This window comes from Ostrinia furnacalis, unplaced genomic scaffold (genome assembly GCF_004193835.3).
Source record: "Ostrinia furnacalis isolate ACB-3 unplaced genomic scaffold, ASM419383v2 OfSCF1246, whole genome shotgun sequence".
Taxonomy (NCBI): Eukaryota; Metazoa; Arthropoda; class Insecta; order Lepidoptera; family Crambidae; genus Ostrinia; species Ostrinia furnacalis.
Genome location: NW_021131485.1, coordinates 509,471 through 633,341, shown reverse-complemented (window position 1 = coordinate 633,341; position 123,871 = coordinate 509,471). Strand labels below are relative to the sequence as shown.

Below are 123,871 nucleotides of genomic sequence, written 5' to 3'. Positions count from 1 at the left end.
AGCCTGCGATGCGATGATGGTCTGCATGCTGCTAGGTAGTCTGCTGGTCCAGATGGTGCGGATAAAGTCTTCGGGCACATTTGGGCCCGCCAAGTGTTGTAGATGCCGCAGAAATTGGGAAGGCTTTCTATCGCCTAGCTGTTCGTGGTCCAACAGCTGTTTTACCTTGCGCTCTTTTGATGCTGACAGGCGTTTTATCAGTTCGCTCTTCAATTTATTGTATTTGTCAGTTTGTGGAGGTGACTCAATGACATCTTCAATCTCTATAGCGTATTGGTGATCAAGCATGCCAATAGCGTGATAAAACTTCGTGGTGTCGCTGGTTATGTTAGATAAAATAAACTGACCTTCCAGCATCGAGAACCATAGCGATGGCTTGTCCGGATAGAATGGAATGTTCCTTACACCAACGCGATGAACATCACTTGTATCGCTTTGACTGGAATGCTGCCCTTTCGACGCGCCGCCATTACGTTCTTCCATCGTTGCAATTTTGTGTTAATAATACGGGGTCACCAGTTTAGCGGCCGAGTGTACCGCTAATTTATTTGTATAGAAGGAGTGCGAGGAAGAAATAATAACGCAAAGTTACGAGTGATAGTCGCGTCAGCCGGTAGGTATAGTGAGCGAGCGAGCGGCGTGCGCTCCGCGTCGTGCATAGGTTCGGACTAGTTTGAGGTGCGGCGGCGCACGCTCGGCCACGATCGCCGAACGCTCGGCTCGAACAACAGGCGGGCGCGGTGACGTAGTGAGCGGCACTCGCAGGCGGCGAGTACACTGTGCCGCGCCGCGATAGCTACTTCGCGCGATAGATGCGCGAAGCTATAATTCGACTTGTTGGCTACTACGCGTGTGTAAATATTTGTAGGATATGAAATGTTATTTATGTATGTGTATTTAAATGTAAATAATAAATGTAAATGTGTTAATGTGTAAATAAGTGTAAATATGTTTTGTATGTAAATATTAATTACTTATATTTAATTTTATTATTTAAGGTTTTAGTTTAAGTTAATTATTTTTATTGTTGTTGACATTTACATAAATATAATGAGTATAGCCTACACCTTTATAAGATCGGCGGTCCACCTTTCTGGTACGCGGCCTCCACTCCAGAACCCTGCTGCCCCATCAGTCGTCAGTTCTGCGTACTATGTGCCCTGGCCATTGCAACTTCAGCTTGCTAATCCGTCGGGCTATGTGAGTACTCACCGGCATCAAATCCACCAGCTATAGGCGTACCAATCTCGCGGTATACTGGCCGAATCGTGGGTGGTGTGCGCGAAACTGTATTTCACCGTGCACACTCATCTTGACTCCTCAAAAATTCTTATTATCATCAAGTCATTTAGTCTCCACTGCAAGAGGACGTCCCCTCTAATGTACTAGAGGCAAATAGTTTGATTTACACTCCCCACGCTGACTGAAAATAAGAAGAAGTGTGTTTGAGAAGAGTTTGTCTTCCTGCCCAGCATTAAAACCAATATTACCCTCTAGAATATGTCCTGTTTTTGACGAGGAGGAAATGCACTATGCACAAATGTATATCCACTAAAACCTCCGCGGCGTTCCGTTATCGCCCGAGTGGTGGTGTTGTGAGTATCTGGCCGTATGGACTTCCGCGACCTCTAGACTTGTCTTGAACCAACAATAAATCTCCCTCCCTTCATGATTTAGGGTTATAATAGAATCCTTTTCTCACCTCCAGCGTACCGTATGTCTAGGGAAGAGTGGTATCACCTAACACAAGCGTACACCTTATGCCTAAAAGGTGATTCCATTGTCAAAGATTTTGTAAAAACTCTTTGTTCATTAAGTAACAGTGTTGTATTCTTCGCCTACCAGTAAGGAAGTCGGTGTGTTTTTTTTTAGTGATAACTTTGTTACTTGTACTGCAACCGGAGTAGTATTGCTGTGTTATAGCAGTGCCTCTTGCCCTCCGAGTATCTACGGAAGACCAGCGTCGTGGTGTCCCTTACGACACCTCGACATGATGCTGAGTGGATACCGTTTCGGTGACACGCACATTACATACTCTCTTTACTTTTGTTAAATATTTTTGATGTTGTTTTGTGTCGCTGAATAAAATATTTCATTTTCATTTTTAAAAGGTTTGTATTGAAATAAAAAAATATTATTATTACCTCCAGCGTACCGCTGCGCGTGCGCGCCCGGCTACCGGCTGGTGGACGGCGGGCGCTGTGCGGCGGAGGGCGCGGGCGGCGCGGGCGCGGGCGCGTGGCTGGCGCTGGCGCACGGAGCCGGCGTGGTGCGCATGGAGCTTCATGGACGAGCGCCCGCGCCGCTGGCGAATGCCTCAGCTGCTGCCGGCCTCGACTTCCATTACAAGAAGAACCTGCTGTTCTGGTCCGATTTGAAGACGAGGAAGGTTGGTTGAGTAGTCATTATCTCTAATCTCCTATCATTTCAATCATCATTTAGTCTCTACTGCACAAGTCTGATTTATCAGAGAAAAGTTGAAGATTGGGGCTAAATATTCTCAGGGCCGGATTTAAGGGAGAGCAACTGAGGCTACAGCCCCGGGGCCACCACAAAAGAGGAGCATCCACAATAGAGACTTCCAGAGGGCCTCCACTCCTTTGTTGCCCCGAGACCTCTCGACCTCTGAATCCGGCATTGAACATTCTCCACACTAACCAGGCGACTTGAAGAGTCATCGTTTGCAAAATTCTCTTCGGGAAGAATTCTAGTAGTCCTAAAATAATGAACACAGATGGCAAGAAATAAACTCCGTTGTTCTTACCACCTAAAATGTAAATCACAGAACTTATTTTTAAAAGCCAACATAACTTTTAATTGTATCATTAAACTTACAGCTGTTTCGGATCAGCACTGACTAGAATCACTCAAGAAACTCTTTATGGCATTTAAAATAAACTATCAGAGCTCAAAGTCATAACCATTACTTCCAGATCCACTCGCAACAACTGAGCGCGCCAGCAGGACTCAACAGCTATGCAGGCGCCGCCATAACCGTAGCAGGCTCGTGGGCGCCGACCGCGCTCGCCGTGGACTGGGTGGGCGACAAGCTGTACGTGGCCGACGCCGTGGGGCAGAAGATCGACGTCTTCGAGCTGGACGGACGATGGCACGCTGTGGTGCTGGGGTCTAATCTGACAAGTCCTGCTGATATTGCGCTGGACCCCACTGTGGGGTTCATGTTCGTGGCTGATAGTAGTCAGGTACGCATTTTTTTCTTCATCCACTTTTTTCATCCAGTCTGTGATCTGAAACGAGAATGTTTATTGTTTTCAGCAGGGATCTTATGGATATCCGTAACCGTAACCAAAACTTTCGGATATCCGAAATAAAAAAATATCCGAAACCGTAACCGTAACCGATTCAAAAGTTTCAGATGTACCTAGGCAGTTTAAATTGTTTTTTGTATAGCATTATATGTAAAGGCATGACAGCCTGATTTACCTTTATAATGCCATCTAGTATCAATTTTTATTTTTTTATTACTTTTTATTCCATGTAAAGTGTGCGGCCATGAATGAACCATGTTAAACAACTATTGCAAATTGCATTCTAAAGCACAGATATCCGTGACCGTAACCGAAACTTTCGGATATCCGAAATAAAATAATATCCGTAACCGTAACCGAAACCGGTATAATATTATTCCTATATCCGTAACCGTATCCATAACCGAAACTACATATCCATTATCCATAACATCCCTAGTTATCAGTTTTCTTTCAATATTCGTGTTTTCTTTGCAGATTATCCGAGCCAACATGGACGGCACGCACGCTAAATCGATTGTATCCGAAGCTGCTTACAAAGCCTCCGGTATCGCCGTAGACATTATTGCGAAACGCGTGTTCTGGTGCGACTCCCTGCTCGACTACATCGAAACAGTGGACTATGATGGCAACCACAGGTTCCTGGTACTCAGGGGACAGCAGGTCCCCAGTCCCTCCAGATTAGCGTTATTCGAGGACCGAGTCTACTGGTCCGACAGCACCAAACAAGGCATCAGCTCCGTCAACAAGTACGAAGGTGCCTCCAGCATCCAGGCCATATACAAGCAGAAGGACATCCGAGACCCCAAAGCTATAACTGTGATACATTCTTTAAAACAAACCTCAGTAAACAACCCTTGCGGGAACAACAATGGCGGCTGCTCCCAAATGTGTATAGTGACCGCGCTGCCCAACGGTGGGCTCGGCTACCGATGCGCCTGCAACATTGGCTACAGATTAGGATCAGACTTAAGAAACTGTGATCTCGTCAAAGAGTTCCTAATGTATTCCCAGCAGAGGTTCATCAAAGGAAAGGTCTTGAATCCCGTGATAGAAGGATTCAGTGAAGCTATTTTGCCAGTCGTGTCTAGAAGGGCGCGATTTGTAGGTCTAGATTTTGACTCAAGGGACGAACATATTTACTATTCGGATGTCTTACAGGACGTCATATACAGGGTACACAGAAACGGGACGACGAGAGAGATCGTTCTCGCATCCCAGAACGAGGGCGTGGAAGGTTTAGCTGTCGATTGGGCATCCAAAAACTTGTACTACATCGATTCTAGGAAAGGAACACTTAACGTTCTATCGACACGAAACGTGGCTTACAAAAGGACTCTCCTGAAAGACTTGAAAAGACCGCGAGCTATCGTCGTTCATCCAAACAAAGGTTACATTTTCTTCTCCGAATGGGACCGCCCGGCGAACATCAGCCGAGCGAACACGGACGGAACCGGTCTTCTGGTCTTCGAGAACGTCACTCTTGGATGGCCCAACGGTCTATCGATAGACTTCGAGGAGGACAGGATTTACTGGTGCGACGCTTTACTAGATCACGTTCAGCACGCCAAAATGGACGGAACAGACGTGAAGACCGTGAACTCCAGGTTAATCAGGCATCCGTTCTCGATCGTCATCCACAAGGAGTTCATGTACATCACCGATTGGAGACTGGACGCGATAGTCCGCCTGCACAAGCTCACAGGCGAGCAGGAGGACATAATGGTCCGCGAGCCGCAAACGAACCGGTTGTACGGCGTCAAAGTTTACAGCGAGGATATCCAGAAGATCGATCCCATGCAGCCGTGCGCGAGAAACAATGGCAACTGCCAGAAGCTCTGTTTTGCCATACCGAGGAATAACACGGAGCTGTTGACTGTCAAGTGCGGGTGTCCCTATGGAGAGAAGCTGGCGAACGACGGCACCACATGTGTTGCAGACCCGAACTCGGAACCACCGGTACAAGCCTGCCCTAACTCCTGGGACTTCACGTGCAACAACCAGCGCTGCATCCCCAAGAGCTGGGTGTGCGACGGAGACGACGACTGCCTGGACAACAGTGACGAGGAGTTCGCCAACTGCACGAGTATGTTTGTTTCTTATATCTCTGATTTAACTGACTGTTATGGTAAAGAGCAGTCAGTTAATTAACCGACTGCTTTTTACCATTATTCTAAACAACGGGATGGGCAATCACCAGACAGGTCTACTACAGACTAGTATAAAAGGCTGTTGGTTCGTTTTAGCCAAATGTAATGTTTATGTTTGTAATGTTTATAAATAATATTAATTTCTGGATAATGGCCTTCCCCAAGGATTTCCACAACGACTAGTCTTGCGCTATCCGCATCTAGATACTTCTCGCGATCTTCACCAGATCGTCGGTCTACCTAGTGACCTAGTGGAAGGCATGCCCACACTACGACTGCAGGCCACTCCAGAACTTTTCAGCCCCAACAGCCATTAACTCTATTAGCAATGTGCCCCGCCCACTGCCACTTAAGGGTTGAGAATAGACTTTTATTATACCTATTTAATATATTAATAGGCCGTTTACCCTTCAATTCCCAGAATCAACATGCGGCCCTTCGGACTTCATGTGCAAATCCGGTCGCTGCATCCCGGCGACATTCAAGTGCGACAGCGAGAACGACTGCGGCGACTACTCGGACGAGGCGGGCTGCGTCAACGTGACGTGCAGCTCGTCGCAGTTCCAGTGCGACAACGGCCGCTGCGTGCCCAGTACTTGGAAGTGCGACTCCGAGAATGACTGCGGCGATGGATCTGATGAGGGCAGCCACTGCGCGGAGAAGACCTGCGCTTACTTCCAGGTCAGTGAAGCACTCATTCATTTTAAAGAGTTAAACATGTGTTTCATGTGTGGTAACCGTACTTTTTATTGTACCCCTACGTCAGAAAAAAAGTATTGTTTAAGTATCAAACCGCCTAAGTGACGAGCCTAAATGGTTATTTTGTTTTTGTTACGTTTTAATTTTAAAGATACCATTATCTTTTCTGTTAACATCAAATTGAAATCAAATTGCAATTTTTGTTGAATGGCCGATGCGCAAGACGATGGGTCTTTTGATGTGCTCTCTGCGTGCACATCATAATAGCTGAGCATGTGCTTTAAAATTCACAAGTGCGTCTTCGTTCACTTGATAGACTTCGTTAGCTCGCAGTGTACTATCGCCAACAGTATTAACTGCCCATTGAAAGTCATGTCATCTCGTTCTATCGCAAAGAATCGCCATTAGAGCGAGAGCAAAAACTGAAATGGATAGTTAACAGAGTGGGCGTGTGTACAACGATCTCGCCCCCGCCAAAGAAACGCTCGTCTGAAGGCGCCCCTTATGTTGTAATTGTTTTTTTGTTGTAATTGTTTCAACTAACTTCCATTTGTACATACCATGATTGCGTCGTGTGGCATATAATTGTGACGTGTCCATCCGTGTCTAGTTTACGTGTCCTCGCACGGGGCACTGCATCCCGGCGTCATGGGTGTGCGACGGCGACGACGACTGCTTCGACAAGCAGGACGAGGCCGACTGCCCGCCCGTGTCCTGCCTCGCCAGCCAGTTCAAGTGCGCCGACCTCAAGCAGTGCGTGCAGGTCAGTACGGATAGTAGTATCTTCTTTCCAAAACGTAAATGTTGTCTTGTTTATATCGTTATTTTCTTAGAGCCACAGCACACACATGTTACTTTTAGTATCGGCGATCGGCAATTTAGTAAATTTTTAAATATGAGGGTTTTCGTGAATGAAATATCAGCTAGATGGCGGGACGTGGATGTGGGGTCTGACTGCTGCGTGATTGGTGGATTTTGACATATCTGTCAATGTCATGTCAAAAATAACCAATCATGCAGCATTTGGACCTCGCGTCTACGTATTGCCATCTGGCGGATTTTTCATTCGCGAAAACCCTCATTGAATGCAGCAACCACACATTCCACAACGCACACTTAAAAATATTAATCGCTGCGATTGAGTCGCTTTTCAGAAGTTCGACGCACCGATAGCAGTCGCTAAAACGCCTGATTCTCGATATCGCATCCGAACGCAAGTTACGAAATCGCAATGCTGCATCGATTGTCGATAAAACGAGCGATTCCGTTACCCCGTCCGAATGCATAAAAATGCTGCATCGATATAGTCGTACTCGTAAAATCACCGATCGCCGATGCTAAAAGTACCATGTCTGTTGTGGCCCCTGCCCTTTTTTGGTAAAAGTCTGTAAATTGTAAAAATGAACCTTATGTCATCGCAGGAAGCGTACAAATGCGACGGCATCCCGGACTGCAACGACGGCAGCGACGAGGCGGGCTGCCCGTCCCTGGCACCGCACCAGTGCCAGCCCGACAAGCAGTTCCAGTGCCGCTCGTCCGGCATCTGCATCCCCACCACCTGGTACTGCGACGGTGAGTCCCTGCTGCTGCTGTGTGTACTGCGACGGCTCCCTGGCCTGCCACGACGGCTCTGCTGCTACTCTTAGCTATGCATATGCTATGGCTAGCATACATTTAGAACGTGATCAGCAAGTAAACAAGTGAAGGTCGCGTCAGTTAAAAAGGCAGTTTCAACTGTCTTTTGATACTGGATGGCATATATACATAGTAATTTACTGGTTAAGGCCGAGCCGAGCGGAGAAGTGGATATAATGAAATCTGGTTGGTTATTCAAAACACGTCACCGCTCCGCTCCGGTTACAAGGGGGGGGGGGGGGTATCCCTCAGATTTACCACACCTTTTGTAGTCGACTATTAGCCGATTGACGTCAGACTTTTCAGTCAATTCTCTTTGATTTGACATAATTCTGCGACGGTCATTAATCATGAACCTTACCACCCAGGCACTCCGGACTGCGAGGACTTATCAGACGAGCCGACGATCTGCGGCACGGTGCAGTGCGCCGCCAACTACTTCCGCTGCGACAACGGCCGCTGCGTGTTCAAGGCCTACGTCTGCGACGGCAACGACGACTGCGGCGACGGCTCCGACGAGGGGCTCAAGCACGCCTGCAAGCCGCCGCCATTCAGGTAACAGGGCCTAAGAAGGTCTATCTTCTGAGCTTCGACTCCTCAAGGTTCTTCCATCGTATTGATTTATGCTAGTTGAATGATTCATTTTACTTGTTCACCGAATTTGCACTGCTTTCCATATCCTCGTCTGAATATTGCAACACCGGTTTTGTGCTAGCTTTCTTGTGCAAGACTGATAGAGCTGCAGCTGAGCAGTTGAAATCAGAGCCCCGTTTACGGTAATTTTTAACGTCTCCAATCCAGACACGCTTCTCGATTCTGCGATACGATTGGTTGTTCAACAGCGTACGTCAGCTGTTTTGACCAATCGTATCGCCAAAAGTTACCGTAATCGGGGCTCTGATTTCACAAAGTCATTGATTAAAAGCACAATGTGTATTGTTTCTTTCTTTGCAGATGTCCATCGGGTCAATGGCAATGTCCTGGAGTGACTGGCCGCTGTGTCAACCTCACGCAAGTGTGCGACAACAAGTTCGACTGCCCCAACGGTGCTGATGAAGGTACTTAATATTATAATGCTCCCATTGAATATTGCAATCAATCAATAAAAACTCATTTTATTTTTGCAAGTAAGCCTTTTCAAAAAGCACTTTTACATGGTCCAGTATTAATCCTACCACTATGGGCCAGTGCTGAGAAGAAGCAGCACAAGAAATTCTGTCACATGTCAGCCTCTTTTTCAATAACCTTGTCAGAATGAGGGCTATCGTTTTAGCGCTCACCAGTTAGCGCCACTGTAGAGTAAGGTCCTGTCACTTGCTAGTAGCGAAGACAGTGGCACCAACTGGTGAGCACAAAAGTGGTAGGAGGCCTATCGCATTTGCTCTCAAGATGGCGCCACTGTAGAGTAAGGTCCTGTCAATCGCCAGGGGTGCCAACTGTTAAGTATAAAAACGATAGCCCTCATTATGATCATCATATTGCTTCCAGGTTCGAGCTGCGACTTCGCGGAGTGCGAGCACCAAAGCGGACTGTGCTCCAACGGCTGCAAGCAGACGCCGGGCGGCCCGCTGTGCCTGTGCCCCGCCGGCGAGGAGCTGGGCGCCGACGGGCTCGCCTGCCGCGACATCGACGAGTGCGACCCTCCCGGGCTCTGCTCCCAGGTCTGCACCAACACCAAGCGCTCCTACGCCTGCTCCTGCACGCCCGGCTACCGCCTGGCCGCCGACAACCACACCTGCAAGGCCGACAACCACTCCAGCGCCTTCCTCATCATCTCCAACCGCCACTCCATTCNATGTGACGTGAGGTGCCAAACTGCGGAAAATGGCGGAAGAAATACAAATTATCATGAATAATATTAACTACTTATTTACCTCTCAGTGTCTTGAGGCAACTTTAAAAAATACATTCTGTGTTTTTATTATTATTTAGGCAGTTAAATACTGCACAGTATTTAGTACACCATTTTCTTTATTTTCTTCCATCATACACAAGAATACGCGTGCGTAAGTCAACGTTCGCTCGTATGTGAGGCCTTGTCGAATAGTATCCTGTAGGTGGGCCATCGTGCGTGTTTTGTTTTCGATGTAAACTCGCGGAGATGAACAGGCCTGCCACCACACACAACACTCTTAGTATTCGTATTCGTACTTGATATGATAATGTAACTCATTATAGGCTGTTATCTCGCACCGGAGGGAAGACGATGTTTCAAGTTCGAAACCCTTCTATTTTCTTTTAATCAATTTCATAATTTAACGTAAATCAATTCTTCTCCTTNCTCCATCCTCGTGGCCGACCTCAACGAGCAGGGCCTCGAGCGCGTGCCCATCAACGTCGAGAACGTCGTCGCCACCGCCTCCAATATGCACACCGGCACCATTTTCTGGTCCGACATGAAGCTGAAGAAGATCTCGCGGTTGGACCGCGGGAGCGAACCTCAGGTGATCATTTCGACAGGATTGGATCTAGTGGAGGGGCTCGCCTACGACTGGGTCGCCGGAAATATTTACTGGCTCGACAGCAAACTGAACACGATCGAAGTGGCCAAGGAGGACGGGAGCTCCCGGACCGTTCTGCTGAGCGGGAACATCACTCAGCCGCGAGGGATGTGCCTGGACCCCGCGCCGAATGCGCGCTGGCTGTTCTGGACCGACTGGGGCGAGAATCCTCGCATCGAGCGCGTCGGCATGGACGGCACGCAGCGCTCGGCCATCATCACGACCAAGATCTACTGGCCTAACGGTCTCACCCTTGACACGGCGACGCAGAGAGTGTACTTCGCCGACTCCAAATTGGACTTCATCGACTTCTGCTACTACAATGGAACGGGAAGACAGCAAGTTTTGGCCGGAAGCCACTACTTATTGCACCCGCATTCGCTGACGCTTTTCGAGGACACGCTGTACTGGACGGATCGTCAGCTGAACAGGGTGCTATCGGCGCATAAGTTCAAAGGATCGAACCAGACGGTCGTGTCTCATTTGATATCCCAACCTTTATCGATTCACGTTCACCATCCTTCGCTGCAGCCGCAGTACGACTCGCCTTGCAAGAAGAATCCCTGCCAACATCTGTGTCTGTTAAGTCCGAACGCGAGCGTAGAATACACTTGTATGTGCAAGCCTGGGTACAAACTGCACGCCGAGGGAAAATGTGTTGAAGGTAAAGTTAAATAAATTCAGTATTTGTCACTTCTTGTGCTTTCTTCCCTGATGAGATTTTAATGAGTTATATTATTTTGCAGAGGAATCGTCATATCTGATGATCCTGAAGGGGTCGCAGATAATCGACCTGTCATCGGATGGTTCTGGAAGAGCCGGACAGTTAGCTTCAGTTGTAGGAATCCAAGGTAATTCGGACTTTATAAAGGCTGGTAGAATTCTATTCTAAATCAAGCTCAAAATCTCCTGTATCTCTTTTTTCTTGCTAATGAAAACTTTATTTTCCAGGTGGAGTTCAACTGGACTACGACCGACAAGGCCACACGCTGTACTGGCTGCAGTCCATATCGGGCGACAGCGAGGACGACGAGAACTGCACAATCTACAGTATGCCCTACGGCGGAGGGAATAAGGTCGAGTTCCTCGGAGCAGACACCGGCATCGTGGGCGCGCCGTCGGCCATCGCCTTCGACTGGATCGGCCGCAACCTGTTCATGGCGAACCGCGCGGCCAGCAACATCGAGATGGTGAAGGTCGACGGGAAAGTCAAGTACCGCACCATCGTCATGGCCAACGACGGCAGCAAGCTGTCCGTCGGCAAACCCAGAGCGATCGTCCTGAACCCTAACGACGGGTGAGCATTTCTGACATTATGGACACTCTTTTTAAACTTTCGCGTTCCATTTCAACTAAAATAGTAAGACACGGTCTTAACGCGACGCTTATTAATGAGTTACATTATGTAGTCACGGCTTGCGTTTCGACTGCGATGCTGCAGCCGTGGTCACAAGCAGACTGGCGGCTCGCGGCGTCGTCCGTTCGGGCGGGCTTGAAAAATTTCAACTACCCTCATATTGTCATTTGTCACACTACCACTAGTGATGTTACCACGACACACAACACTCTCAGTATCCGTATTCGTACTTGAATGATAATGTAACTCATTAATAAACGTCACTCATTTATCACTTTTGTCATCTGTTACACACAGCTGTTATCTCGCACCGAAGGGAAGACGATGTTTCAAGTTCGAAACCCTCCTATTTTCTTTTAATCAATTGCGTTAGATAACGTGTGTGATAATTGCATCGCCATCGGCAAGGACCAACCTCGGGTGGCATGCTCCTCTCGCCAGATATTGCGCTTAGTAAAATTAGACCATGGACCTAGATATTTTCCATGACTCGTTTTCCAAATTCAAACGGAAACTGGCCGATCTGTTGTAAAGAGACTGAAGTAGTTTTAGTTTTGTTTTCATTTATTATTAACCGTCAATGTTGTGTACGCCTTTAATATGTATGAGAAAGAAATGTGAACATTCTATATTTTTAATAGTGCAAGTATACATGTACTGTTGATGTACCTTTCTAAATAAATAAATAACGTGAATCCATTCTGTTTCTNTTCTCCTTCAGGAAGATGTTCTGGTCGGACGAGGGCGGCTACGGCGTGCCAGCCAAGATAGGGCGCGCCAACATGGACGGCTCCGACCCCGTGATCCTCGTCAGCGACGTGGAGCGGCCCGCGGCGCTGGCGCTGGACGTGGAGCGGCGCCTGCTGTACTTCAGCACCGCCTTCCCGCCCGGCGTGGCCTCCGTCGACACCGACGGCAACGACCGCAAGGACATCCTCAGCGAGGCCAGCGGCATCGCCTACCCCAAGGTCATCGCCGTGCTCGAGTCGCGTCTCTACGTGCTCGACCCGCGCCACGAGAAGATCATCAAGGCCGACCTGCCCAACGGCGACAACATCAAGACGATCATCGACAACGAGAGCGACTTAAAATCGATGACCGTCTTCCAGAAGAGGAAGGCGGTGCACCACCCCTGCATCCAGAACAACGGCGGCTGCGAGCAGATTTGCATCCCGGCCGACGGAGGATCGCGCGTGTGCGGCTGCTCCGTCGGGTACCGCAAGGAGAACGAGGTCAACTGCGTGCCCTACAAGACCTTCGCTGTCGTGTCGCAGCTCGACCTCATCAAGGGCTACAGCCTGGACTCCAGCGCCGAGGCCATGGTGCCGGTGACCGGCGCCGGCCACCACATCCTGCACGTGGACGTGCACTTCGCCGAGAACTACATCTACTGGGTGGAGTTCAACCGCGGCCAGTGGAACGGCATCTTCCGCGTGCGGCCCAACGGCACCGAGCTCCAGCACGTGGTCAAGGACGGCATCGGCAGCAACGGCATCCGCGGGCTGGCGGTGGACTGGGTCGCCGGCAACCTGTACTTCACCAACGTGTTCCCGCACGAGAACTACGTCGAGATGTGCTGGCTGGACGGCTCCAACCGCAAGGTGCTGGTGAAGACGACCATGGACGCGCCGCGCGAGCTGGCCGTCAACCCGCTGAAGCGCCTGCTGTACTGGATCGACTACGGCCAGTACCCGCGCATCGGCAAGGCCTACCTGGACGGCTCCAACTGGCAGACGCTCGTGAGCTCGGGCATATCCAACCCGAGGGACTTGACCGTCGACATGCTGACCCACGACGTGTACTGGGTGGACTCCAAGCTCGATCAGATCCAGAAGATATCTTACAGCGGCGGGAGCAGACAGCTGATCAGAAGCAACCTGCCGAACCCGATGGGAATCGCCGTTCACACCGGAAGCGTCTACTGGGTCGATAGAAATCTGCAGACGATTTACAAATCCTCCAAGCTGCCCGGCAACACGTCCATGCCCGACAAGGTCAGATCGAACTTGCCGAAACTGCGCGATATAGTAATTTTCGACGTGAACAACCAGCCGACCGATGAGAATAACCCTTGTCGCAAGTTCGGAAACGGAGGCTGCGACCAACTGTGCTTCAGCTACCCTCCCGACGCCGGCAAGGGCGCCACACACCGTTGCGACTGCGCCACCGGACAGCTGGCGGCGAACGGAAAGAAATGCGACGTAGTCGACGAGTACCTCGTGTTCACGACCAGAACCGAAATCCGCGCCATCAACTTGGACCCCAAATCGACGAACGTTCCGTTCAAACCGATCGGCAACCTCACCAACGTCGTGGGCGTCGAGTTCGATTACACGGACAACAAGTTGTTCTTCACCCAAATCAGGCCGTGGGCCAGGATCGCCTGGATGTCCGCCAACAACCCCGATTCTGCGGGAATACAGAACATCATCAACAAAGGAATCAACCCCGAAGGCATCTCGTACGACTGGACTCAGAAGAAGATCTACTGGACCGACAGCTCGAATAATTCGATATACGCGATGAACCTCGACGGATCCGAGCTGGTGATGATAGCCAGGGTGGAGAGACCGAGAGCCATCGTCGTGGATCCCTGCAACGGAACCCTCTACTACACCGACTGGGGCAGGTTCGGAACCTCCGGCAAAATCTACAGGACCACCATGGCCGGCTCGCTCAAGAGAGCGATAATCGACAAGGACCTGTCTCAGCCGAGCGGGCTCACAATCGACTTCGACGACTACATGCTGTACTGGACGGACGCGGTGCGAGAGAAGATCGAGCGGTCCAAACTGGACGGCTCCGAGAGGGAGGTCCTCGTCACGGCGACCATCTACCCGTTCGCGATCACCGTCTTCGGGAACTACATCTACTGGACCGACCTCCAGCTGCGCGGCGTGTACCGCGCCGAGAAACACACCGGCGCCAACATGGTGGAGATGGTCAAGAGGCTCGACGACTCCCCGCGGGACATCCACGCGTACAGCCCCGGCCGCCAGCGCTGCCAGGCCAACCCCTGCAAGCTGGCCAACGGCGGCTGCGCGCACTCCTGCCACCCCGCGCCCAACGGCACCGTCGAGTGCCGCTGCGACGACGGCGCCAAGCTCGTCAACGAGGGCCGCATGTGCGTCGCGCGCAACGTCACCTGCGACCCGTCCAAGTTCTTCTGCGCCAACGGCAAGTGCATCAGCCGCATGTGGTCCTGCGACGGCGACGACGACTGCGGCGACGGCTCCGACGAGGACGCCAACTACTGCGCCTACCACTCCTGCTCGCCCAACGAGTTCCGCTGCAACAACGGCCGCTGCATCTTCAAGTCGTGGAAGTGCGACCACGAGAACGACTGCAAGGACGGCTCCGACGAGGAGGGCTGCGTCTACCCGCCCTGCGCCGACGGCGAGTTCACGTGTCTGAACTCCCGCTGCATCCCCATGGCGCAGGTCTGCAACGGCATCAACGACTGCAAGGACAACGTCACCTCGGACGAGACGCACGAGCGCTGCCCGCGCAACACCACGTGCCCCGCCAACCACCTCAAGTGCGAGAAGACCAACATCTGCGTGGAGCCCTACTGGCTGTGCGACGGCGACAACGACTGCGGCGACAACTCCGACGAGGACCCGCTGCACTGCGCGCAGCGCACGTGTCCGCAGAACAGCTTCCGCTGCCCCAACCACCGCTGCGTCCCGGCCACGTGGTACTGCGACGGCGACGACGACTGCGGCGACGGCGCCGACGAGCCGCCCGAGTACTGCCGCTCCGAGGGCCGCACGTGCTTCGGCGACCTGTTCACGTGCGACAACGGCAACTGCATCCCGCGCATCTACATCTGCGACGGCGACAACGACTGCCTCGACGGCAGCGACGAGGACGAGCGCCACCAGTGCGACGAGCGCAAGTGCGACGCCGACACCGAGTACACGTGCGAGGAGAACAAGTTCTGGGGCCGCGCGCAGTGCATCCCGCGCAAGTGGCTGTGCGACGGCGACCCCGACTGCGTCGACGGCGCCGACGAGAACGCCACGCTGCATCACTGCGCCGCGCCCGCGCCCTGCGCCGCCGACCAGTTCCAGTGCACCAACGGCCGCTGCATCAACGAGGGCTGGCTGTGCGACCACGACAACGACTGCGGCGACGGCTCCGACGAGGGCAAGCGCTGCAACGCGCTCTACAAGCGGTGCTCCGACCAGGAGTTCAAGTGCCAGAACTTCAAGTGCATCCGCAACCACTTCCGCTGCGACGGCGAGGACGACTGCGGCGACCACTCCGACGAGGTCGGCTGCGTCAAGGAGAACAAGACCTGCCCGGCCGACCAGTTCAAGTGCAACAACGACCAGTGCATCGACAACAGGCTCGTTTGTAATAAGGTGGCCGACTGCACGGACGAATCGGACGAGCCCGCTCATTGTAACGTCGACGAGTGCGCCAAGCTCGAGATAAACCAGTGCGGCCACAAGTGTATCGACACTTTAACCGGGTACTACTGCGACTGTAACCAGGGCTACAAGCTGATGCCGGATGGAAAGGCTTGCGCGGACATAGACGAGTGTCTGGAGACTCCGGGCGTCTGCTCCCAGTACTGCTCCAACACGCCCGGCTCCTACTACTGCAAATGTAACGACCAATACTACGAGCGCGAGGCCGATGAGAGGACGTGCAAACGTAAGGACAACACGACCGCTTGGGTCATCTTTACCAACAAATACTACGTCAGGAACATGTCCACCGACGCAACGTTGTACAATCTCGTTCATCAAGACCTCATGAATGTCGTGGCGATCGATTTTGATATCAAAGACAAGATGATGTACTTCGCTGATGTCTCCGCGAAGACTATCTACCGATCGGACTACACGGACCCCACCCCGACAAGAGAAGTTGTCATCAGACACGACTCGCACGGTCTGGAAGGTATTGCCATCGATTGGATCGGCAGAAAACTGTACTGGCTGGACAGACACTCCAAGAACTTGGATGTATCAGAGCTTGATGGTACAAGAAGAAAGACGCTAAAGACTGGAATCGCCGATCCTAGGGCCATTGTCGTACATCCGGGCACCGGGTACTTGTACTACACATCTTGGCATCTCCAGGCCTACATTGGAAAGATGGGTATGGACGGCTCGAACTTCAGCATCATTCTGAACTGGGAACAGGACATCGCCTGGCCGAACGCTTTGACAATCGACTACTTCACCGACAGGATCTACTGGGCTGACGCTCATCTGGACTACATCGGATCGGCCGATCTGGAAGGCAGACACAGACACGTCGTCCTGTCAGGATCTAAGGTTCCTCACGTATTTGCGCTCAGTCTGTTCGACGACGAAATTTACTGGACCGATTGGAACCTGAAAGCTATAAGCAAGGCCAACAAACACTCGGGCGAAAACTTGAAGATTCTGAGAAACACCACGCACAGGCCTTACGACATCCACGTGGTTCACCCGTTGCGGCAACTCCCGTACCCGAACCCTTGCGGAGACAACAACGGCGGATGTTCACATCTCTGCCTCATCGCACCGCCTCACGAATCCAGCTACCTGAACATCGAGGGTTACGGAGAGGAAGGCGCCACCACTTACAAGTGCGCTTGCCCGAACCAATTCTACTTAGCCCGAGATATGAAGACCTGCATAGCCAACTGTACCGACGGTCAACACAGATGTAACGGGCGGGACGAGAAATGTGTGCCGTGGTTCTGGAAGTGCGACGGCGAGAAGGACTGCATGGACGGGTCGGACGAGCCGGACACGTGTCCGGTCAGGCATTGTCGAGCCGGCTCCTTCCAGTGCAAGAACACCAACTGCACCCCGGCTGCGACCATCTGTGACGGCACCGACGACTGCGGCGACGGCTCCGACGAGGCTCAGTGCGCTCACGAGTGTCCGCTTCTCGAATTCAAATGCAGATCGAGCGGTCGTTGTATTCTGGATAGCTGGAAATGCGACGGAGACGCCGATTGTAAGGACCACAGCGACGAGGACCCGGCGATGTGCCACAACAGACCCTGCAACCCCGATTCGGAATTCTCCTGCAAGAACGGCAGGTGTATCCCCAAATTGTGGATGTGCGATTTCGACAACGACTGCGGCGACGATTCCGACGAACCCGCTTACATGTGCCGGCAAAAGAACTGCACCACCGGCTGGAGGAGATGTCCCGGCGCGTCCAACTACAGGTGCATTCCCAAATGGTTGTTCTGCGACGGCAAGGACGACTGCAGGGACGGCTCCGACGAGCTGCCCGAGAACTGCCCGACTTGCAATTCAGAGACCGACTTCACCTGCGAGAACATGCGGTGCATCCCGAAGCAGTGGCTGTGCGACTTCACCGACGACTGCGGCGACGGCAGCGACGAAGCCGAGACGGTCTGCCAGCACAAGTACAGGGAATGCTCGGAGTCCGAATTCAAGTGCGGCAACGGGAAATGTATATCGTCAAGATGGCGGTGCGACCACGAGGACGACTGCGGGGACAACTCGGACGAGATGGACTGCGGCGGCTTCAAGTGCAAGAACGGAACCTTCCAGTGCGCGTCGGGCCACTGCATCGCGGCCTACTTCCGCTGCGACGGCGACCGCGACTGCCGCGACCTGTCCGACGAGATCGGCTGCCCGCCCCGCTACCCTGGCGGTAGATATTGTCCGGAGAGCAGGTGAGCTATCATCATATACTCTTCTTAAAAAAAAATAAGATTCACGATGGACTTTAAATAATGGTTACGTCATTGACTGGGGAACAAAACCGCACCTGCACTCCATGTTTGAGCCATCCAAGAATCCCCACCTGAACAGATTGTCCTTACTACGGCCGACCTGTGCGTCCGAAGTCTATTTAAAAACTTCCAGGTAAGCCTGGAGAGGGTTTTGTTCCCAAGTCGATGAAGCGTAATAGGGATGATTCCTGTGTAAAAAAGCAAGATTTTTAATTAGTCCGTCAGTTAGCTTATCAAAAACTACTCGACATGTGTTTTTCACTTTTTAAAACTAATGAAAATGTAAAGAGACAAAGCGTGCCAAAGTTCTAAAGAAAAGGCCCGTGACGTCAGTATGTGCGTAAAAGTGCAGCACTTTGTGACGTCGCGCGGAACTTCAACGCACTATAACTTTGTAATTATTAGTAAGATTGACAATAAAAAATCTACGTGTCAAATTTTTTTTTATATTAAAGAAGAACGGTCACGCCCCATACAATAAAAACCCAGACCCGACAGAAACGGGACATACCTACCTCAGTTTTTTTGTCATGTCTTAATTAGTTAATTTATATATTTTTTATATTCGAAATCTATGTATAACACCTAAATATTACCCTTTGTTTTTGTTCAGGCGTTATACAAAAACTAATACAAAATGCCTATTTATCACCAAAATTGGTAAATGTATGTACCTAAATGTCTATTACAGCTGCTATGGAATGTATCTAGGTGACCAGGAGATACAGCCGGATTATACAGGGTGGAAACGAGAAGTTACAAAATTCAAAAATTCTATGTTACCAGCTTCCATAATCTGTAACCTATTATTTGGTACCATTTGAAAGAGCTCGTGAAGCACTTTCAGAATCATTAACTAGTTTTTCGATATCTTGTATAGTTTAGAAATAATCGAGTGAGATCACTTATCGTTTCCACCCTGTATAATCCGGCTGTATCTCCAGGTCACCTAGATACATTCCATAGCAGCTGTAAAAGACATTTAGGTACATACATTTACCAATTTTCGTGATAAATAGGCATTTTGTATTAGTTTTTGTATAACGCCTGAACAAAAACAAAGGGTAATATATTTTGGTGTTATACATAGATTTCGAATATAAAAAATATATAATTTAACTAATTAAGACATGACAAAAAAAAAGAGATATGTCTCGTTTCTGTCGGGCCTGGGTCACAGATGACCGTTCTTCTTTGACGGACTAAAAAAATTTTTTTAAGAAACGAGCCTATTATGATGTTGTCAAAATCAAAATCAAATCAATTTTTATTAGATGGAAGGTTGCTATACTAATAAATTGATGTTTGTTTTCCAGGTTCCAATGCGCGAACAACCTTTGCGTGTCGCAGCTGGACCTGTGCGACGGCAGCGACGACTGCGGCGACGGCTCGGACGAGGCGGCGGCCATCTGCACCAACTTCAACTGCGACACGCTGCGCCGCTTCCACTGCGACAACCACCGCTGCGTGCCCAGGTCAGTCCTAGCACAGCTGCACAGGTTCCAGAACCTACGTTACGTTAAATAATTAATGATAGACAAAGCAAATCGTGTCGTCGGTGGTGTGATGTCAAGTCCCTGACCTGTGGTCCATGATGTAGTCCAGACTTGTGTACACAATTTAGACAGTGGCCGTGCACAGGTTGCAATAGACGGAACTTTATTATTCTATCTTGAACAAGTTGCCAATGGAGACGGCCAAATCCCACCGCCACCCATGGCGTTCTCACGGCGTACGAACCGAATCTTGGGAGAGCGAGCCGGTACTTGCTCTGGGGTCCTTTCCCCTGGGGACGGCCAGTGGTTATGTGGGGCTGCGCTTGAAGGGCGGGGTCTACCTACTAAAACCTGACGCGAATTATTGTCCTAACTTGAATATTCGTTCCCGACTCTAATGCCCCCCTGTACTGTTTTATCTATATGTATAGCGCTTAAAAAACTGAGTTAGTGCCTGAGGTATGTGAGCGGCACGGGTGACATTGACATGACGTGCAAAGTACGTGTATACAAATTCGAAGGAGATCTGAAGTCTCGCTGACGTTTAACCGTCACAAAAGCACCTTCCCTTGCCGCCTCCGTACCTCAGTCACTGAGTCAAAGCGCTATAGTATTTATTGTCTATTACAAAAACTGCGATCCATCATTGACGAGCATACTCCCCTCCAGATACCAAGTATGCGACGGGGTGGACAACTGCGGCGACGGCTCGGACGAGAACAACATGACGCTGTGCGCGGCGCGCGCGCGGCCGTGCGACCCCTATGCGCAGTTCCAGTGCGCCAACAAGCGCTGCGTGGAGCGCGCACAGCTGTGCGACCTGCGCGACCACTGCGGCGACGGCTCCGACGAGCGCGGCTGCCACCAGGCGCACACCTGCACTTATCTTGACAAAGGTTTATGCGAGTCTTGTACTAAAGTTCCTTTCTACCTCTCCTCCTTTCTTACTCTCTTCCTCACCTCCACTCTTCCTCATATCCGCTCTTCCTCACCTCCTCTCTTCTTCTCCTCTCTTCTCCTCCTCCTCTCTTCCTCTTCTCTCCTCTCCTTCGTTTCTTTCCCTCCTCCTCTCTTCCCCTCCTTCTCTTATCCCCTCCACCTCTCTTCCCTTCCTCCTCTCTTCCCTTCCTCCTCTCCTCCCCTCCACCTCTCTTCCCCTCCATCTCTCTTCCCCTCCTCTCTTCCCCTCCTCCTCTCTTACCCTTCACCNATAAAAAATATACGTGTCCAATTTTTTTTTATATTAAAATTGACGGACTAAAAAAATTTTTTTACGAAAATAGCCTATTATGATATATGATGAAAATCAAATCAATTTCTATTAGATGGAGGATGTAGTAATAAATTGATGTTTGTTTTCCAGGTTCCAATGCGCGAACAACCTGTGCGTGTCGCAGCTGGACCTGTGTGACGGCAGCGACGACTGCGGCGACGGCTCGGACGAGGCGGCGGCCATCTGCACCAACTTCAACTGCGACACGCTGCGCCGCTTCCACTGCGACAACCACCGCTGCGTGCCCAGGTCAGTCCTAGCACAGGTTTTAGACCTGTGCACACAATTTAGATAGTGGTAGTCCACAAATCGGCGGAACTTTATTCTTTTACCCTGTGAACACCACACCCTTTTTTCCGTCGGGGGATATGATGATAGTTGTAATTTGCCAATGGTACGTACTAACCGAATTTCGGGAGAGCATGCGGGTACTTGCTCTGGGATCCTTTCCCCTGGTTGTGTGGGGCTCTCCACGCCTGAAAAGGGGGCCTGCAGTGCCTACCCACTAAAACCCGATGGTGTCCTCTTGAGTCCAATAAAACGGTGACGCGAGTTATTCTCCTAACTTGGATATTAATTCCCGACTCAAATGCCATCCCCCTTGTACTGTTTTATCTATGTATAACACTTAACTCAGTTAAATGAAGTATGGGACTGGCACGTGAGGGGTGACATTGACAAGACGTGCAAAGCATACAAATTCGAAGGAGATCTGAAGTCTCGCTGATGTTTAACCGTCACAAAAGCACCTTCCCGTGCCGCTTCCAAACTCAGCCTCTAGTATTATTATAATCTATTGCTAAAACTGTGATCCATAATCCATTATTGACGAGCATACTCCCCCTCCAGATACCAAGTATGCGACGGGGTGGACAACTGCGGCGACGGCTCGGACGAGAACAACATGACGCTGTGCGCGGCGCGCGCGCGGCCGTGCGACCCCTATGCGCAGTTCCAGTGCGCCAACAAGCGCTGCGTGGAGCGCGCACAGCTGTGCGACCTGCGCGACCACTGCGGCGACGGCTCCGACGAGCGCGGCTGCCACCAGGCGCACACCTGCACTTATCTTGACAAAGGTTTGTGCTTGGGTCTTGTACTGAACTTCCTCTCTTCCTCCAAATCCTCTCCTCACCTCTTCTCTTAGCCTCCTCTCTTCTTCTCCTCTCCTCCTAACCTCTTCTTCCTAACCTCCTCTCTTCCTCACCTCCTCTCTTCCTCACCTCCCCTCATCCTCACTTCCTCTCTTCCTAACCTCTTCTTCCTAACCTCCTCTCTTCCTCACCTTCTCTCTTCCTCACGTCCTCTCTTCCTCACCTCCTCGCTTCCTCACCTTCTCTCTTCCACACCTCCTCTCTTCCTCACTTCGTAGATGTTCGTGTGTCAGAGGTTTACCGTTTACACTCCTGAGATTCTCCAGAAGAAAATAGCAAGATTATCATTGTTAAAGCCTGGGGAGACTAAACTTTTACTTTATCCTGGTACTCTATAAGTTTGCGTAAACACTTCTGCAGTCAGAAATCAGCCAAGTGTCATTTGACCGCTGACTGTCTGACGCAAACGTTTATCTTAAGGCGCAAACTGACTGGAAGTAATAGCTCCCCTGAAGCGTTTATAACAGTCAAGTAACTTGCTTTTTCTCAGCACTGGCCCATTTATTGTCCTGAAGCAGTGGTAGGGTTAATACTGGGACGTGTAAAAGTGCTTTTTTAAAGCCTATTTGCAGAAATAAATGAGTTTTATGAGTTTTTACCCCTATCTCGTTCCAGGCGGCTGCGAGCACTTCTGCACGAACCTGACGGCCCCGGCCGGCGCCGGGCCCGGCACCGGCGGCGGGTACATCTGCACGTGCTTCCAGGGCTGGATCATATCGCCGGCGGATAGCAAGCGTTGCGTTGACGTCGACGAGTGCGCCGACGGCACGCACCACTGCTCGCAGCTCTGCACTAACCTGAATGGAAGTTACAGCTGCGATTGTAGAGAAGGCTTCAAGTTAGTATAGCGCTCTAATGATGATCATCACTTGACCCGATCCTTTACTAAAGCCTGGTCCGTGAGCACGTAGAATTTTGTCCAATGACCCCAAGCTACCCATCCTTATCGCTCGCGTGTAATTATGTTGCTGTCGCGTTCGCACACTCACTGCGGGCGCCCGTCGCACAGTTGCGACAGCAATATAATTACGCGCGAGCAATAAGGATGGGTAGCGGACCAGGCTTTAGTACTCGTATAGCTCTACTTGTATTGGTCCACCTTATGGAAAGAAACAAAATATCCTAAACGATAAAATTCGTCAGCTAAACATTACCGTACTAACATTAGACGTGCTCAGGGCAGGGCACCGACGAGATGGTCAGACGCGGTGAGGAAGACGGTGGGCGGAAACTTACATCGGGCGGTCCACATAGTTTGTGACCGCAGTCTGTGGAGGAACACTATATGTGGGCGCGATCATCATCAGTGTCAGACCGAGGAAGACGAGAGAAACATTACCCGCCATACTAAAATCTCTAACATACCTATTTAAGATTTTAACTTTCCTTTTCTTTAGAGTTCAAAAATAATTGAGCGGACATTTTGGGGCAGATTGAGGTGCTGATGACTATGTAATTTAGATTTTAGATCACGCGTATTGATACCTAAGCCGTGTGGTGACGGCAGAGTAGAATACATTTGTCACCAACCCCTACTCTTCCCGCGGGTGTCGTAAGAGGCGACTTAGGGACTACACATCAAACAGAGAATGGGCAGCAGCGCTCTCTGAAAAACATCAATCTTTTAAACTGCGATCTCCAACCCGCCTGCCTAGCGTGGAGATAATGGCAAAAACCCTCCACTATAGTGGAGGAGGCTCATAGTCCAGCAGTGGACTGTAAAGGGCTGTTGATGATGTATTGATACCTACTGACTGTGAGATGCTAATTATAATGTCATTTTACTTACAGATTGGCAGACAGCCTCTCGGGCGTTTGCAAAGCGACAGACGGCGAAGTGGTCCTCATGTTCGCCAACGGGCCCGAAATTCGCGCCTTCGTGCAGGACAAGAACGACGAGTTCGACGTCATCACCTCCGAGAAGAGGATAGAGGCCATCGACTACGACCCCAAGAGAGAGATGGTGTTCTGGGCTGACAGCTACGACAAGACCATCAAGAGGTCCTACATGGTCAACGCCTTGGAGGGACAGGTGAAGACAGGCTTCGCCCAGGACCTCAACATGAAAGGAAACTCCAAACCGACCGCGTTGGCCGTCGACTACATGGGCGATAACTTGTACTGGACTGAAACAGATAGAACTGGATCGAAACCGCGCGGACGCGTGATGGTCGCTAGAACAGACGGAAGGTACCGACGAGCGCTTGTGTCCGCTGGTATTGAGAGCCCCACGTCAATAGTCCTGGACCCGCAAATGGGAAGGATGTTCTGGGCCGACGCCGGATCCGCGCCGAAGATCGAAATCGCCTGGATGGACGGCTCGAAGCGGCGACCGATCGTGACCGAGAACATCCGACACCCGACCGGTTTATCGATCGACCAGGCGATGGATCACTCGATATACTGGGCCGACACGAAACTGAACACCATCGAGATGATGCGCCACGACGGCTCGCACCGTAAGATCATCCTGCAGGGAGACATCTTGAAGCACCCGTTGTCTTTGGACGTGTTCGAGTCGTCGCTGTACTGGGTGACCAGAGACACTGGAGACTTGGTGCGGCAGGACAAGTTCGGCAGAGGCGTGCCGTTTGTGATCTCGAAGGACCTGGATAATCCGTCGGCTGTGAAAGGTGAGTTTGCATTCTGATTTTAGTGATATTAATGTGACGATGAAGTTTTAAATGAGACACGTTTAAATAAATACCTGTTTGAAGACATCTAAGTACGGAAAAGCTTTGGAAACGAGTTCCAGTCCTTAGCAGTTAGCATGATAAATGTGCTAGCTTATTTTTATTTTATTTTATTTTCTTTATTTAACATTAAAATACATTAAAACAGTGTAAAATAGAACTAATAAGTAAATACCATTGCAATGGCTCCAAAGTGTAACGCCTGTGGGAGATTTTTGGCGGCGATCGAGGCGGTGACGTGCCCGAAATGCACCGCAACGAGTCACAGGGCCTGTGTCGGCATTCCCCCGTCGGCACAAGTGGATAGCTCGTGGCTGTGCCCTGAATGCAGAGCCAGGATGCCAAGGGCCAATGCAGACAGCACCCCTGTGCGACGAGCAGTGGGCATGCAGATGCACAGCATGGACGTTTCGGACCTGGAAGACCAGCTGAACACCACTGCACTCGACACGACTGTAGAACTGCAAACGGTGCAAGAACTCAGCCTAGATATCCGCACTTTTCGCGAAAACATGAAGAGAGCAAGCGAGGAGTGTAAAGTGTGGAAGGCAGAGATGGCAGAGCTTCGGTCGTTTATGACTTCTATCGGAGACAGGGTGACACAGCTTGAAGAGCGGATCGGCATCGTTGAGAGCCAGATGTCCTCTCAAAGAGCGGACGAAGGTGCCATTAAGTCCCTGGAGACTACCGTTTCGCAGCTGAAGAGGGACCTCAACGAGCGGGATCAAGAGCTGCTTCTCAACGATGTGGACATCGCCGGAATACCCGAAGAAGAAGGCGAAAGTGTCCAGCATCTTGTGCTGGCCTGCGCGGCAAAGCTGGGTGTCTCTCTGGATGAGAGGGACATTGTGGGCTGCCGGAGGGTGGGCTTGAACAGGCAACCAACAGAAGCTGAGCCACGTCCTCGCGCAATCACCGTGCGGCTGGCACGACGTTCCACCCGGGACCAAGTGCTGAAGGCAGCTCGGGTTCGGAGAAGCTTAACCACGGAAGGACTAGGTTTGCGTTCATCTCCGCGGCCTATGTATGTTAATGAGAGGCTAACAAGGGAAAACCGCCAGCTATTCAACCAGGCTCGGGAGTTAGCCAGGAAGACCGGCTGGCGGTTTGTCTGGACTCGTGAGGGCCGGGTCTACGCCCGCCAGGAGCACGGCGGGCCTGCAATGCGCATCAGGTGCGAAGAAGATGTAAGGAGGGTTTTTGGAGGGAAAACGGTTTGAGAAACCTAGCCTAAACATTTCTCTGTTGATCGAATTACTGTGTCCAATCGATGTTTATTTGTTTTATTGTTTACTGTCTAATTTGTTTTTGATTTGTGTGGTCGTTTCTATTCTTGAGACTGAGCAGTGTTATCTTTTCGCCTACACATACTTGGTACTGCATATTATTATTTTCATATTTATGATTTCATTTCGCCCGCAACATTTATTCCGCTTTATTTACACATTCACTATTAAATATATTAGACCTACACACTATTACAATTTACACATAGATCCGCACTCACAAAACCGGTTTGCTATTTTCTGTCACTCGCGTCGCAGTCGAACTACGCCTACTAACCGCAGTTCAACAGCTACAATACGTACGCATCGAATGATGATTAAAATACGACGTGTGCCGATCGGTATTCATTCATTTTACAATAATAATATTACCGGGCGCGAGTAAGCAACGTAAGCTTCAATTGGGTTTATTTAATGCTGGTTCTCTCGGTACACGTCACGATGAGTTCATAGTAGCTGTGGAAAAGCATCACGTCGACCTACTGGCAATAAACGAGACGTGGCTGCGTGAGGGACAGGACGCGCGCGCGCCGGCGGTGCCGGGATACAGACTGAGACACGTTCCGCGGCCGAGCTCCGTGCGCTCGCGCGGCGGAGGAGTAGGTTTTTACGTGCGCCGAGGAGTGAGCGCGCGGGTTCTGTCCCACCCTCCTTCGGAAAATGTCGAGCAGATGTGGTTATGCCTAACTATGAGTGGAAGGAAGCTAGTTATAGGGACCGCGTATAGACCACCGTGGCTTATTATTGATGTGTTTCTCGATGCAGTGGCTTTGTCATTGGAAACATTTGCATGGTGTGACAATGTTATATTATTAGGGGACTTTAATGTTAATATGCTTAGTTTACATGAAAATAATTATATTAAGTTAAGTAATTTTTTGACATGCAATGGATTGGTTCAATGTGTACAGAACCCAACACATTTTACATCGCACAGTGAAACTTTGATTGATTTGGTTTGTACTGATATGAAGGGATGTTGTGTCCTAGTAGATCATATGCATGACCTAGGTAATCACGCGTTTATAGTATGTAGTGTAAACGTCAGGAAATTCAAACCAAAACCAATAAAATTGAGACGCCGAGCTATTGGGGATATACATGAGGAGTTATTTAGAGAACAAATCGTAGGTTTAAATTGGGATCGCATATGTAATCTGTTTGATGTGAATGAAATGGTTCAGGTATTTAATTGGTTTGTGATAAATATGTTTGACATACATGCGCCGTTGAAAACTGTTAATGTGAGGTTTCATCAATATCCATGGCTTACATATAATATTAAATTGATGATGAAAAGGCGGGATGAGGCTTGGGAAAGGGCGCGTCTATCTGGACGCATCGAGCATAAAGAATATTATAGGGATCTTAAGCGCTGTGTGAGTCAGGCAATGGACAGGGAGAAACAGGTTTATTTTGATCAATACATCAATAACAAAACTAATGACCCCCGAGTCGTATGGTCCCATATAAAAAAACATGTACGTCTTAAAACAACACTTGACAATCCAGGCTCTCTCTGTAGCGATCCCAATCTTGTTAATAATCATTTTTTGAACGTGCCTGGTGATGATAGCGTTGACATATCCCAACTGACTTTTTTTGAATTTAACTGTATCGTTGCGAATCAATTTGACATACAACCTGTAAAGGAAATCGACATTCTAAAAGTATTGAAAAGTTTAAAATCAAATGCCGTAGGATTAGACAGTGTTTCTCTTGACATGATATTGCTGACTTTGCCGCAATCTCTATCAGCGATAACGGCTATAGTGAACTGTTCTATTACCACAGGTGTTTTCCCTAGGGACTGGCAGAAAGCGCTAATCAAGCCAATACCAAAAAAAACGCTGCCAACATCTTTGTCTGATTTACGCCCTGTCAGTATACTGCCGTGTTTATCTAAAGTTCTGGAGAGAGTTGTGTCGGATCAAGTGAAAAATTTCTTGGAACAAAATGATATACTTCCACATAAACAATCTGGCTTTCGTAAGGCTCATAGCACCGCAACGGCTCTGCTCCAGGTAGTCGATGATGTGCTGGCTGCTCAGGACAGGGGGGATGGCACTGTGTTGACCTTGTTGGACTTCTCGAGAGCTTTTGACTGCATAAGTGTCCCGCTGCTATTGGCCAAGCTGCATTACTATGGTTTCAGTCCACATGCGGTGAGATGGTTTTACAGTTATTTTGAGCACAGAACACAGTGTGTCGAGATTTCAGATGATGGGGGTACTACACGAGTATCGGACCAAGTGGCTGTTGGTCGGGGAGTCCCACAGGGTTCAATTTTGGGCCCACTTCTGTTCATCATCTACAGTGCGGACGTAACTAACCATATTAGGAATTGTAAATATCACATTTACGCTGATGACATTCAACTGTATATATCAAGTAAACCAAAAGATATTTGTGAAGCTGTTGTCAATCTAAATGAGGATCTTGATCGGATAGCTAGTTGGGCTAAGTGCAATTCTCTGGTATTAAATGGGAGTAAGTCCAAATATATGATATTGGGTTCTAAAGATCAGATAAGAAAGATCACAAACAGGGGAGTTAGAGTTTTGATTAAGGGGGAATCAATAGAAAGGGTTACAGAGGCGAAAAACTTGGGACTCCTTATGGATGAGGAAATGCGCTTTGAGAAACATATCAGTAGTACAATAGGGAACTGTTATTATAGACTTAAAGTGTTATACCAAATACGTAAATATCTGACCATTGAAAATCGTATTAGGTTGTGCGACTCTTTAGTTCTTTCTAAATTTAATTACATGGACGTGGTTTATGGACCTCGGCTGCTGTCGCGCACCAAACAAGCTATCCAACGTGTGCAAAATTCATGTGCTCGTTTTTGTTTCTCGATCCCGCCAAGAGCACACGNTATGCAGTTTAGGTTAGTGTCCGTGACTTCCACTCGGCATGGGGCCCACTGAAAACCAGCGTCGTGGCCTTCCCCACCGTGGGCCACGGCATATGCTGAGTGGAATCCCATTGCGATGGGCATCGCTGTTGCGACAGGATTGCACTGCTCACTGCTCAGTTCACTTTTTATTTCCTTGTAATATTTATGTGCCATTTCTGTCTTTTTCTCTGTCATGTATGTGATGTTCATGTCAATAAATTTTTCTTTCTTTCTTTCTTTAAACGCCACTTGTATATTTGGGAAAACGCGCTTTACTTTATCTACACTATAATATTATAAAGAGGAAAACTTTGTTTGTTTGGTTGTAATGAATAGGCTCAAAAACTACTGGACCGTTTTTAAAAATTCTTTCACCATTTGAAAGCTACATTACTTACGAGTAACATAGGCTAAATCTCTATAAAATGTAGGTATGAAATGAAACGCCTCCAATCTCCATCCAGGATGGAGGCCCCTGGAGAACAGGGGCCCCAAGCACGTGCTTGTAGTGCTTATACGTTAATCCGCCACTGACAGTACGGCTAGCACGAAAAACTTTCGAGTTCAAAATAATAGTTTGCGTACTCGAATCGCCATCAAAAGATTTAGTAACAAAACTACAACAGCGCCCTTGTGAACGTGTCGTTAAGTGAACTTTTAGTATGAGATTTGCACGAAACTTATTTTGAGAATCAAAATTGTCACGTTATCGTTTAATTCGAAGATTGAGTATCGAATTTTATCGAATACGCAAACGATTCGAAGACGAAAGTTGTTCATGCTAGATTTACAGGAATGCCCTGAAAATCGTGGATCAAACGAAACAGGGAGATAAAGGGGGTTATTACCGACAAAATACCCCTCTACAGTATGATGACCTCACATCGACAATACAAAAAATTAAGCTTTTTTTTTTAAATAATGCCTTATTTTGTAATCAATTGGCAAAATATATTTTTTTCCTTTTTCTTTGTTAAGGAGTTAGTATTAATATTGCGTATTATTTATTAGATCAGGCATTAGATGTACGACTTCTATTATAATAATTTTAATCGTGTATTGCATGAAGATAAAGTTATTTTTGTTGCCTGTAGCCCAGTGGCTGATTTACAGTTTTGCCGCCCGTAGGCTAGGGTGGGGTTGGATCTTTATTTAACTTTTATCTTCTGAAATCGAGTAAGCGTCATCTGAAATCTGCCGCCCCTAGGCCGCGGCCTATACGGCCTATTGACAGATCCAGGACTGCTGTAGCCTGAGAACTAAAACTGTTAGGTAGGTACTTACCTACTCAGGCTAACAGAGCTCAGGCTGTGAAAGCCCCTAAAACACCACGCGGCCACGCCTGCTACGTGCTACGTGGTATTAAAATACAATTTCTTTATTTTTTGAATGGTTTCGGCTATTGTTTTGTAAAAGGCTGCTTTTATTTTACTATCGCTTAAACCATACCTACCCAGGAAGCTTTACAATAATGTACTTACCTTTTTAAATAGAACAATGAAGCTTCCTTGGTTTTGTTTTCTGCGAAGGTAGGTAAGTAGGTACCTACCTATTGTTAGTTTAAAAATGTATTATTGCAAACTGAATAGGTAACTAGGTAATAATATTGGCTCGTGGTATTTTTAAAAGCACCACTTACTTTAATTATTGTGAGTCAGTAATCAGAGGCGATTTTTGGACTCCGATATTTGTAAAGAAATACTTTGCTGGCACCAATTAAGGGAGAGTCCGGTAATTTGGACCAGTTTTTTTCAATCCCATTTTACACGTAGTTTTCTTTTGTTTTTGCTAATGTTCATGGTATATAATTAAAGAGAAATTATTCAACTTACTATTTCATAGGTATTAATCAACATAATTGTTGTATATTTAGCACAAATCAACAAAATACGAGTTCAGAGCTTCGGTCCAATTTAGCCAACCGGTTCGATAATTTGTACCACAGGGTTACTAAATTAGATTTCAATAAATTTCAAGCCTATAAAAAAACTATGGCAAAATATTATACGATACATTCTTAACAAATTAGGTAACGAAAAGGAACAGTAGTTAATAACATAGACAATCGATATTGTTTTACAAGTTATCACGATTTTGAGTAAAAGTTTTGTAATTCCAATTATCGTAACGCACACTCTTGTACCTAATCTACTTTGTCAGTCTTTTGCTTTCATTTATTGTTAGTCAAACATAACTACGCTATTATAACTTCAAAATATGATTTACTAAAAAAACATTCAAAATCCTTTGGTAAAGTTCCATACAACTTGATGTGGTACAATTTAGCCGACTAGGTGATAGTGCTTTTAAAAAATCGGTAAAAAATATAGTTTAAAAATACCGAAAAATGTTTCAAATAATTGTAATCCACACTAATTTACGCTTCTAAATAATATATTAGAAACATCCTGTGATTAAATTTAACATTATTACAAACTAAACATGCATTGTCAAAAGTTACTTGAAAACAATGAAAAAATACTTTTCAAAATAAAACACACGTGTTCGTTGTCACGGCAAAAACCACATGGCCGATATTAACCCTACAGTGCACGATTTTTCCAAATTGAACAAAAAAAATTATATTACTTTTAAATGTTATCTATGTTTCGGGAAAAATAATAAAAAAAATCTATTTTCAATATTTTCGGAAATATTTTGAGTTTTTCAGTATGTACCAGATGTGTCCCAAAATGCATTAAGGGTGCCTAAAGTTTTATGTATGGTCTGACATACTGTCGGTGACAATGAAATAAAACAGCAAGATTTATTATGATTATATTTCAATTAAAAATTAAATTAATATTATAATAAAATGTTTTATGTATAATATAGTAAGTAACGACACCATAATATAATAGAAAATAGGAATTTAATGAGATCAGTAACCATGATGCAGTCTTTTTCCTTTTGAATGAAATTTTACGGTTTAGTAACTATTTAATTATAAAATGTACATTATGAAATGACATAAGACAATTTTCACTTTTATTTAGGCACACTGTCACCTTACATTTTTCACAAACTATAAAACATTTCAGCCAAATGACGTCCAGTACTAGACAAAAGCCTCCTCCGAGAATTTCCTTAACGACTGATCCCGCGCTGCCCTCATCCAGGTACTGACGTGACCTGCACCAGATCATCGGTCCACCTAGTGAGGGTCCTGCCCACACTACATCTTCCAGACCATGGACTGAAACGATGAAAGACTTCCCCTTACAACCTGGAAACGTACAACGTGTTCTCGTAGTTCACCATAACGGGGAGTTGTCGATGCCATCAGTCCTGCTGGCGTCTTTGGGTGGCACGATAGCTTTTGGCTTTTTTTCATCCTTTACTCCAGCATATTTTATCGGAAACGAATGACAATCATCATCATCATTTCAGCCACAGGACTTCCACTATTGAACATAAGCCTCCCCCAATGATATCCACATCGCCCGGTTGGTAGCGGCCTGCATCCAGCGCTTTATTCCTGCTACCTTTATGAGGTCGTCGGTCCACCTTGTGGGTAGACGTCCCACGTTACGTTTACATGGCCTCCACTCCAGAACTCCCATCCCTTCCCTGACCCATCGGCTGTCAGTTCTGTGTACTATGTGCTCTGCCCATTGCCACTTCAGCTCGCTAATCCGTCGGGCTATGTCAGCAGCTTTAGTTCATTTATTGATCTCTTCATTTCTGATTCGAAATATGCTTAATTTCAGTTTCTGTAACTCTTTTTGCGGGTCATCATCTGAAATCAATCAAGTAATATAATTACCCTTATTTCACAGTGACCCATATCAGGCACATACAAATAACATCCAAAATATGCGTTGATAGTAACTGATATCAAAAAATACTTATTTAACAATAAACTAGAAACAATAACTTACCCCTTTTATATTTTTTCGAAAGAAAACATTGTAATTTTTACTTTTTTCCCCAAGAGTAAAACTTTACTAATAAGCTTTTTCACAAACTGACCGACTTTTTCGACTGCAAAACAGTTTACTGAGTGCAGCGCTTCCGTGGCGACAAATGTGAGCTATTTTGTTATGTGCTATAGTGTGTAGTTAAGGTACTTTCTAATAGATGGCATTAAATAGCATCGTGTTATGAAATATAGGCAATAATTTGGTATGTACCATATGTGTCCCACTATGCGCTGTAGGGTTAATTGAATTTAGTTGTGTATCGCTGAGTGTTGCAATTACAGACATTCAATAAATACTTTACAAAATATAAGGGTGGTACAATTTACCCGGCGGTACAATATACCGAACTCTCCCCTATGTTTCTACTGTACCTACGTATAAATAAATGAAATAACGCCCGGTGACAAGACACAAAACGATGTAAAGTAAATTATCATGAAACTGACATTAATATAGGTAGGTACGATTGACAATAATAACTACTTACCTAAATAGCATCATGCAAATAATCTTAAAATTAATATTAATACATTAAAATTCATACAATTTAACAAGCGTAAACAAAAGAGATTCGATCCAAACGTAAGCCTAAACATAAAAAATATAAACGAAATAACAGACCTCAAATTCTTAGGTGTATCAATTTACGAAAATCTAGATTGGAAAAAACAATTTTAAGGTTGTTTGGCCGTCACATAAAGTGCCCTATTGACCTAGTTAAATGTGAGCCATTTGAAGATTTGTCCAGACAGCCAGAGCTAAAAAAAAGTCACAAATTCCACAATTTTTATGTTATTCCCATTGGCAGCAATACACTGGGGGGAAACGCGCACGCACAAGCAATCACTATACCTACACATTGCCATCGATATTACATTTATGTAACTAACAGCTGTGTTAACAATGTCCACCCAGTGGTGAACATTGAGAAATCTAATCTAATACGAGTATAATAAGTAAACCTCAATTATCTTGTTATAAGAAGTGTTGTGGTGTGTTAGTTTGGGGTTAGACTTCTTAAAATTTTAGGATCAAAAAAGAACAAAGAAAACACTTCCAATAGTTCCAATTTTAAAACATTTATTAAAACTTATAACAATAACTATCACACTAGAGTTATTATTAAACTATCAATCACAAGTCTTAACTACGCGAGAAGAAAGCCCTTTCCTCTTAATTCAGCTAAGGTAGAAGCAGTCAGACTGAAAGAATTAGGCTCAAATAAGCAAACGTAAACATGACCGAAAATTGAATTTTAAAATGGCATTTGATTAGCTTTTCACAATATTAGTTAATAATACCAATCGGCTTTAACTCGCAGTTGCAAGGCCCCTTTTCTCCCTTGGTAATAATTTCTTTTAAAATTGTTATTTATTTACATTGAATTAGTACTATAAATAATCTAATTTTACAATTTTCCTTTTGTGATGGTTTGGTTGGTTAAAATATTCCAGCCTGGGTAGGAGTAGCTTAGATCCTCAGGTTGAAGACCTCTTTAAATTGCTAACAACGATACCGACTTATTGGCATTCTCCTCCCAATCGGGGCAAATGGGAAAGCATTTGATAGACAGCGAACCTTTTTTCTTATTTTAATATTCAAAAAGTCCAACATCATGATTTCGATCGTAATCTTCATCCGTTATTGCGTGACTAAATAATAAACTTAGGTATTTGCATGATACTAATAAAGTAACATAACGTTACGACATACAAACGTGCTAAAAATATTTAATATAAATATTTTTTGCGATAGTTAATTTTTTTGTCCCAATATTTTTTTATTTATTAAAAAGTTGGTTAATTAGATATTAGTAAGGTCTTGCTTGAATATAACAGTAAATTTGTGCATTTGAATATTGTTTCTGACGAGATACAGAAGCTTTTTATTATTTTTTTCAAAACTACGGCGTCTACTGTTTTCACGTGACATAAATAGTTAAAAATGTTGAATTTTCTACTGACTATTTACATTAAAATTTCTCTTACGCGTAAAATCACAATTTAATACACTAGAATAAGTCTGAAGTTATTGTTGTAGATATGTAAGGTAGTTAATAGAAGCATAAATACCGGTGCATTTGCTTTATCAAAATATTTTTCCTCTAAACATAAATTTCATTACAGTAAATATTTTGTTTCTGATAGAAAATCTAAACATCGAGTGCCAAATTGTTTTTTTTTATTGTTGGTTAATTTTTAATAATACATTTTATAGAAGTCACACTCTACAGTCAGCGTAAAAAGAAGGATCCGTCCCTAACCATACGATTTATTTATTAGTACATAATTAAATTTCATTCTGAAATAGAATACAGAAAACTCTTCAAGATAAAGTTATTATTACACATCTCTTAATATTCTAGTAATATCGCTAAGCGACATTTAATAAACTATATATTTTTAAGATCTATTCCAACAATAAAATATTAATATTATGTACTAATAATGTATAAGTACATAAACACGGTAAAGTTAATCATGAAAGTAGAAACTCGAATTTTTTTTATCGCTTGCTTTCGTCCTCATAATATTTTTTTCAAACTCAATCAGTCAAACCACTCTTAAAGAACATCGTCAATTTTTATATTTTAGAACAAGAAGATAGCTTTTATTTAACGGTTATTTACCATAACGCACAGTTAAATACTATCAAATAGGTATAATATACTGGAATGCCATAAGTTCCTTCAGCTTAGGTACATAAAGGCAATTTCCGCCAATATCTTCGTTGTTCATCGCGAAGATATAAATACGAATCGGTGGGTAAATCCCCCATAGTCAAAGTCCTTTATCTTAGATGCTAATCGTGCTTATGGTGTCAGCAGGAGCGGGCGTTATGTTCGGTTGCTGTATCGTGGGGTCCAGTAAGGGGATGCTGTCCGTGGTCCTGTAAAAAACCATAACAATTTATTTCTAAATGCTGTTTGCCAAAATCGTTCTTTGCATGTTTCAAAAAAAAAAAATTTAAATGGAAAGGGGGCCAATGTGAATTTATTTTCCCAATATCCCCCATGAAGCCCTATTGAAAATAATTAAAGATTATAACAAATCAAAATAACATCATTATAATATTACTGCTGCACGTTGAACCGAAAACCGAACCAAACCTTAAATTCGGCTCATATTTCTGTCCGTCTGAAAATCAGCGTCCAGAGCCCCGATTACGGTATTTTTTAACGTCAACAATCCAGACACGCTTCTCGATTCTGCGATACGATTGGTCGTTCAACAGCGTACGTCAGCTGTTTTGACCAATCGTATTTCAGAATCAGAAACGCGTCTGGATTGTAGACGTTAAAAGTTACCGTAATCGGGGCTCAGGCATTAGCTTGTGACACATGCTGAGACGGAGACCTTTTGCTGCCGCAACTCTGCTCACATTATTTCATTTCTCATTGTTATTTTTTTTTATTTTTTTTTATTTTGAATGTGCATGTTAAATATTGTATTATGTTATTTTGTTGAACTATGTATGTGACTTTGTGTGCAGCAAATAAATGCTTACTTACTTATTTTTTTACACCCTGTATGTTGTTAAATGGTTTTTACCATAGTAAAGTTTTGGGAAAGTGTTTCCTCCGCTCTGTTATTTTCGTACTAATATTATAAATGCGAAAGTTTGGATGTCTGGATGTCTAGATGTTTGTTACTCTTTCACGCAAAAAGTACTGAACGGATTTTGTTGAAACTTTACAGTATTATTGTTTGTAACCCAGATTTACATATAAGGCTATTTACATATAATTTATGCCGATCTGTGACACTAAATTTCACTCAAGGGAAGCCGCGGGCAAAAGCTATATTTTATGTTAATACTTAGAATTAAAAACTGACATTCTATCAATGGTACTGACACCATTGATAGAATGTCAGCATCACTATGATATAGTTCCAAAATACTGAACTGTCCTATGCATGACATTGACAGTGGGGCGCCACCGTCAATACCGGATCGCTGGTTTCGATTGTTGCCATGTTGGAAACCATATAGTTGAACGATGGTAGCGCCCCCCTGTCATTGAGTTTGGTGGGACAGTTCAGCTTGGGTCATCTACAGTGCCAGTTCATACCTGGTCCTGGTGAGCGTGGGTTCCGTGATGACCTCCTCGCAGCATGGAGCCGGCGCGTTCTTGTTGCGGACTATTGGCAGGGTGGTACAGATCGTTGCCGTCAGGTAGATGTACTGGAACGGTCATTAGAAGTTTATAATTTGTTTATTGTGCTATAACATTATCACAAGTTTCTGAAGAGATAGCCTTTAGCAGAGGCGGCGTAAGGCGTAGGCGACGTGGGCCACCGCCTACGGCCTCGCGGTACAAGGGGCCTCGCGCATCAAAAATTTTGAAAAAATGTATACAAGGTGGAGATGACAATATCACAATACGAACATTGACTATTAAATATAAATTCTTGATAGCTAAACAATGTAGTTAAAAATAAAAATATATTTTTTTCCAAACAAATTCAGCCATAATCAGACACAAAATTAAGCAACAACACGGTTTTAAGTGACGAACATTATTCTTTGGCGCAATATTCCTTTAAAAATAATCTCTGAATCAAGAAATCAGAAACTGTCAATGTATAGACCTTTGACCCTTTTTTTATTATTTCATAAAATCCGTCTTCAGGTCGCCACAGAACAAGGCCTTGCCCAAATCTGTCTTGCCCACATCAAATTTAGGTCTTGCCCCGCCTCTGGCCTTTAGATCCAGTAGCGGCGTAATTGGGGGCGCCCCGGGTGCCAAGCATTAAAGGGGTGACACAAGTCGCGCAGATTAGTACTCACTGGCGCATCTGCATGGCAAGTCTGTCATGATACGGGGGGTGGGGGGGTTCGATTGTCTTTCAATCTTCGAATCGGTAGTTCACTCCAAAATTCTGGGGGGATACCAGGGGTGCCTTAGGACTTATGAAGGGGGGGGGCGGGGGGTGATCGCCCCGGGTGCCAAGCCATGCTACGCCGCCACTGTTTAGATCATAGAGAAGGGAATCCCTTCTATGAATTATGAATTGAGAGATAGCCTAAACCAGTGATTCCCAAAGTTGTCTGGGCTACGACTCATCTAATAGAGGTTCCCAAACTCGGGACCCATCTATAGGCGCCCGCTGCCCAGCGCACGGTGGATCGAAATGGCATTAAAGTGGACATAGGGATTTTTTCCGGAAAATCGAATTTTAAAAATTGCCAATCGATAGTCCTTTGCTCACTCATCACGACATGTCATATCACATTTTCTCTAAACCTGATACTTTAGCTTAAAAAAAATAATTTGTGTTTTTTTTGTATGAAACGAGACATAAAGTGCTAATTTTCTCCGAAGACCTGCTAGATCGTGACTTGAAACAACCTAGGTCGGTATAACTGCATTATTTATTAATATTCTAAGCTATTTCCAGCTGCTCCAAACCGCAACTTAGCCTGTTAAACGATTCCGAAAAAAATTAAAAATTGACTCTTCTTGTAATTGTATTTTAGTTCTTTTTTTTAGAAAAAGCTTCGATTACGGTACTAGAAAGTGATTTTATCGTTAGGTGACATTGTTATCTATTCTCAAAACCTGTTAAACCCTTTCTTTCCTATCAGCAAAAAAATAAACAATCCTTATCTGTTTTTTACCCCCACCCCTGACCATTATCTGCTTATTCGCAAAACACGTTATTTACGAGGTATGAGTAACTTCATTGTTGTTTTAAAGTCACGTGCTGATAGGAAAGAAAGGGTTTAACAGGTTTTGAGAATAGATAACAATGTCACCTAACGATAAAATCACTTTCTAGTACCGTAATCGAAGCTTTTCCTAAAAAAAAGAACTAAAATACAATTACAAGAAGAGTCAATTTTTAATTTTTTTCGGAATCGTTTAACAGGCTAACTTGCGGTTTGGAGCAGCTGGAAATAGCTTAGAATATTAATAAATAATGCAGTTATACCGACCTAGGTCTTTATGTCTCGTTTCATACAAAAAAAACACAAATTATTTTTTTTAAGCTAAAGTATCAGGTTTAGAGAAAAATGTGATATGACATGTCGTGATGAGTGAGCAAAGGACTATCGATTGGCAATTTTTAAAATTCGATTTTCCGGAAAAAATCCCTATGTCCACTTTAATGCCATTTCGATCCACCGTGCAGCGGTTGGATGCGTGGGTGGTGTGTCGTTCTACAAGCAGGGCCCACTCAATATTCGCTCGCGACCCATAATTTGGAAAACCCCTTTTTTTTTGGGGGAAAAATGCATTGAATTGCATACCTACCTACCCTACGGGGACAGGGTAGGTTATGTGGGGCTCACCAAGTCAGAAGGACAAGGCATACCCACTAAAAGACCCCGGTGCTCCATGATTCGCCTTAAGTGGGAAGGAACTGTGGGATTCCGGACAAAGCCTTCACTACCACAATCCCTCCCGGCGATTGCCCGACTACACGGCGGGCCCTACAGGCTACAGATGAAACGGATATCCGGTAACTATCCGGTAGGCCGGATATCCGGCCTAAATTTACTATCCGGCCGGATACCGGATAGTAACTCACTATCCGGCCGGATACCGGATAGTAACTCACTATCCGGCCGGATACCGGATATTAAAAAACTACGACAATATCCTATTAATAAAATGAAATACATTAATCTTTGAGGTAAACATAAATAAAATGGCATATAATAATGACGTCTTTTAAAGTCCAAAAAGTTACAAAAAGCCATATTAAGGCCTATAAAAAAGTATTTCTTTTTTCTGGACTATTCACTCTAATGACGAATACATAAACAGTAAATACTGTTAAATCGAAATAAAATAGGCGATCTTTTTTTCACTGATGGTCTGATGCAATTCAGTCAGATTATGCAGCAAGTAAACTAATTTAATTTTCGCTATTTAATAACACACTCACGATGGCAACCGAAATTGTCCGAATTGATCTGCCCCCTAGACAAGTGGCAAAATCTGACATTCTATTCGGACTGATTCGATTTTCGAAAAGTGAGACTTGTCTAGTCTACTAATAGACCCACTGATCGCGTTCGAAGCACCTGTGCGGCGCCAAACTCGTCACGACATGCAACGAGACAATGGGCCAACTATCCGGCCGCCGGANGGGTCTAGTCAAAACGCACTTTAAAATCGCAAACCCATCGCAAACCAGTCGCAAACAAATAAACAAATCGCAAAAGAGGTCGATAACAAAAAAGGCTTAGTCAAACGGCAAAAAATCGAATCGCAAAGCCCTACCTATCGATAATCGAAAGACTGGATTGAAATTTCCCATACAAAAGCTTAGCCAACATGCATTTAAGACTCAATCAAAATCGAATCGAATCGCAACACCCGCCGTTTTCATTGCGATTACTAAAACCCCTGTGATAAGCTTCGATTCGATCGAAAACCAATAGGGTGAGTTGCCCACCTAACTTTGAGCGTAACAATGACGTTAACCGGTGTTTTTTGTATGGAGTTTGACAGATTTTAGACGTTTGTCAAAGTTAAACTAAGATGGTGCAACCCACCCTAAGGCTGTTTTGACAAATCCGTATCGCGATGTCGTTTTGACAGCTAGTTTGACAGCGAAGCATAGACGTAAACAGAGAGCAGAAAGAACACAGAGCCCCGATTACGGTAACTTTTATAACGTCTACAATCCAGACGCGTTTCTGATTCTGCGATACGATTGGTCAAAACAGCTGACGTACGCTGTTGAACGACCAATCGTATAGCAGAATCGAGAAGCGTGTCTGGATTGTTGACGTTAAAAATTACCGTAATCGGGGCTCAGATATGGATAGATGCAGCATGTGAAAAAAAATGTATGAAGCCGAGCGTGCCACTTTTTAAACGTCATTAGTGTCATTTTAGCGAATTTTAGTGATTGCCGCAACGTAAAAATAATCGTATCATCGTACTGCATTCGCAAAGTCATCGAAAGATATCGTGTGACTCGATTCGAAAATTAATTAATTCCGATAAAACTGATAATTTGTTAAATACAAAACCAAAAACATCTTTATTTACCTTTTTAAATAAACCAATTCTCGTTATTTTTTTTTACCCTACCAGCGTTTAAACATCGCAGGATATGTATTAAAAACAATGCTACTTTATACTTCTTCTACTGCTACTTTATAATTAATTAGGTATTTGTTAATTACAATTCTCAATCTGTAAATAATTTCTTCTTTCTACCGTGTTCGTACAACTGTCCTCGTAAAATCATCGTAACCGATTGTTGTAATCGGATTACACGAACATCACTCGACCATGTATGTCCATTTGGACATATCGGTATGGCACGCTTTGACGATCAACTTGCTGTATCTACTCTAATCCATATCTGTGAGAAAGAAGGAAGAAACTAATTTAAAAAAAAAAGCTAGAAAAAGTAAAAACAATCGCAAAGTCATAGACATTTTTTTAACTTTTATTCGATTTTGAATGAACTTTTATATCGCCGCGTCGTTGGTGGTTAAATGTGCATTTTGGCTGCCATTTTCCGATTGAATCGAATTACTGCCCCCCTAGACAAAACGCACTTTTTAATCGAATCGAAAATAGAATCCGTCAAAACTCCATACAAAAAACGGGCTTTTCGACCACTTTTCGACTGGTTTGCGATTATAATTTGCACTTTGTCTAGACCCACTGGTGACGCGGCGACTGACATTAGTGAAAACTTCCTATTGGTTTGCGATGGCATTTTTACTAGACCCACAGTCTTTCGATTATCGATAAGTAGGGCTTTGTGATTCGATTTTTTGCCGTTTGGCTAAGCCTTTTTTGTTATCGACCTCTTTTGCGATTTGTTTATTTGTTTGCGACTGGTTTGCGATGGGTTTGCGATTTTAAAGTGCGTTATTAACTTTATGGTTTTGACTAGACCCATAGAACGCAACGCAACTGTTAATGCCGGGGCGTCTGGCCAAAAATAGAATTTGTTAGAAATTGTAAGCAAAATGACGACCGACATAACCGCCGAAAACTTTAGCATGTTTTCGGCGAGAATACGTTTGCGAGCTTCAATAGTGACGTTTTCCATCCATTTTTTAGCAGTGATAAGTGCTATCACTATGCACTAAACGAACGCCATTTCGTTAGTAGAGCTAACAATGATATTTTCGGCTATACGCCCCTAATGTCAAGTGTCAATCCAAGAACAAAGAACAAGTAATACATAGGAAAAGTAATATAGATGACCCACGCTGAACTGTCCCACCAAACTCAATGACAGGGGGGCGCTACCATCGTTCAACTATATGGTTTTTAACATGGCTAAAATCTGAACCAGCGATCCGGTATTGACGGTGGCGCCCCACTGTCAATGTCATCGACAGGACATACAGTCCAGTGGGTCTAGTCAAAATGCCATCGCAAACCAATGGGAAGTTTTCACTAATGTCAGTCGCCGCGTCACCAGTGATTCGATTCGATCGGAAAATGGCAGCCAAAATGCACATTGAACCACCAACGACGCGGCGATATAAAAGTTCATTCAAAATCGAATAAAAGTTAAAAAATGTCTATGACTTTGCGATTGTTTTTACTTTTTCTAGCTTTTTTTTTTAAATTAGTTTCTTCCTTCTTTCTGTGGGTCTAGACAAAGTGCAAATTATAATCGCAAACCAGTCGAAAAGTGGTCGAAAAGCCCCTTTTTTGTATTGAGATTTGACGGATTCGATTTTCGATTCGATCAAAAAGTGCGTTTTGTCTAAGGGGGCTGCTCTCTGTTTACGTCTATACTTCGCTGTCAAACTAGCTGTCAAAACGACATCACGATACGGATTTGTCAAAACAGCCTTAGGGTGGGTTGCACCATCTTAGTTTAACTTTGACAAAGGAAGGAGTATAACTTGCCACTATGCTTGACGTTCGTGGAATATGAGAAGAAGGCCTTCTATTCGATCGAAACTTGAGCAGTGCTGCAGTCTCTCCAGCGGTGCCATATTAATTATCGCTACCGTTGCTAACGATATTGTGGTCATGGCACTCATGGCAGAGTTGCTGGAAGACCTCAGCACAATGCTCAAAGTCCTTAATCGAATATATCGGAACAGGTAGGCATTCGGATGAATACGAACAAAATGAAGCTTATGTCGAACTGCGCCCTACTCAGTTTCGTTTCGTTTCGGAGCTTGATTCTCGAGATTGTTGACAAATAAAGTCACTGACATAGCCTGACGGATTAGCAAGCTGAAATGGCAATGGGCAGCTAGGGCACGTAGCGTAGTACGCCGAATAGAGTTATCTGCAATAGAAATAGAAATAAAGACGAGAGATACGAAGATTCAAGTAGAACAGAAAAAGAAAGACGTAACAGACTCATACTATAAAAATCAGGAAAAACGTTGACGACCCTCGATAGAGTTAGAAACCAGTTTTAACTGTGACAAAACAGACTGTACCTTACTTGCGATTCATGATCGTACACTGATTCCATAGAAAGTTACAAAGTGTATACCTACTAATAACTTTTTAAAGTGAACAAAAAAATCATCAAGCCCGATGGACTGATCTTTGTGTCAGATGGTTATGGTGGTAGTACTACTGACACATATATTTTTATACTGCCTATACAAGGCAGTTCAAATTTTAGCTGAGATCCAACTTGCACAACAGTTTTGGTTTCCTCCAATAGCACGCTACTTCGGTACAAGCGGGATCTTCACTACGTCTATACATATAGATAACCTTAAAACCAATTAATGCCATTGTTTGTTTGCATTCTTCATTGCTTGCTGCAAAACCTCCGCATTCCAGATTTTCCAATTTATTCGTTATCTTCAGCACAAACAAATTTTAATGTACAATGATATGCCGTAGCTCTAACTTTGTGTTCAGGTGTAACTCTTGTTTTTATTGTACACTGCGGATATAGTATTTTCAAATGAACTTACCCTACGAGTATTACATTATGTCCATAATTCGATAATTGGATAGTTAGTAGTCTATAACACGACTGGACGTGATCGTCCAACTCTGTAAAAATAAAATATTAAGACTTAACGTTGCTAAATTATTGATGGGTATTATTTTTTATCGATAACCCACAGCAATCTGACTGACAGCACTAGTACTTTTACTTTTAAACTAGATATAACTTTTATAATCTACGTCAAATACTACAAAAAGCGTAAATACTAAATACTCAATTATTTATTGCATCCATAATAATAGGTTCACTTACCTTGCAAGTTTTAGCCCTTGGATTTCTGCAATAATAAAGGTACTTTGCATGTTTTCTGAAAGTATCCACAACCATAAGTAAATCTACTTTCGTAAGATTATTTGGTTGGCATCAGATACGGTTAATATAAATAAAAAATGTATCGAAATGAACGAAAATAAGTTTACAGAGCGCAGCTAGCACCCGCGCCGCCCGTCCGTCGTTGCCCAACGAGCGGTGTGACGTCACCGCCCGTATTCCAGGGGTGCTATCAGTTTTCGCGCGTTCCCATATTGATTTGCTTATAAAATATTCAATTTTCGTGATATCAACAAAATTTTTTCACAGTTAGTCTTATTTTAGCTTAAAGTTTTTGTTAGGGCTGAAAAAGGGGAATAAATTTTGATTTACATCTTCCTCATTTGGTACAGGTAATGGGCATTGTCCTTTCAGCCTGATCCGTCCAGTGGTTTGGGCTGTGCGTTGATAGATCACTATGTCAGTCAGTCAGTCAGTCAGACAGTCAGTCAGTCAGTCAGTCAGTCAGTCAGTCAGTCCGTCCGTCAGTCAGTCGGTCACCTTTGAGTTATACATTTACTTTAGATTTAGATTTTGAACTTTGATTTAATCGGATGCACGTGATCAACGTCAAATTAATGACAAATCGCTGAGTTGCGATCCCATCGAGTAATTCTATCGAAATGACACGTGAATACGGATTTAAGACTGTTAACGGACAACTTCTAATCGACATTTTGACTATTACAAAATACTACGTGAATTAGGCCACTGATACGTTTTACGAAGGAGCCCAATGCCTTGCATACAGTCGTAATTGCTAATCTTTAAATAAACTTCTTCTTTTTTTAAATGTTCCCGGTAATTCGGGAACCTGAATTTTTAAAGTATTATTGTGAAATCATTCATAATACGCAAATTATGGCGTTGGTTTCAGCCACCCACCTCAACAAGGTAAAGTTAAGACTACATTAATTGGACTAGGTACATTGTCAGCAGATAGTGTGATAGTGTACCTACACTGAACTGTCTCACCTGTGACATTAAAAGAAGGGTGCTGCTAACTCATCATCATCATCATTTCAGCCATAGGACGTCCACTGCTGAACATAGGCCTCCCCCAATGCTTTCCATGCTACCCGGTTGGTAGCGGCTTGCGTCCATCGCTTTCCTGCTACCTTTATGATGTCGTCGGTCCACCTTGTGGGTGGATGTCCCACGCTGCGTTTTCCGGTACGCGGCCTCCACTCCAAAACCTTGCTGCCCCCGGTATTCCCGGTAATTCATGACCCTGATGTGGTTACGACGTATATAAGTTTAAATAAAATCATCGTTGACGTTTGTGTAGGGTTTCTGATTTCTCGACTTATTTTTTTTCTCGAGTTTCGAGAATTCTCGAGGCCAAAGTCTCGAGTTTTCTCGGGTCTCGAGTCTTTTAATGAAAACTGCTGAAATAGGTTGAAATTTAATAAAAACACAGGTTTTTTTAATCTAATATACCTACTTTTATGCACAACAATCAATATTAGAATTTAGTACCACTTATTTTGGTAAGGAAAGAAACAATAAATAAATTATTCTTTCATAATTAATATTTACTAATAATCATAACAAAAGTCATAAAGTCGCGTGTACTTTAAGGATAAATAACAATAAAAATCTGGAGCAACAATTGAATCACTTGTTTTCTAAAGAACACAAGTCCAAATAGCAAAATGACGATAGGTAAATAGTTTTTTTTTTGACAAAAAAACTTTTTAATAATTTTTTAAATTTCTTACAGATAACGACTTGAATAAATTTTACGAGGAGGCACGAGTACCTAACCTAACGTCTGTTAGGTAAGGTAACTGCCTAGTTAACAATTTTTTCAGTATTTAACTCAGTCAGAGTTAAACAGACATAATAAATATATCATACTCGTTGGTGAACATTATTATACCTTAGTTTCGATTGAGATCATTACTTTCAAATCAAATCAGTTAAAAAAGGAAAGACTAGGCCAGTCTAAAAGCAACTTTGACCTATTAAATAATTAAAAACTTACTTGTGTCTAAGAAAATAGGCTTTCAAGAATATTAAAGCTTCAAAATCGAAACTCGAGAATTCTCGAGCTCCGGTAATTTTTTTCTCGTCTCGAATGAAGCCAAATTTCTCGAGTTTTCTCGAGTTCGAGAAAGCTCGAGCAGAAACCCTACGTTTGTGCAATTTATCCAAGACCATTTTAACTTATTTTTGTAAATAATTCTTTCGTTGAGGAAAATGGTTAGTTGACGATTACGACTTTAAATTTAATAATGAAAAATTTAAACTTAAATCTACAAATAATTGGTAATCTCATTGGATTATTCAGTTTCTAATGACATAAAAGGTGTTTTGACAGATCTTAAAAAGTATAAGTTCTTGCAACTCACGAAGTCAGTAGCTTTACTTGTGTTAAAACAAAAAACAACTTGTGTGTGAGCTGTATGTACTTACGTGTACATGTACATAACGAGTGTCTGTCTGTCAAAACTTTTGAAAGAAAGTAGCGAGCCAGAGCCACCACATAGCTCACTCGCCTTCGTGAATTGCAACAACTATGAATAATACAAATAATACTCGTATTTATTATGACGTTTTAATAAATCTTAAAAAGTAATTGGTAATTATTTTATGTTTGTTTGGTGCAACTACCCAGTTACCTAGTTGTATTAATGTATTGTGTCTATGAAATTGTCATTGTGTGAAGAATTTAACATTTGTGATTTGTCACTGATTTTTGCCGTCAAAGGTGGTTTTTACTGATTATGAGTTTTGACTGCAACATTTATCTATAATATCAATGACTTTTAATGACTATTTTGCATGCTAAAAATGTAAGCAGAATAAGTAGCACTGTGTAAATTATATTATAAAGAGACCTCATATTATGTATAATACCTGTTCTATGCAAATAAATGTGTGAATTTAAATTTAACTTCACTGTGTCTCATCACAGTCAGGCTCGGATATACGGGGTCGGAGTTTTCATTCCCTACCCTGTAATTCCGAGTCGTTGATTGCGTTGAGGACATACCTTCGGAAGACGAGAAAAGGAAATAAAGAATTCCAGAAGACTGATAATTCATGGCAAGAATCGCTGAAATTCGTGAAACAGAAAAAGTAGAATGCAGAAAAGACACGTTGACTGTTTAGCTGACGCTTGGTGATAGAGTCGTGACGAGGGAAGAGACAGAAGAATCTGATCTGACAGTCTAGTCAGCGTCAGTGAAGCTCAACTTTCTCTAGAACAGCGGTTCCCAAACTTATTTTGTCTACTGCCCACTTTGAGAATAAATTCTTTTTAGCGCCCCCATTTGTAGTCGAGTGTCGATGCTCAGTCGGTGTCTAAGAGTCCTCCTAGTAAATGACGCCTCCCAAGCCTCTACACAACGTATCGATTTTTTTTCTGGGTCTCTTACAGCCCCCTTTTAATCCTGCAGCTCCCACAAGGGGGCGTTATCGCCCACTTTGGGAAAGACTGCTCTAGAAGATCTCATGCTCATCCGCACTAATCTGAGGGCTTAGTGTGATTTTACATCATGCCTCGTCACTAGTGAGCGCGTTAAAATATACATGAAGATTTTAGTTCTTAAAAATTTCCGCTAGGGGCGCTGTACAATCCGTCATACATGTAATGTCACTTTTTTACGCAGTTAACATGCAATGCGTTTAAGGTAAACTCACACTACGTCCCCTGTAGTCATAAAGGAGCTGAATTGACTTCAATTACGCAACGAAAAAAATGTATCAAATAGTATCTAACAGACCACCAGTTCTTGCTCCAAGGGTTTTTTTCTAGTAATTGGACGCGAGTAAAACATCAGTGACAGTATGTTTGCAAGATCACACATAAAGCGTGCATTATCCGTGTGCGGTCTTGCAAACGGATTCAGGCTAAAAACAGTGTTTAAAAGAACCCATAAAATGACCTTGTAATCTCTTCTTGTTAATTTCTCAATTTCATTGATCAACTGATTTATACCTACTAAGTAGACTGTTGGTTTATCATGTGGACTATTTAGAGAGTTCGGTATATTGTACCGCCGGGTAAATTGTACCACCCTCATATTTCGTAAAGTATTTATTGAATGTCTGTAATTGCAACACTTAGCGATACACAACTAAAATTAATTAATATCGGCCATGTGGTTTTTGCCGTGACAACAAACACGTGTGTTTTATTTTGAAAAGTATTTTTTCATTGTTTTCAAGTAACTTTTGACAATACATGTTAAGTTTGTAATTTTGTTAAATTTAATCACAGGATGTTTCTAATATATTATTTAGAAGCGTAAATTAGTGTGGATTACAATTATTTGAAACGTTTTTCGGTATTTATAAGCTATATTTTTTACCGATTTTTTAAAAGCACTATCATCTAGTCGGCTAAATTGTACCACATCAAGTTGTATGGAACTTTACCAAAGGATTTTGAAATTTTTTTTTAGTAAATCATATTTTGAAGTTATAATAGCGTAGTTATGTTTGACTAACAATAAATGAAAGCAAAAGACTGGCAAAGTAGATTAGGTAGAAGTGTGCGTTACGATAATTGGAATTACAAAACTTGTACTCAAAATCATGATAACGTGTAAAACAATATCGATTGTCTATGTTATTAACTACTGTTCCTTTTCGTTTCCTAATTTGTTAAGAATGTATCGTATAATATTTTGCCATAGTTTCTTTATAGGCTTGAAATTTATTGAAATCCAATTTAGTAACCCTGTGGTACAAATTATCGAACCGGTTGGCTAAATTGGACCGAAGCTCTGAACTCGTACTTTGTTGATTTGTGCTAAATATACAACAATCATGTTAATTAATACTTATGAAATAGTAAGTTGAATAATGTATCTTTTATTATATACCATGGACATTAGCAAAAACAAAAGAAAACTATGTGTAATATGGGATTGAAAAAAACTGGTCCAAATTAGCGGACTCTCCCTTATAACTTTTATATCAATTGTGTGTTCAAATGTAAATCTAAATGTTATAGATATAAGTTTGTAGCTACTGAATATTTTGTCGCATACTCTGATAAGGTGTCACAATTTGTTTTGTAACTGCACCTAACTTAAATTCATCGAGGTCATTTGCATTGATCTGGCAAGTGATAGGTAGTTTACCTACAATTTTGCTCTTTATTTTCTCTACATACTATCATTATGATTTTAATGCAAAGCTAAAGTTTAAGACCTTTGCCTTTGTTTCGGAATTTCGACCAATTTATGCAAGTTAAATTGCTCACATTTAAATAAATTAAACTAGCACACTACATGGATGATCAGTCACTCCCAAAGCCTCAGAGCCAAAACACACGATGCGTTGCGGCATCGTATCGTGTGCTCGCCACAGATATTTCTAGATGCCGCCACAGCGCATCGTGTGCTTTGGCTCTAAGAATCACAGCATCGGGGATCGGCGATTTAGCCGCTATTCAGAAGCTGAATGCAGTGGATATATACGGCAAACGCGGCGACTAAGACTTGGCGCAGAACACCGACTTTTAGTTGCCGATATTTGGGCCCGATTTTAATTTGTATGAAGAATCGGCCGATACCAAATCGGTGTAATGTGCGCACTTTCTTACATCTCCATACTGATTAACAGCCCGACCCAACTATCGGCCGATAAAAAGTCGGTGGTCTGCGCCTAGGCTAAGTCGTATTTCGGAAACTCGACGCAGGCGACAGCAGTCGCTAAAACGCGCGATTCCAATGCTGCGTCCGCCGAAGGCATGAAGTTGCGACATAGCGATAGTATAGATTTAGGCGCATAATCACCAATCGCCGATGCTAAGAGTAGCATTGTGTGCTGTGGCTCAAACACTAATTATCAACATAATTTAAATTTTCAGCTTTTAATTGTACTCCAATTTGGGATTTGTGTCTGAACCAAATCTTGATAAAATTAACCTACCTATATGCGTTAACACTTAAAACATTTCAGGTATTTTCCAATATAAGTACTAATGTACTTGTTACGTGTGTAATAAAAATTAAATGAATTTCTTCATCAATCATCAATCTATAAAACTAAAGATTATTAAGGAAACATTTATTATTTTTTAGTAATTTCTTTTTATGACTTATAATGTTTTTTATAAGACAAAATGTAACTAAACTGCTGTTGTCAAATAATACTTTTGTGCTGTCGTGGAGTTTTATCTTCTATATACAGTGTGAGTCACGTTAAAGTGCACATATGAAAATAGATGAAACTAGACCTATTTTTATCGACAAAAAAGAGGTCAAAAATTTTTTGAGATTTTTTTTTAAATTTTTTATGGAATTTTTTTTCTTCCAATTACTTATTGTAAAGAAAACGTAATAACTTTTGAACTAAGCGGTATATCCTGATAAAATAAAAACAGTAATAATGCTAAATAACAGGTAATACTAAAAAAAAAACATAAAATACACAAAAAAGGCCAACAAATAATAAAAAATGACACTTTTTGAAAAAAATCTGCTTTTAAATTCGTGTTTTTTTGGTTATTTGATAAATTTCTCCAAAAAATGCGCCTATATTAGGTGGTTTTTATTACTTTGTATTATTCTCTATCGTATTACCTTCGTAAAACTAAAAATCACATGTCTCTATCCCTATCACAACGTCTGCAATGATCGTTTGAACTAAGCCTCTCCGGGCGCGCCATTCAACGCTTCGTTAACAACAAAACTGAAAATGGCTCTAGATTTGTAATTTTGATAAAGACAAGTTAGATTTCAAATAAAAACAAAAGATTTCGAAGTAAAATAAGCATTTTAGTTAAAATTAAAATTGTCTCTACCTGTAGCGGAGAATAATGTTGTGGCAGGCCTTTGTTCAAACGATCATAGCAAATGTTGTGATAGGGATAGAGACATGCGATTTTTGGTTTTACAAAGATAATTTGATAGAGAATAATACAAAGTAATAAAAACCACCTGTTATAGGGGCATTTTTTGGAGAAATTTAGCAAATAACCAAAAAAACAGGAATTTAAAAGCAATTTTTTTTCAAAAAGTATCATTTTTTATTATTTGTTTTCATTTTTGGTGTATTTTATGTATTTTTTTAGTATCGCCTGTTATTTAGCATTATTACTGTTTTTATTTTATCAGGATATACCGCTTAGTTCAAAAGTTATTACGTTTTCTTTACAATAAGTAATTCGAAGAAAAAAAATTCTATAAAAAATTTAAAAAAAATCTCAAAAAAATTTTGACCTCTTTTTTGTCGATAAAAATAGGTTTAGTTTCATCTTTTTTCATATGTACACTTTAACGTGACTCACACTGTATAAAAGAAAGTCGTGTTAGTTACTCCACTTATAACTCAAGAACGGCTGAATCGATTTAGCTGAAAATTGTCAGGGAGGTAGTTTAGAGCCAGGAGAAGGACATAGGATACTTTTTATCCCGTTCGAAATAAAAAAAAGTCTGCTTATTTATTGCCATTAAGGCGGAACAAAGTTTGCCGGGTCAGCTAGTAAATCTATATATGTATATAAAAGAAAGTCGTGTTAGTTACTCCACTTATAACTCAAGAACGGCTGAACCGATTTAGCTGAAAATTGCCAGGGAGGTAGTTTAGAGCCAGGAGAAGGACATAGGATACTTTTTATTCCGTTCGAAATTTAAAAAAAAGTCTGCTTATTTATTGCCATTAAGGCGGAACAAAGTTCGCCGGGTCAGCTAGTATTGATATAAAGGGTCGCAAGTTCCATGATCAACTCTTGCTATGTTAATATTTTCAACACTTTATGATTTTTTTTAAAATGTTTAGATAGCTTTCGTTCTTTTTCAGAAAACATCATAAAGAACAATGAGACATGGACGAAGCAGACGAACCAAAACCACCACAAGTGGAATTAAACGAACATGTTGAGTCGGATGCACTGATACCACCACAAGTGGGCTCTATCGAACATCATCAATCAGATGCACCAACACCACCACAAGAACATGTTGAATCGCATGCACCAACACCACCAGAGGTGGATCCTATCGTAACTGTTCAGTCGGATGCACCAAGACCGACGATTAGAGTCGTGCCAATCGAAAAATTGATGGACCCACGACCGTCCCCGCTTCTTAGAGCTCATGAGAGCCAACAACAACATGTCGGGATGACTGAAGCCTTAATACAGTTAAATGAGAGACACCATAGATCCCACTCGTGGAGACATGAACATCGCGAACCTGAAAGATCAAGATCTCGAGAAAGACATGGAGAATATATTCTGTCCTCTCCCACAACTCCTCCCCTTTCTCCCCTTGTTCCTTCATCTCCTCCGCCTCCTCCACCAGTGACTTCATTCCCTCCTTTTTTCCTTCTTCCCCCTCTTTTCCCATTCTTTTTTCCACCTCTAGAAAGAGGAGAACCGCTTCCTTCCCCTTTTCGGGATCAGTCTTCTGGGCAAAGCAATACCTCGAATGTGCCATTCTGACCACCAGTCTCGCGCCAGAGCGATGGTGGCGAATCTAATGAACCAATAGTATTTGATACTCGTACTACACCAGCAGACCCCTCGCCTGTAAGCCCAACTTCCCACCTTCCTCGCTCTATGCCCCTTGATTTGTCGTTACCACCGGCTGAAGACCCAGGTCCTGTTGTTGATCCTCAAGAAGAGCCGGTGGATCTAACTAACCGTAGGCCAAGTGCCACTGAAGGTGAAAATGTTAATTATTAATTCATTATTAAAATATAAATAAATATACATAAAATAGCATTTTTATAAAAATCGTATTACAACTTTCAGATCCTGACATAATCGTCATCGACTAAAATAGACGAAAAAACATATTTATATTATAATTATTATCAGGTAAGAACCAAGCAATATTGCTTGTCTTACAATAATAACTAATGGTGTGCTGTCCTTAATATGCCTACATTCTTTAGAGACTTGATTTTACTAAAAGTACCTACTCGTAGCTATGTTTCTCAGATCTTTTGCTAATATAATGAAACTTTATAATATATTGACGTTTGTTTCAGGGTCATTTTAAAACTTAAATTAAGAAAACTTTCATATCTTCTATTGGAAATAATAATAATGAAAAACGATTATACCTAAATGTAGAACAATAAAACTTGAATTTATTAAATTTATGTGACGAGTGCCTATCATTGGTGTGCTAAACAGGTTGTGGATAGAAAAACTTGTTAGTGTTGTTAGTTAGCTTAAAACTATTCATAATACCTTATTATTATTTTAAGTATAAATTTATTAGTGCGAAGCACATTCGAGTGTTATATAAAGTTATAAGACTATAAACTTTCCATCCAAGTCTCTTTGGATTGGAACCAAGAACCAAAATAAGAACGAAGAACTTTGAATGAACCACGTTCTCCAAGAGACGGCTTCATGACGGATCTTAATAAGGTATAAGCTTTAAAACAATGCAATGAGAACCAATGTTCTTTAAAAGATGTATGACTACGACAATAAAGTAACCAGCATGTGTCAAACCACACATGTAATGCAATAATTGATTTGATTTGATTTGAAATTTACACTAAGTTGGAACATATAAATTGAGACAAAGAATTGGCTTCCTCGAAGAATTTTGATGAAATCTCCAAACTGACATTACAAACGGATTAATACCAACTTCATTTAAGGTGAATATTTTCTGCCTGATGACTTTATAATATATTCGTCGCCTTAGAGTTAAAAACCTCGGGAATGCATTTTTCTCAATCTGTACATTTCGGTCAATCTTACAGAATATAACAGATAAAAAAGCTGGTTAAATTCATATAAATTAACAAAATACAGCACACAATTTTATCTTCCTCCTGAAAAAATACTTCTTTACACTATAAGAGGTTTTTATTCTAAGTAGTCGAAATTAGTTTTATAATGTCTTAGACGTTTAAGCTTGAAAAGTTAAAGTTGATCTTTTCATAGAAATTGATGTTTTATGGAATTTTGTGAATTTATGTAATTTGGAATACCACAAATAACTGATAAGTGCAAATGGCACTGCATTGCCTAACTATCCAGTGCTGAATAGACAGACATAGCAATAAATGCGAAAGTAACTCTGTCTGTCTGTGTGCTCTCTGTCTCGCTTTCACGCCTAAACCAATCAACCGATTTTGATTAAATTTGGCAGAGAGATAGTTTGGAGTCCCGGGAAAGGACATTGGATAGTTTTTATCCCGGTTTTTGAAACAGGGATGCGCGCGATAAAGTTTTTCTGTGACAGACAAAATTCCACGCGGGCGAAGCCGCGGGCGGAAAGCTAATAATTTAATAAATCCTTGTAACATAAATATTACCCGCTACATTCGTTCTTTTTTTCCAGATCTAATGACAATTTGTGAATTCAACATCTTACGATCCTTCGTTAGCAAAAATCAAACCTAAATAACTAATAAATCAATCACATTCGTAGGTGAGTTATGAATTAGATTATAAAATAAATTATGTAAATGTTGTTTTTTTTTTAAATTAGTATGCAATGAAAAGAGGAAAATTTTGAATTTACCATTTTTCAATCATGAATATACCTACTTAAAATTATGTAACTTTGTCTTTTTAATTTAATATCCCAACTTTTGGAATGACCTTTTTGATCTTAAAAAAAAATGAATTATTTTATTATTATTTTGTAAGCAAGTTATTTAAAAAAAATTGTTGATGTAGTAATACCTATTTTATTATTGATGATTGATGAATTGATGAAGTCCTAAAACGTAACTTGTACTAATCTATCTATATCCTATCTATATCTATCTAATCTAGGGCCAATCATTAATTTTTAAACTGTGCGTTATGTACGATTAAAATGACTGATTCCCAAAAAATAATGATTTTATGTGTTGATGCACGTCATTAGATACTTCATTACTTCTCAAATAACTGACTGAACTGTCTGTGTTATCTTTAAGCACTGGCTTACAGCGGTTTGTGTGTGTAGTGAAAAATCGGCCTACGGTACGGTAGGTACCGTACTGTACGTGTGACGGTTGGTTGTGCCCGATTACTGTACAGTACAGTGCAAGCCCGATCGTCTCGCTTACGGTTCGTCCTGGACTTCTAGTGTACGATTGGCTAAATTACGCTTTCATTTGTTTGTGAAGACTTGAAGAAATTTATTTAATTGCTCTTAAAAATATTAAACACTTTTAACAAATGCAATATGGTTTGTACAGAGAATAATTTTGATGGTGCTGGCTAAGGGGAGGTTGGAGGCCATTAAAGGTTGTGAAGCCCCGCTTCTTTGTCAATACGATAACAAAACCTTTAATTTTAAATATTTTGGAAGTTAACTGTAAATATCAATTAATTTGCACGCAAGTCACTCAGTGTCGCAAACTATTCACATTGTCCTACCCGTAGTATCGCCGTATCGTATCAAAAGCATCGAAGTATCGATAGAACTTTATGTGCATGATTATTCCTGATACTTAAGTAAAATAATTTTACTATAAATAATACTAAACCATCGATATCATACTTATTTAGCCATCTCTAAAATGGTCAATACCTTTTTTTGCTTTAACTATCGATAAATCGATCAATCAACTGAAAATAGTATTGTATCGTCCGAATTAGTTTGGAATCTTAAAAAATATATAAAGCCAAATCATCTTTACAGGTTGTACCATGAAGAGCCACAGTAAAGACACACGGTGAAGCGGCGCCTAGTGCCAGAAGACAATGGCAGGCAAGTCTCTTTCACGCGGCCCAATGAGACGCGTAGACTTTTCCTTCCACAGTGATAGGTAGGATATTAAACTGAAGGAATATCGTAATAGCACATTAGACATCTAGCATACAAGTAGCAGCGTTCACGTCCTGTACACTAATCATAAAAATATAGCAAACAAACCTGTCATTTGGTAATAAGTTAGTCTCCTTGACCCATTTATAATCAGCTAAACAACACATTTTATTTGCTAAATTAACTTAGAATATATTTTAACACTTAATTGTATGCTGTCCATTTAGCTAAAGTTCTCGTTCACTCTTTCACCATCTGCACAAGTAGTTACCTACCTAGTTATATCATCATCAGTCACAAATTAATTTGTAAAACCCTTTTTAAGTTCAATATAATTTCTTACCATCATCGGTTTTTGAGCTGGTTTCAATAACTGTTTTTTTGTTACAGAATCTAAAAAAAGATATGAAATCATTCCAGAAGTCAAATATGACCCTAATATAATTGTGGTTTCGGACAGCGAGGATGGAGATGATAACAAACAGACATTAGCGGGACTGAGTGTACGGCCCCTTTCCACCTCGCCGACATTAACCATAATATCTAAAACGGCTGGATATCTACAAAACCAAGACATTCCTGAAATAGTGACTCCGCCTGGAGACGAAGATTTGTTGCAGCAGTTGTTCCCAGGGGTAGCGGAACCGACGAGGCATTGGAAGTGGCTCTCGGAATCGCCGCGGTCGCCGTCAAACTCGCCTACTCGATCGTTAGCAAAGTCGCCTGTACAATCGCGGTTGAAATCCGTTTCCAAGCCCTCTTCAAAAAAGGCATCAACGATGTCGACTTCTGATCAGGAAGACTCGTCTTCAAAAGAAAGCTCGCGTTCTACGAGTAACTCTAGTTCGCGTTCTAACTCCCCAACACAGCAGTCGCCCCCACCTTCACATCGATCGCGAGCGGAGCTCAAGCCATCGAATATGTCAGCTCATAAGCAGGAGCGCTACTTGCCTCCTAAAGCAATTTCACGTTCCAGTTCGTCCTCAAGTTCTTCAAGTTCCGTAAGGTCCTCAAGTTCCTCAACACAAACGCAGTCGCCGCCGCGATCGCGGCGAGCCCGAGAAGTGGTATCGTCAACAAATATGTCATCCCCTAATCAGCGGGGCAACTTACCTTCAAAGGCGAAGTCGCTTTCACAGACTAACTCATCTCTACGCTCCCCAACACCAACGCAATCGCCGTCGGTGTCGCCAAATGCGCGGACCAACTCTATGTCACCGTCGCCAAAGTCTTCGACACAGATGCCTTCAACCAAGTATACAAAATCTTCGTTTTCGAACTCGAAACCGCAATCAAAAACGCATACAACGCTTTGTTATAAATTTACGTTGCCGACGAAAACCTCAAATAACAATAATAAGACCCACTCCAAAAGGGATATACGTTCCCCGCAGTTACCAGCATCTCAACAGTCCCCTTCTCGCTCATATGCGCATTCTACTTCTACGGAAGTACTGTCCCGGCAGTCACCAGCATCTCCACAGTCCTCTACTCGCTTACGTGCGCATTCTAGGTCCTCAAATAAAAAGACCCACTCTAGAAGGGAAACTGTTACGTCAGAAGTACTGTTTCCGCAGTCGCCAGTATCTCCACAGTCCCCTACTCGCTTATGTGCGCATTCTAGGTCCTCAAATAAAAAGACCCACTCAAAAAGGGAAACTGTTACGTCAGAAGTACTGTCTCCGCAGTCGCCAGCATCTCAACAGTCCCCTTCTCGCTCATATGCGCATTCTACTTCTACGGAAGTACTGTCCCGGCAGTCACCAGCATCTCCACAGTCCNCGTTGTATGGAAGTTTCCACACCCTGAAGTAACTGTCAAACACAGCTGTTTGTTTGTTGGTCTTGGTGGTTTTTTGGTGTGCTTGTTGTAAAGTTGTAAACACAAAATAAAACTTAAGTGAGTGTTTTTCCGCGTTTTTGATTCAGAATAAATAAAAACATAGCAATACAAGCCACCATTGTTAGCAACAATACAAACCAGCATAATAAGTTCATATATGTTACAGTACGTACCTATCTAATGTAACATCTCTTTTATATTTTCAGATGATGAGATGAAACCTTTGATAACATGAGTACAGGAAATGTTACAGATGACTTTGTCGGTTGTTTAACCCAACAGTTAAGTGAGTTTGAACTTTTGAAGTCAATGTATCCAAATAACAATGATATAGTTTTAACCGACAATAAGAGTTTAGATGCAATTCAAAACTTTTTGGATAATCCTACTGAGTATACACCTAGTCATCTAGACTTTACTATAAATTTGTTTATAAAGGAATTGAAATTAGAAATGTGCATTAATTTGCCAAGTTTATATCCTGAGGAAGAGCCAGATATATTCATCAGGTGCAATCAGTTAAATCGGCACCAGGAAACAAAACTCAACTATGAATTATCAAATTTTATCAAGACAAATCATTTAGGAGAAGTCTGTTTATATGATGCAATATCTTGGTTACAAGAAAATATTGAAAATTTTTATGCTCCAAGTGGTGTTTCTGAACAAAACACTGTTAATGAAGAAACTGCAGATGATAATATAAAAGACAGGAACTATGTGAGGCTGTGGATTTACTCACACCATATTTATAACAAGAAGAAACGAGAAGAAGTTGTTAAAAAAGCTAGAGAATTAAAATTAACCGGATTTTGCTTGTCAGGCAAACCAGGTATTGTTTGTATTGAAGGTCATAATTGTGATTGTTATGAATGGTGGAAAGACATAAAATCAATGAATTGGAAGAATATTGTTATAAGAAAATCTGAAGATTTTTCAGCTCCACAAAATAAATTTGTAAATTTTGAAGAAATACAATTAAGTATGACAGACTTTTCCAAATACATGGACAAACTTGGATTCAGTCAAACATTTAATGAATTATTTGGATTAATAAATGATAAGTAACAATTTTATTTATGTAGGTAGGTACTTCTTCTTTTTTATTTTACCCAACACATTCACATGTGTGTTTCGTCTTGTATATTCCCAGTTACCGCTAGAAGCAGTCCCCATGAAGATTACAGGGGTGTATGATTACCTCAGATTAAGGATCACTAATGATTACAAATAATGAAGTTACAACTCTCCATCCTTAGCACAAGACTAGATAAAACTTTACCAACGGGAAATCCTACTAATATTTTAAATGCGAAAGTTTGTGTGGATGTCTGGATGTTTGTTACTCTTTCACGCAAAAAGTACTGAACGGATTTTGATGAAACTATACCTTAGTCCTTTAGAAATTTCCCTAAATGTAAACAAATATGGCCAACTGACATTGACGAATTTTTAGTCTATGTCAGTTGATCTACTAGTGATGCGACAAAATCTCTTGTTAATCGCAATTCTGTAAATGTCATTTACGGACTGCAACATACGATTATTATATTTTCAAAGATCGTTTGTATAATTATTAAGATCAAAGCCTCTTGTGATTGATGTTGAGATCAGTAATGTGATCGTCAAAATAGAAAATAGGATCTTCTTAATCAAAGAAAATTTAATTTTCCCTTTTTTATTTGTTTAGGAAATATAATTTAAATTATACTGTGGGTCTAGACAAAGTGCACAATAAAATCGTAAACCAGTCGAAAAGTGGTCGAAAGGCCTTTTTTATGTGACACTGGTCTGTATAATAAAGCTGAATTCAAAGACTTCTTCGCAAAGTGTGTTGTTGCATTAAATGGAGAAAAAATACATTGTTGAATATAACCTTGTTTATATTTTATTTTAAATTAATATTATCAAAGTAATTGGTAATTGAAATAATTGAATACTTGAAATAAAATCGATTAAATTTACAGATTATTATCTATGAATATTGTCTATGACTTACAGATTTTCCAGAGATAGGTCCTAAATTTAAACGTCAAATGTCGATTTGACATTTTAACATGAAGCACAAATTTTCACCATCCAAATATTTTGTTAAAATATTTTGTTTTCAATGTTAGATTTCATATTTGTTTCATCATGAGAATAAAGTTGGTTTCATGAGCTTGTGAAATAATGTGTATGATATTAAGAAAACGTGAGTATTATAGTGTAATTGTGTGCACAAGTGTTTGTTTACATCGATGGAAATTTCTAAAGAATTTAGGATTACAGTATTATTGTTTATAACCCAGAATAACATAAGTAGACTATAATTTATGACGATCTGTGACAAACCAAATTTCACGTGAGTGAAGCCGCGGGCAAAAGCTAGTAGGAAATAAAACAGTAACCCCCTTACTAATAAAAAGAAGTTACACAGTTGTTGAACACTGTTTTAAATTAATGATGTTTCCATACTATCGATTATATGATGTACTAATCGGTAGTAAATTGATGAGTCACAACACTACTTGGTGCAATCATGAAGCTTTATATCTTTAGCTTCATGGGCACAATGGTGTTGTCCCAATGCCCAATCCTGTATTTTTTATCTGTGACTCCTACTGTCATTTGTCATAATTGTCATTTCTGTCAGTCATTTTGTCATTCGTCGCCTGATTTTTTGCTGCTTCCAACAATTTCTGAAAATCACTGAAAACAGAGGAAAAAAGCGTAAAATCCTAATACTTTAATGATTGGCAATAATTAAATTGCAAATTATAAGAATCCAGTGTCTCGTGAATACGCCGTAAAGTATCATCATATTTACACGATGGCATCCCCTCTGGAACAATTTGTAAATAATGTGAGAACGATGTCGGCTTCAGGTTCGTATTCAGATAATAATTATTATCTTTCCCTTCACCACTTTTTTCCATGCTAATATTCTAGTAATCTATTCATATAGGGGTTAGATGTCTGTCAATTTCTGTGTTTTACAGGGAGCTTCCGGGAATTGTGTGAAGTCATAGGGAACTCTGATGAAGTTCTACAGCGTAATAGTGCTCATCTCAATACTGTTTTGGAGACCCTTGACATTCAACAACATTCACTGGGAGTATTGGCAGTATTGGTCGCAAAATTCTCTCTACCACAGGTCAGAATAATATTTATGTACATATAATTATTTTGTTACTTTTATCCTATTTTTACTAATAAATATCTTTTCATGTGCAGGGTTCCAGTGACATTGACAGATCTACTATGTTTCAACAAATACATGATTTTATAAATAATTGTAATGGTGAACAAGTTCGCTTTTCTCCAGACTTGTGTAAGTATCACAGTATTGTTTATATTGACTCTGTTTTCAATTACAAATTAGCATAATCTTGGTAAAAAAAGTACTTTTAACTTTTAATTCTTAAAATTTCAGATGCTGATCTTTGCCACCTCCTCACTGATCATCTAGTAGAGTTGAAACAACCTATCCGAGGAATTGAAATACTAAAAAAGGCCATCAGGAAAATACAGTTGTTTGATTCTCAGCTGACTTCGATCCATGCTGATTTGTGTCAGCTCTGCTTGCTCTCTAAATGTATGAAACCAGCACTTGAGTTTTTAGATACTGATGTTACTGGGATAAGTTCTGAGGTAAAATAAAATTCCTTGATCATAATATACACTTGGTTTCAAAGAAGTTTTAAAAAATATATAAATTTTTTCTTCTTTTATTACAGCTTGGGGGTAATAACGATTCAAAACATTTTCTACTATATTACTATTATGGAGGGATGATCTACACAGCTATGAAAAACTATGATAGGGCTTTGTATTTCTTTGAAGTGGTGGTAACAGTCCCTGCTATGGTTGTCTCCCACATAATGTTGGAAGCTTACAAAAAATACATATTGGTCTCATTTATTTCACATGGAAAGGTATAGTCATAACTTGAAAATTCGAAACTTATAGTAACCTCATTATTTATGATCTTAAATGGATAAAAAAAACATATCTTATTCCAGATTTTTCCTATGCCTAAATATGTACCACAAGTTGTATGCCGTTTTCTAAAACCATTGTCAGTGGCATACCATGAGTTGGCTACATCTCATCATGCAGTGATAAAACATCGAGAAACATTTGTTAGAGACAAAAATATGGGATTAGTAAACCAAGTAAGTAATACTAACCAGTAACCACATGTCATACAGGCAGTCTGTAGTTTCTCTGTGCAAATTTAACTAAAAAATTATACTTACTTTATTTTTATTTCAGGTTCTAAGTTCAATGTATAAGAAAAATATTCAGAGACTTACAAAGACGTTTTTAACTCTGTCTTTGAGTGATGTAGCTGCAAGAGTACAACTGTCAGGTCCTGCACAAGCTGAGACATACATACTCAACATGGTTGGTATCCCTATGAAGTTACAGAAACCATAAAAAACTTTTTACTATTACATAAGTATATTTTTTAAATGATTTAATATTTTTTAGATTGAAGAAGGTGAAATTTACGCAATGATCAATCAAAAAGATGGCATGGTTGTATTTCTTGATAGCCCTGAAAAATATGCTTCTCCTGAAACCTTATGTGTTTTGGAGCAACAAATGGCAGCATGTACGAAACTGCACCAGTATATCCAGGAAATGGATGAACAAATACAAGTTAATCCTCAGGTACATTCACTTATAAAATTATAATAATATCTTATTCTGTTTGTCTTGTGTAGGAAAATATTTAAAGGAATATTTTTTCTTTCAGTATGTAAAGAAATCTGTGGGCAGCCACGATGAAGATATGCCAGCTACTAGTCAAAACTCAAAAACCACTTATACTATGTAAATAAGCAATTTTGTTAGCAACCACAGTACTTCATGATAGTGAAAAAACATGGTCCAAAACAGTTGGCAGTTCATTATACTTTGTAACTTTACATCAAAATCGCACCTTTATGAACTAGGTACAATGATTATGTTAATGTGCTATAAATTAATATCCCTAGTTGTTGTTGCATATCTGAGTGCATTATGTAAATTGCCTGGCTCAATGAACTCATTAATTTTTGTCTGTACAAAATTACATGACTTTCGAATGTTTCGCGCACAACATACATACGTACATCGTCGTAAGGCGATCATTTGGCCTATCAGTCTGTTTGTTTCTATTGTGAAGCTCTGGCAGATAGGAATTCTGAATTTATGTAATCTTTTCAATAATTCTGATAAATAAATAACAAAAGTAAACAAAAAAACATCTTTTATTGAACATATCATAAGTATCTATTCAACCAATTCACCATTTTAGCATAGTAGGTAAATAACAAGCATACATAAAGTTGTAGTTGATAATTAGATAGCTTCATGAACAGCTTCTGTGAAAGCAGTCATACTCTCAATCGGCGTAGCTGGTGTAATGCCATGTCCTAAGTTGGCTATGTATCTGAACTTCCCGAATTTTTGGACCATTGATATGGTTAGATTCCTTACTTCTTCCTGTAATTAAAAAATAAGGATCAAATTGAAATTGATTCTAAGGTTAAGATTGGATGGGTTGATAAAATTTACAAAGATCCCTCTCTTTTTCATGTGTATATTGCAGTTTACTTTCAATAGTATGAATTGATAAGTCAATCCATTGCATACATAAATATATGACAGGATTTTAAAATTATAGTTGTGTGTGGGTTCTGATTGGAGGGGGCAATATCCCTAGATTAAATCCTTTACACACTTTACCTTGGGCTTGTATAAGTCTTGTGGATCAAGGTTTCCTTGTAAAGTGATATTTTCTCCAACAATCTTTCTGGCCTCTACTGGGTCTACTGTCCAGTCTAACCCAATAGTCTCATAGCCCAGTTGAGCTTGGACATCCAAAGAGTGACCACCTCCTTTAGCAAAAACTGTCTAAAAAATTTACATTTATTAATTTATTAGCAAGACATGCTTTAAGTTTGTTATGCATTTAAACAATTTAAATTAATTATTGTTTTAATCATGTTTTAAAAAACATATTATTTACCATTGGCACTTGCTGCAGATTTCTTTCATCAAGTTTTGTTCTTACTCCATCTCTTATTTGCTTCAAATAAGGTGATGATAGTTCTGCAAATTGTTCTTTTGTAAGATGATCGGCACTAGATTCAAACACTTGAAGTAATTGTGCTCCACTGTCAACCTGGAAATATGATTTATACTAAACTAGCTGACCCGGCGAACTTCGTACCGCCTTAGCGTAGAGATTTTCTTTATATTTTTTTCCGTAAAAACCTTGTACAGAGTATTAGAAAACTACAAAAAAAAAGCCAGCCAAATCGGTCAAGCCGTTTTCATGTTATGTTGTGACAACGGAAAACGGGTTTCATTTCATAGATAAGGTTTTATTAAATAAAATTGAGTTTTTTAAGATGATTTCGGTATTCAAGTAAAGCAATAAAAATCTATAAAAAACCTTACCTGCATTACCAAGTAATCCACAATAACTCTCGTCAATAGACTGAGTAGTTTGTGAACATCTTTTGGGTACTTTTCAATCCACTCTTTAGTTTTTGACATTGTTTTGCTGCCACCTCCTTCAATCATGTACCCCATCAAAGTAAACTAAAAAGAAAACCTGTTAAATGCAGTGTTATGCTAGGATACAATATCTACTAAGGTATTGATGTAGCTAATATTTTATAACACTTGTTTAATCGTTTGTTTCATCCAAATGACGTTCAGTGCTGGACAAAATGTAATATTATAACTTACAGGTGCCCCAGTAAATCCAATCAATGGAACTTTCCCTTCAATTTTGTGTCTGGTCAAAGTTATAGCATCACCCACATAACTTAATCTTGATATGGCTCCATCTTCTTTCAAATTCTCTATTTCAGTAGGTGAGTTGAGTGGATGAGGAAAGACTGGACCCTGAAATCAATGGTAATTGAAAATGAACTTTGTTGCATTGATATTAGATAGTTAGGTGTTTAATTTAAGTTATTTACCTGACCAGGATGCATTTCCACTATCATACCTAGAGCTTGAGGGATCACAAGTATGTCACTGAAAATTATTGAAGCATCCAGATGCTCAAATCGTCTGAGTGGCTGTAGCGTCACTTCACACGCGAGCTCTGGTGTCCGACAGACGGTAAAGAAGTCATGTTTTGCTCGTACTTCTTGAAATTCTGGCAGATATCTACCGGCTTGCCGCATCACCCATACTGGAACCTTATCAACCTCCATGCCCCGTGCCGCTCTCAATAGCCGGTCATTTTTTAGTTCAGGAAAGTTCTGCAATGATTGCGTAAATACGATTAGTTTCTGATTAATCAATACACAATGAATATGCAATTATTGTAATTGTTTACATCCGACACTAATACTTACTTTGTTGGTATAGCTCATGTTGTATGTTTCATATACGGCTATTATTAATAATGTAGATATTTGAATACTCAAAGAAGTTATATTGAATAGATATCAATATGCCAGTAATTTATTAAATTAAATAACCCAAAGTTTCTGCCGCACAGAGAAAACTGCCGAGCCTGGAGGGAGGAGGAGCATTGATTGACATTGACATTTAACATCTGTCATCTGTCATTTCTCATAGTGAAGTCCATTTTAAGCCTGTAATCTGTAATCGATAAAAATATTTCTTATTTAATCGATTGTATAATAAAAAAATGTTTTTATTTCGTTTTCTTTAATTTAAACACATTCGTTTTAAATGGATTACATTTCTGAAGTTTAGATACATTAACCGTAGTCCGTGTTCGTATCAGATCGCACTTTTGGGATGCGGAAGAGAGGGCGCTTTAAATGATGTGGTTACCTCTCTAATAGCATTTCTTTTCACGCACCTTGTGTTGGGTAGAATAATAGATATTTTTTCTATTATTTGAAATTAATTATAGTTGATTTTGTTTTTTTTTATTTAGATTTGTTCTGATAAGTATATTAATATTTATCATCTAATTCCCCCAATTATTATATTTATTAGAAACATAGTGCGTGTATCGGAACGAACGGAATTTTGAATTTTCCTTATATTTTTTAAATTCAGAATGCTATGTTGTGAAAATAAGTTTCTTCTTAAAGATGACCCACGCTGAACTGTCCCGCCAAACTCAATGACAGGGGGGCGCTACCATCGTTCAACTTTATGGTTTCCAACATGGCAAAAATCGGAACCAGCGATTCGGTATTGATGTATACACCACCGAAACATTAAAATAAATTGATCTATCTTTTTCATTACCTACCTACCTACCTAAACTAATATTTTATCAACAGATTCCTAAATTCACAGGGTGATTGGATTATACATACTAATTTTATGTCCCATCTGGGAATCGAACCAGAGTAGATTTAATGTAAAATTTAAGAACAAATTAAATGAAAGCATAACTTATTTATGTTCTATAATTTTTACGTCTTTATTTTTGTACGCATATTAATAGTTACGAATTAATCGCTTCAGAATTTTTTTGACCTTTCATGAGTTAGTTTATTTGAAAAGACTATCAAGCCATAATAACAAAACAAAAAACCTCTTTCACGTGAAATTATGTCGCGGAGTTTGCGATGTGAGGATCCGTCTACCTGCCTCGCACTTCTATCAAAACCTAAAAAAACACAAATGAGAGGGGTTCACGCATTTTTTGTAAGAATGCAAGCGACACACGGCGACCTTTTACAATACAGTTTTTTCTAATAAAACCCTTGTATCCCACTTTCCTTATAAAGTTTATTCGCTTTAGGCTACAAGGAATGTAACTCGAATTTGCATTTTAGTGAAACCATACCACTGTAGCAGAAATTTCTTTTACTAACATTTCTAAGGTTCACTTCACAGACTCAAACATTGGCGAAAATTAAAAGCTCAAATAAAAACCTTAGGTACTGAAGAACCTAATTTGTACTGCAAATTAAAGTTTTAAAAACGAAAGAAACTTACTGCATATACATATAATATAAACTTAAAAAGTGTTCAAACTTTAAAATTCTCTATTTTTTTACAGTTTTTGAATTCGTAAGAAAAATGAAAGTTGGAATACGAATTATAAAAGGGTCATTCCATAAAAATATGTATATTTTCGACGTCATTTTGTCCTAAACTTTTTTAAGATGCTTTTGAATACTTTATTACTGTAAATTATAGTTTATTTATTAATTATGTTATGTCTAAAAGGGCCAGTCACTTTATCCTTTATTTTAGGAGAAATTCGAATTTTTCAATTTTTTCATACTACATTACTCCTTTATGACTTCTAATAAAGTATAAAACTTGTAACCTTAACATTTATAGATAAGTTAATATACTTAATGTAGTTGTTTTGTTATTATCTCTATATAAAAAATGTCATTCCCTAACTAGTAATTTAGTCCCTATCGTCGTTTAAAGCTAGGGCCTGACGGTCTAGGGACTGACGATTTGGAGTAAAAATTAACACAAATTGGCACATTGGGATGTGTAAATAAAACTTGATTTTGGAAAATACAACTTGTGGTTTTAATGGCTTTCGATTTGCGATACAGGCATAGACAATACAATCATAGACAATGACAGTTCAGAAATGCAAATAGTGATGTCTTTACTTTACATCTCCCTTTCTTTGTAAATAAACAGAAAACATCATGTTGTACCTACTTTACTTACTGCTTACATGTTGACTATGACTCAGGATTAGGCACAATTTAATACAGCACAACATATTTATGATTATACTAAGATCTAGTTAGTTATTTAAAGATTATTAAATGCCTAGTACATGTATACACATAATACAGGTAATCACTGTAATACTTATGAACATAATATCATAGCAAGATTGTATTTAATGCTTGACATGTTAACAAAATCCAACTACAGTATCAAGTACTTAAAATAGGCTCTAATTTATCATAAAGACAATAGTATTAATTTAGTATCTTAGGATTAGCTGAAAAAGNTTTCAGACCAGTCTTTTTTTTCTCCGCTACATAACACTGATATGAATACTTCGTCTTCTGAATTTGAGCTTTCTTCTGTTGCTGCTGTATTCACTCTGTTTTTATTCTTTTTATCATCATATTTCTTTTTTGATTTGCACATATTTGCGAAGTGACCATTTTTCTTGCACTTATTACATGGTTTGTTAAAAGCTGGACATTCTCTGCGTTTATGGTTTGTACCACATCTTTTACAGTCAAAATTCTTGTTTTGTTCTCTTTTGTAGTGTGTCGTATTTTTCACCACGGATACTTTATCTATTTTGTTTTTATTTTCGAACTCGTCCAATTGTTTTGAAGCTTGTTCACTGGTTTTGCAGATAGTTATCGCCTTTGTCAAGTCTAATTTGTCTTCTGTCAACAATTTCTCTCTTACTTGATTAGATCTGATTCCAAATACTATCTTGTCTTTCAACATTTCGTCGAGCAAATTGTCGAATTCACATTTTCTTGCTTGGGTCTTTATTCTGGTCAAGAACTCATTGAAATGTTCATCTTCGTTTTGTTCGATCTTGAAAAATATGTATCTCTCGAAAGATATGTTGGTTTTTGGCGCAAAATACTCAACAAACTTATTTATGATGGTTTGCAGGTTATTTTTGTCTGCGTCGCTGAGATTGAAACTGTTGTAAATTTCGATCGCGTCTGGACCTATTACAGCCATAAATGTTGCAGCTTGGACCTTGGCTGGCTTTTTCTCCAATTGAATAGCTGTGGAATACCATTCAAATTGCTGTAACCAGTTTTTCCAACATGTTGGTTTGTCCGAGTCAATTTGCAGGTTAGGTGGTGGCTTTATTCCAGATACTGCGTCGTTCGTGGCCATTTTCCAACTTTATCACTATAAGTTGTTTAACTTTCATACTTTAGTTTTACTTCTGACACCATGGCACATTGGGATGTGTAAATAAAACTTGATTTTGGAAAATACAACTTGTGGTTTTAATGGCTTTCGATTTGCGATACAGGCATAGACAATACAATCATAGACAATGACAGTTCAGAAATGCAAATAGTGATGTCTTTACTTTACACAAATGCAGATTAACTTTATATTATAAGATGCTTAATATGATGTGCCGAAAATAGCCGATAAACCACACGTAAATACTATTAAATTATATACAATTTCCTATTGCAATCAATAAAGCTACTCAACTAGGGACTGACGAAGTGACTAGATCAGCACATGTTTCGGCAACAACTGGCACGTTTGCACTAATTCAAAAAACGGCTGCCACAAAGCCAGTATGGTCTGAGGATAACTTCTTATCGTACTTTAAACTCAACTAAATGTAATTCACTCTAAATACAATTAAAGCGCAAAATTATAAAATCAGTGCGTGGCGAGGGAATGACGCTAAAAGCTGTGGACTCTTTTTCAACTAAAGAAAATCAAATTATTGTTTATTGATACCGCAAAATATTAATAGAATTTGATGTAATATACGTTTAAATAGATAATTCGTCAATTAAAACAAAGGATAAAGTTGATGTTTTTATAAATATGGGTTCCAAAACATAAACTTTTGGAGTACGGACATGCCTAGGGAATGACGTTTTGGGTCATTTAAAAGGAATTTAAGATGTTTTAAAACTAGTTTTAAAAAATATAAATGGGTGATGAATAAAGCACATTGCGAGCTATTATTTAACAATTTTGGAATAAAATATTAACAAATATTCCATGTGAAATGTGTCGCGGACTAAGAGTTGACATATTTTTGTGGAATGACCCAAAAAGAGCTGCAACATTATTCCACTCAGGTTGTGTGCAGTTTCGATAAAAGACGGGTCAGCCACAATGCCGTCCTGACTTGTGCATTCTTTGTGCAACTCGTGGGAGCGACAATTTTGTGCATAATATTTCTTTTCGCTTATTCAGTACCTAAGAGTTTTCTATCAATGTAACAATACAAGTTTATGTGGGTGGAGGAGGAAATTGAAACAATAATTTCCAGCAAATACTTACCAAAGTCACTGCAGCGTACTAAAGTCATTCATAAAACAAATGGATTTAATGCATTAAATTCACTCTTATAATTAAATTTTGTATCATAATTATCTAGTACGAAGGGGAGATTAGCCAAACCTCTTTACAAAAGGATTTATTGTTGTGAATAAAGCAATAAATCTCACCGATTCCTAATTATTAAGCTTCCGAGACAACATTAGCAAATTTTGATAATGGGTGGGAATCTTCCTCTCTAGAAGAAAAGAAATATCAATAAAAAACAAAAGATTACACGCAATAATTTGGCCGGTCCCGTTATTCGAAAAAAGTTAATGGCTTGCGTATCTGCGATTTCTTTTTTATTGAGATCCTTTTTTTTCCGCAATTCGTTATCAAAGTTCGGTGGGCCCAGTAGGGGTGATTTAGTTAAAAATATTAGATATTTCCATTTCTTTCTTGTCATGATTTAATTAAAAACTTCTACTGATTTTAGGCAATACTTTACTTATCCCTAACTTTGACGGAATTATAGATGGAAAGGTAGTACGAACTATTACAAAATTTTCCGTCTTGCCTTTTTAATTAGTATTAGCTAGATTTTGCCCGAGACCTTTCCGCATAGAGAAACATGTCACGTTGTCCGATTACTTATTTCCAGATACTTTTTCAAAAATTTTCTCTTTTAGGACCTTCCTCGGACCAAATTTTAATATTTATTAAGAATCTCTCGCTCTCGAGTATTTGTACCTACTTAGTAATTAATTTAGTATTATCTAGATTTACCTACTGTAGTAGGTAGGCTATAAGGCGACATTACTCTTTGGGGGCCTTAGGAGGTAGGTTGGTCACAAAATGAGCAATGACCCATGTCGTGATTCTGTTCGTGTGATAAAACATATCCATAACTCTATTTTATGAGTAAGCGTTAACGTCATGCAATTTAAACAGTCAGCTTAATTTGCGCCAATCTATTCATCAGTAAATTAAAATGCTTTTCGACAGTCTAATTCCACTAGGTCTCATTCGCTGAACACTAAACTTCTTTCAATTTGCATAAAGTTACAATTTTTAAGTAGCACATAAACTTTGTTATTGCTGGGATACTAAATTACAGCTGAAGAGTTCTGAAGTTACGAGTAAGAAAATGTGAAAGTAAATAAATGTTAATTATTCTTATGTGAAGTCCCTTTATCAAAAACATACCTTTTTTTGTCATTTTGGATCTTCCTCTAGGCAAAAAAGTAGGTTTAGTAGAAAAATTTACTATCCAAGATTATTGTGGTTTTGCCACGCAATACTCCGCGGCACAGCATTATGCCTCCGTGCCAGTTCTTGTGGCTTTGCATGGAATATTTCCAACGTTTACCAGCCAAGGAAGGTGCATTGGCAGCGGCAATAGTGAACAATTGCCACTAATGCAGGCTCAATTTATTTACGAGCGCTAGGGGCGTGCAGACGAGGACTTGGGTCTATGATGGAGTAGCGTCGACGTATTTTTTTTATAGGTACGCGCTGTAGTGCGCTGTAGAGGTTGTAACCTTAGATAGTTTTTTCAGTGGATTTTGCTGAGATGCTACGACAATTAGACTACGGAGGCGTTTTTTAATGTTTTTCAGCTACGTATCAGTGGCGGATTTATGTTTTGTACCTACGTTTAATCTGCGCTGCGGAGCAAACTATGTACCTAGAAAGCCCTCTGAAACTTAATTTTAAGAAATGTTACACACGTTTGTGTAGTAGAAACGTAGCGTCGTAGCTTCTTGCGACTTTTGGTGTCTTTGTATAAAAAACGCTAATAGTTTAGTAGAGTAATATGAATAAAATCCACGTCTCTATTTACGGCAGACCTCTAAGGATGCCTTCGGTGCAGTCACGGCCACTGCAAGGTTTTCCCTGTGCGTGCGGAAGGAGGACATTGACTCAAACAGTGTAAACAATTCCTTATCTCGAGCTTCGTTGCCGCGTCGCCGACTCAAACGCTTGCAGCTTTTATCTAATGCACCAAATTGTTTTACTAAAACTTCGACCGTGAAACCTGGGTTCTTAAGCTCTGCAAGTGGCTATACGCACAGCGTTGTAGGGAACTCTGCCAACCGGCGTAGCATATAATATTTTCAGGAGTCCTTCTCTCTACACGACCATTGTAGTGATTGTAGTGAGGGGCATACAAGTAATAGTTGCATGGATGCTAGAAAAAAAGATTAACACAGCTTAATAATAATAATAAAGCTAGTCAAAATATTGAAAATTAATCTATCTAAGGCAGTGGTTCATAACCGGTGGTCTCTGGAGGCATTCCAAGTGGTCCACGAAGACATCATAATAAACAAGTGACGTGACGTGATGAGTCGAGTCAACACAATGCAAATGGCGCACAGTGGAAAGACAGGAAATCAACCTCCCCTTTCAGATGATTTTGAAAAAAAAAGTGGTCCCTGACAAGACAGAAATTTGGTAAAACGGTCCCTCGTTACTTAAAGGTTAAGAACCACTGATCTAAGGTGACCTAGTATTTTTTTGTCATTGCTATCACTCAAAACTTTATCGATTTCGCCTGATACCAGATACTTAGGTAAGTAGGTATGCTTAATAAAACATTATGATTTTACATAATCATATACCTACCTAGCTATGGAAAATTCATACCAGTGACAATAATATTTCCAGGTCAAAACTCATTTACTGAATAGCTTTATTTAAGGCTCAGTACTCATAGCCTGCATATAATTTACAGTCGGAGATAGTGATCTGTGTTAGGCGAGTGCACACTAGATGCACGCGGTTTAATAGCAGTAATTTAGAAAGCAGTTTTTGCTGCCAGGCAGCTGGCCACCAATCAAACCGCGCATTGTGCAGTCGAGAGCACATCAAGATACACATTTTTGTTGCAAACTCGTCTCTATTACAAGTGCATAAGATCCCACAGTGTAAAACTTGACGTGCTGTCGCCTTTACGGGGGTTGATGGTAATCGACAAGTCATGACCGACTCGCGGCAAAAAACAGACAACTCTTCAAAGGATTAGACTGGTAAAAGTCGAGTTTTTTGGAAAGGTTTCGTTATTATGACCAGTTAGTTACGATTCCTTCCTTTAGATAAGGTAAATTAGTTAATAGAGCAATCTAAGTTAGTGAAACCAAGTCGAAACATTTCAATGTAGAGAAAGAATATCGAGAAAAACTATTCACAAACTCTTGTTTGTTAGAGAGCTTTATGGTGTTTCTGTTTCAAATAATATCGTAATGAGGATCATTTCGATTTTTAGCTGTGAATGCAGATTTATAGGGCTAAGAAATCCTTAATACACAGTCCAAAAATTTTTGTTCTACGACAAAAATTGACGAAGTTATGGCCAAATTACTAAAAAAGTTCACTGACCGCCCGGCGCGGGGACGATGACGTCATTATATCCGATTCGAACGCTGCCGGCGTACTGCGTGGATAGAAAATATTTTTTTCTAGCCAAACTATCAGTTTTAGAGAAAAACTTCTAATGACATTTATTCATCAGAATAAAGTAAGGTATCGATAGGTAATTTAAAAAAATACAAATTGTGAAAAATAACGCAAAAAATCCATACGCTCATACGATTCAAAGGAACGCAGAGACGCGATTGGGGTCTCCGCGGTGGTATATTTGGCGATTTATTCAAATAAAGTGTTCATAAGTGTTGTCTTCTTCCAAGTAAAATATAAAAATGTATAAGTATTAATTTATTTACTTCTAAGAATAAGGTATAGCTGAGGCAGATACACTCTGCCTAGGCTACAAGACATTGCTATGAAGATCATTTCGATGTAGGTACACGCAATACCTACCTGTTATTTAGTTTTTCTGAGTTAAACCTACGTACCTACCTATCTATTCGCCGTTCCCATGGGCGGGCCAGCTGCTGCAGGAAAGGACAGCTGCTCCCTCCTTCACAATTTTTATTTTTAAAAATTACTGGTCGATAGGTTACTTTATTCTGATGAATAAATGTTATTAAAAGTTTTTTTCTAAAACGGATAGTTTAGCTGGAAAAAAATATTTTCCATCCAAATAGTACGCCGGCTGCGCTCGATTCGGATATAATGACGTCACGCGGTCCTGCGTACGTTGACTTTTAGCGGCAAAAACGGCCTATGTTTATTACTTAATATCTTCGTAAGTAATGGTCCGATTTGGATAATTCAAAAAGATATATCTTTCTTATGTCTTAAAGATTAACGTAGATACTAGTTTTATTGAATTTTCTACAACAGTACTGATCCTCATTAATGGTAGAGCACCTTATTTGTATGGGATAGTACTATTTTCATGATTAGCTTTTTTACGGTATCAAAGAATCGATTTGTAATTAATATTCATCATTAATAAGTTTGTAATCGATAACCTTGCTGTTTCCAAACCTAAAATGAGCAAATATCATCAAGAACTTATAATTGGATAGCTGTAGAAAGTGTCTGCTCGTTAGTATTTAAATTATTGTCGTTGGACTGGAGATAAAGTCAAGGAGAAACGTAAGTTATCTTGGTTCGTTTGACCCGAGTGGGTGAGTCGCATACTGGTTATTAGATAACGGGAGACGCGCCCGCATCATCAGCCTTGTTAAACGCTATTATGGAGCATACCGAAGCTCGCACGTGCATTTATTGACAATAAATTGAAGCGTCTAGCGAAAAGCTCAATTGCAACTGAGGTCAAATAAAAATAACACAGTGCCTGCTTGAATCTAGGACCTATATAGACTTTAAAGAGCAGATGAAAGTTAAAACCTATAAGCGTAAATGAGGTAACTTAATCCAGTAAAACAGAAATTGCAATAGTTCTAATGTATTTATCTCATATTGCATAAATATTAGGTAGAGCATACCAAAGCTCGCACGTGCATTTATTGACAGTAAATGGCGTGATAAAATGATGCGTTAAACAAAAATTTCAAAGCCCAGTTGCAACTAAGGCCAAATAAAAATATGACAGTATCTGCCTCAATTCAGGACCTAATAGACTGTAATGAGCAGATGAAAGATAAACCTACGAGGACTGAATCCAGTAAAACAGAAATTGCAGTACTTGGATGCCATGTTCCTAAAGCCTGAAAGTGACGAGACCGATACGATACCGCATTTGTGGCTGATGTCATATTATGGGATTGGTATAAGTACTTAATTACTTGTAGTTAGTAAGTACTTTGAGATAGTGCGACTTACGTTTAATAAATAAAAATTCAGTGTCCAATCCACGTGACCAAGGGATAAACAGTCCGGGATAAGATTCCATCGAATGCCATAAAGTTTAACGTAGGCAAAGTTTATGGAGGCGGGCACGGCAGGCCGTTCGCGTAGGCGCGGTGAACACTCGTTGTTTTTTACCTTTTTTGCCGCGTACCCTTGCTCTGCTTCTCTATGTGTCGTGGCCGCGAGAGGGCGCGATCGTCTATTTTTCCCCATCTCCCGCGCACGACTTGCATGGCGGGCAGGTAAATGAAATGACCCTCCTTTTTCTTATTTGTTTCGCTACGGGAGGACTTTGTGCATCTACTTTGCTGTTGTTTTTCTAAATTTTGGTAGTCCGTAGAAAAGACTCAACGAAAACGAGGTAACTAAAATGTGTAATGGTTCGGTAAGTTAACTTATTTGCTGAAGACTCAAGTATTGGAAACTTGTTAATTACCAATTATATAACCTACTTACTTAGAAATTGCAAAGTGTAAATAAAAACTAATTTATTTTTACTTATTTAAAAAAAAAAACTTTTGATTGCGACTTTTTCATTTGCTACCGCTACTTACCAATGCTAAAAAACCTGTAAATGTTTTGAACAATTGAATTTTCAATAATTTTAACAAGGGTGTTCGCGATTGAAAAATCCGCCAGATGGCGGGACGTGGATGTAGGGTCTGACTGCTGCGTGATTGGTGGATTTTGACATATCTGTCAATGTCATGTCAAAAATAACCGATCATGCAGCATTTCGACCTCGCGTCTACGTATTGCCATCTGGCGGATTTTTCAATCGCGAAAACCCCAATTTAAGATCAATAATCAAACTTTTAGGCTTCTAAAGAGCCCTTCTCTACAATTCTTTAAAATATCTGAGTCATCACGCCGAGATCTGTCATAATTCGTATCGCATCAAAATTCCTCGACGCAGTAGAAGGCACAATTCACAAACAAATCCCGAGAGCGGGCAGCAAGCCACGACTAGCCTAAAAAACTACATAGTCAAATAATATCCTTGGCCCGCCACGGGCTCACTACGTGCTACGAGCGATAACGAGTCTTCCTATAAGATTTTTGGCCGGCGAAGACGGCAGTGTGCAACAGGCTCGGAATTCGGGTTCGGGGTGAATACCCTCCGGCCGGTAAAAACTATTTTCAAGGTTAGCCTAGCTAAGGAGGGGAGCGTCGCGGGTTGGTGCGGGCGAAATCGGTGCACTGCGGGTGCGGGGGGCTCACGGACGCGCCGAAATGCTGATAGCCGCCCCCGCGCCCCTCGCTGCACCCCGCTTGTCTACTGACACGCACTTCGCATTCTTGCAGTGCCTGCATTCGAATTTGTTAAAACAACTTAAGAGGACGCTATTTCAGGGCCCATTTGTAATGTATAGACGCTGTTTACATTTTTTGTTTTTGAGCAATTTTGTGTTCGAGCTTTAAGTTTAGCCACTATGATTTAAGTTAAGACATCGCATCGGTTGGTTATCATGGTGTCTATTATTCTTATGACTTTAAAAATTAAAAAAATGAGTAGTATCTTTATTCTTTACCTATTTATTTATATATTTTTCCTTTAAAGCCATGTTTCTCTAGCTTGATTGATACTGAAAGTTGTAATTTTTATGCCCTTTGTGAATTTACAGCATTTGAATTATTCGTCTCTACATCAGGGCTAACCTAACTTTAAGTTTTAAGATAGTCTTCTTATGCTTAGTCTGAGTGTGCGTCCGCACTGGTCTGCTAATATAGAACCCCATCTGAACGTTTGTTTAACATTTTCTGAAATAATTATTAATTATTGTCAGCAAAAAAATGTAAAGCAACTTCTTTATCACGTTTCTGAATTTCATACAGCAATTTGATTGCAAAAAAATTACTGTTTCAGTCCTGAAACCAGTATAAAGTTTCAGTATCTTTACAGCCGCAATTACGCAAAGTGTTGTATTGCACTAATAGCTGTTTCGCTGTTTTCAGGCGCCAAAGCGAATGCTTTCAATTTAGGCTGGACTACTAAACATCGTGTTAATTTGTAAGTGGGTTGAGGGAAATGTGGACGCGGTATCGGCTATGGCTCCCCCAAGTAATTCGCCATTAGTTGCCGTTTGCACTCGGCTTTTTACCTTAATGAGCTTCCCCCATGCTGCCTGCGCGACACGCGACCAATACGCATTTTTGTGCAGTTACCAAAACAAAAGCGGTTGAAATAGTGGATTTAAAGTACGTTAAAATACCAACGTGAAAGGTAGAAACAGAATAAATCACGAATAATTACTTATTTACTTATCAGTATCTAAATAACTATAATGAAGGAATTCATATGTGTAATTTTAATTGTTCAACGTAATCTTCTTTATCTTTTTAAACGCGGTTGTCCGGTTTCAAAGGCAATTGGATTCCAATTTGAAAGCAATTAGATATTTTATACCTACTCGTACTAAGATTCTCTTGTACTAGTACCTAATAAGATAATGTTATTGTCTTTCAATTCAATTCAATTGATTATTTACAAATATGTATATTTAAAAATTTCAATATCATTATTTACTTTTAAATCTTTTTAGACAAAAGAATAACGCACAGATGTGATATGACACAGTTTATGTGATCCCTTCTCTGTGAGAACCGAAAGGAAGGGTTGGCGAGAGTTTTTGCTGTCATTTCACATAGAACAGGTTGATAGCACCTGTTGTGTTGGTTATTATCTTCATAAGCATTTCGTACAATTTTTACGTCTTATGGAAGTATAATTTTTGTTGGACAGCAGTTCCAACAAAGTCATTTTTCATTGTTTGTTTAATTTAAAACTTACTAGCTTTCCGCCCGCGGCTTCGCCCGCGTGGTATTTTGTCTGTCACAGAAAAACTTTATCGCGCGCGTCTCTGTTTCAAAAACCGGGATAAAAACTATCCGATGTCCTTTCCCGGGAATTAGGGATGTTTCCTGGGTCAAAAAGCGAGAGTTTTAATTAGTCCGTCAGTTAATTAATTACTTATCAAAAAATACTCTACACGTATTTTTCACTTTTTCAAACTAATGAAAATTTAAAGAGATACAGCGCGCCAAAGTTCATAAGAAGAGGCCCGTAACGTCAATGCGTGCATAAAAGTGCCGCACGTTGTGACGTCGTGCGGAACTTCAACGCACCATAACTATGTATTATTTGTTAGATTGACAAATAAAAATATATGTGTCCAATATTTTTTGATATTAAACATGACGGACTAAAAAAATTATTTTAGGAAACTAGCCTTTCGCATTTATAATATTATTAATAAGTAGATAGATTTTTAGAACACTCATTATCACTATTGATTCGACATACCTACGACAAGTAGGTACCGTAGATAGATATAAGTTATAGACGTATGTAGCGACTTGATCGATTCGAACTCTACAACGAATTTCACGTTGTCTCCTGTGTGCTTACCATGAGTTTACGTTAGGTGTGCTCGCTAGCGACTGCGTAAAAATATGACATTAATTGTATGACATATTGTGCAGCGCCCCTAGCGGCTACTTTCAAGAAACAAATGTTTCATAGAGATTTTTGACGTACTCGCTAGCGAGCACACCTAACGTAAACTCATGGTAGGTACACTGCTCTTCAATACGTCACAGAAAGAGTTACTCTAGGCACCCTGGGTTGCTTTCAGGTTCAGGACTACCTAAATTTTATTTGTAAATGTTAGTAGGTTACTTTAGGAACTTTACATTATACCTATTTTTTTTCAAGGATTTACGGCAGATTTTTGAAATTCACGCGAACGCGCTATTTTTTAATTGTGGAAGTGACATCAAGCGATAAAGTAGAGCCCAGTTTAATGATAAGTAAAATAATAAATTCAAGATTTAATTTTCAGGGCCGGCTGAAACGCGAACTTGGCTAACGCCCGCGCACATAACAATTAAGTGGCCGGCTCTAGGATAGTGCGTGCAGTGGGTGCGTGCGATAGCGATCTGCGGCCCCTCGCCTCACCCCTCGTTCCTAAACATTCAGAGTTTTCGTGAGCGGAGGGTTTTTTGCGCGACCAAGGGTGGCGGAGCGCAATCGCCTGCCACCGCACAAAAAACACTATTAAATAACTCAACAGAACCGCGGGGCGGATTCGTGATCGCGATACGCGGGTTATAATACGGTTTAATTAACGTCAGCGACGGAGGTATAAAGCTTAAGTGTTTGCTACGTGCGATGTTTATTTTGCTCGCGATGATGTGGATAGATTAAACTTGATGCCACTTTTCACAATACTATTTTAAGTTAAGATAATTATTCAATTCAGAAATCAAGTAATTCAGAAACCAAATAATTCTGAAACTGTTTGAATTAAAACGTCCATAATTAACAGCATAAAAACCAGGCTATGAATCGTTACTAGAGGAATTCATCGTTTCGTTAATTTGTTAATATAGTTTCTGCTTTCTAAGCAGCACAGTACAATATATTAAAACAAATGGAATAAACCTGACGTAAAGCCATTATTCCTACTTTTGATGCATTACCCGGGGATTGATCCTCGGACTTTCAGGTTGAGCTTCGTGGTTTGTTTAGGGGTACAACAGACGATTTAGAAAACTAAGCTATGCTTTGCTGCTTTATTGCTATTGTATTACATAAATGTGATATTTCAATGTATATTTTTTTTAATAAATATTACTTATAGAAATAGGACGCTAGGCTTCCCGAAATACGTTCCAAGTTCGTCCCTGCCCCAACCTGCTCGCGCTCAGACGATGAAAAAACAGGATAAAAACTCTCCACACATTAGTGGAGGCGAGATTTCCCGCCAACTCGTCTGCGATTTACCTACTTTTCAAACAAGATTAAATGTAAATAAAATGCTGACCCAAAACCAGTCACCCGGTCCCTGTGACCTGAGGAAGAATTCGACAATGCAGGTCGGTTTAGGGCGAAACTTTTTTATAAATTGTTTTGAGAAGATAATAATATTGGACTACTCTGGAGAGAGATTTATAGGTATGAAAATAGTAGAAAATTATGATAATATTTTATGAACGACGTTATAATTAATGGTTTAGTTAAACGTTAGAATTTTCACTCCCATAACAATGGATCACGACAGTATGTATCTAATTGAGTTTTTTGCATTCATATTGCTATACGATCTAGTAAAAAAGGCTCACCAATCTCACCATACTTTAGATTCTAAAGTTTAGAACTTACAGTTAGTATGGGCAATGTGTAAGTGTAAATAACGAATACGTATACTTTTCACTTGAAATATTAATCCTGAGACTTCAACTCGCTCTAATTTTCAAGTCAAGTCAAACTCATTTTGATGGTGTAGTATTTTAAAACTAGTAAAAATACCTCATCGACTTATGCAGAATGTTGTTAGAACTCAGCATGCTTTATTAAAATAATTTATTCGAGTTATTGTCGTAAATATTGCTAGACTTTATCGATAGCACGTGTCGAGAGCTAATCTCGCATGTGGTTAAAAGTAATTATGACGTTAATTTCTTTTTACGATGTTTGTACACCTTGTTCATGGCACTGAACTAGCTCAATATTGTTATTGGTTTCGTTTTAGCCTTTACTTTTTGGGGCTGCAGAAGTTATTATGATCTCTACATTATTAAAATATGAAATCCCAATATAATGAAGTGTACTTAAGGTTTGTTTTTCAAAACTTTTCAGTTACCCTATTCAACAATCTTTACAAGATACATTTATATCTCATTATAGCGCTTGACCACATATAAATATGGATCTATTTCAGAGAAGCTTTATCGGTTTCACCTTCTGGTAGGTCCGGGCCGACAAGTGTTTGATGATCATCTGCTCAATAATATTTGTTTACACTCAACTTAAGCGTGCGCGTTTCCATTGGTATTGGTATGGTAATCACGGGTATATTTGTAATATAGGTATCTTCAATATGGTAAGTAATGTTTACTTCCTAAGTAAATAATAATCGGAATCGGAAACGTGGCCTCTCACTATAGGCCTTATACAGAAGCTCAAAGTTGCACAGCGTGCTATGGAGAGGGCTATGCTTGGTGTTTCTTTGCGAGATCGAATCAGAAATGAGGGGATCCGTAAACGAACCAAAGTCGCTGACATAGCCCGACGGATTAGCAAGCTGAAGTGGCAATGGGCAGGGCACATAGTACGCAGAACTGACGGCCGATGGGGCAGAAAGGTTCTGGAATGGAGGCCGCGTACCGGAAAACGCAGCATGGGACGTCCACCTACAAGGTGGACCGACGACATCGTAAAGGTAGCAGGGAAGCGCTGGACGCAGACCGCTGCCAATCGATCAACATGGAAAGCATTGGGGGAGGCCTATGTTCAGCAGTGGACGTCCTATGGCTGAAATGATGATGATGATGATGAAATAATAATAAACGTACAATACATTTTTAAATAACAAAAAAAAACTTCTTAAATTAAATTAATAATGAACACTGAAGTTTTTGCTTACTTACTACTTTTTATCCGAACTCTAATACACTTTTACGTAGGATACAATGAATTATAATTCTTAAAAATGAGGTAAGAATGTTAATTGAAAGTTTAATCTGAAACTGTTTGAACACAGTATCACTGAATAACTTATTTCAACTAGGTACCTAAGCCTACCTACTGAAGGTACGATGATAAAGCTATACTTGGAAAAGTTGATTGGAAAGACAAGACACGTACGTTTTTGGAAACGTAGACAGCACCAGAGATTAGAAGGTTTATTAATCATAAATTGGGCTAGGTTATTATGTCGGTAATAATAATAAAATGATTTGTTTAAGTGGATGACTATGTTAGTATGTATTTAGAATACTGAACATTAAGCTTTAGAAGGTAAAAAAACGCAAGATTGGTTTTGTGAAATAAAAAGGGCAACAAATCCATTAAACGTAACTAATGTTTCGCCGATACATTTGTCAAAGAATGTTGTTTTAGTAAATGTATCGTTAATGATGTAAAACGGCATATGTAGGCCTCGAGAATCTTTCGACACCAACAAGCCGTGTCAAGCGTAACAGCAGCGACTCCATAAATCACTCAATTAATGTTTCTGAGAGTAAAATGCATCGCAAATTCAAACCGATGCTTGTTGAGATCATTAATCATGGATTAACTTTAACAGAGACTTAAATGAGATGACAAAGTATTCATGAAGCTGTGAGCTTTGATTTGAACTTTTGCATTTTGGTTTGTAAGTTTAGAGGAGTATTCTTTGTGTGTTCTTAAATGTATGGTGTATGAGAGCTGTAGTCACAGCATTGCAGGTGTCGGACTATAAATTAAGTAGTTATTTTTAGCATTAAGAGTCGCATCTCAAGAGTCGTGGGTTCAATTCCCGCCTTAGGCAGTTGGATTTTTTAAAGTTATTTGTAAATTAAATAGGTAGGTACATGTTAGTTTATGGATGGGATGAATTTAATTTAGGTACGTAACGATAATTGTTACGTCAGTTTCCAGTTTTACATGCTTATAATAGATTCACTAGTTCCACAGACCACAAATAGCGCGAAGCACTCTACATTTTTGTTGCAAAATCGTCTATTCAAACGAAATGTCTTTAGCTTGATAAGCTGTCGTACCTATTGCTGAAGTATTTGAATACAAGTTATATTAATGTTTAAAAATTGCATGCATTACAGTGCATGTTGCTTAACAAACCATGTAGGGACAGATTACTCTAAGGCTGATTTGCACCAACTAACTTTAACGGTTACTATAGCGTTAACCGGTGCTTATTGTATTGAGTTTGACAGAATTTTGACGTTTCTTAAAGTTAAAGTAAGACGGTGAGACCGTGCAACTCAGCCTAACTGTACATTACGAATAGCGCACTTTACGATATTAGTAGGCCTTCAGCGTAGTATCATTTGCTGTTATTGTTTAGAAAATATCCCTACCTGAATACTGTATGCTAGTGCAATATGCATTGTGCATATTCTCGGTAGCACGCGAAGCTACGACCGCTTCATACATAATGTAGAGTCCCTGTCAATGTCATCACGGTGCCAAGACTTGGAAATTGTCTGCATTTATAGCTTATTGTTTAGTTCAAGGAAACTTGTCAGTAGAAGCCAGACTTAATAGCAGTGCTTTGAAGTTTCAATGTTTATTTTTCAGCTTAAAAAGTGTGCATAAGTATCTGCAGAACAAAAAGAAATGGCGGGACGAATTATGAATAACTTGTTTTCTATATATATTTATGAATGGTACAAATAAATAGGTACTAATAAATAAGCTTTTCCGTAATTATTTTGGCACGTCGTACTTACTGCTCTATGAAAAATAGACTTAGTGAGGGGTGGAAAATTGTACTGCATTTTAAATAAGCACATTTACGGTTTTCATAATTAGGTTCCACAATGCAAAGTACTACAGGTTCTTAATATATTAAAATAATAAATGTGACTAGGACCCTTCTTCTGTCTTGAGCTTTTGCCGACCTCGTATAATTACGACCAGAGGCAAGAACCAGAAACGCCTTAAAAATCCAAAGCACGAAATTAGTTTTTTTTTATATGGCAGCCATATTTTGGCTAAGCTTAATCGGAGCCAACAAAACTGGAATATTTTAAGCAATTGAGAAAAAAAGGAATCAAATTAATGGATTTGATTAATTCATCCTTCTCGCTGAAAACAATTTGTTGTCATGAACGAAACCCGAAATACGAATCGTCTAGTTAGCAGCCCCGCTGATATAAAACAAGATCTTTGACTCGATTTCCTATTTATATAGCGATACTACCGACTTACATTTTTATCTATTCAGGTAACTGAGTTTATTTTAATTAACATAGATGATATAATGGCGTGAGATTTTTGCACAACTGCTTCTGTTACGAATGTTTGTATAACTGTTCGTTAATGAGTTAAAACGTACTATCATTATCGATATCTATCGAGTTCTGGAAGCCTTAATCCAACTGCCCCATTTAACGAGTGTGTGCCATGTTCAGTGTTCAATCAATAAAAAAAAATGTAGAGATGGTTTTTCGTTGTTAGCTTGCAAGTCTCGTTAAAGCTTAGGGTATAACGTGACGTTTATGCAAGCTAAAACAATAATTAACTGTGTCACGATCGATAACTAGTTTCGTGTTCCACAGTTCGGCTTGTACATTATTTCGCAACGTGAGTGACCTTTCGTGCGGCGGCGGCGAATCGCGCGAATTTATCGATTGCTTTTATCTTATCGGTGGCTATCGCATGGTCGCCGCACGAATGAAGGAGTCAACGCAAGCTGCGCACCTAAGGACTTGGTACCTAGGCAGCTATGTACCGCGCATGCGGCTGGAAGGCGTGTGTATTGGGCGCCCGCGACTCCGCCTCCTCGCGGATTGCGCGCAATTTGCAATGAATTGTGCATGCAAAAACGATTCAAGATTTACTATCCATTCTGTATACAACCTCTTTTCAATACCTACAATTGGTGGTATGTTTTCATGCGCTGAAGTTTTGAATGCTTGTGCTTGAATGTAGAGCGGGTAAATTGATAGATTAACGTCCTTCTTTTAGTTTACGATTTGTCAAAAATGATTCAGGATAATATTTTTCACATCGTTCATTAAAATGAAAACTATGAATGTTATGATACAAATGTGAATACCAAAACAAAGTTATTGATAGCATGTGTACTCTTGACCCAATTAGAAAGGTCATCCAGTTTCTTGTGCTTTAACATTTCACAGCATATTAATTGATCTTATCGATTAATTATAATGTGATTTATAGAATTGCTATCTTCAATGTGTTAGCCGAAAATTGCGTTATTAGTTTACTTTACTCAACCTAATAAATAAAAAATAATAAAATTCACACTAAAGGCATAATGACTTCAATTTGCTCTATAAAGACGTCGAGGTATCGTACGGAAAAGCGAATTTTTTCGCAGGTTTTTCACTTTATTAATTACCTAACTAAATTATGTTTGAACGCACATAAATCTGTACAATGACTTCAATTAACATCATTCATCACCAATTAACTGTTGTAAGCATTTTAGTTTTAGAAGAAACATTGTGTGAGAGGAAGTCGGCTAGTCTTAATCGATAGCAACACAGAACGAGTCCGTCAACATTCGCATGTCACAAAATTCATATCAACGGTTTCTATGTGTAACGATTATGAATCGCTTATGTATTCAAAGGTATGTGAAAGCAGTTAGAACTCGTTTACCGCACAATCCACCTGCTATATAATCCGCGCTGTTTCGCAACTCACTTGGTATCTATGTCAAAGCGTTAGAGCGAGAGGGCCACATATAGCCAGCGGGAGCGACAGAGAGGTGAGAACGGATTCTGCGAGAGGACGGAGGGGCCGCGGTAGGTACTCCGTTATCTGTTTGCGAATATACCTACTTGCGCAACGTACAACTGCGAAAATAGGTTTCGATTTGGCGGCAGCAAAACTTCATTTTTAACAACAATAGTAGTCGAAAACTATAGAGTTTTTTAGAGTAATTTTCATTGAAGTAAGACGCGCTGACTATTAGCTAGTGGTCAAAAACGAAACAGCCTTCAAAACCGGCTCAATCGATAAGCATTTAATTATTAAATTGCGCGTTAGATACACTGTACGCAGCGGAAGAAATTCATAAAATGCGGAGTTGTTTACATCATTTTGTGTGGGGATATGCGTGTAAGTGCCTTGAAATGCCACAAGACATCTGTTGTTTATGATGTTTCAGCTAATTTTTACTTAAATTATATTTTTTTAGAATCGTAGTTTTTGATGGTTTTATTTTGTGCAATAGCAATATTTATAGAATTTTAGCATAGGCCAAAATGTCAGGTTTCTCATTTATCTTACACTACTGTGCAATGTCAATATGTTAACTTCTTCATTAGCAAGACTGATATCCAGATAACTATTTCTAGTTTGTATCTTACTGACCATTCTTGGTTTATTCTGTGGTTGAACGATGTAATACATTTTGTGTGTTTCGGCAATCAGTAGATGAGCAATTGGGTTTACATGCCGTTATCAGCTGATATAAAATCGCAGTCCAGTCACGTAGAAGTAAACATGTGGTTACGAAAGCGCGGAACAGGAGCCGAATTCGCGCTCTAGTCGGCGCCTGCGCAGTTAACATGGCCGCCGAGTCAATGGCCTCCACGCTGCGCTTGCGCAACTACACGCGCGAATCTCAACAGCAAAACAAAGTCTTCGGCGCGCCAGTGTGCGTGCCCACCTCGTACACACGACTCGTTTATTACGTTTTAGCGGACCAATGCAACTGTGTGCATCACGTCTGTGTGCGTGAAGGGAGCTAGTTTGGGAGCGGTCGGCAATGCTGATTAATTTAATGTTAAATAGCCGCGATGAATTTTCCTCAATTAAAACTTTGGGGGATACTGTACGACTTGTCAGTAATGAATACAAATTAATAAATTACAGCGGATACATGGTAAACAGAGATAATTTGCATGTACACAAAATGGGGATGCTGCGAGGTCAATAACACTCATATTTAAACAATAAGTTCTTAAAATAATCATTATTATAGTCTATTATTGTTGGAGACCAAGCGATTATAGCTAACACATAGGTACCTACAAAGTCTATGTTAAAAATACATCTTAAGAACCAGAAGCTTAACAAATGTTAACAGTGCCAAGAGTAGTAGGTACAACTTCTCCTGCATACTCCCCACGGTGATATCACGCCGTCCTAAATTGTTTGATTACAAATAATTTTGGCCAATGCGCGGGCCCCGGCCGGCCAAATAGGTCAAGCCAAGCATTGCATGAATCAGTAAGAACGTCAACTGAGGTACCGTTAGCGACGTGCTGATAGTATCAAGCGACCGCAATAACCATATTTTTGACATTTAATTTCACGTATTTTACTTACTATACGCCAAATAATGAAATATTTAAGATAGCTACAACAGATCTTTGAAAATATTTTGGATACAGAGCAACCAATGACCGCATAACAGGCATATTTACCTGAAGGCTAAAAATTACGCACGTGTTTTTCAACTAGCTATAGCTACAACTTAACATTCGTGAACCGACTATCAATATGACCATGAGATAGCTGACACAATAACAAATAATAGGTAATGGTGAATTTAAAAATGTATATGTAAAGCGAATATAAAAAATTATGAAATTAATAATTAATTTCTAATAAGACGTAGCAGTTGCTACGAAGTGCTACGAGCGGGCGCTACGAGAGTTGGTCATTTTGCGCAATACTTAACGATTACAAACAAAGCACGGCCCGTAGCAGCTGAAAATGGGTCAGCTACGGAATTTGCATGAAAGTCTGCTACTTTTCCACAACACGTTCTCGCGTGAAGATTTTAGAGATACTCACCGTTGGTTCTTTATTAGGAGAAAATATTTTTTGCTAGGCCTACAATACCGCCTTTCAAATTGATAAATTTTAACACGATATAAGTTTTTTGTAAATACACAATACGATAAAATATCTATGTTTTATTGATAATAAATAACGCATGTTAATATGTGTCTAACACCTAAACTAAATATTTTATTGATGTCTAAACTGATAACAACTTTAATCATTTATTACGCTACTTGCAATGGCACTTTTAGAGTTTAGTTTAGCGAATACCTAATTATAATGATTAATGTATCGTTCGTGTTTCAGACCCAAGTTCGGCGGCGAGTCAAGGTGCAGAGTAGGTTATTGAAGTTTGTTTCCGCATATATTCACCTTCGCCTTTCAAAACCTTAGGGCTTTGGGTTCCATGGTCTCTAAAATTGGCGAGATGTCCACCCTACGTCCAATGTGATCTTGTTATTGGTATGTAGCTGTTCGTTTCTCAAACTTGGCGTTCTTTTTAGTACGGTGAGTTTTGGGAAAACTGTAGATAGATATTAAAATTTTTGTATAACTTTTTATTTAATTTGCGAAGTATAAATATCATTACCAACTTACTTCATAAGCAGTAGAGGTAAGGCACTTAAACGATTGGTGCCTGATGTTGTCATTGTAGTCAACATCGAAAGAGCTGATAAGTAGGATTTTTCAGGAGTCGTTTGTGACTCCTACGGAACACTGCCCTTAAATGGCGACTCACTTCTGCCCGTCTCGTTGTGCATGCGAATCGGAAGTGTTCGGCAGAGGTCGGCGCGCGCGCCTCGGAGCGACACGTGTAACGCTTGCGCAATGCAACCTTGCGCTCGCGAATAATGTGGAACGCCATCGATCCCATTACAATTTTAGGTGTGGACTTTTTTATCAGACGACCAACTATACAGATATAAGTTATAATTAGCTGATGCAAGTCGTATTGATACTTTATTCTTTTAAAAAAATTGACCGACAAGTTCTCTTCTTTTTTCTGTCAGTTGCATAGGAACTTCTTGCATACGGCAACCTCATACAGTATAAGTTATAATTATTTCCAATGCAAGGATCGTATGGATACGTTAACTTTTGAAAAACTCGACCGGCAAGATCCTCTCTTGTTTTTTTTCCAGTTGCATATAGAGACTGCTACACAGCTAGAAGCTGCAGTTATCTACATACATACTCATTACAAGACACAATCTTCTATACTATAAGGGAGAGTCCGCTAATTTGGACCAGTTTTTTTCAATCCCATTTTACACATAGTTTTCTTTTGTTTTTGCTAATGTCCATGGTATATGATAAAAGATACATTATTCAACTAACTATTTCATAAGTATTAATTAACATGATTGTTGTATATTTAGCACAAATCAACAAAGTACGAGTTCAGAGCTTCGGTCCAATTTAGCCAACCGGTTCGATAATTTGTACCACAGGGTTACTAAATTGGATTTCAATAAATTTCAAGCCTATAAAAAAACTATNGTAAGGTGTTTTAATTTGTGTCACTTGGATATGATTTGTATTAGAAAGTGTTGTGAGTGTGACGCTTGAAGGGAAGGAAGTCGACCTAACCTAACCAACTGCGTATTTCTATACTATGTAGCTGGAAATTGTGGCGGGAGCTCTTTGGCGCGCTGTCTTCGGCGAAGAATTGCGCGCGCAGATTTTGACAGCGCGAAATACCTACTTTAGCAGAAATACCAAGCCTTAATGAGTTACATTATGTACTCACGGCTTGACATTTCGGCTGCGATGCTGCAGCCGTGTCTTACTATTTTAATACACGTAATAGGTGTCAAAAACTGCAAGGAGTTTTGCGCGGGAACATAGATGTCAGAATACAGCAAGAAGTTTTGCAAAGGTAGGATATCAAAATTGTACGAGTCAACTCGCACATTTTTTATTACTAAGTAATTTATTGTTAACTTGCATTTTATTCATGCACTTTGGCCAGCTACGCCTGACCTACATTTGGGACTTTGGTAGTTTAACATTTTATAATCAGTGCAATAAAGCATTCGGCAGCTAAAACACGTCTTTCAATAAATCCCATCAGCGGTGATACGGCGTAGTTGTCTGACATCTTGACATCAGTCTTACTTTGACACCACATCTTACAAAAATTAATTGAATATCTTCAAAGCCGTGAACTTTGGCCTTCTTCTTCTTCTTTTCGTGTCGACAACAAACCTACAGTGTCAGCCCAAAACTCCGCCACGATGGCGGTTGACGGGTGGCGTTGTCAGCAGCACTCATCAAATCCTCCTGAGTGCAGTTGCTTGGACACTCAGGGCACGACATCAGGTGCTTCATCGACTGGGGAACAAAACCGCACCTGCACTCCATGTTTAAGCCATCCAAGAATCCTCACCTGACTAGATTGTCCTTACTTTGGCCTTATAAGGAAGCTCAAAGTTGCACAGAGTGCTATGGAGAAGGATATGCTCGGTGTTTTTCTATGAGATCGAAATGAGGAGATCGGTAAACCAAGTAAAGTCGCTGACATAGCCCGACGGATTAGCAAGCTAGAGTGGCAATGGACAAGGCATATAGCACTGGTTGTAAATGTTTGTTTCCTTTTCTAATGCCGACAAAATAGAGTTTGGTATCATCATCAGCACAGGACATCCACTGCTGAACATGGGCCTCCTCCAGTGATTTCCAGCTCGACCGGTTGGAAGGGGCCTGCATCCAGCGCCTTCCTACAACCAGTATAAGGTTATCTGTCCAGCTGGCTACCTTTTGGGTGGACTGCGCTTGACGGCTGTAGCTGTAACTACTCATGTGTTACATTACAATGTCGCATTTGAGTCCCGGTGCACCTTCCACTGTAGCGTGACGATAGTGGACAGGCACGCTAGCTTCTGGCAACCCTGGTTGCTGTTTCAAACAATTACACGAGACAATTACAGGAACGAGAGGTGGGAATGGTCCTGTTTAGGGTTGCCAAGCGTCCAGCTTTAGCCGGACATGTTTGGCTTTTTACGGTCTTGTCCGGCCTGTCCGGCTTTTTATTTTGACCTGCCACGCCAGGCGAAAGTCGAGCCACAGAATAATATGGACGCACGCACGCATCAGGACGTTGGGCAACCGATGATGATACGATGACAGTACTAGAGTGAGCTATGACACTGATTGCACCCCCCCCCCACATGTCCGGCTTTTAGGGTAAAACGTCAGGCCAAATGAAGCACAGAGTCCGGCTTTTGTGTTTTTGGCAATCCTGTTACCTCGTGGCTGCAGCGTGGCGATGTGTTGACGGCGCGTGGCGTCAACCAGCACGTCGCGCAGTAACGCAGCCATTTCTGCGGCGGAGAGGCGCGCGAGTTTCTGGCGGCCCTGGTTGCGTGGCGCCGACAGCGCGGGATTCACTGGTAAGAATACCACGCCGCAGCGCTCCAAACCCGGCGCGCTTGTCTGCCATACTGCACGAACAAGAGCTAAGCTAGACCATTACTGAGATAGAGCACTGCACACAACATGACGTGACAATGTAAGTTAGCCCGCAAACCGCGCTCGACTGTCGTACTGGGCCCTTGCTGCTCAACACGTAGGCAATTTGGCCTACATCCATTATGTGGGATCACAACCTCCACAAACATCTGGAGTGTTCCCCTCTGACGCTTAGTGGTCGATGCCTTGAGTGGTCGTTACCTTGCGTAGTAAAAACGCCCATTACGTCTTCCACGGGCTTGCAGCCGTATAGGGCGGGACTAATCATGGGACTCTTTCATTGCGCCGCCATAGATGTAATATGTTCCACAAAAATGTTTTATTAATTCAAAAAATACAGTAAGTTTGCTACCAAATACTCAATGAAATGAATAGAATAAATATAATATCTTATCAAAAATAGGATGTCAATGTAGTAGGTAGTGACTAAAGAAGGAAATTGCTTACTCGCTTCAGTCTCTCGTCGATCAATTTCGTCGTAGATATCCATTACCAATTCTTCGAATAGATGATTGGGGAGCTGCAAAATAATAAAATATTCTATTAGTTAGACCAATAGTTCAGACAGTAATGCTTCAACCACACCAACGCGTGCATATCGCCATCGCCGGCGCGATCATAGGGAAATGACAGGTCGCGTGAACTGTCATGGGTCGCGCGACCTGTCATTGGCCTTTGACGCGCCGGCGATGGCGATCTGCACGCGTTTGTGTGGTTGAAGTTTTACAGTTGCTGCTTTGCAATTTGAAACTTATCATCTCAAACATAAGACTTACCAGCTGTAATTTCCCCCTAGCTGCCTTCGCGACGTCGGTCATCTCATGCGTATCGTGAGCGCGGGGCACGATGTAATGGCGGCCGGAGACGTGGTCGGGCTTCTCGCCAGTCAGGAAGTAGATCATGCGGTCGGTCGCTTCGTAAACCAGCTCTGTCATACGGTCAGCGAGCTCGGTGTGCCCGCCTTGCCTGCGAACGAAGATCGAAGGACTCTATTTTGAAATCACTAATCGGCTCGCGCGGCACGCTGATAATCCTACTCACCCTGCTCTTGAGTGAGCAGGATGTCGAATTTGCCGCGCGAGCAAGTTCGCCCAGTCTGGACGCACCATAAAGCTAAATGTAAAGGCTAGTTTGCTTTATATTCGATAGCAAAAAACTCTCTGTATGTTTTCTAAAAACCAAATCTTTAAATTATTATTTGTTTCAATCAAAATAACACAAGAGTATGGAATTAAAAAAAATCACAATAAAATGGCGTATAAAATAAACTGAGTGTCTGATTGAAATAATTCTCGTAAGTAGGTCAACAGAAGAAATGAAATTACACCTACTGGTTTATGCATTTTTATTGCTAACTTTTGAAGATGTCTAGACAAAGTGGGCGAAATTGCCTTCAAAGTCAATAAATTACAATATTAACAAGGCCAATTCAAGGTTTGCAACAGCAAGTGCACAGTTCAAAACACATCATTTTGAGTATCTTCATCCTACTAATATAAAGTTTACCTTATTGTAAAAATAAACGCAATGAAACATACTTGAATCAATGTATACTTTTATTTAGTAGTTTTTCTATTATGTCACCTAGAACAAAATATCAAATGTTTGAGCATGCAATGATGAATGAATTCAGTGACCCCAATTGTGTCAAATGTCCACCAAGTAATTGAGCAATTATGCAGCCAGCCCGCCAGCTCACCTCAATTAACATTTGCTCTTCTTGATTGGATAGCTCTTACAATGACATTAGTAGTATACTCGTAGTAAAAGTTTAAAGCTAAGTTACAAAGTAGATAAAACATTTTAAATTTATTTCAACTTTAAAGATGCATAATATGTATAAAATGTATATGTATACCTATTACACAACACTGCATACCTAATTTGATTCATGAGGCTATACAGGGTGTTAGGTAAATGGGTATATGAGCCGACACTAGCCCATGTTAACATGGGCATATAAATGGTATGGCGAAGTCAGAAATTTGATATCATCATTTTTTTTTTTAAATTTTCATACATAATAAATTTTATAAAATCCGATTTGTATGAAAATTTAAATAATTAAAATGAAGATATAAATTTTCTGACTTCACCATACCATTTATTTGCCCATGCTAACATGGGCTAGTGTCGGCTCATATACCCATTTACCTAACACCCTGTATAGGTACACAAAATAATTTCTGTGGTTTACCTGTTTCGTCATTCAAATGAACATAGAAGATTTATGTTATACATTTTAGGCTTACTCATATTCATATTAAATATTTGTTTATTTTCGATTTACACAAGAATGTTTAGTCAAATTCGAATGAAAGACACATACGCCATGACTTTTGTGACATGAAAAACGACATGCCGCGGCTATTTAGATATTTTATTTCCTATTCCAGGAATGGCTGGTCGATTTTGGATGGTCTTTGGCATACATAGATACCTAGTACAAGATGTATCGCCGACATATAATAAGCCGATAAGACAGCCTCGTATCTCTTCAAGTGTAGTGTGTCGAGGTTTAAAAGCATCTTCCTGTCTCTAGTGTAGTTTTTCGCAGCTGAAAGGCAGCTAGGGCCTCTAATAGTGTCGTGTGTCGCGGCTGTAAGGCAGGCCGTGTGTCTAGTCTCGTATGTCAAGGTCAATTTATCTTTATTGCATTCCATGTTGTACATAAGGTCAACAATCTATAGTCTCAAACATAGACCCGGTTTGGGCACAGCAACATTAATATTACGAACTTCAGAAATATTGAAAAATCTATCTTCGAATCTGGTGATCATAAGGTTTGAAGACAACTTGGTGTATCTAGTCTCTAAGGCAGATTGAATGTCTATGTCAATTATCCTGCTTTCGCCTCCGAGATTTATTTTACCATGTAGTAGTACCCCTGTACGACAACCCAATCCGCACACAATATTCAGCGTAGTAGTATTAAAAAACAAAAGAGCGGGCAACCCCACCCCTACCACGCTGTGGGCTCGGTGTCCGAGCGGTCTCATTCCTTTGTGCGCACGCGCAACGACCGCACGCAGTATAAGAAAAATGCTTAAGTGACGTCACCAGGACGTTTTNAAAATCCTTTGGTAAAGTTCCATACAACTTGATGTGGTACAATTTACCCGACTAGGTGATAGTGCTTTTAAAAAATCGGTATAAAATAGAGCTTATAAATACCGAAAAATGTTTCAAATAATTGTAATCCACACTAATTTACGCTTCTAAATAATATATTAGAAACACCCTGTGATGAAATTTAACAAAATTACAAACTAAACATGTATTGTCAAAAGTTACTTGAAAACAATGAAAAAATACTTTTCAAAATAAAACACACGTGTTTGTTGTCACGGCAAAAACCACATGGCCGATATTAATTGATTTTAGTTGTGTATCGCTGAGTGTTGCAATTACAGACATTCAATAAATACTTTACGAAATATGAGGGTGGTACAATTTACCCGGCGGTACAATATACCGAACTCTCCCCTAATAAATCTGTAGAGAGTTCAATTCTGTACATGAAATATATTTTCAAAATAAGTATCAGAGGGTGATTAGTGATCGATACTGTGTGCCTACCATGAGTTTACGTTAGGTGTGCTCGCTAGCGACTGCGTAAAAAAATTACCTTAATTGTATGACATATTGTGCAGCGCCCCTAGCGGCTACTTTCAAGAAACAAAATCTTCATAGAGATTTTTGACGTACTCGCTAGCGAGCACACCTAACGTAAACTCATGGTAGGTACACTGATGCCAAAAATGCAATCAATAAAATTTTTGTCTGTCTGTCTGTCCGTCTGTATGTTCCTTATAGAAACAAAAACTACTCGACGGATTTTAACGAAACTTGGTACCTACAATTATTCTTGATATTCCTGGGCAGGTTATAGTATACTTAGGAATTCCCACGGGAACGGGAGTTAGCGGGAAAAAACATTTGTATGAAAAAATCTAAACCGCGTAAGATAGATGAAGGGGGTAAAACGGGATCCACGCGTACGAAGTCGCGGGCGGCCGCTAGTTCAGAATAATAAGATATTTTATTACTATATTTTCCTCTTCCCAAACCTCTACACAAACATAAACTAGGCACTTTAATTTGCAATGATATTTCAAGGAAAATGTGTGTAATTTATTTATTTAGGTGTTTTATAGCCGTCATTTATTTGTGTTTACTTGCTGTGATAATTGTGTTATGCGTGTACTTATAGTATATTGTCAATGTTGTACTTGAGCGTAAGGACTTCACGCGACCTCACTGAAAACGCCGGGCCAATGGCGGAGCGATACGATAAGAGTACTACAGAAAATCGGTCAAGTGCGAATTAACCTTCGCCAGATTAGCATCCGGTGCCAAAATATGATTGGGCGCGACGGCTTCTGAATAGATAGCTGCGACGCCGATTATTCTGAGAGGTATTTGTGTCATGTTGATAAATAACTTTATGGGATTGTAGAGTGCTTTACCGATCCGCAAAATGTTATTTTGAGAGTAGGTACACAAGCAAGTTTCCTGTTACTTCGTGATTGGGCTATGCCAGTCCTCCAATCACGTAGTTAAGTAATTAAGTAGGTACATGAATTCCTTACCTCCTAGTCATAATCATTTATGGTGCCCTAAAGTTAATTTCATGATTTTTGTGTTTTATTGCAGCCTGGTTTCTTTTTCTATCTGTTCATTTTGAAGCTAATACATGGCTCCTAAAATCAAAGTAGGTAACTTAAAATGGTATAAAACAGTAAATTACTAAAATTAATCTTTAGTCTAGATAATGATAGTAAGTATAGCTTTTTTAAATCGTCAGTTACTCAATGTATGCAAATTGTAAAACGGTGTTTACTTTTATAATTTGTACTATAATACTGGCTGTAGATCATAGGGCCTTGCTGCCGACAACGGAGGCCGAGACCTTCTGTCAGCCCGCGGTAGCATTGACAGCGCCCTTATGCAAATCGTCTTTGCGCGTGCTTGCCTCAGCTACTACCGGCCTGCGATGATATGAGTATCTTTGCTATTAGAACCGTCAGATGCCACACTTATGCAGTGTATTCCAATTGCAATAGGATCGGGTTTTGATCGTTGTTTTGTAATACGGGCCTAGTACCTATCTTTCGCACACTTCTATCGTGTTTACCAGCTCTCTAACATGATCATCATGACAGCAAGTTTAGGTTTGATTCCAGTGTGCCTACCATGAGTTTACGTTAGGTGAGCTCGCTAGCGGATACGTCAAAAAATTCTATGAAGATTTTATTTCTTGAAAGTAGCCGCTAGGGGCGCTGCACAATATGTCATACATTTAAATGTCATTTTTTTACGCAGTCGCTAGCGAGCACACCTAACGTAAACTCATGGTAGGCACACAGAACCTAGCTTAAACTACATTCACTTTTAAACATAGATTAAGGAATTTATTGACTATTTTTTTTAAATTAGACCAGTCGCGGGGTCTATGATTTTGATTGCTTCTAGTTTGAGAGTTGTTTTGTTATACGGATCTAAGTGTCTTGAGCCTTGGGCTATTAGGACCTTCAGTTTGCACACTCAAACCATGTTTACAGCTGCTCAAACACGATACTCATCCAAATAGCAAGATAATTTAAATTCACGGATCACATAGACAGCACCACAATGTCTTGATGTGAGTAAAAAATTTACAGAACTTTTTTTGTGTGTAATTGAAGCACAGTCATTTGTTTTAAAATTCACCTGCTTAATTTCATTCAAAAGTGCATTAACTTTATCGATATTCATTTCTGTCATGTTTCTTTAAAATTCGGACCCTGAAAAGAAATCGTCTGATGTGAAGATTATAAAAAACATCAACTGTTTTAATCAAGACCCATATCTGTTTCATTCCATCCCATTGACCTCATCAATTTGCTGATGACTATCAAGCGAACAATTTACGAAACCAGCCGTTGCGAAAGCGAGAAGTGTAGCCAACTGTTCTATTGCTATACTTATGGTCTACATTCTTCGGTAGTTCCTGAAGACGACAATATGCTTACATGAGTCCAATTCATCATTTCATACAAGACGATGTGATAATGTGCTAGGCAAAAGAGTTGCTTTTCTTCATCTTAAAAGTATGATTTTGAATCGATTTTGTGATAAAAACCCCATTCAAGTTCCAAATTGTAAGAAAAAGGCGAGTATCATGCTCTGAAATTCTGAAATTCACTAACTAAGCTTTCCTTAGCCACTAGCAAGCCGTTGAAACGTTGTCATTGCCACATATACAATTGATTGCAAGAGATGGGTCCCTTGTAATATAACTGTTACAAAGATGTTATTGTAGCCTTGCTCTCGTAAAAATCGTGATGTTTACAAAAACGTCTTAGAATCGTCTTTTATTTTTAGCGGAGAAACGAGCGCAAATTAATAGAGTCAAGCCGGCATAGTAGGGCGGTTCAAGGCGAGCCCTGCGCGCAAAGGGCTGCGGCGTCACGCGACGCCATTGACCCATTTAGCGTACCTACGCGTGCGCCCGCGCAGCTATGAGCTAGCACACTCGCCGCTGGGAGCCCTTCGCGACGACGCGGACGCACGTAGACGTAATAGGCTGATCGTATCAGAACTGTGGACAGATTATGCACTTTTATGGAAATGTTTGAATGAGCTTCTGTTGACAAACAATGACCTTTTTTCGGTATTCTACCGTGCGTTTTGTTTTTAGATAATGCTCACTAAAGTAGCGACTTGTCCACTGCTGAACATTGATTTTCTTCTATGAACACTAACGAGTTCAAACTCAGCAAAATTTTTCTCATAACCGCTATGATAGAGCTCCATCTGAAACAAGTAAGAGATACTTAAACATATTATCTAGTATGTTAAAATGTAAAGTAACTAATTTAAATAAGCTAAGATTCTCTATAATTGTTATTTAAAAAAATGTTGGTCAACAAAGACCATAGGCACAACAAGATCTTTAGAATAACATCAATAGTTATTTAATTTTTAGCGTTAAGAGTCGCATCTCAAACTAATTTGAAAATTATAAATAACTTGAAAAAATAAATTCCCGCCTTAGGCAGTTCAATTTTTTCAAGTTATTTTTAATTAAAAAAAAAACAATAATATCTAATACCTACCTATTCGTAGATAACTTAATTTATAGGATTTTTTAAACCTACATAGGTATTTAATTTGTCATTGCAAATATAAAAGATCATAATCAATATTATTATATCATTCATTCATTTACGTGCCTACGTGTACGTAGTATGAAAATACTCAGCGAGTGTGCGTTACATTTCAGCCGAGAACATGTTGTTTGTCGCTCATCTCAAGGCTCGGTCGCCCTCCGCCGCAAATAATTCTGCTATTGTGAAACACCGCCTTATCACCGCCAGGACCTTGGGCGGATCACACGAATTACGGTCAAGTTGACGATTTCACGATATAAGTAATTCTTTATGATAATAAACTTGTTGTTTGTTGATTTTGATCCGAAACAAGAACGTTATGCTGGGTAAAAATTCTAGACTAATAACATTATTTTTTTAATGAAAAACAGTTTTAGCATGAAAATATTTCTTAACTACAAGAAATTCAGCAACCTGAAACTTTGACAAAGATTTGTAAAACCTAAATAGAGCCCAGAATTGAAGTATTATAACCGTAAAAGAGGTGACTAGGTACGTATATATTTATATTCATTGCTGCACAGTAGTTTTTGATACTTTACAGAAAGATGAATAGCAATAGGTCAACAGTACCTGTAAATGATATTGATAAAGTATTTAAAGAATATTCAAAGCCTACGATTATCACATTATGCTCATATGATGACTTTATATTTGCTACTCTCTCTTATAGGAGAGCATGTCTTTGTTCTTCACAACCATAAATTATTTCAATTTCATTCAGCTATCACGTGTTTATATCCGTGTTTTTGAACTGTTTTATAATCTAAGCTGTCAGACATGAAAACAGATGTGTTATTCATCAGGCGGTAAGGGCATGTTCTGTGCATTATCTCTGAAGAGGCATGCGGCGATAAGTGTCGGCGTCAATGCACTCCGCTGCATGCCCCTAGGTCAGTTCCCTGTGAGTCAGACACTAATGCACCGTTACGTACGTAGCGCATCGTGATCTTACCACACCCATGTTAAACCAATCTTTTCACAGTCGCTTAAATTGCCTTTCATCGCTCCATCTCTTTAAAAAGACACAACACGTTTTCTTTCACGCCCATCGATGTAACGCTGCTTTTCTCTACTGTCTGGCAGCGTAAGCTTTCTCGTTACAAGACCCGAAAAGAAATGAGTGTATAGTTGCCACATCAGCGGAACAATTGTGTAGTTACCCGGTGCTCTAGTGACTTTACAATATGTATCTGTTCTAACTACTTTCGGTTTCGATTTTTGTTGTGCATCTCCGATTTTAATCGACCTTTGCAGGTCAGTTATGTTCTATAATTTCAAAGCATGTCGAAGTTAACTTGACCTCGAAATTCAGAGTAACAAATGATAAACTTGCTACATTTTTTGCAAATAACTTTATTATGTCTTTTAAGACGATTACCTCATCTGATTTGACCAAGGAATGCTGCTCGTATACCTTATATTATTAAGTGAAATCGACTCTATCAATTAATAGATCAAATAAATTAACAGTGAAACTGTAGAGAAACTAAACAATTTAAAAAACGGCTTCGCAATCGAATCTTTCATTTGCACATGATCCCAATGCACTTTCATTTGAATACGATGACTGTTGATTATGTAATAGTAGCTGCGACCATCTGTCTGTTTGTCCCTCTTCCTCAGAGGGTAGCCAACCCTTGCCCGGACACCGGCTACCCTCGGACACAGTTTTTTATCGAATGGCAAACAACGACCTTAATGAGAAATATCGGTTACGGAAACACTCCACTGCACATATCGGATTGACAAACATATTTGCTTTCCTATAGTTTTTTGGTGACAACAAAAGATCTCAAATATTCACATGAAACTAAGTAAGGAGTAAAATTATGGGGCAGTTAATTGGAAATATTGTGTGTTTTCACTTTTAGTGTTAGTGGTAGGTCTCTCTAAGTAGATAAAATTCAGCTAATGCGACATTACACCAATTCAATTCGAATTTATAGCGATGTGTAAAAACACCGAGACGCTACGTGCAAAATTAAGAAAATATTGTGTCGTAGTCGTAGCACTCGTAGCTACGACAGTATTTGATAATAATAATTTATTTATAACATAGCAAAACACAGATTTCAAAGTATTCCAATAAAAATGTTTTCAGACATCCGCAATTAACTTTACTTATTACTTACACTCGTAAATAGACTATAGTGAACGCAGACCACTCTGCAACATTCAACTTAAATTAATGGGATACTAATGGGCAGTTATTGTGCCATGGTGGTCAAAATATAGCGAGTAAGGAGGCAGATGTAGGTAAGTTAACGTAAAATAGTTAAACAAGCATGATATCAGTGATCTGCAACTGCAGTGGCCTGCAGCTTGAGCGGCCCGGCCAATCGCAAGCCGCCGCCGCCATTTAATTCAAGATTGGGAGGGCGAGCTCGGCCAGAAAGCCTGTAATATTATTATTATTCGCAAGGTGTTCTGTGAATAATTATTTTAATATCTTCGATGCAATAGCGGTGGGCGGCGGCCGTTATGCGCCAAGTTTTGTTGCGGCAAATGAAATACGACGAGACGTTTTACTTAACAAATACATATAATATAAGAAACTTATTGTTGAACGTAATTACCATATAAGTAGATACCTACTTTTCTTTTATTTAACAGTCAGTCAGTTTATTATTTAACAGGTCGCGGGAAGAACCTGTTAAGATATAGAAGAAGGATGTGGGCAGCGCAGGACCGTTCATTATGGAAAGCCTTGGAGGAGGCCTTTATCCAGCAGTGGACGTCATTTGGCTAAAACAAGAATTAGCCCTAATGCGCTTAAAAAGAACGAACCTTTTCCTAGAAACAATACTAGCAGATATACCTAACAAAGTAGGTAATTGATTCTTCCTTACTGGAGTACTTTATCGGTTCCCCGAGAGTCGTCCAACCGAGAATTCAGCCGTTTATGTTTGTCAGACTCGAGTATCCTGTTTATACTTTCAAATTTAAGGACAAACAAATTAGGGTAGTACTATTCAGCATGTATTATCCGTGGTATCATGTCAGAGTGAAACAAAAGAAAAGGCCTAGCGAAAGTCCGGTGACAAAGGCAAAAAAATTAAACTTTGTGATGTAAATTACGAAGGTTACCAGCGGCCGGCAGCGGAAGCTATTCCGTGGGGTTGCGATTTATAGCGGCCGTCGCCGACAGCCGGTGTCCTTTTTTCGTAATTGGCTACAAAACTCACCCCATCCACAAAAACAGAGCTGATAACGAAACATCTGAATTTTTTTGGATAACGCACAGATTAAAGTTATGAGTCCCGTTTGTGTAGTTCCGCGGAGATAAAGCTTTGCATGAAATATCTGCACCATTAGATATATTCTTATTATGATAAACTTTACTGAACTGTAGCAGTGTCTCAACATAGATTTTCTAAAATTAGACCCCTGAAAGTTAAATGTCAATGTTAGTCGGCTTCAGTCATCTGCAAGATTGCCAAAAGTAATTGGTGTAAGCTGACATGTGTAATTTCATAAGTCCAGTATATTTATTGGTCTACAAACATAACCGGTAAAATTTCAGGGATGATACGGTTTTAACTCAATACAGCTAGTATAAACAATACTGTCTGTCTGTATAATGTTTCAATTTTGAATTGACATCGACGAACTACACTTTCTATGACTGAATTTGTATTTCACTCCCAATTTTTATAAAAACGCTTTCATCGTAGATTGTCCGAATCTTACGGCAAAAAATGCAGAGAGGATTGCATTATATCCATAATAAATCTAATGACACGACAGCATCTATAAATATAATCGGAACAGGTAGAATTTTAAGTTACTGGCGGCTTAAACGGCCAAAGGGCTGATGAAGCGTTAGTTTGATGCGGAGTTTTCTGTCTTGGGGGTAAGGTGATAGGTGTTATTTTAGGTTGAAAGGGTAGTAAGATCTGTCTTATGCAGTTTTGAGGGGTTGAGACAACCGCGGGGGCGGGGAGGTCGAGCGCTGAAAGGGTTGTGTGGGAACGGAGGGCACCTGCGTATGCACATGCTGCTTGTCCACTGTTTTTTATACATTTGCACAGAGTTCAGTCTAATGCAGTTTTTTACTCATCACCAGCATGCATGCATGTTTTGATTTTCAATCACAATCATCAAAAACAAATTCTTGATAGTTTTGGTTTCAAACTTGCTATAATATCTGCTAAAACAAATGTAGAGCTACAACTCTACGTAATAAAACATAAACCAATGCTTTAAATAAAAAATAACAATTTGAATATTGAAAAGCCTTTCGAATGAAACACATCAATTATACTGTTCAAATATGCATGACACTTCCAACTGAAAAAATACTAAGCAAATAAACTGTGAAAATAAATGCTATTTTCAATGTCAGTTCGATGAAATTGTAATTGCATAATGAAAGTCGTAGGAAAGGGGCGGTCGCGAACTGTCGATTGCAACTGTTTGCCATGGCATTATCGTGTCGGCGGCCACACTCATTACCAATGCTGTGTTTCGCGTTGTGGCCGTAATGACCAGGGAACTGAGATCTGCGGTTTGTTCTATAACAGAAAAATTCACGGATCTGATAAGATTGGTAACGGGTTGAGCGCTGCATTATTTAGTGAGTCTGGTAGTTGCCTTAGCGAAGTGCCCCTAATTTCTCGGCACAATTTATTCATTTTGCAACACATCGCCTGTCAGCCTTTTCACCCACCCCGGGCGGCGCGCGCGATCTCGTCAATGCATTGTTAATGAGCTTCGTTCGTTAAAGGCCGCCAAATTCCCCTCGTTGGGCGCTAACCAAAACAGCCACACGCACGGATCGCCTGCTTCAAATTTTCGTGTTAGGTGAAATTAGGACATGATTACTTTATTTTCCACCTTTCTTAGTCCGATGTTGTTAGTGCCTTATTCTCGAACAATCAAACGGATTTTTAGTTAACTATTACGTCAAAGGTTTCTTCAGGAGTTTCAATATAAACTTTTAAGACAAGGATTACATTTGGGTGTTTACGGAAGACCAGCGTCGTGGCATTATCTACTGAGATGCTACGACACCATGCTGAGTATACCTCTTCAGTATCATCGTAATAATACTACTCATTAAATAATTTTAAGTATTGTTATAAGTTAAGTGTATTGTCAATGATACTGAATAAACATTTCTTCGTTCTTCTACTTCTTTCACATTCGCGAGAAATTATGTAGTTGCAGTCTTTATATTTTTTACATCTTTTAATAGGTAAAAAAACACCACTCAAGTAGTTTCTAATTAAAATACTACTGAAAATGAAAACTCGTAAAAAGTTTGCCATTACCATATTAATGGGAGCCAGCACACGATCTGGATAAAGAAAATAAAATTGTTATCGTAATCATCATTTTAAAAAGGCAAATCGTGTTTTGTGTGAGTGTTAATCGGATAGTAATATATTTTTTGCATAAGCGGATAACCCTTTGGGCGCTACCTGCGCGGGAGCAGAGCACAATGCGCGTATTGTGCGCACTCTGGTTGTGCAAGTGGGGTCCGCAACATTTTGAGGGGAACCTGGACAGGTTTGCATATTTGTTTTTGTTTATTTTGTGAAGAGGTGTTTGCAGATATTGATCAAACTAAATGCTACACGAGAGTAAGTGGGGTGTCACTAAAATAATACGCAGTTTTAAAATATTCTAATGTCCTAAGTTAAACAAGCGGTTCGGATTTTGGACGAGTGAGACACGTTTTTAAGAGAACTTTACTTCCTTTTCAGCCAGTCAAACCTATGGAATCACTCTTTCTAAAACTTTGCCTAAAAACACATCAACCATGTAGAATTTCTATCCATGGTAGACACGAACGTATGGCGACTCTACAATAACTAATGCATTCGTACGCTCTACAATGAGAATAGTAAGCAAAAAACGCGAAAAGAAAACACACTTTTTATGCTATTTAATATAGGTCAGGTGCATACTCAACCCTTTCATGGCGTGGGAGTGCGTTTTTTGCGATATGGCGTTTTGTGCGCAGGTTTTTTGCGCAACTGAGAAGTGTTTGCGATAATTTGTTCCCACATTTCTAAGTGCGATCGGGAAGTGATGACAGCCAGATATCGTTCAATAAGTTTACAACCGTTATGATTCGCGCAAAAAATTAAAGGGATTGGGTAAGCGCGATTTACCGTAAGCTTGAAGATTATGAAGTCTTGAAAGATTCCCTTTAATCCCTATTTCATCTTTTGAAATTTTCATTATGTTATTCTTTCAGGAAGGTGCTGGTTGCAGGCCGCCACCAACCGGCCATTGTGGAAATCATTGGGGGAGTCTTATGTTCAGCAGTGGACGTCCTATGGCTGAAATGATGATGATTCTTTCAGGTCCAAAATATGTAATTGGACAGACAGATACTTTACATTCATAATATAATCGCAGGTTGATTAATGCAGAAAAAACACATTAAATTAAAATTACATTGTATTCATACCCCTTTAAAGCATATGGTAGCGATTCACCCCTAATGATTGATAATAACACTATTAATGACTACGAGGATGGTAAGATCGTTTGCGACGTCCGCTCGGCGAAGGTGGGTAATGGGTTAAGTCACAACATATTTGCTGAAAGAATAATGGGAGATCGCAGCGGGAAGGCTCCGGATATGACATTCGCAGTGAAACGCCACTTCCGGCGCTGTCGCAGCCCCAATAATTACCCCGTGTACTTTACAGATGCAAAAAGGTTGATCAAAAAAACTTTTCCTTTGGTTTTGATGCGAGTTCCTTTCTTACGCAACGTTTCACCGAAGTAAGAGTAATTTCAGATACGAGAGAATACCAGAATACTTTTATTCATCGAGAAAAAACAAATGAAAAGGTCTATATTATTTAGAGAGGTGATACTGCCAGGCTTTTGAGCTAGTGCAAAGACTACTATATCTATTACCTACTTAATTTTTTAAAGGTTTTATTATTGGTGTTGTTTTCAACTAAACTGCTAATAATAAAGTTAGTTAAATTTTAATTATACGTGCATCCAATTGCAGCATCCCATTTGAACGCGAAAGCGTTGGGATCCGCACAGCTTTTACCCGTGTCAAAGTTCAGGCTGCGTGGGAACGCCTGAAACGCGGGGGAGTTTTTGTTCGGTTCAACGACTCCGCGCAAATGTCTGCTTGTTTTCAGCCGCCATCTTGTAACAATTTGCCTTCGGGTTCAGTTTCAAATATTGTTCTAAAACCCTAGATTTAGAACGATGGAAGGACTGCTAAGAAACTACTGTAAATGCAAAAAATACTGAACTGAAAACTCACTCTACAACTGTAATCGCGTTTTTAACCTACTTTTTCTTATTAGAAATTTTGAATTGAAAATCTTACAGTAGATAAAATTCATATAATATTTTATGTTGGTAATGATTTTGCAGTAGTGATTAGGAAATTATGCTGAACTAGGAAAATTTCATGATGATTTATAAATAATACATAAACTCGTATTTTTATCTTACGAGGTAAAGTTTAAAATAAAGTATTTGCAATACTTACATAAACTTTTTTACAAAGAAGTGTGTTCAATTTTGGATGGTAAGCCGATAAAGAAACCATCTCTATTTCAAAATAAACTTATCACGTCGCAACCAAAGTTAGAGCAGATTTAAACTTTTTGTGCTGAGTTTTTGCACAAAATTCTCTTTCACAAAAAAAGGATGATGTTTAAGGTGCTTTTCGCGTCGATCGGATTGTTTATTTTTGTGACAAAAGTAAACTCGCTTTTCAAACTTTTTTAGTATCGTGATTCGTGAAATTCGTGATGATGAATGTTTCAAATCACTTAACACTTACAATGCATGTAAAAATCTTTACGTTTTTTCTTTCATACACTTTTCACATATTCTTAACTTTCAATTGAGTTTTATAATTATCGCATTTAGAGTTATTTAAATAAAAAAAATTGAAAAGAAAAAGAATATTTTAATTGTATACTTAGAAAAATTGCAACCTAAGATAAAAAATCCTTGGCCATTCTTCCAAAGATTACAAAACAACGGTGTAACTCCATTGTGTTCAGCCTGATAAATGATTGTAATTCGAAATAGCAAAGCCGATGTCTCGCAGAGTACAGTTATCCCACGTCCCATCCCACGCTTTTGCACAATTTATATCCAAAAAACTGAATTTTATAGGAGATCCTCTACCTGCTCGTGTGGCTTGCAGAATTTTGATACCTTTTGTGAACGACTTTTTGCTTTAATTTGTGACAATTATACCGGTATATGACTTTTTTACCTGCGATTTTTTGTGCATAACGTTGGATTTCATTGGATCTGACGTTTTGCACGACCGTTGTTTTCGGGAGGGTATAGTTTTGGGTTTACTGTTAGATTTCAAGAAAAAATTGGAAGAGAGATTGAATTTCACGTGTTAGGTAAAGGTATTTTGAAGCAAAAGTGAAAGGTTTAATATGAATTGAATTAGCTCACACAATATAAAAAAAGATTTTATTTAAATAAAATATGCGTGGTTGATAATAATAAAATATGTAATGACCTATCAACTTGATTGCACAATATTTTTTCAAACAGATTTAAAACGTGTGCGTCTATCTGTTCCAGGCTTTAATCGATTAGTGGCGATCTATTAAAATAAAAGACAATATTGTCCAGGTAGACCGATGATATTGCGTTTTATCGAATAGTTTGATGTTCCAGCAAAAAACGCTCTCTCTGCATGTGCCATTCAAAAAGGGGACGGACAAAAAACGCGATGGTAGGCAAAGAAAAGCTGCCGAGACCGCGGGAAGGGTTAAGCACAAAACGTATCTACGTATGCGATACGGCAAAAACTTTGATAAAATGCTGGTTTATTATACTAACCCAATTATGTTTTGGCCCCTAACAATATTCATTGGGATACATAATTAAAAGTTTATGACGAACAAGGTACGGCTAGTTTTGTAGTAGAGAGAACGTGATGCAAAAAACTACTTTGTTATGTTATGCTTTACTAAGTAAACTAGATGTGCGATTCAAATTGAATCGCTGTGAATCATTCAATACTCGTAGATAATAATTGCTAAACCAATACCATGTCACATACGAAGAAAAGTTGAATGAAAACATAATAATATGTATAAAACTTTTTACATGAATTCTAAGCGTACAGCATTGTACAGAATTTTTGTGTTAACACACCAATGCAGTGGGGCATCACTATTCATCTCAGGGGAACAAATTGCAGGCAATAATCAAAGTTTTTTTGGTTCCAAAACAAAGCGCAAAGGGGTATTTTTTACACCGCTTTCACAACATGTGCAATGCACAATCGACTGTCTGACCTACTTACATACTTCCTTTGCATTAAAGGGTTAAATTGAATATCCGCGTGTTCTGATTTAGTTTTTGTTCTAGAGAAATTTATTTAGAGAAATTCCTTTTATTTTTTAATCTATTCATCGCGTACCTGAAGCAAGTCGTAGAGTAAATAAAGACGTGCATATTATGTATCGCATTGTACAGGAAAACTGTGTATATTAACTAGAAACTTTCTATTTTCAATTAACTTGTTACATTATTTTTACAATGATATGCTTCAGAAATGTTAAAGTCTAGCATTAAAATATTTGTGCCACATTTTATTTATGCTTGTTTTGAACTTTGACAAAGGTCTGCTGTTAGTGGTTATTTTTAAAAGCTCATTAAGAGGTTTTGGCGCCGCAACTCCCAAAAGTAATGGTGGAAGAGTTGACAAACTGACAGCTAATTGAAATACGCCCATGTGCGGTGTTTTTGCTCTCCGACACCGGAGGGCTAATCTCGCGAGATCCCCTGACACTTTTTACGTTTTTTGCCACTCCATCATGAAGGGGTTGCGGCAGAATTGCTTGTTGGTATTCCAAATATGTTTTAATGTTCGGAAGCTCTTGTAGTTAAATGTGACAGATTTATTATCGACCAATCGATAAAATAAATCTGTCACACCAATAATATCGTTAATTTTCCTCGACATACACAAATTTTTATGTAAATTGATCACATTGATACCTATCGTGTTATTTTAGCTTTTAATAGAGCTTTAGGATTATAATATAATAATAAAATATAATAAAATAGACATATCAAATTTATTAAATTGAAGCTTTATTTTACGCCCTATTGGCCCATTGGCAAAGAAAAATCATTAATATCACCCATTATTTTTAAGTTCACTTTTTGCAGTCGAATAACAAATGATAAACCCATTCAAAGACAATTTTTCAGCGCAGCTGACAGTCAGCGAGTTAATTAACTGCAGTAGCAAACGATGCGTTATCCCGTAACCTCTTCGGGATCAGTGTTAAAGCAAACACGTGTTGGGAGGATCTGAACCGATATACCGTGGAAGGGTTGCGCCGGCGCACCTTTGCTAAACATAGGCCCTACTAATTCCGGCTACTAAGCCAGCTTAATAGAAATCACCCTACGCTTTGTTTTTGTATTTCCGCACAATACACAAGGTTCATTGTTTCATTAAACTTGGGAATCACGCAGCTTGATATCGGAACTTTATTAGCGTCGTAGTACCAAGGCTGCACGACCTTGCGGAGTTCGCGTACGATGACGCGGAAATGGACGGCCAAAATATTTATCTCGACGCTGCTATCTATGTAAATACCTACTATTTAAATATATGAAAACACACATACAAATAGATACATAATACGCACGCCAACATTGAAATCACCAATCAGCATGCTATGTATTATGCTAAAAAGATAAGTAAATAGGTATAAAAAAGTCATGAACATATACCTACGCTAATAAATTCGCGAGTCCCTCGAGGCGAGACGAGGCGCGGACGTCTCTCATTGGCCGATGGCGCGGGAGGGCGATCCTCCGTCCTCTCTCGTGATGCGATTCGCGAACCACTACACGCGCACTTTAGCGAACCGTTGTGTCCTGTATACATTGTCTTAGTGTGTCTCACAGATACGGAGAGTTGGTGTACCAGGCGCGCATGCTGTATAAAGGAGATCCTTCTACAGCTTATATACACAGATGTATATGTTTTAAGCTGACCAATGATTAATTATCAGTTTTATAACAAAAACGGGTGTTTATGAAGTAATATTTTTTACATTTTTATCACTAATGTGTTGATAATTTATGCGCGCAATTTTCTAAAGTAATTTGAAATTCAAACACTTGTTTTTAAACAGACTTCAGCAAAGTAATGATGTCTTATTTAAAAATATTTTTAAAGGCAAAATTACTACAGAAGAGTTGAATTTTCACACGAACTTTTAAAAAATTCTCTACCAATCATTAATCACGCGTCATTATTCGCAATAAACTGCATCGTAACGGTCAGTATTAGTATACGTGTGAGAAAGAACCCGGTATGTCCAGTGCGAAACTGCCCACTGGGCTAATGATGGGCTAAACAAAAACCGGACAAAACCGACCCTAAATGTTCGTACAAAGCGCCAAAACAACAAAGAACAATGGCCCCGTTTGCGCACAATACCAACCATATTAATTACCCTTCTCAAGAACACACAACAAAAGAAAGGGTTTAATAAGCTTAGAGTAAATAAAAGAACCGTAAATCGGGGAACTGACCGACCACTGACCATTACAAGTCACTGCCAACTATGAAATTCGATGTGACGTTTATTATGATCCAATTCTAACGATCGCGATAAAGGAAATTCATGAATTTATTATTTTCGCAAACAGTATTATTAAGTGGTTTAACTTATGTAAAATTTTACCAATTTGATGGTTTCAGAATTCGTTTAAAAGTTGACCATGACGTTACTTGTAGAGAAATTCGCTCATGGATTTTCTTTAATCAAAGCTTTGGTATACGTTTAACAGTTCTACTTACACTTACCTACTTAGTTATCTATTTACTTAGGTAAGTGTAATTTAAATTAAAGGTCGATAAATGCGTAGTTTAGAACCTTACAAGTTCTACCTACGTAAATACCAGTAGCTCTAGCATAAAAGAATTTGTATGTACCTAAGTATTTGACTTTAAAAATAACAAATGGCTTAATAACAATTTTCATCTAAAACACCCCAAGTGGTCCAAGTGCTTCAGCTGGTGTGTGAACTTGCTAATCCAAGGATTGGCGTACGAGACCAGTCCACTGGTCAGTCGCGGGTCAGAGGTGACGAACGGACGCTAGCGCCCGGTTCTATACGTGCTGTTTTTTCTTCCTACCTTATTGTTATCCACGTTTGATTTGCATATTTCGAAGGTGCATTATCTATTATACAAGTTAGTATAATAGTGTGGAAGATAAATATGCGATGGAGATTGTCGGAATTAAAAGGAGTAATTTTTATGAATAGTATTTAAACTATCCTCATTGCTCAAGCAATATTTTTTACTTCAAACGTTTTCCAAAGATTAGAATTTTATAATTTCACTACAAATCTATTTTTAAAGATTAGCATTCTGGCCTTATCTAAACAATGTCCAGGTCAATGGTTGTGGTTAAAAAGTTATTGCATCGTTTATGATTTTCCATTATTCGATTTGCAGAACTTTTCTACTCCTTATCGTAGTTATGATTAGCAATTGCGTTTGCATTTTCAACCTTCGAAGAATTTTGCTAAAATCTTTGTATTGTTAGTTAAAAAATATGTTGTAAGTGTTAAAAAGTCTTGCACGAAGTGTTTTTTGCATTGTACGCGGCAACAATGACCGACACAGGTGGGTAAAGTTAGGTTGTTCGGTTTTGCACCGTACAAATTCGCTAGCCGTTGGTCACCCCTGACCGATGACCGCTGACCTCATGTGACTGAGAACTTGAACTTAATCCTTTGGTCTGACTTGACATTGAACTATGCAAATTTCACTCTCCCATTAAGTTCTAAATAGGCAGATTTAAATAGACAATTTTTTTCATAAGTTTCCCTAATATTACTTACCTACCAAAATTTTGACTCATAGTTCACCATTTCCGCAAAATACAAAATCAATTTTTCGTACTTATAACACAAATGATGTAGAAGAAAATACAACATCCCACATAGATTAAGAAATAGCATAGTCAATAATGTGTTAAACGACTATTTATCACACTACGCCATTTTTTACCTCGTGATAAAGTACAAAATGTAGAGCAATGTTCAAAATGCCTAAACAAGTAATAAAAATCTCGATAAAATCTCGCGTTAACTTCATCGATTCTTCCACGAGGTCTCATGGTCAATCAGTTTAATTCGCAACCCCTCGGCCGTTGGTCACCCTTGACCGCATGGTCGTTCGTGACCTCATGGGATCGCTCTGTAATCCTTGCCAACTTGCCCAGCGACATTGACCGTCGCTATTTTTTAATGTTTTTATTACTTTACATACATGAGATTTGAGTTATAACTTCAGTACTTACCTACGTTTAGATAAAAATAACCCACCGTGAAGCTTTTCTTTGTTTTGTAGGTATTATCTGAGGTTCAAGACTGAACATAAACACTTACATGCACAAATATTGTTGCGTTAACTACTGCATTAGTCAAATAAAGTTATTATTTCATCTTAATTATCAAAGATGATCTTTAATACTGTAAGTTTTTCATATCAATAATTGTCTTTTATTACTTTCTTTATAATATAATAATACCAAATTCGCCTCGATTCGATCCCACTGGCCATTCCCTTCAGTCCTCAGTGCACTTGCGAAAGGGTGCACCGTCCGTTGGTCACCTCTTGACCCGCCAACGATCGCTGGACTGCACTGGACTTTCTTAAAAAGAGGGACATCAGAAATGTGCATTAAAACGCACATATTGGTCAGGTTCTTTGTTGTAAAAAGTTGCTGATCGAGTTTTTGATAAACTATCTATTCAAAGTTTCCACGACTGATTCAAGATGTTTTGTCAAAAATTGCTTTGTTATCACATGTTTTTTTAAAACAAACATTATAGTTTCGTCTCTTGCATGTAACTACACATAATAATAGTTAAAATAATATAATTACTCTGATATTAATAAACTTACCTGCTCTTTTTATAAGTTGATACAAAGAAAAAAAAACAGCGTTTCAGTATTTAATTGAAAGAAATAATGAATGCAGTTCAGAAGTCATTATTTACATATAAAGTTGTGATTTGAATAATTGAAGTTGCGATTTCTACTCGGGCACGGGTCAGATGCAAATGCGGGGTTTCGCAACATGAACAATGTGGTTCAACGATCGGCCGGCACGGACTGCTGCTGAAAAGTCAACGCACCCATTTGACTCTTAATTAGTACGAAAGTAATTTGCTGATAATTGCCTTTATTTTAACCTGAAAATCTAGTTTTAACCTGTACCCAATCAAACATACGATACAGGCAGTTCGCAAGTTCCCATATAATCAAAATGTTAACAGTCAACTTTCTAGCTTACGAGGCACGAAAAGAATAGAAGGTCAAGCACACATTCGAATGAAGTTCAAGAACTTGCCTGTTACCTAAGTGAATTAATTAATTAAATACTCTTTGTTTTGTACGCCAAACAAAACGGATAATCACAAAATGACGGGAATCTTGAGAATGTAACTTGTAAATCTTTGTATGATAATACAAAACGAAAAAATAAAGTGTATTTTGTAGCATAAAATTTACGTTTCAGCTTATTCTTGGTATATCAACTTAGTTTTCTTAAGGAAGAGGGGGCTACATAGTGAGTGACAACTAAGTACTAGTAAGTACCTACCATTGCAAAACTAGGAGAGCTTTCAGTGCACTGCTTTTTAGTAGTTATTTATAGTGAGATTCACTACAGTAGTTTGTAAAAGAAAGACAATGCTTCAAATCAAGCTCTCCTATAATTAGAGCAGAGTAATTCATGTAACGTAACACGTGATCAATTAATGTGGCCATCCGCCTTAATGTGCCTGAAATAGAACGGCCCAGGTCTTCGGATCCAGCCGGAACTTGATGTGACACGTTTCATTATTTTATTGGGCATAAATGTAGACTTAAGAAGATGATACAGTCAGAGGAGTGGTACCTAATAAAAGTATTTAATTGTTTTTAGAATAATATTTGGCTTTAAAAATTATCAACGGGGTACAAATTATCTGTTTTAGAAAATATTGATTTTTATTAGGGTCATTATTAATCGAAAAAATAGAAATTCAATTACAGAAATCACAATTTTCAAAATGCATCTCGTAGCAACTTAATTCTCTACATTTTCAACTAAAGATAATCGTGATTATTGATTAAACTTCGATATCGCGCTGTAAGTTAAAGAGTGATGCCTAAGATGTATAAAAAATACTTATAAATTTTAGGCTGGGTTGCACCATCTTACTTTAACTTTGAAAAATGACAAAAATCTGTCAAATTATACATGTTTTATACGGATAACGTTATGGTTTACGGTCAAAGTTTGGTGGTGCAACTCAGCCTTAATGTTCATCATTGTGAGCTTTATGTCATTTCTATATCTTCTTAGCATCCACGTACAGTATTTTGATAGTATTTACCGGCGCGTAATGTAATAAGCCGCATCGGGCACATGTCGCGCAGACATTCCCGACGGTGGGAAGTAGGAAGCACCAACCTTTTATTTGGGCGAGTAATTAAGGAAGCCTCCACAGTAATTACAGGGGCGATCGCTAAATATAATTAAACTCTTTTCTTTTTGATCGTATAGGGTTTCAGGTGTTTTTCGTCGGGGGACGATAATTTGAGTTTTAAATTATGTACTTGATGTTCCACTTAGCTAGTTTACTAATGCCTGGTTTTTGAGTCATTTTGTTAAAATTAGGTTTCGGTATTTTTGTTATAACTGTGTTCGTATTATATTTAAAAAGAACTGTTTACTTTTGTCAATCTGTTCATAAAAGAGCCATTTTAAATAATGGTAGTTAGCGGCTTACTTAAAGCTGGGCTAAAGACTGAAATGACCCCATTTAAAATTTGGAAGAGTTTGTTAGATAATTAACTAATGCCGTAACTTCACATATAGGTAGTTATAATTTTTGTCCGCTCCCGTTAGTGACAAAAACAATTAAAAGGAATTGCTTATCAAATATTGGTATTCTGACTGTTGCACAGATATCAACACAATTAGCATTTGCCCATTTAAAGGGCAATTTGCATAGACTGATAGTACTATCTCTGCTCCACAAACACAATAGACTTTGTTGCGATAGGTCAGTTAGTCCCGTGTGCAATACGCTAACAACATTTATTAAGGTATTTAAATGGATTATACAGGGTGGAAACGATAAGTGATCTCACTCGATTATTTCTAAACTATACAAGCTATCGAAAAACTTTTGGATATATCCAGTTTATTCTGTAACCTATTATTGATACCGTTGGATAGAGCTCGTGAAGCACTTTTTGGATCACTAACCAGTTTTACGATATCTTATGTAGTTTTTAATATTATGTGAATGTACCAAATGTAGGTACCTATGGAAGCTAGAAACACTGATAGATCCAGTTTATTATCTAAAATTTTATTGATACTGTTTGATAGAGCTCATGAAGCACTTTCAGGATTAATAACTAGTGTTTTTATATCTTGTATAGTTCAGAAATAATCGAGTGAGATCACTTATCGTTTCCACCCTGTATATTATCTCATCCCATCACCTTATACTAACAACTTGAAAATATACTTTACTTTAATACTGACAGCTTTTAGGGGGCTTTTAGGGGGCTTTTAAAATGCGCAATAAGAGAAAACATTTGAAGCACTTACCTATGCAATTACTTATTAAAATATGGCATGGAATTTCATTAAATAGTTAAAAGTTTAAATTGCAATTATATTAATAACACTTATACAATCGAACTTAAAACGCATAAACGTCAATGTTCGACGAGAATGTTTCCAGTTTGTATTAAGGACAATCAAGCAGACTTCGATGATCTCCTTTCCAGTTAATCTAATAAGGTTACACTGTATTATTGTATTTATAATAACAACAGAATGGAATACACTTGTTGGTAACAATAGAAGATAACGAACAGACTTGAAAGACGCGTGGATTAATACAATCCACATTCACTATCAATTTTGAGAGAGTTTTTGGTCTTCTATTGTATTACCTATATATGGAACGTTATATTTATTTTATCACTCTTCAGTCTTACCTCCTTCTTTACCTACATTTTCATAAATACATATGAGATTATGACCTAATAGACGTGTGAGAGAGATAAGCAACTATTCGTTGTGCATACCATGACTTCACAAAGGGCAATGCCCTTACTAAGTGGGCTGGAGATGGCAGATTTGAACGAGGAATTTGAGACACGAATGAAACGTAACAAGAATGATTGATCCTGAAGCGAACTACGAAATATTTTATAGTAAATAGAGAGTAATTAAGACATTTGCAAGGTGGACGATTCCAAAAACAACAACATGTGAAGTTTAATTAGCTAATAAACGTCATATAGTGTGCAGGACGTTCCAAATTTAGTGGTGGTATAAAATTAAAAATAATGAAGTTGTGCAGGAAGTCCGAACGTGACGCGGCGCGGGCGCAGCGTAGACCGCGGTAACGCGCGGCCTGTTGAGGCAGGCGCGGGACAGACAAGCTCGCACCGTCAGCATAACCACTGATAACAGCTTTAAAGCTCCAAATAACAATATCATACAAGTTTAATAATAGTTAATATAATTTCTTAGCGATTAGAGTCGCATCTCAAACTTAATTATAAATATTTTAAAAAATCGAACTGCCTTAGGCGGGAATCGAACCCACGACACGACCTATCGCTTGCTGGGCGAATGTCTTCCATCTGAGCTACTTAGACATTAGGCAGTTTGATATTTTCAAGTATTTATAATTAAGTGTGATAATGTCAGCTAGTAGAGTCGAAGCAGAAAAGAAGTCTGAGGCACAGATTAATAATAAATTACTCCTGAGGTATGTTGAAATTGGGGGTACCTATAAAACACTGTTTTGATTGATTGCTGTATGATAATAACTTACTGTAACTAGATATAAGTTTTTATACCTCTGTGAAAGAGAAATAAAGTTTATTTATTATTTATTATTATTATTATTACTGTACTGGACGCTCAAGCGTTTTTAGATTGATAAAAGGAGCTTAAATAACATGAAAAAATCCAATTGAGATGCGAGCTCTTAACGTTAGATAATAACTAGTGCAATTTTTTTTAATCCAAAACGAGGCCTGTATCTCACCTGATGGTACTAAGTGACGATCATGATGTTCTCATTATCTGTAAATATGTTTTTCTGAAGTGGTGATAGAGTAAGACATGCCTGGGAAGTCAATAAATGGCTGTTATTCAAAGGTCTTAACTACATAATAATAAAGAGAACATAACAGTTAATAAGCAAAAATAAATCAGACTGCAATTGTCTATGATAGGTTACAGTACCGGCCTTGTAGTGACAGTCGTCCGATGTTATTAACCGCCTGTTTTCTAACTCCATTTTCTCATAGTTAACGTACAACAGTTTTGTTTCCTACCAATTTGAATAACTTACTTTTAATTTTCGTTTGTTCTTCGTTTCAAATCAGGGTGTAGTTAAAGAACTTACAAATACATTTTTTTAAAACTGGCCATTTTTCGGAGAGGGTGAGATCTACAATATACATTAAAATTCACATATTTTTCAATATGTAGTAACTGCATTAAGAGAACCAACAAAGAAGATAACATGTAATAGAATTTGATAAAACGTTAGTATGTAATAATAATCTATTGGCGAACGGTGTATTATCTATTATAGAGCTTTTTAAAAAGCTCTATCAACCTACCTTAATTTCCATAAGACGTCTGAAGCTTTCAATCTTTCGAATTAAAATTACACATTCAAAAAGTTTGAAATTTCAAGACTTTTTTGTTGACGCTACTCCGGTGGTGGAGTAAATGGCTACTCTATGTACGTCACAAGTACATAGCAAGTAACGGGAAGCAGCCGCGGATGCGCCGGCGCGTCGGCCGTAGACGCAACACCATTCAACAATAAACAGTCTCAATCTTGATCAATGGATGCCTCAACCCGTAACTACTCCGTCATAATTATGTCACGATTGTATATCGTGACGTGTTTTCGAAAATATCTAGAATAAAGTGTTAAAATGACAAAGAAGTGAAAAGAACCAATTAAAAGACATGGGCGATACTGCTTTACTTGTAAAGTCAATGTAGAGTCGATAACAAACGACGAGCGATTTCTGTTAAAACTGAAATATCCCTGAAAATTGAATGTGACACCCTTGTTATGGGGAAGCAATCCCAGAAACTTACATTTAAGTAGTGCGTTCTTTACAAAGTACTTAAACGCCATGTGGTTTCGACGTCATAAATGAAACTTATTTTGAGCAATAATTTAACCTACTAACTCATTATTGCGTATCACGTAATGTGCAGCGAAACTCACTGTGCCAACATTTCTGTGTCATACTAGTAATAGACCTACTGTAATAGAAGAAGTTAAAACTATCATCCACAAAGCAAATACCCCGACGGGTGACTAAATAGTTAAATCCGGTCGGCGCAGAGCGAAGTCGGTTAGCGAGTTTCGGCAGGGCCGCGCGGGGGAGGCAAGGACCAAAGGCCCGCGGGGGGAGGAGAAGAAGTGCAATGTCCTCGCCAACATCGTAGATGCCTTGCTCGGTCCTCCCTATCTAGAGACGTGTCGAAGTTTTTATGGAAAAATTGAAACGCAACTCTCGGGACGAAGATGAAGAATGCAAGCCAGAATAACAAACACGACGTGGTTTTTGTCACAGTGATAATGATATTGATATTCTAATCAATCATTATATTATTGCAGCGATATTTTTACATATATTTAATTGAACGGATGAAAAATCAACATAGGGAGACTGCGTTTCTAGATTAGATAGACGTAGGTACACAGATAACGGTAGGAAGGGTGAATTTTATTTACTCAGCCAAATCGTAACGGCTATGTACGCTATGGCAGTCAATTAGTGGCATTTGGTCTCCCTTGGCTGGTGTCGATGACCAAAGCTAAGGGAAGCTGAAACCATAAAAGTGGCCACCAACGCGAGGGTGAATCCTGTTATTATTTTACTCGACCACCTCTTTTTACGAGCCTATGTTCTGATCAATAAAATATCGATATTCGAACTTGAGGGATTTGAGAACTTAACTACTAATTCATACTACTCTACTGAAATCAATTTTTACCAAACGGTGTTTTTTTTTTCATTATTTCCATATTTCACCGACGTCACAGGTGAGAATTGTTTTCAAGGCCTATAGGTGTCATGATTAGACAAAAATGGACAGGACTGATTATCCTAATTACTTACATCATGACGATTTAGGTAATTAATGCAAAAGTAAGTTCCAGAACTACGAAATAATACATTGTATATTACATAATAATTATTGGCATTTGAGTGGTAATTTCCATTAGACTACACAAATATTGGTGGTGCAAAGAAGCACCCTTATCGCAGTTTTGACTAACGAGCTCTACGCACTTCGCGGTTTTATCTCGCGACGTTTTAATGGACTATTCGCAATTAAGAATCGATTAAACTGTCCAATGGTCACGTTTGCTAACATTCATAGCGATAAAGGGTACTGTTGTTTATCAGCAGTTATTTGGCCCGTTATTGCATCAATCAGTTAGATAAGATTCCAGTCTGCAGTAACTGTGTTCGTCACTGACTATAGATACTTTCTTCTTGTTTTCTATCTACAAGATTCAAAATGGCGGATGAGCGTGTTGGCCTCAGTGCAATGTGGAGGAGACGCGGGAGGGAGGGGTATCGCTGCAGAGTCTTGACCTTGGGGCAGGATCGAGTGAGTGTCGCGGTCCCTGACCTGACTATTTCGAGTGGCAAGTGCGTCGATGCCGCGCTGCATGCAATGTGCATACCGAAATAACCGCCTGGCCGGCCGCCCCGCCCGCGCCCACGCGGCTCGCCCCGGCCAGGATGTAGCCTTATACCCATGCGTGGCACGCCTATCACGCACACACCGATCCCAACTGCTTTTGCTTCACTCGCTCATTTAATCCTTTGATCAAGGATTATGTGCCGATACAAAAACCTACGAACTTTTTACTTTAAACAAACAATTAGAGAATATTGGCAAGTTGGTAATGCTACGAAAATCGTAGCACATCTACGAGTAAGTTTACAAAAGTTCAATTTACAAGTTTGCGCATACAGTGATTAATTTCTATTTCTAATAGCAGAGAAAGCTAAGAATTGATCCGATGGTTCGACTATTAAATTATACTGGAATAATATGATTCAAGTCTGTTATGCCTCTGGGTGAACATTTTAATGGCGTAACCGCGATAAATGTCTGCTCGATAGTATAATGTAAGGTTAGGAAAAATGGTGAGAGCGCACGCCTCGGCTGTGTTTGATGGACGAGGGAAAGGGTCCGCTCAAGGCTGCAGCCGATGCACTTTCACGAGAAGTGGCACACGACTATTATGCATCCATTATGCGTCGGCTGCCTCGCCGCCTGTCAAACGCCTACGCCTCGGAGAGTCCCTTAGATCTTATAGGAAGGGCATTAAAAACTCTTGTTGCTTTTGATGACAATTTAAGTCGCTTATTTAACTCCGATTAGAAAGACATTAGATTAGAAGCCTTTCATATAAAAATAATATAGTCTTTTTCTATAAAACTGCATTATTAAAATTAGAAACATTTATAAAAATAAAAGTTTCGGTCTGCTAAACGTGCTTCCATCGCTATCTGCAGCTAAATCTACACGCATTCCTGACAATAGGTGCAATAACAGCCCCCTTCCCATGGCGCAGAGTGCAGCGGCGCGTCGTAATCGCTGCGCGGGCGCGGGCGCGCTCAAGGTCACTGCCCAGTGCCGGCGACGCGGCCCATCGACTGATTTTGACACTGTCACAGACCAAAAACTATGCCGTATTCCATGCGTATAGGAAAAAGTTTAGACTATTTTAGCTCTACAACGAACAAAATCAGTTTTAAAAGTTTGCAAAAATGAAACTAGGTAACGTGTTTCTGTTAGTTACATACATAGAGTGTTATTACATACTAGCGGCCGCCCGCGACTTCGTACGCGTGGATCCCGTTTTACCCCCTTCATCTATCTTACGCGGTTTACATTTTTTTATACAAATGTTTTTTCCCGCTAACTCCCGTTCCCGTGGGAATTTTGCAATATCCTGTTGTAACTAAGCTTTAAGTTTACTAAGATACCTGCATGCCAAATTTCAAGCGTCTAACTTAAGCGGTTTAGATTTTTTCATACAAATGTTTTTTCCGGCTAACTCCCGTTCCTGTGGGAATTTTGCAATATCCTGTTGTAACTAAGCTTTAAGTTTACTAAGATACCTGCATGCCAAATTTCAAGCGTGTAACTTAAGCGGTTTACATTTTTTCATACAAATGTTTTTTCCCGTTAACTCCCGTTCCCGTGGGAATTTTGCAATATCCTGTTGTAACTAAGCTTCAAGTTCACTAAGATACTTGCACGCCAAATTTCAAGCGTCTAACTTAAGTAGTATAGATTTTTTCATACAAATGTTTTTTCCCGCTAACTCCCGTTCCCGTGGGAATTCCTAAGTATACTATAACCTGCCCAGGAGTATGAAGAATAATTGTACCAAGTTTCGTTAAAATCCGTCGAGTAGTTTTTGTTTCTATAAGGAACATACAGACAGACAGACAGACAGACAGACCGACAGACAGACAGACAGACAAAAATTTTACTGATTGCATTTTTGGCATCAGTATCGATCACTAATCACCCCCTGATAGTTATTTTGAAAATATATTTCATGTACAGAATTGACCTCTCTACAGATTTATTATAAGTATAGATTACGCAATTTTAATTATAACTACAACTATACTGTGTTAAACGTAATAGAAAGAGTACGAATATTTTTTAATTAACTATGTAAATAATTGAGTATGTACAAGATTTAATAAAAAACGCATTTTCTTAATTTGATTGAATTACTTATCTGTTAATTAAATGAATGGGAACAAATATTTAAAAGACATTTAAACATTTCCCGTCTGTAATTACGCCGATTTTCCGTCCGTAACTAATTTAGTTATGAATAAGTGAATATTTAATCCATGTAGAGTCGTATGTGAAGTGATTGTATAAAGTTGGCGCGGGCGAGGGTGGCAGCGGGTTCTGGTCCCGCCGGGTGCGGGCAACGACCTGCCCAATCGCTGCATTAGCATACCGAGACCGACCAATCCCTTGGACTAGCCCTTGTGCGTCTGCGCATTCATTGCAGCATCTTGGCGCACGAAAGTAAAGAATTGGTAGAGTTAAATTTGGTCCAAAATCCAAACCAATGCGATATCATAACTTTTTTTGATAAAATACCTAATGTAGAGTCAATATTATTCATAATGAAAATCTGTACTTTTTCAGAAAATCTCAGTTTCGGTCAGCCAATGCTATATTAGTTGAATAGTGAAGATAAACATGAATGGTTAAGTTATTTAAAATCGAGTGATTCCAGGCTTAACATTTTTCTTTCTTTAACTTTCATTATAAGGGACCCGCTGAAAATCAGTGTCGTGGCATGCCCCGGTATGTTGCCCTTATGTTTTTTTTTGTAATTGATCTATTTAACTGTATTTGTTGACGTCTCTTTGTCAAAAAAAAAAGTTTATACTTCAGTACCAAATGAGCATGCTCAAGCTAAAAATCTCAAATCAGAAATTTTACCAATACGCCACACTCATGATGGTTGTAGCGGGAGGAACAATGTGCGCATTGAACACTCTCGCAAGTAGGAATGCAGATGCGTCGTAGTTGATTAGTTTTATGTTGGTAGTCGCGCCTGATAAAGAGATCAAGTTCAGGGGGCACAATAATACATGACAACGTCTTCGAAAATGGCTTTTTATCTGTAGTAACTGCGGTTAGGGTAGCATGCTTAATAGCTAAGAATCATGCCTTGAAAGTATAAAAAGTGAACATTTAAAATTTTTATTTGTCACATTTTACCTATTGAGGTTTTGCGGGCGAGACTGTTGTTAGACTGTTGACTGCATACCTACGTTTTTGGCCATTCTACTTATTTACTAGCGTGAGCTCATATTATAGTTATTGTACCAAAATTATCAAAGTCATCCTTAGTATACTGTTTTGTACTATAATAATGTGTAAAAGTTAAGAATATCGGTACCATACCATTGTTGAAACGTTAATATTACACTTTAGAAGACATCTTTATTTAAACAATATGCAAGAACTTTTTAATACTTTTCGCTCACTTCCTTGCACCAGGAACACTTTCAATGAAAGTTTCCTGGAAACTAGAACTGTTTACGACCTCCATAATCGAATTCGGTAGCATAATTGTCGCGTTTCAACAAAGCGTTTATTGTAGCACCAGCCTAAGCCGTCGTAAACAGATTTGCATCTATTTGCATACACCATTATATTGAATGGCACTTGTATTCGCGACGAGTTTTTGAGAGATCCGAGCCGCACCGACCCTCGCAATAACAAAAGATGCGTTTCGTACCTGCGAAGTCGAATTTTTTATGGGTAAGCTTTTGACTAACTCATAAAACTCGTCATTGCGTAATTTTCCGCATTGTGTAAACCCTTTCCGTTTGTTTTTATTGTACCCCTTTATGTAGTTATTGGTCGGTGTCTTTGCGGAGATCTGCAACATTTGAAGTCTGTTGTAAAGTAATAAAAATTGCGCTATTCTCTGCAGAAAACGTGCCAAAGGGTTTAATGTTGCGGGCAGAGGTTTCTCTTTTATTCATTTCACAATGTGTGCCCGGCGTTTTAGGACCGTAACGGTACATTTTTAAATAAACATTTCTCCTTTGCCTAATGGAAAGAACGTGGTATAGATTATTCGAAGTGAAATGTCTTCATCAGCTTACTAAGCCCAGCTTTTAACATTTACCGCGATTAAATATGTAATGTATTTTCGTTATTCAGTTAAAAACGTGACGAGACAATTATTAGAAAATAATTAATTCCTAAATTAATATACCACTCAAAGAAAACTCTAGGTGTCCAATCTAGAGTTTCTTTGATTGGTATATTTAGACATTTTCATACTTCAGCATGAAAATATACCTTCTAAATTACGAATTACATTCGATATTAAAACAAAATAGTATGTATTCTTTTGAGTAATAGTTGATATTTATGTTAAAAACATGTTAAAAAAGTTTAAGCAAGAACTTCCTCATCACATTAAGTTCGCACATAATCCCATTACTTTCTTCCGCCCAACATTCCTAGAGGATTTTCAACAAAAGGGCTAAGAGTTTAAAAAATATTTGTAGATTGCTAATTTTAAAAAAGCAACAATACGCCTCTAACTGTTTCTGCGAGATAAAACTTTCTAAATGAATGAGGTTTGCCCAAAACGGCGCTTTCGCATAAAGCGGCCGACGTTTTATATCATTGCTTTCAACTCGCCGCTTTTATGACAGGCTTTCGCCGACCACCCAGGAGATTTGCACAACTCTTGCGCCTTATCACTAACAAAACCTAACGGAACTTTACACCCCTATAAAGAAATTTATCTATGGGGTTAAGGTTTTAAGATAAAACCAATAAAAGTGCAAAATTTTTATCCACAAAAGAGATATTCTTTCTGACAGAATTTACGCAATGTTTTAACAATGGTCGTTCACAATGCAGAATTTGATCATGGCAGTAGATAATCGTAGGTCGTAGGTATCTTTTATAATAATTCCAGGCCAAAATTATACCCACCCAAAAGCTCAAACAAACATATGGTAAAAATAAAGTAATTTTTCACAAAAACCATTACCGAGCTTTCATGCTTTTATCAAAGGAACATCGCCAACAAATTCGTAATAGTTGATAAAATAACGCCTAAATGAAAATCGATGTAGTAAATGGGTCCCAGAGAAAACAACGGACAGTGTCCATCCATCAACGTGGCAATCAGATGTATCTATATAAATCGCCTTCGTCCATTACGATACGGCCCACAATAATTTGAGGAGAGGGCATAGAAAAACATTTTACTGTTTGACATGGCGAGGCAAATGACAAAAGTCAATCTACACATCAATCGCCAAACATTGGAAATTCGGGAGGTAGCACGCGACTGCTCAATAATGCACGAAATATCGATGTGGGCCATCACCTCCACCGGC

General features: G+C 39.8%; 6 protein-coding genes across 6 annotated transcripts; 4 read left to right on the top strand and 2 right to left on the bottom strand.

The window, feature by feature from the left end:
• The first annotated feature begins 2,209 nt into the window (after positions 1–2,209).
• On the top strand, positions 2,210–24,899 carry mgl (low-density lipoprotein receptor-related protein megalin). The gene is made up of 17 exons (XM_028303561.1): positions 2,210–2,389; positions 2,934–3,203; positions 3,747–5,355; positions 5,841–6,100; positions 6,729–6,881; positions 7,540–7,690; positions 8,122–8,308; positions 8,708–8,811; positions 9,242–9,539; positions 10,035–10,918; positions 11,001–11,105; positions 11,206–11,551; positions 12,333–18,269; positions 21,189–21,347; positions 21,948–22,174; positions 22,865–23,087; positions 24,041–24,899. The coding sequence occupies exons 1-17, from the start codon at positions 2,276–2,278 to the stop codon at positions 24,897–24,899; spliced, it is 11,886 nt and encodes a 3,961-aa protein (XP_028159362.1). The 5' UTR covers positions 2,210–2,275.
• A 225-nt stretch (positions 24,900–25,124) lies between these two features.
• Positions 25,125–26,162, top strand: LOC114352101 (uncharacterized). The gene has a single exon (XM_028303560.1). It carries the CDS (start codon positions 25,125–25,127, stop codon positions 26,160–26,162), a length of 1,038 nt encoding a protein of 345 aa, XP_028159361.1.
• A 31,866-nt stretch (positions 26,163–58,028) lies between these two features.
• LOC114352085 (RWD domain-containing protein 2B) lies at positions 58,029–59,187 on the top strand. The gene has a single exon (XM_028303543.1). The coding sequence runs from the start codon at positions 58,054–58,056 to the stop codon at positions 58,888–58,890; it is 837 nt and encodes a 278-aa protein (XP_028159344.1). The 5' UTR covers positions 58,029–58,053; the 3' UTR covers positions 58,891–59,187.
• A 1,260-nt stretch (positions 59,188–60,447) lies between these two features.
• Positions 60,448–62,694, top strand: CSN3 (COP9 signalosome subunit 3). The gene is made up of 9 exons (XM_028303539.1): positions 60,448–60,689; positions 60,804–60,958; positions 61,039–61,135; positions 61,238–61,455; positions 61,542–61,739; positions 61,827–61,979; positions 62,080–62,211; positions 62,299–62,481; positions 62,567–62,694. Exons 1-9 carry the CDS (start codon positions 60,635–60,637, stop codon positions 62,645–62,647), a joined length of 1,272 nt encoding a protein of 423 aa, XP_028159340.1. The 5' UTR covers positions 60,448–60,634; the 3' UTR covers positions 62,648–62,694.
• Positions 62,695–63,044: 350 nt separating this feature from the next.
• Positions 63,045–65,353, bottom strand: Urod (uroporphyrinogen decarboxylase). The gene is made up of 7 exons (XM_028303540.1): positions 65,172–65,353; positions 64,788–65,075; positions 64,552–64,710; positions 64,258–64,401; positions 63,824–63,979; positions 63,541–63,708; positions 63,045–63,297 (listed from the first exon to the last, which is right to left on the bottom strand). The coding sequence occupies exons 1-7, from the start codon at positions 65,187–65,189 to the stop codon at positions 63,154–63,156; spliced, it is 1,077 nt and encodes a 358-aa protein (XP_028159341.1). The 5' UTR covers positions 65,190–65,353; the 3' UTR covers positions 63,045–63,153.
• A 1,032-nt stretch (positions 65,354–66,385) lies between these two features.
• Positions 66,386–91,687, bottom strand: LOC114352100 (ARF GTPase-activating protein GIT2-like). Its single transcript, XM_028303559.1, has 5 exons — positions 91,477–91,687; positions 91,148–91,220; positions 90,478–90,672; positions 87,969–88,141; positions 66,386–66,412 (listed from the first exon to the last, which is right to left on the bottom strand). The coding sequence occupies exons 1-5, from the start codon at positions 91,633–91,635 to the stop codon at positions 66,386–66,388; spliced, it is 627 nt and encodes a 208-aa protein (XP_028159360.1). The 5' UTR covers positions 91,636–91,687.
• Positions 91,688–123,871: the final 32,184 nt, after the last annotated feature.

Coding starts and splice junctions, on each gene's coding strand:
- LOC114352101 (XM_028303560.1), top strand. CDS start 25,125: ATGGCTCCAAAGTGTAACGCCTGTGGGAGATTTTTGGCGGCGATCGAG.
- LOC114352100 (XM_028303559.1), bottom strand. CDS start 91,635: ATGACAGAGCTGGTTTACGAAGCGACCGACCGCATGATCTACTTCCTG. Junction 90,673..91,147: donor TCGACGAGAGACTGAAGCGA/GTAAGCAATTTC, acceptor TTGTTCGTGCAG/TATGGCAGACAAGCGCGCCG. Junction 66,413..87,968: donor GCACAACGAGACGGGCAGAA/GTGAGTCGCCAT, acceptor GTGTTTTTTTAG/GTTTTGATAGAAGTGCGAGG.
- LOC114352085 (XM_028303543.1), top strand. CDS start 58,054: ATGAGTACAGGAAATGTTACAGATGACTTTGTCGGTTGTTTAACCCAA.
- CSN3 (XM_028303539.1), top strand. CDS start 60,635: ATGGCATCCCCTCTGGAACAATTTGTAAATAATGTGAGAACGATGTCG. Junction 61,740..61,826: donor CATTTATTTCACATGGAAAG/GTATAGTCATAA, acceptor ATCTTATTCCAG/ATTTTTCCTATGCCTAAATA. Junction 61,980..62,079: donor ATATGGGATTAGTAAACCAA/GTAAGTAATACT, acceptor TTTTTATTTCAG/GTTCTAAGTTCAATGTATAA.
- mgl (XM_028303561.1), top strand. CDS start 2,276: ATGGAGCTTCATGGACGAGCGCCCGCGCCGCTGGCGAATGCCTCAGCT. Junction 6,101..6,728: donor AGACCTGCGCTTACTTCCAG/GTCAGTGAAGCA, acceptor ATCCGTGTCTAG/TTTACGTGTCCTCGCACGGG. Junction 8,812..9,241: donor CCCCAACGGTGCTGATGAAG/GTACTTAATATT, acceptor TATTGCTTCCAG/GTTCGAGCTGCGACTTCGCG.
- Urod (XM_028303540.1), bottom strand. Junction 64,402..64,551: donor TTGGATTTACTGGGGCACCT/GTAAGTTATAAT, acceptor TTTTCTTTTTAG/TTTACTTTGATGGGGTACAT. Junction 63,709..63,823: donor ATCTGCAGCAAGTGCCAATG/GTAAATAATATG, acceptor TAAATTTTTTAG/ACAGTTTTTGCTAAAGGAGG.